Below are 144,179 nucleotides of genomic sequence, written 5' to 3'. Positions count from 1 at the left end.
TGTAATAGCAACTAACACACTAGCGATTACTGCCAAATTTGTTTTAGCTTGTCTTTAGCTTAGTACAAGTATATGCTGTAACATCTCCTTTTACACACAAGATTTGTAGGACAAGACAAGTGGTTGAAACTATTCATCACGTGCAGAATGAACTACATTTGACTGTGGCATAAAGCACAATGAGGTGAATACAGATGTATATAATAATATACTAATATACTAATGCTAATATAATAGCAGGAGCTGTTTATGTACAATCACAGGTTGCTAACCAAGATCCGAAGGTTATAAATTGAACTGTGCTACTTCCTAGAGGTCAGTCATTAGTCAAAAGAATACAGCCCTGGGAGATGAGCCAAAACTGTGGTGGGGATAACAAAGATAACAACACTATTCTATGATTCTGTGATTCTATGTAATACATGCCATGGACAGCAAAGTGGATGCACCATGTGACTGTGAACAAAGGAAGAGACAACAAAGCATAAAATTTGTTAACAACTTGAAAAAGCAACTTCACATAGGTTATTGTATGTAGATGAAGAAACCATCAGTATTGCAGTTCTTCTTTTAAAGTACATAGGACACTACTGACTTGCTGAAAGTGGCCAGTACATATGTAGGTAGTTGGATTTTCTAAAAAAAAAAACAAAACAAATTCTGAACTTCTCCATCTATTGAAAATAAATTGAAGCATCCAAACATGACAGAAGAATACATATGAAGGACAATGGTGTGTGTCTAAAAAATGAACTTTAATGATAAATACTGAGAGCAATAGGGAAATGGATAACATATAGTGTTGAAAGCATAGCACTGCATTTTGTAAATCTTTATCCTTGATTGACTTTGCTTTTTAGTTATTTTTTTCAGCTATGACAAGACTAACAATCAGAATTTGGCAAATAAAAAACGTTAGTCTGTGAGAAGATTGCTACAGTGCAGTACATATTTTTGAGTATCATTTAATTTGCTTGTGTAAACATTCCTTTTCAGCATAAAGAGGAATCGCTGGGAACTTTGCCAACCCACATCCAAACTCAGTGTAAAGAAAAATTCTCAACCTCTGCTGCATAAGCAGCAATTAGAGGAACAATGATAGCTTCTTCACAGAAGACTTAACCCAGATCTCTTAACAGGAGAGCCAGCACATATTAAACTAAGGGACTAGGGCAAGAAGTGCATCTTAGCCTCTTCAAGCGGACATAAAGTTGTACATATCTGTATGGGAACTGCTGAATCACAGCCTGAACCTCTGATTGATCACCTGAGGCGAGCAATGAGTCAGCAACAGGAGCACAGGTGAAGGCAATCCAGCTGTGCTGCCAGAAGGGGTGGAGCCTGGCTCCACCTCTCCTAGACCCATTTAAGAGCTGACTGCCAGTGGAAAGGCTCTTCTCTGGAGATCCACTCCACTGGAGTTTCATAAGCAAGACCAGGACACGGGTAAGCATCCTATCTTTTCTGCTTTGATGTAATAACTACATAGCCAAGCTCTCTAGTATACTTCATAACTATATAACATCTGTACATTCATTGATTGTACAATATCTCATTAAGAAAGTTAGAAGTGCTGTCAGAATATATGATTTTGCGCACTGTAAGCTTCACATAGTTTTCTGACAAACACAGCAGAAAGGTTTAATTCTGTAAGTAAATGAACATGCTTATAAAACTTTAACAATTAACTTGTTGACACCAGAGTAAATGAAATAAACATAAGCCTTTGTCAGCTAAGATTTAGTTGCTGAATTTTTTTCAAATATATTTATAGGCCAGGCATTTTTTCCCCTCATGTTTTTACAGTTGAAAGTTAGATCAAATGGAAGTCCTTCTGAAGTCAGGTGCTTAGAAACCATTTAGAACTTCGAAACACTTCAGTAAAGCACAAGAGGACACCCACTAGAGTGACTGTAGTGGACAAAGTAATCCAAGATGAAGGAAAAAATAAACAAATATTTTATTGATGGAGCATTTTGTCTGCCAGCTGCAAGGTTTAACTTAGATGCGTCATAGCAATTTAATTTTCTTATTCAAACAAGAAAGTCTAACATTTGTTCTGTATGCTTATAATCAGTTGATTTTAAAATATGAATATTCATGCCCATTTTATTTCTAATTAATATTCCTGTAAACAACCTCTCCAGTCAGTTGTTATTATCAGAACCCTTGTAAGCACTGGTGGAGAGGGAGTCTTAAAAATAACAAAGACCAAAGCCATGGAGCTAATTTAAGACTGCATTTTCCCTACAGTAAACCACTCAAATGTAGAGATATCTTTAATTTGAGTGGCACTAGGAGAAAAAGATTTTACTTAAAGAAATTAAAAAGATGTTTCTGTTTTCACTTGCATTTCAGAGCCAAAGATTCTAGAAATTCTCAGCTTCAGTGGGCTGAAGGCCACGGCCTTTTCAGGGAAAAGTAAACATTTATATTCTAATAAAAGCACCTTTAATATGGTTATTTGAATTTATTTATTTTGCACGATATATCATATGGAATAAATATCCTTTTGGTCAGTTTAAGTCATCTATGCTTGTCTCTGTACAGCACTACTCTCAAACAACTAGAAACTTGGTCTATTATCAACAGTGCTTTTCTTCTTGTTAAAACATAGCATCATATACACTGTGAAAGCAAAATCAATTCTTTCCCAGCTAAGCCAGAACAGAGAGACAGGGTATTGTCATAATCTGTCGTAAGAACTCTAGGAAGAATGAATACGGTAGACTTCTAATAGGAACACTCAAAAATACTACAGTGTAAAATTCTTTCAAGTGAATACTGTGAATAAGGATGAGACATTAGGCAGCAACTAAGTTAGCTACTAAGCTAGCTCTGGTAGGGTGTTGCAAAAACAGAGGAAAATATCAGAATAGAAACAATGTCCCTTGCCATCCAATACTAGGCATGCATGCTTGAAAACATATGATTTTTTTTTGGTTTTTTTTTTTAAATTGAATCACTTTTTAAAAGCATGAAGGAAGCAAGGAAACTACTGATTTCTTTCACATGGGTTGGTTATTCCCCATTACAGATAGTAGGGCTTACAATTTATCTCTGGATATTTTATGTTAATGTGGATTATATGAACAGAATCACAGACTGAGTGACCATCTACTGAATTTGATTACCAGTAATTCTACCAATAAATAATAGTAATAAAACAATATAAAAACAAAAGAAAGCAAAGATTGCCACGCCTACCATCTGATATATACTGTAATTAGACAAAACAGCAAGCCAAGACAGTGTTTATTGAAAGTAACAAACAAACATTAATCTGTTCATCAAATTCCCAAGCTTAAAAAACACTCAAATACTACTTCTTCCACAGCTTTGAGGGCTATTAGCAATCCATATGTCCTGATTAAACCTATTGCTAGGGATGAAAGAATAATTATTTTTGCTCTCTGCAGATGGTATTTTGCTGCTTTCATAGGAAGGTCAAAAACATTCAGTTCATGTTTTCAAATGCGCAACAGTTGCCAGATGCTATATTGAACTCACAAACTTTATTTTTTTTTTTTTAACTGAAATCAGAGAACTAATAGCAGCAGCTTTGACATCGCAGAAGACATAACACAAGACACCTGAAATAGGTTAAGAATACCAGTATCACAAAACATAGTAGTAATTGTTTTATTCATTTGTTCACCAATCTTAAAATGAAAGTAGAAACACAACTGAAGCTACGTCACTTAAAATGAATAAAAGTAAAATATTAGTATACTTTGTCCTAATCCTTCTCTAAATATTAAGAAAAGTCTTCCTGCTTTATTTTTTTCTCAACTTTTAAACATTTGTAGCAGTAATATATAAACTTCTTGTGCAAGATATACTAACTCCTTTGCAAAAAAAATGAGTACTCATTCATAATTTACCTGCAAGTAGGTTTAAGCTGTTAGCTAGCATAATAGTGGAGAAAAAAAATAGATATGAATATAGTTATTTATATTTATATATACACACATGCTGTGTGATTTACATTTCTTAAAAGTTTTTTTTAAAGGAATTTTTTTTTTTTATTAATTTAGAAAGATAACGCCAACTTGAACAACATTTTCCAAGAGGATATAAAAAAATCTGAATTCTGTCTGTTCTTGACAAAATAAAACAAAGAAATCTACAGATTTCTCTTGATGTAATCATGTACTGGAAATATTTTTGAGTCAGTAGTCACTATCATCAACTAACTATATGTCACATTGGACATGTAGTCAGTGCATCTGACCTTCACATGCCACACATTTAAATCATGAGCTGGAAGTATACAGACTTGTAGGAAAAAAAAAAAAATAGATTACAAAGTGCAGAAAACTGAAGCTCTTGAATAATCTTATAATTTAGTACTTTATTGGAATAGTATGTGCTATACTTCAGAGCTGTTTCTCAATCCTTGTGTTTCATTAGTTGATAGAGTTGAATAAATATTTCCTAACTATGTCAAACTTTTAATTATTAGTTCTACCACAGAGCAGGAAAATTATCATTCAAAAAAATCTAAGCAATAAATTCCATTAGGACTAGATTTTGAAGTATGATTTATGAGCTTTTCCATGCTACTTAAGTCACTCATGTGACATCTTACTCTCTGCCTGCAAGAGTATGTCCTCACGTAGTCTAGATATCGCCTGAAGGTGAACATGACCTATCTTGCAAACTCTGCAATGATCCCTAATGCTTTCTCAATCACTATTTGTAATGTCACTCTTCTGACCGTCAGGCTATACTTCCACCACCTGCTGTAGACCTTTTGGCACGTTGCCACTAATGTATGCCTCTGTCCATCTCCACATTTCATACTTTGAAAACTACAGTGTCTGCTACTGCCAAACAGTGAGTAAATTCATTTCTACCCTTTCAGAATGATTCAGTAATTTTCAGTTTCTAGTCCACTCACTCAACCATGTATCTACTCCTCTGCATTCTTTGAGTGTTTTTTTTTGTTGTTGTTGTTTTTGTTCATTTTTTGTTTTTTTTTTTTTTGTTTTACACTGAACATTTAAAGATCTTGCCTTTACTAGAAGGGTTAGACCCTTCCTGCAAGCAACATACCTTAATTCAGCTAAATTGTTTCAAAATTGCCTTAATTTCTATAACCAGCTCTCAGCAGACATTTAGCATTTAGAAGGGAGGTTGGGCTTGAGGGCCTCAAAGCACTCCTTCCATTCTGAACTGCTTTAGGATTTTACATTTTCAGGTTCTTCTGTGTTTTCTCATACACTGATGTAACTAATTATTCTCAGTTCAACTTTCAGGTCTGACCTACTGACAATTGTTTACATAGCCAACCAGTACTGATTACTCCCATGACCCCTACTGTCTCTGTAATTTCACAGACATGGACTACAAACTCTTCAAGTTCTGTTTATCAGCTCTCGGATGTAAGATGCTCTCTATCTTAAGACAATCCTTGCTTTCTCTTAAACAGAGAAATCAAATCTGCAATGTAATATCTAATCAATTTCTTATAAAAATGTATTATGTTAGTAAATGGAAAGTGATTACTGTCTCAACATCTTAAGTTATATATAAAAAAAAAATCACTTCCACCAGAAGAATAAACTTTTTATATATGCCCATCACAATCTGTTTCTAATGTACGGACTTGAAGTTGGAAATACATAAAACTTTCACAATATTGGATGCATCAGCCAGCCATTTCAGCTTGCTTTTCACTGAATTCTATTACATTCAGTCAGTGAAAGTCTTGACGTGCTTTGTATTTTCAGGATCTGTGTCTTTTCAGTATTTTCAGAACTCCTACTTAAATACATTTTGTTATCAGTGGGAAGCATTTTCTAAAACATCAGTGCAATTCAAGAAGTCCTAACTGAGTCAAGGGAGTTTGCACTTCTTGATTGCATACATACTTTTCTACTTCAAGCACTTAACAAGAAATCTTTATTTTTATTATTCTTACAATATTTTTTCAGTGCTTTAACTAATTTCCTCTGAAGGTAAAACATTTTTCATTTTCAATTATTGGAGTGGAAAATTGCACACGTTTAAAAATTTATGAAGTAGTATGTAAGGGCCTGTGGTCTCATCAAATATTTATGGTACGGCACCATATTTATTCCACCTACTTGTTAAATTTGCTTGAAGTTCCCACTGTGATTTGTTTGGCAGAGCATACCTACTTATTTTTCCATAACAGTCTTGTGTGTGTTTTGTACAGTATCATGTACTGTTTGAACTGTACCAGGGAAAAAATAAGTGTAACGTTTCAGAATGTTTTTCATCTCTGTGTTAATAGAGGGTAGCTTCTAGTGGGAATCCTGGACACCACTTTTATGCGATCAGCCAGGGAAACTTAGAAAACCATCTACAAAGCAAAATACTTTTAAAAGTAATTTCATGATAAATTTTGAATACAACTGAAATGTTGCATCAAGCTCTGTGAACCTGGAAGGAAAGTGTCAATTCTATTTAGTGATGAGGTTATTTCAGGTAGTTATGAAAATCTCATGCTTAACTTGTAGAAGAAAATAAAAGCCTTTCCAGTAAAATATATCATTCAATAGGATGGTTACCTTTAGCCTTTGGACAGAGCAGAGTTTTCCCTTTCATGTTAATCTAAGATTTCTTACCTTATTTATTCTTATTATTTAGTTCAGTGATTTTCAGTCTGAATAACACTACAAGTAGTCATTGTTAAGATCCTACAAACAATTAAAGGGACAAAAACTTGTTAAAATTCTATATATAGAATTGTTTTATTTTGCCATAAACTTCATTTTTCAGCTCTGAATTGACTCAGTAAATAAATACAGTGAATGAGCCTTTGTACTGATCAGCATCGTTCTGTACAGTAATAATTTTCTGAATATTATAGATGTTACAGAATGAGAGTCAGACTTCGTATCCTGTTGAAAGGATCCCCATTCTGAAAGAAACGAGAGAGATTAACGTTTATGCATTCAAGCAGCAGTTAGAAGATCAACACATTGCATTTCCTTTAGGATAATGCAATACTATTTTCTTAGATTTTTAAAATTATTTAATGTTGAAATATTATGAGTTATCAAATACCTCCAGGCAACAGCTAAATTCAAATGGTAATTTATTGAAACTGACAAAGTAAAATACTCTTCATTAACATTTTGTTCTGAAAACAACAACAACAAACAAACAAGATTCCTCCCTGTTTTCCTGTATTTGGAAATATACAAGTGTCATCTACTTAAGCTGCTCTCCAGTTTTGATTTCTTGACCACATTACAAACAAGAAAAAAAGAAAGGATAATCCTTAGAGTTTCTCTAAAAGCTGAGTACTGCTATCTAGAAGAAATATTCAACTCCTGTAAGAGAAGCACTTCCATATTTTTCTATCTACTACCTGCAGAAAATTTAGCCTTGGAAAGTTATTCAGAACGCCTTCAAGCTTAAGTGCAGAATCTGCTTGTATGTCCTTCAGTATTGAGCTCAAAACAGATGCGCGTAATCTGAACAGGGAGAAAATTTCATGGATGGCCAGCAGGTTTTGAAATGCTTGGATTTTTTTTTTCCTTCTTTGTGTGTGTTTCTTTTGCCCTCCCTCAATGATTTCTGTATCAGTGTTTCTCACATCCCACTTACAGCTGGTGGTTGAATGCTATTTACATCACTGATGTTTGTAACTAAGTCTCAAGGTAGATCAGGTTCAGTACAGCTGAGCATTTCAACTGAAAACAATTTCCCTCTGGCAGAGAGCCAGGAAGTTGCAGATGTCAGAAGCAGATAACTGCTGTACCTAAAAAGTAACACTTCAATGATCTCACAACAAAGAACAGGGGTATCAATCATTCTACTCTCACTCTTCCACCCAGCACAAGGTTTCTCACTGTAATAAATGAGAAAACTGTGAAGATATAAAACATGTCTTCAGAAATTGTTAACAGCATTTTGTACTGCAAACAGATTTTCTTGCTACGGCTTTCAGTTCATGCTGTTCATAGGTACTGATCTACTTTAAAAATGCAATATTGGCTGCAAAGCATCCTTAGTGAAGATCAAATTTAACTATTGACAAAAATAATAAATCAAGGAATTTCTAGTCATTGTCACACAGGAGAGAAACTCCAAGATATACTTCATACTTTCTACCTTATCTAGTAAATAATTTCTATCTGCAGGCTGAAAACATTGCATTTGTATAAGTAGACAGTTACAGAGTGTTACAGCTGAATTTACCAGTGAGCTCAAATCTGGCATTTCTAACCTCCTTAAAAACAGGTTTCCTAGACAGACAGTGGTTTTGAAAACTCTCAAATCAGCTCTGCCATGAGGTTCTCAAAGCATAAAACCACACTCCAATAACCAAACTATTTCATTAGGAAGTCAGTGTCTACATAAAATGGTCTTATCTTCCATCAGCACACAAAATCTGTTTGGTTTACAATAGGTAATAAAAAAGTACTTTGATCAGGAACCTGCTAAGTTTATATTCCATCTTCACCAGGCCTCAAAGCTTCCTGTTTTTAAACGATCTTTTAAGAGATATTACAATGAAAGAGGTTTGTTTTAATAAATAGTAATTTTAAAAAGGAATAGAAGAGGCAGCAAATGCATCATGGAGTACAAGGGAAAGTGATGGAAGAAAAAAGTCAGCACAAAAGGGGTATTGCAGATAGGAAAATTGACAACTGATTGATTATCCTCTTCTTTTCTTATGACCTGAAAGATTCCTTAAGTGGAAGAAAAAACAGTTTCTAGTAGAATATTTTTTAATTAATTAAAAGATAATTAATTGATGTTCCTAAAATTGGAAACATTTCTAACTGGAGCAGTTTCAATTGTAAGTTATGAAGCTGCATAAATTTGAAGTAGAATTCCATTATTAGTAATTCATTTCTACCGTATCTGTTAAGATTTACTGTAGTGAAAAAGATTAACTTGTTCCTACTTAACTAAACTTCCAGAACAGAGCTTCTGAATAGAAAGATAAATGGTCTTATTATATAGTGCTGACAGTACTTCTTTTCTACCTTCTCCCAGTGAAGTATATCACAGGAGAAAGAACTCCACATTTTCATTATTTTTAAGATTTACCAAAATTAAGATCTATCAATGCTTGTTTTGGCAAACTAGAATGAAGCATGGCATGAAGTGAAAGGGGCTGGCAGTAAAGACAGGCTTTGGCATATTAAAGAAAGTAAGATTTTAGAGCAGGTGCGGAAGTCCTCGCTTGACAGATGCTATCAGTGTAGATTAGTTTGCAGATGCTGCACCATATGTTTGGTTACAGAAAACAGTTACCTTTAAAATTGATACATAATCCACACAGTAAGATTTATGCGTATGAGATTATGGCAGTCAGCTGGAATCACTATGCCTAGATAATTAAGTAGTAGTCTTTATTTAGCATATTTTGGAAAGAATTACAGAGAGAATTTGAGAAGTACAGACCACCTGAGAAGTACATGGAACTCCTGCCAGATCCAATCAGTAATTTTTTTTTTTTTTAACCTGAATCACATTATCTAGCTACCTGCTCTGGGTCTGGAAGTCTCATGCTTTTGATGAGGAGATGGCTGCCAAATACACTTGTAGAAGTTACCTTTTCTTTCTAACAAAGGAATAGTAAAACAAAAATAGAGATGGCATGTGGAATATATAACAAGTACATTAAGGAAAAGAATGTTTCAGTAAGGAAAAAAAAGAAAAACAAACAAACAAAAAAATTAGAGAAAAGGCATTCAGTGATAATAAACACCAAATATTTGAATTTGCAGAAAAGAATAAGAGCTCCACAACTGCACGTGCCTGAGAAAACAAAATACTTTCTGTTTTGGTGTGCTTCATTTTTAGCATTTTGTGTATTTTTCCCCAAAATTAGAAGCTGTTAGCATCATGAAATGGCCCAAAGTTTTTAGAATATCACAGACCACCTCTGCCTTCTAGAAAAATACATGGTCTGAGAAGTTAATGGCCTTTCCAGATGCAATAAAGGTGAAAACATTACATCTAGAAGTGTTGTGTTGAAGGACTGAGTCAATACTAAAGAGCACAAAACAATATCATGTATAGAAACTGAAATGAATCAGCCCTCACGTGAATTAAAACAGATTTTAGAAGTTTTAATATTATTAAACATTGTAATTAATGACTTCTGAAATCCAGCAGTGTAAACAAATATAACATGCTCAGAAAGATGTATTTTTCCCCCTGCTTAGTTTCTCTAAGAACATATATGACCTTCAGTATTCATTCTTTAATACTTTGTTGTTCTTTTGTTCTGTGAACAATGTTACAAAAGAGGAAATAAGTAAATTTTAAAAATAAGTCACAGTACTTGAAGAGTTTGGAAAACTACACATAATAAAATTACTTTGAATATATTTTAAAAAGAATATTCCTAGTATGGAACATTTTCATCAGGTAACAACTCCTGATAAGACCATATGAAATCAACCTACTTTTTAAAAATTGGTTCTTTTGAAGGACTTCATTAAAACAGCAGTTCTGCACTAACATGTTTGAGTCAACAAATACATCCAAATTTATATTCTTCAGATAATACAAACAAGTTATTTCATCAAGTCTGATTTCCTTCTGAACATGGATTTTTGTCAACCATTGAAATGAAAAACTCTTCCCTGCACAAAATGTCTCTGCAACAAGGCTATCTCCCATTTAAATTCAAAAAAGGTAAAAAAAATACATCAAAAAATGTTTTCTATTCTCTCAGTGAAGGAGAAAGAACAAAGTTTCAAGGCTGCCAGCTGGCAGAATACAGCAAAGGAAATATAAAATTTGACAATTCTGTATTAATTACCATTTATTTTTGTTCTTATACTATACGCTTCTATAAAAACTACCTCTAAGCTACAGAAAAAATTAATTCAATATCAGACATTCAACCACTGGCTCAGCTGCACACCCTCAAGCTTCTCAACTTCTTTTCTCCCATTTGTTAGCATAACTAGATAGAAATTGTTGCTAAATAATAATTATTATAATTAATCGTCCCAAAAGGAAAAAATTGACACTATCAAAAGCAAAAGGCTGCATGTATATCCTTAGGGTAGCAGTTTCCTCAGACTACATTTGGCATAATCTGGACTCTATTTTGAAGATTAAAAGGTCATGACTAAACTTGATAATTGATTTAGCTAAATCATAGTTCCAACAATCAGTCCCATCTTAAGTATTCTTCCCACATCTAACCTTAAAGTAGCAGAGAAAGAGTTCAGGTTATGACTTCAGTTCAGACACTATTATCACGCTTCACAGTATATTTCCTCTAGCATTCTCCCATTCAAGTCCTAAGAACTAGTCAAGCTAATTTCTTGGCTTTATTTCTGTGTTTGAAAACAACATGGCTATTACAGGATGAATAATGGAAAGTAAAGTAATGAAGTCTTCCCACTCTATCTAGCTACTCCTCTAGGCAGAACCTGCCAGCTAGGGTAGTCTTAGGAGATTAGTCCTTTGCCAGACTATGGAAGACATAAAAGTTTAACGTAACTGTATTCCAAACTTTTTTTTTTTTTTTTTTTTTTAAGAAAAAAACAAACAAACACGCTGCATGCCCAGTTCAACCAAGATTATTTCTTGCCATTTAAATTCAGAATGGGTGGAAATACTCTGGCTTAAGTCAGATAAAGGAGTTGATCTGGTAAGCAAATAATAAAGTCAAACTTTACTTGTTTTGCAGCTCAACTTCTTTATGTGAGTTTGCTTCACTCCTAAATCATACTTGATAGCAAACAAACAAACAAACCCATTTAGCAGATATGCTTTATTTATCAAGTAAACATCAAGGTGATCTGAACTGCACTTCTAAAGACTGCTTCTTGTATTTTTAACAGCTACTTTGACCATCCAAACCAAATACAATTATCAGACAGCAGCAGGTCCTAATATAATTATATACTTTTTTTTTTTTTTAATACTTTGATCAACATCTGTAACAAGTTCAATCAAAATTTATGGTTATGACAACTTGTTATATGTTACTACATGCTCTTTTATATTGTCTCCTAACTAACTGGTCTTCATACCATCACTACCTCAAGAAACTGTTCAGAATTAAAGTTTGGAATCTGCGGAGAAAAATCACACCTATGAAAAAGTATCAAGTACTTTTTGCTACCATCATGAGATGTCTAGGAAATATAAGCTCTCTGTAGGGAACTGGCAGAACATTTCATTGAACAGTGAGGGTGAAAATTATTTTTTCTTTTTTATTGCCCAGCTCTGTGCATTTCCCAAGTAAGCTAATGCATGTGTACTCAAATGCGTCTCCAGTTAGCTCTGATATTCAGTCTACCAGCAGTGCAGTAAGACACCTTGGTAAACTTATACTAAATAGGTCCACTTACATGGCTTCCAGAAGGCAAGCAGAGCCAACGTTTGTGTACTCAAAACCACTCATACTGCTCCTTCTTTACAGAATGTTGTACGTTGAACACATCACTGACGAGTCCTTGTTACTTTCATGCAATAAATCACTATCTTAACAAGCAGTGCACGCACACTGTAGCATGTGGAGTCAGGTCCTGACTGATTAACCTTCATCTCAAAGCATTAACTCATTTCTTACAAAGATAACAGAAGTTACATAACTTCAAGAACTGTTATAATCCCATTCTTTCAAAAACAGTGACATAATATCACAAAGAAGAGTTGTAATTAGTTGGAAAGCACAACAACGATGGCAGAACAGCATGATCACAGGCAGCAGTGAGAATCCATTCAAACACAACAGGAGCAGGCACGGAAATAAGAAAAAGAAACTGCTTACTTTTAGAAGGTCTGTAAGGTCCTCAAGTAGGCAGGGATCTCCAGAGGAGAATAGCCCGTCTCCCCCTGCCAACCCTTAAATGAGGTCTGGGAAGGGGTGGATCCTGGCTACAGCCCTTCTGGTCGATTGCACACACCTGTGCTCCCCTGGATTGGCCCTGCCTTCTCACCAGGTGCTCAATCACTGGTTCAAGATGTGACTTAGCTTTTTCACTACAAGGGTGATTAGATTTTATCTCACAGAAGATAGGGAATAATTTATTCTCATTATTATCACTATGTTACATGCTGCTAACAAACATACGCATAACTAAATGATGTGTAACACATCCACACCATGGGGATTACATGTTTTCTCAGGTACCATATTCTCTCTCTGAGAATTTAGTTTCCTACCCTAGAAGGCTTAATTGCTTTTAAATCATTCACCTTGCCTCAGTTTTTACTTTTTATTTACTTCCTCAAACTTTTTAAGTTGTTCTGAGCAAGAAGGTTTTTAAAACAGTGCAGCGTTAAAGCCCTCTATGTCTTCAGTATCCCAATCTGTAAGCTAGAAAAAATGTGTTAGCCTTCTATATATGTAGAATCTTAAGTAAATTCACTGAACTTAACTTTCTTTCTACATTAAATACAGACCAAACTTATGAAAGTACCCAGCTGTAGATTAAACTTCAGCTCTCATGTTCATAGGCCTGGCTCTGCAGTTTTATTTCTCCTTGTACTTGTAAAAATTTATGTGTAAATATGTGTAGACATATATATGTAGGTATATTTTTGTTTTTGAGTGTGTGTATCTCCTTATACCTTTGTTTTCATACATATCTTGCTCTATTTCAATGCTGAATTGCTTTGCTGAAAGTAGTTTAAGGTTGTTAAGAGAAAGAAATAGAGGGTTAGTTACCCATTTATACTTCAGAACACAAAACTAAAAGCATTACGAGGCTGGAATTTTCTGGCTAAATAAAGTGACTTGGTAAAACACAAATGCTGGGGCATTTCCTTAAATGTTTCTTCTTGTGGATTGTCATCAAGATATTCCCTTGTTTCCAGCCAAGTTGTCTGCTAGACTCATTGGAAAATCTCAATTTCTCTCCATTCTCATTTTTATCCTTCAAAGGAGACCGAATTTCAGTCCTGGAAGTTCAGTCTCTAATCAGGTCTTGGACTTCAGCTTTGCAGCAGGAAGGCTGAAAATTTTAATTCTCTCAAACTTAGCTGGGTCTCTTGTGGTCTGTTAAGCTAAGGATTTATTCATGGTGTGAACTAAGTATTAAATCATTCTCACTTCAGCAAGATGTTTGAAAGCCTAAAAAAGACAGCTCAAGTCAGAGGGAGCACTTAGAGATGTCTAACTTCATGTGAATGGGTTCAAAAAAATATTTAAAAATATCTGAAATGCCCAGACACCACTTGCTTAAAGTCTTTTTTCGGAGTCCAAGGGTAGGAAATTCCTTTAGAAAATAAAATCTACAATTCTAGATAGGCTCTGAAGAGCTGGATTTAACTGCAAGATATGATCAAGTTACACTACTAGTCTATATTTAAATAATAACAAATCCATGTATTCCAGGAGTATAGCAGCTATAATAGGAAGCAGTTATCTGAAAGCATTCAGATTTGACCAATACAGAAAACAGGATTAGAATGAAAATTTCTTTTTAATGTAAAGCAAATAAAAAATAAAATACCATCAACTGCATTTATTGCATAAAAAGTGTCAAAGCTCAAACTCTTTACTGACTAAATCTTCAATTTTTTTTTTTTTTTACTTGATAATATCCCCAAATACTGAAAGAGTATTTTTCCACTAAAAAAATAATGCTGACTGAAAAGTAAGATAAGTTCTAGTACTTCTGATTGTAAGGGAAATACTACTCAGGATAACAAAAGTTGTTCTAGTGTAGCACAATGAAAGATGATTATGAAATGGAAAATGTATGCAAGCCGCAGGCAAAAACTTCCTGGCATTTATATACATGATTCATGGCACTGATAAGAGTATTCAGTCTAGCCTCACTTTTTCTATGATTCAGGGTACCAACTTTCAGCCAATTATCTTGTTATTGATCTGAATAACTTTTGTTTAGATAAAAGGCATCTTTGGAAAGACAGTCATCTATACTTGATAACAAAAGGCAGAAAATTCTACATTTCCGTTTTGTTGTTTCTCCAGTGACTAATCTCCCTCCATTAGTATTTATGACTAATTTATACTCCAGATTTAGAAGATTATCTCTTTAGTTTATGGTGGGTTTTTTTCCTAATTAAAATTATTCATTCTCAAGTTATCTCATTGCTGATTGTAATAAACCTATGAGGTTAATGGTTGCTTTTCTCATGCTAGTTGACGTAATAAAACACATCCAAGCAAGTGTGACATGATGTTTAGTTCTCTTAAACAGAAACTTTCTATATTTAAATTTATTACTGTGAAAGATATTATACCAGCAACTTTCGCAACAAGGTAATTGTAGAACTCGTGTGGAAGAATTTTTTGAGTTTGTTATTTTCTTCTCCAGCAGGGTGTTTTTCTGTCATTTTCCTTTTTCAGTGGAAAATATGCCCCTTGTTTCCTTTTTAAGTCTCAATTTCACTGTTGAGTATGAACTTTTCATTTTGATTCTAAATCTTAATTTATTGATCCCATGTACTTATCTTGGCCGTCGTTCATTTCCCAGTGACCATCTAACCAAAAGGAGGGCCAAGAAAGTTTCCAGTTTTGCAGTCATCCACTCAAATCAGGCAATACTTCATTCAAATCATGGGTACTGTAAGAATCTCTTAACTGACTTAGTTGCCCTATGCCCCCCTCCCTTTATTACATCTATTGACATCAGATAGTTTTGTTAGATAGATGTTAGAGTCTCTATGTTTTATATTGCCATGACTATGTATGAAAATTCTAAAGAATTCTAAGGTTATTGTGAAACAGAATCATAAATCAGTTGCTTTCTATACCATACGGAAATAAGTTATTGCTGAACAGACATCTCTGTACCCAAGGATGGCAGAGCACATTTTGTCAATCCCAGTGTGTTTTGGAAAGCATCATCAGCAATTGTATGTAATATCTCAATCACATTTCTACAGTCATTGCTTAAGGACAGCCCTTCCATATCCATTTCTAGAGCATAGAAAAGATCTAATTTGGGGGATCTAATAACACTTGGATTTAATGCTGACTCATCTAAATGCTACAAAGTCCAGAACTTTCAATGAAACTTGTTGAATCTTTGTGCTCCCTACTACCATAGAACACAAATCTCATTCCCATGCTCTGTGGGAGTTTTGTGCTCCCATGTAAAGTCAAAAGTTAATAAATGAAGTTCCAGAAGTAACACTGCAGAGCAGAGCCATTTTTTTCACTTTCTGTCAAGATCTGTGCAGAGGGATGAGAGAAACAGCTGCCCAAAAATAAGACTTCCACTGTGAACACCACAGTCATACTTTGTAAGGCACAACCAGATATGAGGATCTGGCTTGCTACTCCGTATGTTCATGACAACTCACTTTCTTTGTCATTCTCTTAATAAATACGTAGTAACAAAAATTACTGCCTTCAGAATATATTGCATAGGAACACATTCTCCTATATTTATTTAAAGGGAGAATTTTAGAATAAAACCATGTAGTTTTAAAAACTTAACTAGTAAATCTGATGACATTTTTTCAAATACAGTTAAATCTGTAATTACCAAATTTCATGTTTTCAATGCAGTTTATAAGTGCCTAACAATTTTTCAGCATTGTTGTGCTTCTCGAAATGTCATAAGCATGTGGCAATTTGAAAAGCTGTAGCTTTTATATGAAAAAGTATATATAAACAGAAATTATTATAGAAATTCTAAGTGTAGAGTATATTTATTGATATTTTCAGAAAAAAAAAAGTATAAAATCAAAATATTTTCATTTTTGCCATTCATTCTACAGTAAGAATATAGTCTCCATGAAACCTGGGGACATCAAATAAGCTTACTCACTTTTCCCACCAACTTCATCTGTATAGCCAAAAAGGGAAGGGAGAGAATGAATGTTAACAGCCTGGTTTACCATTTTCTTCAGTAAGATGATAATCTCCCAAGGTGACTTGCAGTTAAGTTATAACTCCATATTAATAAAATATAACTCCATATTAAATAGCTATTTAACTTAGGACAAGCAAAAATCTTTGCAAGAACATTCATATCTAGCAGTGGAACAAGAACAAGACTCATTCAAAGATGACAACACTTCTCCTTACTTTAAGACCTATAGAAGAGAAGAAATAGTTCATGAAAACAAGATCCTTTGAAGTATTCCTCTGAGTGTAAAAATAGCAGTATTAATGTCTCTAACAAGCCTACTTCTAGAGAGTAAGTTTTGGAATGTCTAGACCAACATCCTTATAGCCATCAGGTGGGAAAAGTTCTGAATTTGAACATCAGTGTACAGGTTGTTATTTCAGACAAAAACAGGAACATAAGGTGATTTGCATAATTAACCACTGAAGTAAGACTTGCGAACAAGAATCCTAAGAAGTTTGCACAATTGATCTGCAGTACAAGAAATATTTGCTGGAGGAATCAATTATTTTTTATTATAGTATATTTTTTATTATAAATAATTTTAATGTTAATGTATCTCAGACAATTTCCAGATGGTGAAAGGGGCATACATTTATTGAACAAGTTATTGATATCTTTCTAGCTGCAGAGCGTAATGTCAGCCCTTGGACATGATGCTTAATAACATAACATTCAGAGGAGCTGCTGAAATATTCTGGTAGAAGAGTCAGTGTAGATATTTGTCCTAAGGAAAATTATTAAACAAATAAATAAATAAATAGTTATTGTACAATAGGAACTGAAAAGTCATTTCGAACTGGAAGAGATAGCAAGTTTATTTATCAACTACCATCAAGTTTTTATTCCTTTTGTTTTGTTTCTTTTTAATTTTCTAAGTGTTTTATCTACATTAGCTCACAAACTAGTCTGTTGCTGAAAAAAAATCTCTTGTAAGAAGTTTCCATAAAAAGTGATTTACCTCTAACATAGTTTCTGAAGCATCTTGCTTCTTCAGAATTCTCAAAGACATCCCAAGATAAAAGCTTTTCATACTGAATTGATTTTACAGACTAAATACATCACAGACTGTTTGTTCCTAAATTCCTGGGAAATAAGCAGAGGCAATTTCAATCATTAAGGAATTTCTTTGGGGAAAAAAAGAAAATCACTACAAAATAGAAAATGGACTGCAGTTTCTACCAACTCCGTTATAATTTATCTGCTTCACACAAGCACAAGACATTCTCTCAGCAAGCTGAAACACTTTTAATAGCTGATGCATCTGAGAGTATAAGAACCATTATTAAGTTTCTAAAGCATACTTGGTGCTTATTTTTCTAGTTACTGTTTTTCTGTACCAGACTTGGTGCATATCCATCGTACATATCCATCTAAATGAGGCCAAAGCCCATATTCCCTGGCGACTGCTAGCTTGACACAATTGTTTTGAAAAGCCAAAACTCTTCACTTGACTTTTTGTAATCAAAAACTAACACCATCATCACTATCATATGTATGTTCAACAAATACTATTTGCTTTAATTGCCATAATAAGCCATTGTCCCACATTTTTTTTACTTCAGGGAAACCAAAGATAGTATAGTTGATGCACTGCCTACATGACAGTCTGCCTACATGTCTACAGTTGACTTGCAGCAAGTTGATAGCAGTAGAGTTTGTTTAGATAACAGAGATCAATAAATCTTTTTTTCTATATTCTTTGAAACTATTTGTATATCTGAAGCAAAAGTGAAAAAAAAAAAAAAGAGTGGACTATCCAGTCTCAAAGCAGACAAGTGAGATGACAGTGAAGTTACAAAAGTACCCAAGTAAGAAGTTACAAAAGTAACAGAATTCTAGAACACTAATTTGTGCAGAACACCACATTTTCTGAAAGTATTAATAAAACAGCACAGTTCTAATGTATCTTAATTATATAGAATACTCACCAAACTACATGCAAGTCTTATACTCCTTTTTCCAGTACTTCACAGTAAAATTCATCTCCAGTTATGTTCTACATCACTTTTCTACGTTCCACCTTTCTTCTAGAATTTCCTATGATTTACATTATAGGAACTGTATTTTGCTGGAAGTTTAGAGTAGAGAAGCTAGGATAATAAAGGAAGAGGGATATATTTCAATGATTTTAGAGTCGTGGCAGTTTATAAGTGATACAGTAAACTGAACATTTTGTGTATACAGTGCCAGAAGATACGTACCTCAGTTCTGCTGTTGCTAATTGTGTCACAGACAGAATACCTGCTAAGTCAGTCAAAACCAAAGACTGCTTTAAAATTCCACAATATAAACAGGAGAGCCTAATTCCAGTAACTATTATATACAAACAAGTACAAAGATCATTATATTCAATTCAATGTAATTAAATTGTGTAATGCTTTGGAAACCAAGGAGACAATTCCTCATAATTCTAAAAAGATTAAAACCATCTTTCTCCTAAAAATTTAAAAATAGCAGGAAAGAATTTGCTGAGACATTCGACAGATAAACCACCAGTCTCAAGAAAATTCCATAGCAACACAGATTGCAGGGAAACCTATTTTCTGAGCCTCACCAACAATCATTTGAACTGCAAGTAACAGAATTAAAGTAAGATTCTCTCCTAGGGTGACGAGTTAAGCCATGCTGATGTTAACAAGAACGATATGTGGTCAGTCAGGAAAAGTTTCCTGTGGCAAACAGTAGCTCCTAAATTGCATTGACTTAGGAAATAATTCACACAGCAACAAGACAAAAGGCTTTTACTGCTTGCTTTATCCCCCAGATGCTGCATGTCGTTCTGCTTTTCCCCAAATCTACCTAGGTTTCAGAAGCAGCAACCACTTCTTTCATTAGATTCAGAATTATACATCATCATACCTGGTTCATAGCAGGCAACAGGAATACCTCAACTCTGAATTAACCATCAGTCTCCAGCACTGCCCAAAAGAAAACATACTCTCTTTTCCCACTGATCTTAAGCCACTGTCTTAGACCATTTAATCCAGCTGAAGTGGGGAAATGTCTTTAATATATACAACAGTGTAAGAGTATTTGTTTACCTGTGTTGAAGTTGTAAAAATGAGTTTCTTTGTTTGCACCAAGGTATGACTCTTTGTGATCTGTCATGGCTTTGAGAGACAAATGTCATCCAATGAAAAAGAAGAATATAATCTAAGGAGAAAATAGCTTACCCTGCAGTACTGTCCCTCTGTATGTCTCTAAATGCTTGAATATTTTGGAAGAAGTATTTAGCTACCAAGCAACCAGAGCTGTGGAACAAAACACTGGATGTCTGTTTCTTAGCATGTTATTGTAAATAAAATTTATTATTGTAAATAAATCATGATTTCATATTCTACCAAAAATGCAAATGTGCTTAATGCTGAGATATGAGCAGTTCTTGACAGATGAGCTACAATGGACACGAATGAAATCCTTCTGTCTCTAGTATAAGCATGTACTTGTTAAAAGCTAGTAAGAAGTGACTCAATCCATGTATCGAATGTAGAACATAGTTTTAAAAATGAATCTAATGTATTGTTACAGAAATTCATTGTAAAAGTATGAGTCTAAATACAGATGCTACCCAAGCTTAGAAGAACTGGGGCTGTTCAGCCTGGAGAATAAAAAATTCCAGGGACACCTGATAATGGCCTTTCAGTAAGTAGAGAGGACTATAAGATAGAAGAGGATAGACTCTTCTGCACGATCTGTTGTCACGGGACAAAGGGAAATGGTTTCAAACTGAAAGTAGGGAGATTTAAATGGGATATAAGGAAGAACTGTTTTATAATAAGGGTAATGAGGCACTGGCACAGGTCGCCCAGAGAGGTGATGGATGCGCTGACCCTGGAGACACTCAAAGTCAGACTGGATTGGCCTCTGAGCAACCTGATCTAGTTGTAGGTGTCCCTGCTCATTGCGGGGGAGTTGAACTAGATGACCTTTAGGGGTCCCTTCCAGCTCAAATGATCCTGATAATTAATGTTTTCTGGACCTAAAAAAAGGAATAAAAATCTACATGACTTCTGAAGAGTTTGTGGGGCAAGGGTGGAAAAGAGCTGATCAATAATTGTGCACAGATATCTGCATGTATGTAGAACTGTAATACATGTATTATGCTCCATGGAATACAGTGATAACTAAAACAGCTACAGGTATAGAAATGCAGATGAAAGACTTAGCGTTGCTTTTAAAGGTATATTCTGCTCTTGACAAGTAAACACTAACAGGCGTTACATTTTGAGTACTTAAATCTGTGCTTTTGAGAACACAAATCTGTTCTTTCTGTAGATTTTGGAAGTCTTATCCATGTGTCTTAGTCTCTAGACAGATATATTATGAAGGAATTGTGCACTCACAAAAGAATCCAAATGGTTGTATGTACTGTATACAGCATGTATGTATTTCGGTTTCAGAAGTTTAAAACAGTAACAACAAAAGTAGAGAGTGTTGTTCCTTGCCTAATATAATATTTGGAAGAGGTTTAAACAAATATTTGAAGTGATATTATTCAATTCTCAGATGTCTGGTTATATTGGACAAGAATGGGGTAAGTTACTCTAATCAGGTTCATTTTAATTTCAGAATTACCACAGATCAAGATAATTAAGTAGTGGATGTTTCAGTAAATATATTACAATCTTCAATTATTTACAAAAATTAAGTACCCAAATACCCAACTTCATATGATGCACACACACGTGAGCTTTAATGCTGCTCAGCCTCTTACATCATTTATTCATATATTCTGCTGAATCTCACCAAACAGCACTAACTGATTGCTGTCCACATGCTGGGAAAAAGGGGGAGAGCATGTGAAACATTTAAAACATACAAGTATTTCTTCCTGCTCTCATCTTCTTGTTTCTCTTTGAAGCCAAATATAAAACACTCTAACAGGTTTGAAGATGAACAAAGAAAATTGGTTTCCTAGCAACAGTAATTTTTGCAAAGCTCTCTGAAGTTTCTCCTGGGTGCTTTCAAGGCTTTGCCTGTTCACTAAAATCTGAATAAAAGCACCCAAACAAGGGCAAACCTCTGTTTCTTTTCAGAATTGAAGCACAGAGTTCAAAGACCTCGTTGTCCTTCAAAAAAAAACCATAAATCATAAATTTCCTTTCAAAACTGAAAAACAAACAGCCAGCATATATCCAGAAGGCACAAACAGCTTTACTTCCTTGAAACATAGTTTGTAGTTATCATTGACAAAAACTAACAAGCTCCATTTCAAAACACAAAGCTGGCAGCAGAAGTTCCTAAGCTAATAGTTCTCCTAAAATATGAAATTGTGTTCTAGGGGTAATATTCTAGATATATTGTTATCATTATTTGACAAAAACAGTGAGCTACAACACATCCTTGCCCAGGGTTACATTTCTATAACACACAGTGTTTTCCAGGCTAGGATGTTGATACCCACCATGCTAAAGCAAAGGTTTGCCTGGCTGTGCTAGGAATCAGCAATTGCACAGAAAAGAGTTTCCCTTTCATCTTCTTTGGCAGCTGTGTATGGAGAATGATGGAAAATAGATTTGGTCACTCCAACTCGAGCAAACTTTCAAAAAGAATGAGAAAAAGGAATGGCACCACCCTTCTCTTTAGGATGGTTTCCCAAAATCCCTCCGTGAATTTCATATTTCTTTAGAAAAGCACATCTACAAACCATTTTATCTTATAAGGCTTCCCTTTATATCAGCGTACCTTATAAATACCAATAAAAACAATGTTCTGAACAAAATCTTTGTCCTACTCAAAATAAAGCCATAGAAATCTGTCTCTGAGAAAAACTGAAAACAATAGTAATGAAAAAATCTTAGGGTACAGCTGCTATGAGGATATCTCTTCTAATATCTCTTCTAAGCTAATTATAGAAGGCCATAATTCCTTAATAAAAGTAAAAGGACTTATCCAAAAGCATTATATTGGTCTGAAAAATTATTCATTTTCTCTTCATTTTCTAAGAAAAAACAACTGCTGTGTTATGCTTTCTGGTCTGTGTGGATCCACTGAAAAGGTCTAAAAACTGTATAAACTCAGTAAAAAATACCACTAACAAACTGTACATTATTACAGTTTTTGTATTGTACACCAATGTCAGCAGCAGCAGTAGCATAAATCTAATAGAAGAGACATATCAAAGTACCACCATTCCTAAAATCCAGTAGTCCCAACATTACCCAAAACCAATTTACTACACTACAGTAGTCAATTCTTCATATGCTTCTTGAAAATCTGCTGCTGCAAAATCATTTTAGTGTGAGCACGACAGACAACATTCAAGTGGGTTATAAGTCAGATATATCTGTTTTAGCTTAGAATTTGCTACGAAAAAATGTTTATGTTTCATTTATGCAGCGTTGGAAAAGCAAAAAAAAAAAAAAAAGAAAAAACAAAGAAACCCAAAAAACAGACAACGGGAAAAATAAATGTGCAAAGGTATACATCCATGGTACAATTGCTTGTTGAACATGAAATTTTCATGCCCGATCTCAACGAAAAGCATGACAAGGCCAGAAAAGAAGAGCAGACAATAAACAAAAGTATAAAATGAATTTCATACACGTAGAAAGTAAGACTGTTCATCTTCCAGGAAAGATCGCTATAAGGAGTGAGAAAATGGCATACCACGAGTTTTCATTTCAAGTTGGAAAGTCCAGCTTATTCCTCGTGCCAAAAGTGGGCGTTATGGAAGCATTGCTTTATCGCTTATCACTTGTGCCAGCTTGAAGTCGGACAGGCTTTCCTAGATGAAAGGATGAAATTTGTCGAAGACTGCTCTGCTCACCCCATAAGATATGAGCATTCAAGAACATTTTTCACTGCACCCATCCCTGAGATATTTGTTAATGTTCTTTGACCTGCCCTACACTTTCCCTATATACCAGACTGCACCATTATAGAATTTTTAAATTACACTAAAGTAGTTAGGAGTATTTGGGGGCATCCCAAGCTGTCTTCAGTTAACTGGTGTCAGTTACACAGTCATTTAACCCAAATAAGCTCTACCAGGAAAAAATATTTACCATCTGTCTATAGTCGCACACAATTCCAAATCTGAAGCTTGATAAGGAAGAAGTGTTAGAGTATGCTGCTTAGCCATTCTCACTGTCAGTTCAACAAGAGGAATTGCTTGTGCTTATGTCTTCCTAAGTTACTGCTCTAATTTTTTTATATAAATTTAAAGAGATAGTATTATCCTAATCCAAGCAGAGTGCAATGCAACTCGGATGTGGATCTCATCTGCTTGGTTACTCCTCATCTAATTACTAAACTGCAAGTGGAAGTGAGATTGCAGAGTTTCTCTCTTTATTTTATGATTATGAAACATGCCTGGCAAAGCCCAGAATTTTGTAAGGCTCGGCATAATTCAGCAGCTAAGCTTATTAAACAAAATAAGAAGGCTTTGCCATTGGCAGCTCTACCAGTCTGGCTGCTTTTCTAGAAAATCACAGTCCCAAGAGCTTTATGTATTCACACTTCTTAGCATGTACTGTACAGCAAACAACAGCTTCTTGCTGACCAACTAAACGGGCCATGAAGTTTTATCGATGAGTCATAGAAATAACAATTTTTTACCTAAAATGAATGGTCTTTGCCTTAAAAATTCATGATGCAAATGTGGCACATTTATAACCTGTTCTGAGTCACTCTGCTGTGTTTTCTGTGGAACAGATGATGCAAATTCCCCTCACTGCAACTCACTGGCCCAGTTGCTGGCAAGAAAACAAACCCAGCTTTGTTCAAACAGTACTAAGCATTCCTGGCAAACTGACACCTGGCATAAGATGCTGGCTGCCCATTTCACTGATCAAGTAGAAATTCCGCATAAAACGAAGATAATTGCTTCTAGGATCTTCTAAAAAAAAAAAAAAGAAAAAAGAGGATGGCCCAAAAGTTGCCTCTACTCCAGACCAGTGTTTAATTTTCTTGTTGATTTTTTAAAAAATTCTTTATATTTGTAGGTATATTTCTTCCTTTTTCTTTCTCTCTCTCTCTTTTATTTTTTATTTACTTATTTATTTATTAAGAGCAGTAAGAAAATAATAGATTGGGGTTTTTTAAATGTGCAAATGTAATAGTACTTCAATAAAATAGATTCTTTGGGGAGGAAGGAGAAGGAGCAGAAGTGTGTATATGTATGTACGTGCGTGTATGAAAAAAGATTTCATATGGCCTTGGTTAGCAGCATGTAGCAGATTCTTAGATTGTATTTGTCTATTATGTGCCTAGATTTTCTGTTTTTATAATGGTGATTTGAAAATCACCATTTACAGTTGCACAACCAACTTCAAAATATTCCAGTGTCATTTCCATGAAATAAATATATAGAGTCATTTCTTAGAAAGATCAGACTGTTTTCCTCTCTTATTATTGCAGCACATGGATATGCAGAAGAAAATGGAGGCTGATTTAGTCAGCTGCTATACAAACAGTGAAATAGGAAACAGAGAGGATGGTTAAGAAAGGAAAGCCATACAATATCCTTACTTTACAGATAATAAACTGTGTGATATTTATTGAAAGACTTGAGACTCAGTCTGTGTACAAGCAGTTAGCTGAATAAATTTAATTCAATAAAGGCCCAGACAGACAAAATACATTATGGTGTTCTGAAAGCAAGACTAGTGATCTAGAATTGTATGCCTGATGTTGTGCTGCTCTGCATATTTTACACTTACAACTTGATTGCTTAAAGCATCGTGATGCTATGCTTTTCAATATCTTTCTGAAGAGAAGCAGTCACTAATGTTTTACAATGTTATATATTGGCAATGTTGCTGTCTCTGAAGTCCCACATATTGGCTATGCTTGCTAAATGAAATTTTAAACTCAAAGGGATGCAAAGTGAGTGCTGATGTCTGCTCAGCTAATCAGAAGAGTAGCTTCCATTTGTTTGAACTCCCATAAAGCCGTGCCGTATTTGAGTTGAAATAATATTTGCTTCTTCTGCGGACCTGTAACTGAAACTGTTCCTGCAACTACTGCTATACCAGCAGCAGTCTAATGCTGTAGCTAGAACAGCATAGGAACCAATTCTGTTCAGATCCATGCTCAAACTGGTAAAGGTTTTCATATTTTTTCTGAGCATTAATTAATATGTCAAGGAAAGGCAACAGGAAGCTAGGAAAACAAATGAATAAACAGAATGGTCCTTGAATAAGAAACATCATAAATTGTTATAAATGTAAAATATTAACTAAAACAAGCAAGAAGCTTAAAAAAAAGCAGGCAAAATGCATTCACTCCAATATGTACATTTATGAAATATGTTTGCTGATAATAACTTCTGTTTATATTTACAGAAATAGCCAAAACTTTTAGGAAGTAAATATTAAAAATATTTTTAAAAAATATTAAAAAAAAAAACAGATTTTGACACAAAGCTACATTATATGGAGCTTACTTCCAGGATACCTTTAGCAATAAAATGACATTTCTGTGGAAAAACAAAACCAAACAATGTGAACCCAAAAAGCTCTGGAAAAGTATTTGTCTTGCTGGAAAAGTTAGTCAGTGATAAGACATGTAGTTACACATCGCTACATGTTTGTGACTTTTCTTTATGTATGGACATGCCACTAGTATACATATATACATAACGAGGAATATTATCATTTATGTTCAGCAGTTATTGTTTGTTCTTACTGAGGTGATAAAAGTAATGCTGATGAACAGACTGTGTTTCCATAAGCCTCAAAAATTCTTACATCTGACATTTGGAACAAAGTGAAATGCATAACAGCCTACACATCACATATCCTTATAATAAAGACTTACTCAAATATTTATCAGAACGTTTCCTGTAGAAACTGTGATTGATAAATCTGAAGAAAAAGAACTGATAGAATGATAGTTTAGGATGCACATTCCTGACAGAGTATGAAATAAATGTTCACTGACTGTAAGGTGGCCCAGATCCCCATGAGTGTGATGAAGCATGAACATCAAAGCTGAGATAACGGATTCTAACTATTTACTATAACCCCTACTTACTACATGACTACAGAGAAGACACTGTACTCAGTTGAAGTAAGTCGTACTGGGCTTCTTCCTACACACTTTAGCAAAGCCATTATCATGGGCAGAATTGGCTCTGTTTTGACAAACCCAGCAGTCAGCAATTATTGTTAGATCATTTGCAGCTAACTTTTTAAAAAATGGACGGTGTGCAGGAACTGAATTGGAAAGCAATGCTGTATTTGAGCCCTTTGAAGTTGGAATAGTGCTTCTAAACAAAATATTGCTTCATCCTCTTCTTTTCTGCTAGTATGTTACAAGTCTGAGTCTAACTCCCGTTTAACCAGTGATTTCAATGGGCCTGTTTCTGCTTATATGTCAGCCCAGTTGGTAGTGGAATCTGATCATACAAGATGATACACAAGCAACATGGAAAAGAGGGCATAAATTTGGCTTTTGGCCTCATAAGAGCTCTATCATTCTTTCAGCATAGATTTCTGACGGCATTTCAATGCACTGCCCACCTGCTTCTTACTACGTGAGTTACAAAACCAAAGCAAGTCATAATTTTTGCACTGAAGTACTTGACACCCAGTTCTGCTCATTCACTCAAAATCATGCAGTATTTGGGTCGATCCTGCACAAGCAAACAATCTTTCAGTTTTCTAGACTTCTCAGGAACTGTGCCGCTATTCTCAACCCTTACAGAATGATGTTACAGACTGCATTCCCTTCTCTACTGTGTTATTACACACATAAGCAATGAAGTTACTGAAGAGCCTTTAGCTTTTTACAGATGAATAGAACTCTTCACATTAAACTCAACAGACATTGATTCTCCTTAATTTTACTTTTCTGACGCATTGTAATTTTGCTGAGAATGCACACCATCCGCACATTACAGGCAAAATTACAAGTGTCAAGAGTAACACGCAACAATAAATACATTCAAGCAATGTCTTCACTGATGTGAAAGCTAATAAATTAAAAAAAAAAAAAAAAAAGACAAAGAAAAAATAAAGTCAATATTCTACTAATTTCTATTCTTGGTGAGTAGCATGTTGAATATATCTTTCGGTGGAGTATTTTGACAATTTATCACTTGCCTTTTTACTTCAATATTGAAAGAAAAAAAAAAGATGTATTGACTTGCTGAGGTACAAAATTATTTTCTTTTTTTTTTTTTTTTTTTTTTTTTCATGGGAAATACCATATTGTTAAAGCAGAAAAGGTAGAATAACTGGAAACTGAAACAATGAACCGTTAGCCGCTTGCTCTTTTCTCTCTTTTTTTTTTTCCTCCTCTTTTTTTTTTTTATTTTTTTCCCCCCCCAGAGCTCATACAATTTCACTTTGATAATGTGGTAGCTAGCTTTTTTCCCCTCCACTTTAGGCAGGTACATTGTAACTCCCTTCAGAGTTATCATTATATAGCCTGTTATTGCCTTGAAAGAAACTGTACTCTGTGCAATGTTCATTAGGGATAACAAATCTTCACAGCAGCCACGAAGGCTGCAGTATCACCAGATTGCTTAAAATTCCATAGCTTCCTTCTCCATTTCTAATGAATTCAGTTGTGTTCTAATCTCCATTTAGAATGCAATATCTCCAGTTAATTTGGATATTGCAGTGCTGAAGGAAATATGCACTCTTTGTAAGTGCTGAGTAAGGTAACCTTTTTTTATTGATCAAATGGTTGTTGCTCACTCTGTATGTGATGGCTTTCCACTTTCTGTTAGCGATTTATACATGTATAATTCCAAAGTCACTGTTTTAAACAGGACATTTTAGTTACAATCTCCTCTCCTAAAGTTCTTCCTCCCCCCATCCCAGGAATCTGCTTTTCACATACATTCATAGCTTTCTCTGTTCAGTAAGACATCACTGTACGCTTCTCTCACAGTTTCCTAACTAGCTGAACCACTACACTGTATGGGGTAAGCAAATCCTTTCATACGTCAGGTGAGGCACATTTGTCAAACTATACTGAAAATAATGTGGAAAGTGAAGTAATGAAATAAAGTATCTTTACTGAGCTTTCTGTTTGCATTTTTTTTTCTTTTTTCTTCTCTCTCTCTCTCCTCCACGTTTCTTTTAACAGTGCAATGTGAGAACAGTCAAAAAATGTTCAGCAGAAAGGCCACTGCGCAGAGGCACAGACCTTCACCCTGTTCATGGCTAGGCCACTGGACTTCTATGAGTCCCTTCTATTTTCTCTTTCACTCACTTCACTCAGTGCTTTTGCATATCACTCTGCTTAGCACATAAATAAGAACACCCAGAGTGTCACTAGCTTTTTATTTACTCAAACACTAGCAAAGTCCTCATCCCACAGAGGAAATCCAGAAACAACCAAAAAAAAAGTCATTTAAAAAATCACATTTTTTATGCCCTTGTCAATCACCTCATATCAGTTCCATGATTGGTTTTGTTGTTCATTTCTCCTGTTACCTTTCCTGTCACTGTGTATTTTCTGACATTATTTGCAGTTTAGCTTCTTTGAAGTATAGAATGCCAGGAAAGAAGTAGGAAGGAACTGAAGCTGCAGCCCAAAACCTAATGATCTGCACACCTCCCACCTTTTAAATGGTGTCTTTGCTACAGTAACTGCTGCTGGAGTGCTGTGCAATATTTCTGCTGTTTCTGAAACCGGATACACTACCACAGATTGTTGCAACTGGAAAAGTTCACTGACTTGTTTTTACAGAACTTATGAGACACAGATATTCACAATATGCCTCCTTATAGCACTGTCCTTTCTATTTTTGTCCCTGTTCATTGGACTTGCTACTTTTTGATTTCTGGAAGAAGAAAAACTTCAAAAATGAAAAGAAACTTGTATTTAGAAGAACATTTGAAATGTTAAAAATCAGAGCAAGTTATATTTTGTAAAATATATTAGAACAAATTACAAAGGAAGTAAACATAATTCTTCATAGTCCTTATCTAAAAATCATCCCATCAGTATCACTACATACCAAAAAGATTTAATTATATCACAAACAGACGTGTGTTACAGAAAGAAGAGGTTTAGATTTCACCAAATACTATCATACTTCTCAATAGAATAATTTTTTCTTGTTTTTCATGTCTATGTACCAATTAAACTCACAGAACTACCAAGTGACCAAGCCTTATTTTAAGAGTTCTATATATCTAGTTGTGTATTCTTCAATTGTGTCTTCAAATCCAGAAATTTTCATTTTCATCTTACTACCTCATTATTGCTATAATGCTGATCAACATCATCTCATCATTTGGCTTGTAAAAATGTCTTAAATGTGCATCTAAGTAGGATCATGTGAGAAAAGACCAAAATGCCATTACAGTAAACATTTTTTAAATTTTAATTTAAAGAATTCAGATTTTAAATAGTATCGGGACATAAAAGCAGATCATAAGACTTTCATTTGACCTATATTCTTCAGAGAGATGGAGGATTACGCAGGAGTGTCCAACATTTTGTCTTGTTTGGGTGAGTGAAGAGGAATTGCCTGGGGCCTCACATAAAATAAATAATGCTGTTAAGGAATCTAAGTATCAAAACTTAAGTATCATTTATATTTTTTTATTAAAACATAAAAAACATTGACACAAAAACATGAAAGTAGGGGGTTGGACATGTATAATCTACAGCTTTGAGTATGGGAGTACAATGTAAGACCTTGAGCTGATGTAAATGATTGGCATTCATATTTTTCAGAGGATAAATTTTCACAGTAACTACACAGGCACTCACAGATACTGAATATCACTAGAGATTAGCATAATACTTCTATTAGTGACACTAGCTTATCTAGCTGAGATATGCAATGTAGATGAGAACAAAGTACTGGGATGGTGAGAATGAGCTTTAAGTGTTTCTAGAATGGTTTAAGGAATGACCACTTCCAGGACAACTATTTTTACCTTACATGCTGTATTTCCAGTAAGAAATATCTGTACGTACATAAATGATAACCCTCCCTTCTACATTCCAGGCATTTCTCCCTTTCTACCCGACTAAATTTCTGCACTGGAATCACTGAAAACTGAAGTTGATGCCTTTTAGGATACTTGATGGTTGAAAATAGCATGCATGTATATCAATTAAAACTTCTTTTTTTTTTTTTTTTGAAGGTATGTAACTCTCAAATAATAAATATAATAGTTTATATTATTACTATTGCAGTTTGCAATTGCTACTACAACTAATAAATTGGGGGGAAAAAAATCCTTTGTTAAATGCTAAGTTATTAATTACTTATCCATGATTCCCATGGTTATATATTGTTTTTTTTTTAATCCAAGTAATTTCAATCCAGGGTGCCCATGCTCTACATGTTTACACAAACATATGAATGCTACATAAACACTGCAGATTACATTCTCACAGTAGATCACACAGCACCACTGCTGATGTTTTTTTCTTCCAATGGAGAAATGCTGTGATTTCAATAGAAAGTACAAAGCATAGTGACAGCATTTCATCTGTACTCAATGGGTTTTTTCATTGGAAAGCTGTTTCCACAGAGAGCACCTGGTGTTGCTTGTATATTTTTAAATTCAGCTACCATACCTAAAACTCTTAGCTAGAATCAGCTACCATTTCTATTACAAAAGCACGTTAACATGAGAAAGCCTGAGATTGATGAGGAGGGAGGAAAAGAAACAGCAAACCAATGAGCCAGGCACAAATTGATCTCTCTTTAAAAAATGGCTCTGAGTTGAAAAGACATTTTTGATCTGAGTCAACTTTGCTCTAAACCAGAGAAAAACCTAGGATCTTTATACTGTTTTGTACCCCTAGCTGAAAACAGTTGAAACAGAATGGAGAGCAGTGCCACGTGTTAAAATCCAGACAATAATTGTTCCTCTATTTGGGTAAGTTTTAATTTATGCACAGAACTATTTCACTACAGGTGCATTTTTTCAAATAAAGTTACTAATTCATAGTTGGAGGACAGGAATACTTTCTGCACAACAGGAAAGCAGTCTGTCATCAGAGCAATTCTTTCTATACCACGGCTTTAAATGTCTCAACTGGCAAAACATCAGTGTCTACCACCACCCTGTATCTCATCATCACAGCAACAGGGGTTCCTACCATGACAACAGACTCTTTGATGTTTTTGTTTGAACATTCTTTCCCCTAGAGTTTTCTCAGATATTTTTACTGAATAATTTTCCATAATATTACTACTGTCTTCTGAGGACTCATTACACTTCCATTGAATATATCTTGAGCCTGCATACATTTACAAATCCTTATTATCTAGCCAAAACCTTAGCTTAGTTCAGGCTCTAAGATCTCAGCCTTACCTCTGTTGAAATACAAACATTCTGGTGAAAAATCTGGACGAAAATATAGCAAAAAATAAAACAATAAAATAAGTAAGAATTAATATTTCCTCTGGATCCTGCTCCAAAATGTTCTTCAATGAAGGAACAAATTCATAGCATAAATGCATAACTGTGGTGTGTCCTGGGAGTTGAAAGTCTTAGTTAACACTCCACCATCACTGCCTTATGTGCTGTATCAGGGGTGATTCTATAAAAGAGAAGATCATACTCTTGCTCTTCATAAGGAAAAAAAAAATATATATATATATATAAATAAGTAATTTATGCAGAATATTAAATTCTAAACTCTAAGTGAAATACTATATGTATGCTCAATTACTCTTAGAACATTTTATATTTCATTTCAACCATGCCTTCATTTGCTCTACTGAAAGTAAAAAAAAAAAAAACAAAAAAAAAAACAAAAACAAAAAAACCTTGGAAACTACTTTTAACTTAAGCTACTTTTAACAAAACATCACAAAACATGTTTCTTAGAAGGATTTGACTACTTCTTGTTTCACTGATGGGACAGTGTGTGTTGCCACCACAGAACCACATCTACATCTTACATTCTAATATCTTGACATATTTGATACCATAATCTAAAGTGAACCTTTAAGAGCAGAGGTTGAATGAGTCATGAGACTTGACTGCTTTTGTAAATTGTCCTGTGGTACGAAAACTATCCCTGCTATTACTTTCTTGTTTACAAATTGCTCTTGTCTGTTGTATCAAAGTTAATGAACCAGTAGTGTTAATGGAAGAGCTAAGAGCTAATTAAAGTATTAAGTAATGCATGCAGTTAAATAGTTTTAATCAATGTTTGTATGTCTTACTGATAATAAAAGTACTCTGCCACCTACAGTCAATCTCCATTAAGAAGTCAATCTCCATTAAGAAGATAAATTGCTGAGATTGTATAGGAATGCACCCTTTTGCTATTACAAATTATATACTATTAGAAATATATTATTATTTCAGTACTTTTGGTATTAAAGCATTAACAGCTCCACATGTGAAAAATCTAACAGATTCCCAACAAAGAGTATTGGGTCCTGATATAACTTGACACATTTATGTAGAAATAATTAAGACTGGATATCTATGCTTAGTTTGCAGGCAAGCAAATTTATGCAAGCCTTTTCTTTATTTGATTGATGCACGTCTCTTCAGCTTAAGTCACTGTATTTCTTCCATTTCCAGATGGTTTGTAAAACAGCACACAGTTAAATTAACATGATTGATTAGAGCTCTGGTCCTGATGCTATGAGTTTTCTACTTCATTAATAATTATATGTAGCTCTTGATCCTGACAATGCTTATCTTCCTCTAATAAAAACCACTTTCAAGCAAGCAAGCGGAGTCGCTCTGAAATTTTTTATGTCCCTTCTGAAATAAGAGTACTACCCAAATATGAGGCCTAAGCACAGTAAAAAACTCATTAATGCCATGAATATTTTAAAGAAATTATATACTTAGCTCATGGTTTCCTTAATTAAGATTTACATGTATTATTATTTTGAATTTAATTTTCTCTCATATTATTCTGCAAAAGCCATTCTTATTTGCAATCAGCATTACAAGATGAACTTTTGTGTATGTAAAGCAACAGATTTTTCCATAATTAGAAAACTAAAATGTTTGAGTTTAATTTCAAGGGTAACAAATTTTAGACAAAGAAAGCATAGGATCAGATTTAAATCAAACAAAGGGAAAAATACTGAACCAAACTCTTAGAACCTGAGCTTAATAATCTGTAGGGTTAGACTATTCAAGCTATTATATCTGTATGCCTGTATTATATCATACATCATGTGAAAACATACTGTGTTTCATGAATATTTTATTCGAATCCTTGAATTATACAGTGAAATATCTTTACCGTAACCTTTGTAAAGGAGTACAGACTATGTCCTGTACAAACCGTGTTATGAAACATCATTTCATCTCCACCTTGTGGAAATCTTCTGCATACACTGTATTTTCGTATAAAAATGAATTTCTTGATGTGATCCAAACCATTCCAGTAATGCAGCTGTAGAACTCAGTGTATTCACAGATCCTCCTAAACTTGTCGCCATGTACTTTACAGCTCCAAAAGTAGGTTTTCTGTTAGATGGGCCTGAAACTGTCTATGAGAGTCACCAGAAAGGATGAGGGGAGAGGAGGTGAAATGTCAGTATTGGAACAGCTCAAAATGAAGACTCAGGTTTTTGTCCCAAAGATCATTGAATGCAAAGTTGAATATGAAACAAAACTACAGTGTGTTCAACTGTGCTGAACTGATATTGTGAGATATTTAAAATATCACTGTATTTCTGAGCACTAGTCCTATTCAGCCTCAAAAAAAATTCACTGAAGCACCGAAGAGTTCAATTCAGGAGAAAGAAATGAGGAACGCAGATAAATGATTAAAAATACAATCTTACCTTGCTCTGGAGGTGCGAGTCTGGCTGTAAAACTGAAGTGGCAGTTTCCCTTTTCCCTCTCCAGCTGTACTTCTGACTCCCAGAACATATTTTCCTCTGCCATTTAATGGTGTGAAAACAAAAGCAGAAAAGCAGACCTTGAGTGATCATTGGGACAATTGCATTTGCATCTGTACTGTTATTAAAAAAAAAACAAACAATACTTACTTTAAAAACACTGTTAAGTTCTATTTTAATGCTTTCATATTAGAAGGTTGTTACAGAAATAATTTATATTAATAGTTCAGAGTCTTTTAATTTCCATCTTGAAAGAATAATGGTTGACTTTTAGGTATTTCTGTTTTTTTTTTTTTTTTTCCTCTCCCTCTTCTTTACTATTTTTTCTTTTTAGTGTTAGCTCTTAGGTTCAGCAACTATTTCTCCATCCCAGGTGTCCTCTTATATCTCCTCAGCTTTTCCTCTGCTTGACTGAATATGTCAATCTCTTCATGTCCTGTTCTCCATTTACCTGGCCATCTATGAAGCATTTCCATGCATTTTTTTTTTTTTTTTCTGGAGTCATCTCCTTTTCTTTAAACTGCATACAGTGTTTTATGTAAGAGCTTACCAATCCCTTGTAATATTGCTATTGTTTGGTAAAAAATTAACATATTTATTCTTAGTTATCATACCTACACTGCAGTTCTTGAGAAACTGCCCACTCTGCCTGAGTGTGTTATGTCCAGGAGAGATTTCTTTTTCTCAAATTCTTATCTTTCCCCTAACTTTATCTAATATTTGTAGTAAAAATATTATTATTTATTTTCAAGTCTACAAAAAAAATTGCTTTTGCTATGCATGTAAATTAAAAAAATGAAAAAACCCGATACAGTAGTCAATATATATTTTTTAATAGCTGTATTTATGTATGTATGTAGGGATATTTAATTAAAAAATGCACATTGAAGCAGATATTTTATTTCTTGTATTGCCACCCAGGAGAGGTGGAACTTTGGGGAGTGCCAGGTGTGCAGGCACATTTTGGACAGAAACCTGCATGGATCTCCAGCTGATATTCTGGTTTAGCATTAAACCCAGTAAATCCTTTCTCACAAGTGCCTGCGCAAGTCGAAAGACAGTACAGTTAGTTTATAATTGCCATTTTACATCACTGTTAAATCAGTCAGAGGACAGGGATTGAAATACTCTTCTACTTCTGAAAACAAAATGCCCTGTACTCATTTAAAAACGATATACTGTGTCCTTGTTTAAAGACTGCTTAAAAAGTACAATATTACAACACAGATGTGGACCTGTAGCTATACGGGCCTCTCTGTATGACAACAGCAGATGGCAGCACGAGCTCTGTTTTTAGCATTCAATAAAAAACAGTGGCTCCAAAGCACCAATGCTGTAGGTGACCAACAGCTTCCACTGCAGTTGCATCTTTCCTGAAAACAAAACACCTTTCTTGAAAACCAAGTTATCTGAGAAAACATCCCCCCTATATTTTTGATTGAAACTGAAAAGTTTTGGCTTCAGTTAGTCCCACCTAACCCAAAGTTACCTGACAGGTTTCATTTCAAACTGATTTTTTTATTTTTACAAATTCAAAACCACCAAATTCATTTCCTTAGATTAGATATTTGGGGAAGTAGCAGTGGGCATCTTCTCATTTACAGTCTCTTCAGCTAAGCTCCCGGAGGCTCCAAATGCTGTTTGAATCTCCACATCGCAGGTCAAGCAGCCCTGTCAGCCAAGACTGAGCTACATGTCTTTCTAGCTACCATTTCTCTCTGCTTATTTCAGTGTTCCCACAACTAAACTGAGAGTCATTAAAGAATGGACCAGAAACGCCTGTAGGATGCTAAGCAAGATTTCATAATTTTGTTACCATACAAGAAGTAGTCAGAGAACCATTCTCCTTGAATGAGAATTTCCACAGACAAGGAACATACAGGACAACTGTTATCACCCCAAACAATTAACAACAGACAAAACAGAGTAAGATTAGGACAACTAGAATGATTAGATAACAAAACAAGCAGATATTGGAAGAGAACTACTGCTGTTCCTTTGGCCTTCATATCAAAAAGATTCCTTGGGTGAAGCTGGAAGATTTTGGCACTGGCCAAAAGCAGCAGCGTTAGCTGCAGCTGAAAGCTGGAGAATCTGTATTTTCCTGAGAGTAGAGTTATCCTCACTTTTCTCCTGGTTGAATAGCACTGCAGACAAATTCATTTCCATAAACAATATCTTGCCAGCAATATGAATGTATCACACTTTCTGAACCTGAAAGCAGCCATCTGTACAGTGCTTGGTTTCCTTGTTTCTGTTGGACTTAACTTATTCATTACTATTGCTATTTTTTGTTATCAGCAAGGTGTCCCAAGCTAATCACACAGGCTATACAGCCTTTAGTGTTCAGTGGTGCATCAGTAGGAGTTAGAAATATGAACACTCAGCCTCTGTCAAGTAAGATATTTTCCATTTCTAAAGCCATGGGGCAGAAATGCAAGCTACAGGAGACTGATCAAACAAGAGCATAAAGAAAATCTACATTTTCATGGAAAAAATTATGTCTTACTGTCAAGTGATGCTTATGACTAAAAATGAGTTCTTTATTTCTTATTTCAAGGCTTGCATTTGAAAATTATTTACTGGTCCTGTCTTTCTAGACTCACACCTGAGATCTGCAAAGAATGCTAAACAGTTCTACATGCCTCATCCAAACCTCTGTTCACATAGATTTTTCCCCCTCTTCCTCACTCACTCACACCTGCCTTCCAGCCTCCTATCAGATGGCAATTAGCACCCCTGTGGCTGGGTTTGTACTCTGTCCCTTATTCTGGACATGACCTGTCTCTGCTCTGTGTTCACTCTCATGGTTCCCTGCTGCATTGCATCAACTTCTAATTCATCAACATCCCCTTAAGGCCCTTAGTTTTTTCACCCTGTCACTCTTCATTTTGCCTTGCTTCTCCACATCCTCTTTGCCACACCAGCAATATCCATTCACCCATTTATTCATCATATCCATCACTTCTTTCCCTCCACCAGTGCAAAACGGCACTGTCCACCAGCCCCTTTCCCAAGACCAGCTCCAACACAGGCCTACACAAATTAGCAAAATATCAACAGTACATGCAGGCATACATGTACAGTACATGCAGGTTACATGCATGTGCATACATACAGTACATGCAGGTTATGTGACAGCTAAGGAGACACTGTCACCATCAGAAGTATTAACACACAGAAAGTGTACTGAGCCAAATAAAATGCTTGTTAAGAACATTTTAAAACTGAAGGTCTCTTTACCTGCATTTAAGTTCCAGACTTCTCCCCAGAATGCAGATGCTGCCAGAATTAACATCAAAGACAGAACAAGAAGATATTTCACACGTTTTTTATGATAGTGAAATCAGGCTTTGGCAACTAGCACACTTCTACATTCTGCCAAGATTTCCATTTTATCTAGAAACTTAACTGGAGATATCTTGCCTTTTAATTTGCTCAGTCCCTTACTTTGGTGCCTTATCCTGTACTTAAAAGCCTCCCTTCTACAGCCAGTTTTTAATTACTTTTAAGAGAGGAGATCTGCCTAGAGGCCTATGTCTCACAGACTTCAGAAGAAAAATACAGGGCTTGGGAGCCCAGGTAGGACTCCTGTTTCACTCTCAGATTCACCAAGTCCTATTTCCAGCTACCACTCCTGCTTGCACTGTATAAACCCAAGTTCTTTCTGCAAGTTCCTGCAACCCAAGTCCTGCTCTGTTTCAGATGGAACTTCTTTCCTCTAGTGCAGAGTACCTAAACTTCAACATTTTGGCCTCTTACTTTTTGCTTCTACGTTTTTCTGCTTTCTCACATGTGGCTGTCAGGAAACCTCCTCTTCCCTGTGCTCTTTGCATGAAAACTGTGGGATAGAGTTTATCTTTGGAGTTGTATTTCCCAGCATAACCTTTCATTTCACTTCAGCCCTTTAGTTCTCCTTAAAAAAACCTTACAAATATTGTCCCATTGTATACACATGACCTGTCTGAAAGAAAATTTATGAATCTCTTAAAATTAAGCAATGGCCAAGGTGCATTTGTCGTGCTAAAAAATACAAAACATTTGAAAAATTTTATTTGGAACATGCTTTATGCTCTAACCTATAAACTTCTTTCTTGGAAGGAAATATTCATTGTTAAATGGCACTAAGGGAAAACTAAGAGAATCTCATGCTCAAACATTTATTTTCAGAAGTTTTGCTCTTCATAAAATTTTGCTTTGGTAATGACTGAATTTATGAAAAATTCACTTAACTGAATTCACGTATTTTTTAAGTCTTTTTCCTTGATCCTAAATTTAATAAATATTTTCAATTTCAGTCACTGAGTAATTCTGCTTTATGAAGGCACCAGACCATAAAGCATTAGAGTTCTCATATTAATGAACAACCCTTTATTGATAGCCTTTATTAATAATAATCTCATTTTATTAATTAGTTTCCCACATTTTAAAATTCAACACCCTTAATTGATATTTTCACACTAGTTCATATCTGCATTATCATTACCTGGAAAGAGGAAGTGATGATTTTGAGAGCAATGCTACACATGCAGTGCATGTACATACTGTTCCTCAGGCTGGGAAGCTGGGAAGCCACAGATGGGTTTGCCTGTAGTGTCTTCTTGCCAAGGAACCCAGGCTGGAGGCTGAGTCAGAAGCAGCAACAGGGTTGTCTCTGTTCTGTCCTGTGCTGAGAAGCCACAGCCAAAACACTGGAGATAATGTAGGCTTTGTGTGCTTTCATATAACCAGTTTGGGGCTACAGGTGGGAGATATGGCCTGTTTGAAAATCATCCCATATATATTGGTAGCAGTTTGGTGTTGTGTTTTCGTTTTTTTTTTTTAATATTCAGAGTATTTCCTTGCAACAAGAATTATTAACAAATACCATTTTAAAAGTAAGTGGCAGAAATTCATTCAGAATAATTAAGTTTGCTGCTGAAATTCCTTCATTATTCACTTCTAAATTCACCAATTATTACTAAGATTTAAGGGATACCTATGTACTTGCATAATGAAGAACTGCTTTGAAATGCCTAAGCTATAACACATAATAGTTTCCCAATATGCAAAACTGGAAAAGGAACAGATTGGAATTAGTGTCTGAAAGTAGTTATTTTCAGTCACTGCAAGCAATCATCAGCTGAGCACAACTTTCTGCTGTAAGCATTTTTTTCCACCAGATGTCAGTATTATGCAAATGTTGGCATCAAATTCAACAGTCTTCCCCTTCCACCAACTTACTGTCATTAAAAGTTGTAAAATAACTCTGTGACTGTCTAAGGAGTCAACCTCCTGGGAAAATCTGTGACAGAAATTTAACTCCAATTTTCTTCTTCACACAGCAAATTGTTTATTTGTATGCAATCTTAAGTTCTGGTCCGTAACGAATCAAATTGTCTGCATGTCTGTTCATAAATACCTGTTCTACAGGTCTGGCCCATGTACAAGTCCAGGAGGCAAATGGATTTTTTCCTCTAGAATTTAACCCAGTTAGAGATGAATGCATGAGACAACCAGCTGTCCATGCCATACAGGGAAACTTAGGGAAGAGAAGACTCTCACAGACTTCAATGGTTTCCTCCGTGCACATGGCTCTCTATCCTATTTTAATGAAAGGAAATACAAACAGATATATTAATCTGTGTATCTATTGCCAAAATGAAAAAACACCAATTACCACTTGTGAAAACGCGTGTACAGTTCCTGAACACTCGTAACCATTCTTGCTTTTTAAACAAGGAAATTTTTCTTCTTTTCTTATATATATATATATATATTTTTTTTCCCTAGAAACAGTTCCTGTTCACAGAACTGCATCATATATCTTGTGGCATAAATTCACATTGTGACTTTCACCCTTTTTCACAAAATATGTAGTTTGCTGCTTCAGTTATCTACTGCTTCGTCCCAGTTGAATCTCCTACCAAGATTTACCAAAACATTCTTTTGTCAGATGAAACAAAATCATACAAAACAACGTAAGACAGAAAAGCAAAAATCAATCTTGGACACCATCTGATAAGTATCACATAGCACAGATTTACACAGCATCTAAGGTAACATGACTCAGCAGGTATATAGGTTTCTCCCCTTCCTGATTTTCCCATATTTTTACACTTTGAATACTGAAAGACAGCAGAAGTTGTATTATGGGGCTCAGATTTTTCTTCTTAGTTAACATCTTCTCTGTAGCCTTCCCAGTGTACCTCAGGTTTTCTTGGTACCTGCCTTTGCTATACTCAGCATATTCCTCGAAGTTAGGCAGTCAGGATGAGAATGTGGTAGAAGAAGTGCGATGAATAATTGTGGCAGGGACTTAACTGGGTACAGCCTCACGTTTCTCAGTCAGGTAACATCAGTCCCAGTGTCACTCAGTTGCTCACAGCTGGAGCTGACCTGACCTGCAGAGAGAATGTGGAAGGGGGGCACAGCAATGGTTTGCCTGGGGACAATGATGTGTTGGTGAAGGAACTATTAGGAAAAGAGTTGGGGGAAAGCAAAACATGAAGCTTCAGCACACAGGGTAGTTCTCCAGAGACTGTGCAGGAAGGGGAAGAACAGTATTTAGCTTGTTGAAATATGACAAAAAATCCTGTTCATGCACATGTTAAATTCTGGGAGAAATCCTATGTACTGTTATGCTTAACACAAGTGGTTTGGAGAAGTTGAAGAGAAAAAAAAAAAAAAAAAAGCAAACATAAAGGTACAGAGGCCTTTCATTAGTAGAAATCAAACTAAGGTGATTAAATCCATTAATAACAAGCAAAGCTGCTATTATTTTTGTAGACTTATCATCTTTACAAAGATTATGGTATAGTAACTGTCATTTTAAATATGAAAAATACTTCACCTTATCATTGAATATCTTATTTTCCCATAAAGATGGCTCTAACATTAGTGTAGCATGGAAGTGCATTTTCCACAAATGCAACTGCTATAAAAATCTAAGAGGATCCATATTCAGTACAGCAGGTGCCAACGAGCTAAGGAGAATTATCATGGTCATAAAGTCCCTGAGTCACATTCCCCTGAGTCACTAATGACAAAGTCAAGATAAATTAGATTAGGAAAAGACAGAGAAGTCCAACTCCACAGAAATGAACAAATACTCTTTCTGAGAGGGATGGATGAGTCCATGCAGCTGCAGGATTGCCCTGCTCAAGGAGAGTCTAGAGCTTAAAGTCTAAGTACAACCTATCTCCAGTGTACAAACTGTCGTATTTATAATGTTACCCAACACTGTTTTTTTGTTTTCTTTTGACCTATATAAGAATTTTCCTATGGTTGATTAAGCTTAAAATCCTTTGGCAAGAAGTAATGTGAATGTTTAAAAAAATAAATCATAAGTATACCGTACTGTCAGTATCTACGTAGCTGCTGACACCATCCAATATTTTTCTTAGTAGATTTCCATTTGTAAAAGTCATTTTGTGTCTTCTCAAGTATATTTAATTTACTCAGGTGCTCTTTAATTGTATTCTTTTTTACTGAGGTTTCTAAGAGAAACAACTGAACAAAAAGTATGGGCTTACAGGCTACAGGATATCAGAATACCACAACAGTCTGCCCAGTCTGTATGGTACAATTTCAGATAACTGAGCACTGGTGAATTGCATATCAACAAAAAACAAACAAGAAACAACAAAAATAATAAACAAGCCCACGTTTTATCAGACCATATCGATATTGTGTTCCTATGACTAATACGAAAATGTAATCAGTTAACTTTAACTATTACACTGCAAAAAAATCCTAACATTTTTCATTTGTTTTTCAGCAGATGATACAAGCATCCAATTTTCCAGATTGCAGACCCTGAAATTCTGGCTTTCTTCATTTCTGTAATGAAATGCAACCTGGCTATATTGGGGGTCAAGCTTCTGTCTGTGCAGCAGGGGTCCATCCTCTTCTGCATCTGCATCTTCAAGCAGCCACAAATGACCACCTGGCTGTTCCATGCTGCTGCACATGCAGTACATCTGCCATACCATCATGCTACTCATGCTGGGAAGGCAAAGCAAGAGCACATGGCCACACCACCAGCTACTTGATCCTACTGCGACAATTAAAATCATGTCATAAAAAGTCATAAAGACATGTAGCTACAGGTTTCTCTCAGCTATCTGTTCCTCTTGAATTCCTCTAAGGAGAAATAAGCTTTGGAACTGCTCAAAATTCAGGTTTTCTCGATAGCATTTGCATTTTGTATCTTGTAGGAAACTCTCACTAGTCCCGGGGTGTCCAACCTTTTGGCTTCCTTTGGCAGCATTTAATGAATAGAAAACGTCTTGGGTTGCATGTAAGTATGCTGCTCCAAAAGTAAAGCCTCCTATTTCCATGGAAAAGATAACAGCTACACCAACTGATACAGGAGGAAAAAAAATAAAAACAACACCAAAAAAAACACACAAAAAAACCTATGTTTTAACATAGTCATCACCATTAACTATGCATTTTTGCCAGCAATGAACAAGAGCCTGCAAACTGTGATCATAACAATCTGTACCAGTGAATGTGACCCACTATCACCACTACTGAAACACCCACCACCTCACCGTGTTCGCATCCACTCTTTGGTCTCCATAAGCAAGCATTAGCAAATGTCAGTGGGTGCAAATCTTTCCACCTGGAGGAATTCAATGATACATCTTTGCTTCATATGCATTTCCATATCAGACACCATGCTGTCAGATTGCCCCTCTGCTGTCATCTGTAACACAGCAACAACATGTAATGGAATATGGTGGGAAGATTCAAGCTCTCCTGCTGTACCATCACCACCATCTGCCTCTGATGTCATGGGCCAAATCATGAAATAGGAGGCATTACTTTCAGAGCAGCATTTGCAAAATATACAATATCATTAATAAGTAAGTAACAAAACATTTCAATTTAAAATGTTTGTCTTAAAATATTAAGAGAAAAAGAGAGATGATCAAAAACATAAAGCTAGTGGGAGATGTGACCTTGCTTTTGTGAAACTAACACACAAATCTGAGTTGCTGCATTGTGAGCTGTGCTGGGCCTCATGAGGTCTGCAGATCACGGGTTGGAAATGCCTGTACTAGTCCTTGAGTTGTGTAAGGCATACGCATGTAAAAATGTTTTAAGGCAGATGCCCTCATCCAGATTATTAGTGTACTGCTATGGCTACTATAAGGGAAAATTCTTGCATTTCTTCACTTGTCTCTTGCTCTTTTTCACTGCCCTCATCCCTGTTTTATGTTACTTTGGTTCCACTAAAAATTATGGTACAAAGAGCAGCATGTCAAGGAGAAAAACAAATAGTGAAAGGAGAACCTAGCCATAAAAGAAGAACCTTAATGAGGTATTCCTGCTCAACATGTTGCTTTTTGTCCCCTATCATAAAGGTATGGTCTCAATGATAGGGGTTCAAGACTGCCTTCTTGATTGCACATGCAAATAAAGCAGATAGAATTAGAAAACTGCATGTTTTAAATGGGACGTGGAATTTCTCAGGATAATTTGTTCCCCAGTGAGTTTCACTCTTAATGCTTATCTTCAAGAAGAAATTCAGTCAGCTCTAAGTAAAGCTTTTTAGAGGATACAGGACCAACAACCTCAGAGAGCAAAATACTTTCTTATTAATTCTATGAAAATGATTCATGCATACATATCCTTTTTTCTTGGAAAGCTGAGTAAGAAAACCATTTAGATAGATGGTCTGGAAAACACAGTGCTTGTCACTATTTTACTGGTCTATGCACTAGTTCTGGCTTGAACTCAGCATGCAGAACCACAGAATATTCATGCAAACTTCTTACTTCTTCAGGACATCTTTTTTTATAGCATGACTGGGATTGAGTGGCAAAATTTTAGTTGTTGCTCTGTTATTGCTAAAGCTGTGGCAGCTGCTGTAAAAGCTTTAGTTTGACATGGCCTCACCACTTTTAGAGGAGATACACCCATCCTTAAGCCATTTCTTCCAAGCAGGGAAAGTTCAGTGACATCAAAGAAAAGCAGACAGATCAGAAATACCAAATTCATAGAGGAACCAAGATAATCTCTCCTGGATGATCTGGGCAGACTCAGCATGACATGAGGGGAAGAAGTCCACAATAGATTGTACAATTTGGGCAGAATCTTCTTCTAAAAACAGATCTCTCTGCAAAATAGCTACCAAGATCTTGGCTGACAATCAGTCAAAAAAGATCCACTACTAACCAAGTAATCATCACACTAGCAGGCATCACTTACCTGTTGCCATCATTGCTAATACCTGTTTATTGCCAGAATAAGCCTCTGAAGTGTTGGAATTCTCTGTAGATATCTGAAAGAACAAGAAAGAACAAGAAACTATGGTTGAAAACTTTCAGAAATGGCTGAGTTCCTCCTTTGCAAAGAATACAAGTCAGAAAAAAATCATGTGGGACTAAAGCTGCTAAATATATTGAGTGCTGCTCTTTTCAAAGGACATCGACCCAAAATGACAGTGGTGCTGAAAAGGGATATCACCAGGAGACATAAATGCTGCATAAATAGTATCTGTTTGCAGCATTTGGTGCAATTCAGTGGAAATAAAATGCTGCTTATATTTAAAAGAGAGTTTGTTCAAGCAAAGCCCTTCCTCTCCTGGGATGAAATGCATTATAGTCTGCTCTTTTATGGCTTAGCTGAATTGAATGTGTGTGTGAAAATCAGCTAAACCATCAGTTCTGGTAATGCAGAAATGACTAATCAGAAAAATACGCTGGCACTTAACTGTGGAAAGAATTATATAATATTCTGTCACTGATTATTATGGTAAGTACGGTACAGAGAAATTCTGTTCTAAAATTTACAGTGCCAACCATAGGTGCATTGCATCCATGGATCAACAGATAATTTTGATCAATAGGTGAAGTCAAATTATTATCCCTTAAGATCTGTCCAACTACAGGGAGAATTTATCTTATAAGTTAACTTATACCATATGACTTATACCTTAGTAGTATAAGAAAATCTGAGAAATAACACTTGAGAGCTGTTTTTCATTTTGCAGTTTTTGCCATTTATCTTGTTCCACTAAAATGAAATTTGCAAATAATTTCAGTGTCTCCTCTTTTCAACTTTACAGCCAAACTATGGGATAAATTGACCTCAGGAATAAGATTGGCTTTAAAATTTCTCTTTTCATCCACTCCGGCTGCACACATTCATCCCCACATCTTTAATGCATTTTGCCATTGCCGAAATCATGCTGATTTGGTTTGTTTGGCTGTGCTGTAAACAGAGACATCAATAGGATCCTGCTGGCATATAAAGTTTCTTGCACAAAAATAAATAAATAAATAAATAAATAAATAAAAGAATGGGTAAGAATAAGGGCAAACAGGTAGGAAGATCTTGTAACTCAGAGAGGTTTTTTATCTGTTTTGTAACATGCTTTTAGTACTGTTGATGGGTAAGAGCAAACTGAAGAAAAAGGGAAACTGAAGATGTGAACTTTTAAACTAGTCTTCATCGAACCTGCCTTTCCTGCAGCAATAAACAAATAAGCAAGCAAGTAAAAATCATGCACCAAATATTTATCTACAATTGATTTTCTTGCTCCTGAAAAGCACAAGCCACAGTTTGACTAAGTGCAGCAGTGTCTATAGAAATGAAGACCCATGCAACCCACCTCAATATAAATCAGCTTAGGCTGCCAACAAACAAAAAAAGAGTGTTTGTTGACAGCCTAAACTGATATATACTAAATATGCACAGAATTTGAAGTTAATCAGTTATGGCTGATGTGCTGAGCTTTGAGAAGATCTGCTGCTCCCTTGGCTTGTGCTGCTGATGGAAAATCACTTGCCATTATGGCACGTGTTCTCAACTGCACACAAACGGCACATACAACAGTCAAATGAGAAGCAAACACATTTTGGATTTATAACTATTTTTCCTTAGCAATATCACGCCAATTGACATATCAATATATTTGTATTAACAACTTAAATTACATTATGTGCACATAAGTAGTGTATTGTTCCCATAGTTTTAAAGTTACTGCTGTTGTAATATTCAGGTACCTGCATCTTCATCACTCTTCAAAGTGATACCAGCCCAGCTTCTGGCAAACTGTTCCAAATGAGAGCAAAGTAACACCAACCTTGTGTATCTCTTCTCACGACTTACAGGTAAAAATTATAGCAAGTATGCCCATGCTACCTTGCTTTTCCCAGGCTATGAATTCTGCTTTTAGAAATCTTTTACTCTCTTGTTCTTAGGATATATCATTTCTGACAGTCAATGTTGTTTAAGAGACAGATTTAAAGTAATGTACACACTGGCAGCGATTGTGAGTTTTAATGCAGATTAATACTACCCATAATCGAATCTCATCTCATTGGAAAGCTGCTTACTTTATTTTTACCCATTTGCGATTTGTGAGAGATACAATCAATTGGGAACTCACAGTCATGATAGGAGATGAAAATTTTACTCTCAGTTTTAGATTTTCTTTGTCACTTTTCACTGCAATAAGAATTTTTTTTTTTAATCACATATTTGACAGAGACATGATCTATAATTCATATAACACCTCCATCTCATTTTTTCTAATTCTGGTTTTGTTTTTGCTGTGAATGTCTTGGTTAACTATAGGCAAAGAAAAAACTACACAGCGTGAACAATTAATAAGTACACAAAGTACACAAGTGTGTTTATTACATTTTTGCAAGCACTTTGTTCTACATTTCAAAAACGCCACCATCAAGCTGTTGGCACATTTATGTACAAAACAGATTAATTGTAATGCCTGCTACAAAGCATTCTTTGTGAAAATACAAACTCTAATACCAGAGAAGAGCCAAAAGCATTAACATCATTACATGAGTTTAAAAGACATAGTTTTAAAAATCAGCACAAACGTTTTAAGACACAAAACTGAAACACTACAATATAGAATCCAAAAGTAGAATCCAAAAGAGGTTCCTAATACTTTTTGCAGAACTGTAATACTGGTACTGCACATTATGAGAAAACTGTTGACCCTGTAGGACAGCCTAAGTGTAAAAAAAAAAAAAAAAAAAAAAAAGAAAAAGTTAAAAAAAAAAAAAAGAAAAGAAAACAAAAATTAAACCAAAACTCCAAATCAAAACCACAACCAAAAATCCCCAAAACAAGCAAAAGAAAAATAATCAATCAACTAATACTACCTAATGCATTATCATGCCACACAAATAACTATAGTAATACCCTCTACTTACTACAAGAATTGTTAAAAATTACTGATGATGCATGACTAGTAATAGTACAAAGAAGAGTTTTACTCAAGAAGTTTTATTAGAAATGCACTTACACTGAGAGAGAATTCACAATGGTCCAATAAGTGCACAAACTACCTAAGTTTTTAACACTGACAAAAATGTCTTGTCAGGCTACATCACTTTAAAAGACACTTTACAGCATTCTTGTAGCATTAGAAATAGGCAAAAAAAAAAATTAATTAATTAAAAAAAATCCATCAAATTTGGTCTGATAAAACTGACTTAGTTTAAGTAGGGTTTTTTGTTTGGTTGGTTGCTTGCTTTTGTTTTTGATACAGGAAATTCTTTCAAATTAAGATGACTTATCTTTCTGATAAAATTTTCCTATCAAAATAAATGTTCAAATATATTACTACACTTTCAAATAATAAGCTCTGTAGTGGTCTTTCACCCAACTTTAACGTAATACAGGTAAACCAATATGAGTAGGAAAGCTAGAAGCCAAGCTACAACATTTATGGAAGTCTCCTTTAATATATCTTGTACAGTTCAGACAGGTGCAATCCATTTAAATTTTTAAAGCAGGTAAAAAGACTTCTGATTCCTACGATCACTGTATTTTTGATATATTACTTTCATAAATGTAGCTAAGCAGTAATTTCTCACATCATCACATGAACAACTCCAATTTAGCATAACCATCATTGAATTAAAGAGAGATCATTCTGTAAAAAACTATGGATAACTATATCACTTAAGTAACAATTGTCTATATACCATAACTCTTTAACAAGTAACCGTGGTATTGAACTCCTTCAAAAGGCAAGTGTCCATGCATTGTTAGCACCACGGTCGGCATGCTCACAATACAAACAGGAATTATCACCCATGGAACTTGGAACAAGAGAATATTCTTTAAAAACATCAATAATAATACAATGTTAACAAAGATAAGAAGCACTTTTTTCTTTTTTTTTTTCTTTTTTCTTTTTTCTTTTTTTTTTTCCCTTTTTTTTTTTTTACCCACTATTACAAATTTAGAAATTGCACCTTTGATCATTTAAAATGTTCTTAGGACCTTCGTTCAAGTTGACGAGGGTCCGTCTGGCAAGATTTCCAAATATAAAGGAAAGTCATCAGTGTTTTCTTTATATATTGTACATCATGTACAATGGTCCCTTTGAAGTATACCTGTAGTTAAAGTAGTTATTGAACTCAAAACTAAAAAGTATAAAAAGCTACCTTTTTTTCAAAAACATATAAGAAACAATGCAAAAGGTGTTATGCATAACACATACAAAGTGATTAAAAAAAGCAAACACATATTTGTATTTGACAATAGTTTAGTATCTTTCATCTAGCGGAACTAATTAGCTGAAAAGGATTCAGGAGAGGCTATATAGGAGCTCTGTGGTAGAGAATGATCACAAAAAGTAAAAACTAATTTAGAAACCAAGTGCTAGACAACCAAGAATTGCACATGGGTGATCTGTAAGTCACCCAAACTATCTTTTGTGAGAAGCACTTTCAATTGTTTTTGAAATGGTTGGATGGCCTTGAGTTAAACGACAAAGCATTCATGTGTTAGAAAGTAAAACAAGGTTTCTTTTATGTGTAAGCGTTGAGCCGCTCCTTAGAGCGAGTGGAATGAATGTCATGAAGCTCTTGCTCCTCCTTTGACTTAATATCCTCATATTTTTGCATTCTGCAGGCATCTTTCACATAGGCCCAGTTGGCAGACAAGACCATGAGATAATGGACCTGTAAGAGAAGTAACATGGAGTTAAGCATCAACAGACCTAATCAAATTCATGTTCAAACTTCAGAAATTACAGGGCTGAGTTTGTTGCTAATTGTGTTACTCTTGAACACTTGCTGGTCATCATTTAATACACAGGAAAAAGAAATCAAAGTAAATCAATCCAAAAGCTGGCACCATGAATAGCATCCAGGTCTGGGATTACTAGATCAAATGAGAGATGATGATATCCAATTTCCACAATCTCCATTCAGATTAATTAAATGCCTTACCTTTTTTTTATTTTATTTATTTATTTGTTTATTTATTTCTTTCCCCACTATAAAATTCTTGACAAAATTCGAAGAATGTGACTGGAAGTTCTAATCATTTTGTCATCTCAGACAATTAGACCATTGCTATTCTTTGGACAGTATGATTTCAGTTGAAAAATATAATTTGAACCTCTCAAAAATTATACCTGAGCAGGTAGACAGATGGGAATCCTACAGGCAGAGTATCTGAGTGTTCTTACAACTTCCTTTTTAAATCCACAAGCCAGAAAACCTCACTGCTGAAGATCATGTGATGAAAATGGGACCATGTAGGCCCGGATTTCTTGACACAAAGTATTTGGTTAACATTGCACAATGATGCTAGAGTCTTGCATTTTCAGGTGGCATTTTACTTGGCTTTTAAAAAGTACAAAAAGCCAGACAAACTACTCTTAAGATACATTGTGCACAGTTGGGCATTCATTTAACTCCAATTTTTCTCTCTTTTTTTTTTTTTTTTTAATTTCACACCAAGTTCCCAGATAACGTTGACACAGGGAGGAGGTCATCTTTAAGTGGCTGTCTAATTGCATTTCACACTTCCCTGACCCGAATAGCCTGAAGCCAATGGGGCCCTGTCAAGGCTTATTCAAATTGAAATAGGGCAGCTTCCTCAGTTTGCCTCGGGACGTTTCAATTACAGGCATATGCAAGATAGTGCAGGGTCTTTCCATCGTCTATGAAACATTTTTGCTTAATTTTCTTCCGAAGAAGAAAGTACATTTTGACCTTTCAGATCTGTAGAATTTGAAACGGATTTTTTTGTTTGTTTTGTTTTTTCTTTCCTTCTGGGACATTCCACAATCTCAGCAGGGTAGAAATCTGAAGAACTTGCTTTTCTCCTCTCACCTGCATCTAACATCCTTCAAAAGAACACAATTCTATTTGGCTACAGGAACGAGCCTGCTTACGTATTTCCCTGACTCTTGTTTGACGTTTTCCTTCTCTATAAGTTTTCCCTGCCATGAAATCCTAAGAGTGTATGAGTTTTTCTATGCTCCAACACTAATTTACATACTTTTTGATTCCCAGAGTGCATTTCCTTTTGGAGACTAAACAGGCAGCTAATTAATTGAAAAAAAAAAAAAAAAAAATAATAACAAAAATCAAAATCCATGTACAAACCTGAGACCAAAAGAGAGATTAAAGTAATAGCTATGGAAAAAACATGACTTGTGACCACATGGTTTTGCAAATTCTAACAATTTTTTGTTTGTTTTTGCAATAAATGCTTACATTTCTCTACTACATATATGTTTTTAATCCAGATTAATGAAAAATAACTTACTCAGAGATGGTCCTGACATGTATAAGCAAACCACTTTCTCTGGAAAATTTCACAACACTTATATCAACTAATTTGGGTCATGCAAGTGTATCTCCAGACGTGATGAAGTGAAACATATCAGTGGAATGATCAAAATGTCATTTAAAAGAGGTGATTTTAACTATTTCAACTGTTCAATTGAAAACAACAACTTCATGGATAAAATAGTGTTATTACTGAATGGTAAAAATACAAAATGCTTACTACTTCAGTCAGATGAACTACTCTGTTTTAAAGTAAATGTCTAATAAATGTTTTCAACCTGCAATGAATTCATAAGCTTTCTCCTTTGTAAAAGACTAATATTTTGATCCCATTTTTCTGTTAAGAAGAACTAAATTTCACAAATGTAGAGCTTTGCTACTACTATGGATTCGTACAAAGACACTAGAGTAACTTCAACTTAGCATTGTTCTGATTCTTTTTGCACATATGAAGAAGGATGTTGATTCTCCAGTGACTTAAATTACCCCTGTGCAACGTTTTTGATACCCTAGCCCACTGTCAACACCTTCTGATTTGGAGCACAGGATCTTCCTTCGTACTGTATGAGGCATTTCGACAGAAAGTACAAAACCTCCTTTTTGTGGTTTAGCATCTAAGCATCAAACAGCTGGTCAGTCACACCCCCGAGATGGTTGGGGAGAGAAATGAAGGGAAAAAAAAAAAGAAAAAAAGAAACTCATATGATCAGATAAAGGCAGTTTAAAAAGAGAAAAGAAAAAAAAGAAAAAAAAAGAAAAGCTAAAAAAAGAAGAAAAGCTCAATCCCCCTGCCCACCTCCTCCAATGTTATTGTTTTACATGACACCATATGAGGTCAGCTGGTTCTGCCCCCTCACAGTTCCTTGCATATCTCCAGTTCCCCACAGGCAGGCCAGTTTGAGAAGCTGAAATGCCCTTGCCTTAGTACAACCACTGCTCTGCAACAATAGAATCACAAAAGTGATTCTAAGAGAGCAAACAAACAAACAAAAAAACAAAGTATGGCTGTAGAATTCAGTGACAAAATACTAGTTGCAATTGTGAAGCACACACCATCACTAAAAATTCTCAGAGGGAATGCATCAGTATCAAGTAATAGTCATTTTTCATTCTCTATACCAATTTTTATCAGGGCTTCAGTAGAGTATACATCAGTACAGGGAATACAGTACAGAATCCCCACTCTAAAAATATCTTGATATTTGGACAGACACTGCAGGCAAAAGGCAAAAAAGCAGGGCACTGTCTCACACACTTTTTATTCCTTGGAACATTCTCACTGGCAAAAAATTGAAAGTAATCTTTATTATAAAAGTAAAAATAAGTACAAAAGTATAAAAATATGTCCGAAAAGAGAAACTAAAATATTCACATATATGCACAGAGCAAATGAATAGATGTAGTTCATAAGATAGCAGCATGGTAAGCCTGTGAATATCCAGAAAGGCATCGATCATAAATGGATATTGTTTGGGTCATAAGAAAGACACACAGATTCTTACACTTGTCTGAATATAGCAATAAAATGATAAAAATTCCTATTAGATACCCAAAGGTGTATCTTATTCAAAGTAATCATGACACTCTACTTAGAAGGTAATCCAGCAATAAAATTTAAATTTACATATAGGTAGTAGTATTGAATTACAGAATTATATTATACCAATAGGCACACAAACTGAATAAGTAACAATCAGAACATATTAGTGATTTAAATGATCAAAATAGAATAGAATAAAATAGAATAAAATACAATAAAATAAAATGGTGTTGGGCAGCTTACCATAGCAATGACTGCTGCTCCTGCTCCAGCGAGTGCCACAATGAACAAGTGGAATGTCATGTTTAGCTGCAAAAAGGGACAAAGAAAGGGATCTTTATGCATTTAATACTAAATGGAAACAGAACAAAAAGCCTAAATAATGCAGAACAAAAGACTGCAAACCTGATACCAGTGTTCTACAAAACTGGTGATTACTAATACTTCTTACCAAAAGATTGAAATTACAACGTGACTTTGTTACAATACTCATATTAAGGACAAAATAAACAAATAAATGAAAACCAATATTTAAAAATGAACAGGACTCAAAAAATAGTTTACGTTTGCAGTGATACTCTCTATGATAGTCATTATGATACTACCTAACTAGCTCTTCAAAACTTTAGTTTCTCTAGTGGCAGAGAGAGCCTAAGAATTTGTTTCCCTCTGCCAGCTGTAGCTTTTCATATACTCATTTGCAGATTTTCCTCCAAATTTTGCCAGTAAAATTTGTTTACAGTGATATAATATAAACAAATTTAAGTAATCCAAGCTATCTTCCCCACTCTATCCCAAACTAAATGACTGCATCTGTTTTTCAGATCAGTGATCTGGTTTACACTCACCATACTGACTGTACAGCAAAGGTTGCATTTTCTTAAATGCTTTTTGATATAAAGAAGGGTGATTGTGTAACTGCATTCTAGAAGATTTATGCAGAGTAAGACCATGTGATACACTTAATGAAGCATCCTCTGACTTCAGATTGATCAATATTTTATTCTCTTATAGATTTAGATATGCATTTTGTTTGCCCTGTTTTCTACCTTTAACATTTAAAAACAGAACCAAAGATCTCAGTTGTACTGAAATTGTGGTCTTTGCCTGAGAAAAAAATAAAAAGAGGTGCATTTATCCTAACCCGCTGCAAAATCTGGTCTAATCCATTTGAAAACATTATTCTCCTGTCACAACAGCAACTGAGATCTTCAAACAGTAATTATATATATAGTCTTCTTCATTGTGCAGCAAGGTGCATTAGCATTCAAAAACACGTGCACCTTGTTTATTTCTTAACAAAAAACAAAATACAAGTATGCTTAAAAAAATAATGGCCAGAGAAGATGCAGTGGCTAAATGCAGTATTGGTAAAAAAGCAGGAAAAGTACTTGATTACTGTATTTTCCACTTTCCACACCATTTTATCACTCTAGCTAAAATCAGAACATAAAGAGTAAGAAGAAAAAACACACACACCAGTTACTCATGGATTTGACAAAACATCATCACATTTACTCACCTCATTCGAGTCGCACATCTTGATGAAACTTTCTGATGTGGTACAAACCTTCTTTTCCTCTCCAATTGTTACAATACCTAGAGCAGAAAAAATATCCACACTATTTAGTTCTCCTAGTCCATAGCAGTCTACTTCATGTGTGCCAGGAAAGCTAAGAAATACCAATTTTTGCCTCCTACATAGAAATCTAGTTAATAACAAAATCATTTTTTCCTAATTTCAGTCCTCAAAAAAAACAAACACATCATCTTAGTAAAAATTCTACTAGGAAGCACGTGGGCAATGATTTTTGTGCCATTAAAAAAAAATTCTACATCTTAATCAGCACAGTAATTGAAACATTAGGAAATAATTTGCAACCAGTGTGTACACATATCATGCTAGATATTCATAAATATTCTCTACCCTCATGTTGAGAACTGTGCTGTATATTGTATTCAGATGTGTTGACCTGGTGGTACAAAGCTTCTTCCAAAACTTATAACTAAGTATTACTCAAACACATATGTGATTGTAATAATAGTTTCTATCAGCAAGAATAACCAGAATTTATGCTGCTTGCTTCAGCTAATGTTGAAGTCTAAACTAAATCAAAGACAGCTTGAAGAAAATCCCTATAAATCATTTATCATGAAAACCAGTAATGTTCTTTCTTATTAGAAACAAATAGTTTTAAAACAGAATGTATAGGAAACAGATATATTCACAGAATATACATTTTACATGCTAGTGCTGTATGCAGATTTTAAATAAAAATAAGAATAAAAAATAAGTATGAACAAAAATATGAGCAAAAGAAAAGCTAAGAGAAAGAAGAATAAATACTTTGGTGAGATCTGTACAGATAACTGTCTTTTCAACTCGCCTATCATGCTGGGGTAGGAATTTTTTTTTTTTTTTAATAGATCACCCCTGAAAACAGTAAGGTGAAGTATTTTGTTTCAGGTTAAGTTAAATATTCAATATATTCACTCCTATGCAGTGCAGCATTTTTTCTATCTTAAATCAATTATCTCAATTAAAAACGCACCACATGTTTATATTTGGCTAAGGAGACAAAGGAATGAGACTCACAGAAGTGTCCAAGAGGAATAAGATTACCCAAGGCTCTGTGGGCTGAGAAACCACAGAGCGCAGAGTATCTAGTGTCAAATCAGTCTTATGAAAGAAAGGAATCAATATCAAATCCAAGAATTCTCAGACTTCTATAAAATTCCCAACCACTTTATGTCTAAATTCTCCACCCTTCAAAAAACAAAAATATTTCCACATTTTTTAAAACTCCACAGCTCATCCTGTAGCCCCAGATTCTTTCTCCAGAAGCCTCTTAGAAAGTTCCTATTTGTATTGTTCTTCACTTTCACCGGGCCTAATAATGCAGCAAATCTCTGATAATCTGCCTTGACTTGTAGGTAATAGCTTAGAGACAGGTTTGGTTTTCTTTTTTGAAACATTGGTTGGAAACATTCAGATACTTGGAAACAAAGCAACAGGATATTTTCTGTTGTGAAACCTTGCTGTATTTAGTATTCCTCACTCACATACCATACTGACGAAGATCCAAGCAGAGATTAGTTCCATCCACTAAGGTGGCATTTCGGCAAATGGTCCACAGATTGAAGTACATGTAAACAGGCAGAGAAGTGAAGGCTGTAACTCCAAGCCAAGCCAACATAAAGATGTATGTCAGCATAATAAACTGTAGTAAAAGAGGGAAAAACAAGTCAGAATGTAACTGATACTCAAACGCAAGAAAAAGAATGAGAAGAGAGAGGGAGAGAGAGGATTTCTGATTGTTTTTGTCTCTTTCTTTGTTAGTATTATGGTTTTGGTCTCATTAGAAAAACAGAGCAGTTACACTTTCAGAAATGCAAGCTTACTCCACACATTTCTGTCACTCTTGGGTCTGTGACCATGCAAAGCATCCCACCTGAAGTACTGACAGTGCTGCACACTTTTAGAAGAATATTTCTACGTCTCCCCCATCGCCACTAATCTTTAGTTAAAACAAGAGGCAACACTGACAGGTTTCACTACTATTGTTCACAATAATACATATACAGTGTAATACTATATTCTGTGCTTGCTTTTGCTATTAAAATCCAGGTCTTCAAAAAAAAAACTAATTCGTAGCTACTGCAAAATTTCACTGGTACTGAATGAGACCATCTATCTGTCATTTTGTTATTACATTTAAAGAAACCTGAGATCAAAAGAAATACAAGGGAATTCATCACTGTGGACAGACTAGGGTGCTTACCTCTGTTAGCAAGGAATTAAACTACATGTTTTGTAACACATTTCCCAAAGGGTCAACACATTTCCTTTTTTAGCCCTGAGCCTCGAGAGTGTGGCATTTGTTACTTGTATAGCAATACGCCTGTAGGAAGCATTGAACTCTATTTGCTTCCAGGGCTGGTAGTGGCACAAAGCATAAATATAAAATAAATAAATAAATAAGCATTCCACCTCAGACAACTAGAAGACATTCATCAGTAAACTTTTCATTTTATGCCGTGGAAAGGATATGAAGATGCTACCCTGCTAAATGTGGAAGAAAGTCAACCTCTAAATGTTGAATCCAAACAGTCTCAAGATTTGATGGTTTCAGAAAGGTTGATGGATCTAAACACACTGCTGAAACAAAAAAATATTCAGCACACTGACATTTTTTGAGCTGCTCACCACAGCAAAAAAAAAAACAACAAACCAAAAACAAAAAAAAAAAAAAACAACAAAAAACTCCAACAACATGGAATCTGAGAATGAAAAATAAGACCTATTTTTGAAAGCAGAATAAGCTAGTCCACAGAGTGCTTAAAATTAAACTTTAAAGAGTAAATAAAGGGAAAATTTAATTTTCTAGTTATTCTAATGAAAGATCTCATATATGAGGTCATAAAGGAAAAAGCCTAATAAAAATACAATTTTTAGTTCTTGAAATCAAATAATATCAGATATAAAGGGTTGTAAACGGTATTGAAAATTGCTCCAGGCATAGCTTGTCCACATGTACCTGTTCAGGAAAAATAAGCCCAAGCAGAAACTAGTTTTGAATTTCAGGTGAGATAGTTTTATTACTTTGCTGGTATAGGATGGACATTCTCAAGCCATATTAAAGAGACTGTAATTTGATTTACCTTAACTTACTTCCAAATAATATTTAATAAAAGCCATTTTGCTTCTGAGCAAGTGTATTTACATAAGATTTAATGTAGCTTAATTAATCCAGTTTAAAATTTAAGTCAGATTGATTTTCCCGATTGTCCCTTGGTAGATGAGTCTTTCAGCAGTATTTTGAAAAGCTGGAGAATTTATAGCTCTAAAAATAATTATCAGAAGGATTCAAGCAACAATAAGGTAAAGTGGAACAATGAAGAGAAACATTTTTTCTTTGTTCCATCTTACAGTCTTAAAGCTGATGAGGCAACATCTGTTTGAACCTTGGGCATTTATTTACAAATAACTACTCAGAAAATTACTTGGAAATGTAGACTCACTTAAGGACTATGCATTCCCAATTAACATGCTATGTCTGATCCTCATTTATTATCATGCTAAAGAGTTACATGCAGAAACAACCAATAGGAAAGAATGTTCTCTGTGTGTTCTCAGAACAGCCTTAAAAGCCTCCCTTTACTATTTTATATTCTATAGATCACTGTTTTTTTGAAGCATGTTAAAGGAAGGACAGCTTCCTTAGTATATATCCTATGAGTGTGCCAAACACAGCTATATCTGCAGCCGTACTTTTTGAGCCTCCTTCCATACCTTATGAACTAATCAACATTTTAAACATTTAGCATAGTGCTCGGTGTAGTACTGTATAATAATATGACAGAGAGGACAGGGAGGAAAAAGATCAAAAGATCAGCCTTAGTATGAGCATTACAATCTTTGTTTAGCATTTGTGAATTTTTTGATCTGTAGGAGGAGTGGATCTCTCTGTAGCATAGAACAGGAAGCCTGCTTAAAAATCTGTGCTGAGATAACACAAAGCATCGGCATAGCAAAGAGGAAAAAACAGAGCTCGTTAGCCTCTAATGAAAAAAAAAACCCACAAAAAAAAAAGCCTGCCTCTGCCTGGGGCATAGAATAAGAGCAGCAGAATTCTGTCAGATGAAGGCTGGGAGTCATAGGAGCTATTAACTCAGAGAGAAACGTCTGCTTGTTTGTGGAAGGGATTCTCTTTTGAAGACATGATTACTTGTTTTAGTGGCGCAGAAAAAGGGAATCAAATGCTGATTTAATTTTAAGAAATAATTTAGAAAAAAGAAGAATTTATTTTTTTTTTCCTGCCAGCTTTGACTGAGGAGCCAGTGGTCAATTATGTGCTCAAATTTTTGTCATAATACACTAAGGACAAGGAAAAGATAGATAAATTTCCTTCATTTCACAGAATAACTGAAATGCAAAAAAATCGTGTTAAATCATGGTAATTAACAGTTATCCCTGGAAGATGCCATCACTGACATCTGTGAGGCAAGCTTTGTAATCTGGACATGACAACAATTTCCACCCTAGGTGCAGTAAAAATGAAAAAGTTAACCTTGCTCAACAAATTATTGGTTTCTGGCAAAAGGAAATGTTACAAATTCCTTTTATAATGGGGTGAAAATGCAAACATATTTGAAAACCATAGATGAAGGACTAAAGTATTTTTAAAAATAACTTCCTATGCTATGACAGTCTACCCTCTGCTGCAGACGGCTTGTAAGAAATGCTTAAGGAGCCTGTTCACTGCAGGAATTAAATTCAGAACTTAGTCTCCAGAGATTCAAAGGGATCATTCTGCTTTGAAGTAGCATTCTGCTATATGACAAGCCAAAGATTTATGAAATAGCAGTACAACATCTTAAAGAGGTACCACAGTTTGTTCTTTACTACTCTGTGCATTGCACTGATAATGATGATGTGGTTCTCTAGTCATCTCAATTGTCTCTGTAAGAAGGCAAACATACAAAACAAAGTGGAAGTGATGGAGAAATTCATTTAACTAGATCATAGTTTCAAAACAGATATTTAATCTATGTAGCAGTTAAGTTCTTGCACCAAGTTCTTGCTCTGTGACTGGTAATACCTTCGTGCCAGATTTTACAAGCTTTTCATTGGCAACAAGGGCTGTCTTGAATCATGATGCATCAAAGTAATCAAGCCACCAACCCTTTTGGAAGGCTTTTATGATAAAATCTGTTTCACAGATCAGCATCAGGAAGCAGAAATTTCACTGCATATTCTAAAATAACACATATATGGCAGAACAGCTTTTATGGCAGTCACAGCTGGGTAAAATCCTGTTTCCATTGAAAACATTACCAAACTCTATCTGTTTTAATAAGATCAAGATTTCAATTACTGCTTTCTTTTTAAAACATATGGATACTGGTCCCATGAAAAGCACTTTGATTGACTGTCTAATAATGTTCTGATTTTAGTTTTGTTATAAATATTTTAATACTCTTAAAACAACATTTTATGACTACTTCAGTCACCGTGGAGACAGACTGCAAAGTCATGTTTGAAAGTTCTGTTACTACAAAGAGACGAATTGAAATGGAAATAGTGAACTCCAACTGTTATTTTATTGCATGAAGAAATTTCTGCTACCTATTACATATATACAAATATAGCAGTAAAATCAGAAGTGCCTGAAAATATACTTAACTCTTAAAAAGCTCACGGTGCCATGTAATCTCATCTGTTTCAAAGCACTCATATTCTTGTTTTATATGAACTCCCTGACATAAGCTTTACCACAGAGTTATGAAAAGAAGTACACTTTGCACTGTTTATACCTAATTTACACTTATTATCTACAGTGATACATACTTAATATTTTTTATTTTCAGCTTGGCAACCTAAGGCATTCCTTCCAAACTTCTTCCCAGACTCAGAAATCATCATTGCAGTTGTTGATAGCAAGTCAGAAGCATGAACAGGAAGATCTCAACTTCTTCCTAAAATGTTCTGTCTCTACAACACCACATTTGAATTTGACTACCTATAGATCTCATTTCAATGCTAATAGAACATCACAGTACAGATATCTTTAAACTCACTGACTCACACGACATATCAATGCTTAAGTGGCTGCAAATCATCCTTTGTCATCCTAGCCATCCTCATTTTCTCTTTTTACACCCAATTTGAAATATAAATATAATGAAAAAAGGATATTTAAGTAGATCACAACCTAAGGGACTCCTCTTACATTCTCTGATCTGTTCTAACTAGCATCTCCTACGTTCATGCCTCATGCCCCACTCCTGGACAGAAGTACATGATGAAACATACATTTTTCAATCTCTCTTGTTTTACAAACAACACTGCTGGAAGAAAGAGTCTGATGTTCATACATTACTACTAAATTTGCTACAAATCAAAGAAAATACACACTTGTAAAGGCTTTTCTGCTTGGTCTAGAATATTGCACTCACTACTCCTAGCACTAACTTGTTGGTCTTTATTACTGCCTCTACAAAACATGTTCATCCTCTCACTCTCTCTGACATGTTATATGCCTAGGCACAGCTCCAAGACTCTTGTTGAAACATGGATACATTTCATGCTATGTTATTACTGTTCTGTGGTTAATTCTTCTTGGCTGGCATTCAAATCAACTGTTTCAAGAGAAAAAGAAAGCCAATAATATTACAGTATTGGTCCAAATTTCTCTTAATAGCAGGACAGACTGTAACAGTCAAAATAACTTCTCAAGTTTGCCTAATTGCGATTCATTTACACACTACATACTAGCCAAGGAGACATTCTCTAGATTCTTAAAAACTGTTACCAGAGAATGATGAAATCCTTGAAATTTAAACTTTTGAAGCATTCTTTTTAAGGAACTGATTTTTTTTTTTTCTAATTTTTTTTTTTCTAACATTTAACTTTTATGGCTAGTTTAAATGGATGAAAAACTCATCTTGTTAAAATTAAAAGCAATGATCATCATTACTGTTCTCTTTTCATTTAAATGTATATTTTTCTAAAATTCCTTTAGATGTGCCTTTCAAGGCTGATATTCTATATGTGATATCTGACAAACTGAAATATAATTAGCAGCCTATAAAACAACTGTTTAACTTTCTGATTTACTGTGAAATTAATTTATTGGCAGCGGTAGGGGAGAAGATTTTCACAGCTGCATTACAAATACATTATAAAGATTAATTAATCAATATTTTGAAATTAAATAGAAAAAAATTAAAAAAAGAAAAATTGATATTTTGAAATCCACTAGCTATGAGACACTCAGTTTGAAGAATACATCTTTATAATGACAGATGAATAGGTTTTCCCTGAAGATTTTAAAGTTTATCTGATAATTTCTTGTAAACCAACCATACCCCACATTTTGTTTCTGAATTTTCTTTATGATGTTGGTGGTTTAGTAGCATTAGGCTGCATAACACCTTTGACGCTCAGTATTCCACATGTTTTTTAGGCAAGACAAAAGTCTTTAAATCTTATCTGGTATTTAACACCAACAGAATTTTTCATCTAATTTTAAAATCTTCCAGATAGGATTTTTAAAAATTTATTTATTTTTTCTAACACGCTGGTGTTTTCAAAATGTCTCTTTCTCATTGACCGTTTGAAATTTGGAAGTTCTTTGCCTCAAAATGCTTATACTTACTCTCAAACCTTTCCTCCTCCCTTTCTATCTCTTTTCAGTGATGTTTGCGAAACACAAACTTGAGTCTGAATCAAGAGATATGGATTTTCAGTGAAAGCCAGTGATTTGGCTATTAATCTTATGGTAGATTCTAAACATGTGACCATCCAGACTTCTGAGAAGTATTACCTTTCTGAAACTGCAGAAACTATGGTCAACTGGCCAAACTGCTAAGATTTCTTTGCTAGCTTCTAGGTCATTTGAAACAATAATTAATTATTCTAAGAACTATGCAATCTGAAAGGTCAGAGCACCATATGAAGCTCATCTTGATCACTTTTCTTGTCAGTAGATAAACTGTTTAAGGAATTCACCATTCAGCATATATCAGGATAGGAATTTTGTTAAATGCTTTCTGTATGGAACATTGGATTAAGGCAGTTTAGACTCATAAATACTTCTTTCTCTCTGTTCCTTGTTTCACATACAGAATCAAATGTCATTATGATGCAGCTTTGCTGTCTCTGAAATTACTGCTTCAGTAAGGACAATATGAAATGACAAGTTCACACCCCTCAGATGTATTTTTTCAAGGCATTTGTGAAGCTTTCGTGATTTTCCTTGCAAAATAATAATAATAATAATAATAATAATAAATTGGTAAATGCTTTGGACATTTCGAGTTTTATTTTAAGAACTTGAGAATCATGAGTAAGATAGAACATAGGTATTTAGGTAACTGATACAATTTTCAAAGGCAGAAAAATCCCTTTCACTCATTAAAATACAAGGTTCCTTAGCACTAAACATACAGAAGATAATGTTAGTGACTTAAACTATTTGCAGCCAAAGTGCTAAGATCACACATTGACTTTTGATTGGAACAACCAATATAAAAAAGATGAAAAAGTAGCATTACTGTGGAGCATGTTACACCTGCGTAGGAATTACAATACATTCTGTGTTTCCTAATTTCTAGTGTGTAGATGACCTGTGCACACGTTTACTATTAAGTGTCAGGATTTTCAAAGTATTCACTTTAATAGCTACTAGTCTGACAGGGAGATGGGACAAGCCTATACTTGTTCCTAATCTGTATTCCAATTTAATAAATGTCCAGACCTCTCACCTGACATCCAGAAGAGTCAAATAACAAAATATGTAGTTATTTAATTGGTTTGGAACAGGCCTGCCCACCAACCTTAAAATAATCCCAGCCCCAAAAAGTCAGCAATTTCACTATGAGAAACCTCTGATTAAGTCCCTGTAAATAAATCAGATTTCTCAATCTATCTTTTCCAGGGTAATAAGTGAATTGGCTCTTCAAACCAGAGATAACGTAGGAATAAATAATGGACTGCTTCTTGTTCAAAAATGAAACAAAACAAAACCTGATGAGAGAAGTCAGCTTGTCCCAAACTGGAATGGGTAAGATTTCTAAGTGCCTGTGAAAATAGTAAGAAAAGTATTTATTGCCTAGTGCAGCTGAAGGCATTATAATCGTTTGGCCTTTTTGGTCAAAGAGCTTATTTTGCTGAGAGAATAAGCTTTCCCACTCAGATGGTAGAATTAATTTCTTCCTAGTTATTTTACAATTAACTGACATGGAGAGCCTATTTCAAACAGCCTATTATACTTTGCTAGGATTTTTAATCACTGAAATATCAGAAAATATTAAAGAAAAAAGTAATAAAAACATCACAATGCATTACAAACACACAAATTGTATTAAAACTACAAAATCTTATCCACTTACCCAGGCACTGACACATCTGCCACAAGTGGTGATTTTGAAATCTCCATAGAGATCTTTGATGGCACCAGTTGTAAAGAAGCCCTCCACCATCAGCAAAATGCCATATACAAAGAATGCAGCTGCTACACCATATATCACATACTTGAAGATGTCAATCCTGTAGAGGAAGAGCAAAAGTTACTTATCCTCATAACTATTTAAAGCTGACTCTGAAATTTCATGGTGAGATAATTAGATTCAGCATCAAAGTTTCAACTCTGGAGTCAGCTTAAGTGTTGATACACTATACTCAGCTGAAGCTGAGTACAAGAGTGAACTTCTGAATAAAACATCAATATAAAAATATTGGCTCATTTAATTGAAAGAAATACTAAACATTGAATCATGCAGGTAAGAGAGCTCAATTTGTCAGAAAAATTTGAAAATCACATCTAATTCATCTCATTTTTCATCTAGATAAAGTGGCAAAGAAAAAAACAGAAAAAGGTTACATATCCCCTGAGTAACACATTGCACCTAACACTGAGGTTTCACTTCATTAGTGATGATGTATTTTGTTATAATCTTCAATAAATCCACATATGCAAGTAGTTCTCAAGTTGCAATATCAGTCACTGTTATCATCTCCTCACTATTATTTTTCTGCTTATTCCTCAATGATCAAACTGTCTGACACAAAATAGCAAGATCTTCAGAAGAGATCTCTAACTTCAGAAAGATATGCTTCTCAAACAAAAGCATTAAAGACAGATCATCCAGAGATTTTCTACAGTGGAGTTTAAAGACATCATTTTATAAACCCAAAAGTCAAGAAATCAAATGATAGTTTGCAGTGTAACATGCAGACCCCATAAGACTGAAGTGATTAAAAAGATTTAATGGGCTGTGCTGTGGTTGGCCTGCCCAGCACTCTCTGCAAACAAATAGTGCTGGCAAGGAGATACTGTCTCCTAAATGTTCTCATGAGAAAGGTTTCTGAAGAGATGCTCAGAAGGATTTCTCTGCCCTAAGTTTCTTTCCAAGCGTAGACTTCTCATGATCATTACCTTGAATCATCAAGTTTCATTGTCTTATACTTGGACCTCTCTGAAAAACTAACCACAGTGAGCTTTCAATTCATTGATGTAATTTGGCAGGTTGTGTGACTTTTTAGAAGGTTATGTATAGGTTTCAGGTGTTAGTAAGTTCCAGTCAGTTAGTAAGTCCAGGTCAAGATAAAACAGCTCATTAGGGAGTAGGATGAAAAATAAATCAGGGTGCCACGAGGAGCTACAAGATGAATTTTGACACGCACTGAACAGCTATCCACACTGAAAATCTCTCAAGACACCAATATTGATACCTCTATTATTATGAAAAGAAACATTTAATAACATTTCTTTGGGTTCACACTTTTAATTGTCACCCAAAAATGAACTCTCAATTCACAGTTGACAATAACAAGGCTCAACAGCCCATTAACTTATCTTTGAATTTGAATGGTTTTCAAGAAACTCAAAGTCAGATTCAAGTCTACAGCTGATGTTTAAGATGTACCAGTGTGTCAACAGCAGCGCTGATTTTATTTTAAGCTTGCATTATTCTCATAAAAATTCAGCTAAACTTATGACCTAGCTGAGAGGGTGAGGGATGGAATGTGTACTAAATTAATGCAATAAGCTTGCTGCAGCATTTTTTGCAGGGCAATGACAGAAGTGTCCTGGGAATGAAAATGAATATACTTTCTCTCTTACATCCAAAAAACAAAGTCTTCTTTGTTTCTTTCCACATCATCCTTTATTTCACAGCCAATTGAAAAATAATGCAAGTGAAAACTTGTGTGGAAGAGATACATAAACTGTTCACGATGGTAAAATAAATCTAGCACTGTAGACAATGTTAGGTAGTGCAAAGGTGACATTTGTTTTAATAGATATAATTACTGATTATCCTGTAAAAATACCATCTTCCTGATTTTGTAGTAATTCACTCAGTGTAACACTGTTTTAACAGGAAAATGATCTTTTGAACCTATCTTGCTGTTAGAGATGAAAATAAATGTATTGTAGGCAACAGACAACTTTGTGATCATGCTGTTGGATACACTGCCCCTCCTACATTATACACCTTATAAAGGACAATTTCTGCCAGCGGCTGAAGTGTGGGAGTTATGCCAGCAGCAGCTCCTCAGCGTGCTCAGTGCTGTAGAAATTAGAAGCTATCATTGCCCTGAAGGGATTAAGGCTTTTGGAAAGTCCAGAGACTGTTTCAGCCCTTGCAACAGCTCTTTAAACCATCTGTGCTGAGCCTCCCACTGAGCTGCTCATATCAAGTAGGGTACCAACATATCTTTGTTTTTTCCTCAGCCTTATTTGTAACCAAAGGAATAGCTTTCATTACTCTTTTTACAAGGAAAATACGAAGAGATAAACACTAACCAAATATGTAATATATATTCATATAATATATATACTAAATAATATATATTCATATAATATATATACTAACCAAATATATATTCCTCATACGCTCCCATCACACACTCAGAAAATAGAAAAATTTCTGCTGGACAGACTACATGAAATGAAATAGCCAGACTTAATGCAAGGAGATGGATCTTGCATAATGCAGAGAGTAAGAAGTAAAAATAGTGTAACAATGATTTCACTACCTTTTAGGATATCAGAGAAAATTGTATTGCAATATATCTACTAGGCATGCTATAGTTAAACAAGATATATTACAATCATTGCCCTTTAATCACACATCGTTTAGAAGATATTACTGGCATATTCTACAGCATTTATAAATTTCACATAAACTTTGATCTTCCAAAGAAATTATAATAGATAATAAAATATAGGCCTTGTAAAACAGAGATTGACATCCTCTAAAAATAAAATTTAATTCTTCGTGAATGAACTCAGAGAGATCGATTGCCATCTGTGTTTCAGTGAAGTCTCAAATGCTGCAGACAGAGCATCAGAGCAGCCAGGGAAGTAACAGTGAATAGCAGAAGGAGCAATGAACAGGAGCCAATGGGCAAGGGGGACAAGGGCACAGCAGAAGGACAAACAGGGCTCACACTTGTGCAGGCTGGAGTGGGTGGAAAGAGATGCCTAAGCAGCTAAGGAAGCAGAAACAAAATTAAAGAGGTAAAGTCTGTACCTCTGATGGGACTGGAAAGATACACATTAGGTGAATGCTGAGGCTACTCCAAATGAAAGGAACAATAAGAAATCTCAAATAGTTATTCACTAAATGCAGGAGTCCTAAGGATATTACATAACGATACATTCACAGCCATGAAACATTTCTGCTAAAAGACAGCGAGTCAAGATTACAAATTCAAACTGATAGTGCCGTCTTCACAGATTAATGTAGGTTGCTGGATCGAATAAGCTGTTGAATTATGAAAACATAACAATAATGAAAAGCATCCTGAAATTAGAAATTTTCTTTTTTTTTTTAATTTTTACTTTTATTTTTAACAGAATAATCTAAAATGTACTTCATGTATTATCTGTGTCTGGAAGAGGCTGTTGTAGGGTCCAGACTTGATTTACTCATTACACTGTGTTCTGAAATACTAACAAACACAAACATGTCATCTTTTAATTTGTAATTTAAATCAAGTTGATCTTTTACTTACTTGCCTACTGCTGGGACAATAATCATTCCATATTAAGCATACTTTCTAATTCATTAATCTGAATCTGGATTCTATCCAACCATATGAATGTTAAAATAGCTGTAGTGAAAACACTTTCTTTCACTAGCTGAAGCTGCTGATGGAAGCCATCAGTGCTAACATCTTAACAGGCTGTAGCTGAGTATAGAGTAGACAATCCCAGCAGACAAGTCAGAGGTGAGTGAAAATATTCTTATTGAGTGAGATAAAAGTTGTAGATTCCCTGCTGTGCATTTTTGTGGTGTTTTGCAAATACAAGGATAGAAAAAAATCAACAAGCAATAAGATTAATTGCTGGATGATCATGTCTATTTATAGCACAATTTGGGGAAGAGAGTTTTAATAAAACAACTAGTAATATTCTTTGAAACTCCTTCAGACAACTGGACTGGTAACTATTGTATCCTATTTTGAATGTATTTCAATATTCAAAATTAGCTCCTGTTAAATACTGTGTCTTTAAGTAACAATGCTTTAGGCTTGAAGAACTTGTTGCTTCATTGCATTTAATCAGTATTGCTCTGTGATAACAATTGTATTTACTACACACAAACAGATAAACAAAAAAGAACTTTTACCTTTGACCTTTTATCTCTTCCAAAAAGGAATTACAAATTGTAGGAACTCTGAGGCATTTTAACTGTACTAGTCTAATCACAGTAACCTTTCTACCCTCGATGAAGATTGACATTTACCTAGGACATACCAACATACACATTTATACCAAAATTAATTAATATTCTTTTGGAACAATCAGCATATTATCTAGGGATATTTTTATTTAACTCCATTAAAATATGACTGCATTACAGACAATTATTTGCAATTAGTAGCAACAGCAACTACAATAATAAGAACAAACAATTTTTTCTCTGTGACACGTGATTGTCATATTTCCCAGAAACCTTTATATCTAAATGTGTTCATTTCATGCTGAACATATCACAGAGGTTTGGGTTGGTCTGATCCACCATGATACCAGGTATTTATGTGGAAGCAGTTTTTCAGGCTTTATATTTCTACTTCACACTTTTCTTCCTGAATTTATAACATAACTTCTCCAAATGCAGATAACGTATTTGGATACTACAGGTGTTGAATAGCACATAATTGCCATCAGCCCATACCCATATTCTCAGTGTGCAATTAAATTCAGGCAATTATACCTGTACCCGAGAGTAAAAATAACAATACTATAAGTAAAAGATAAATTCACAGATAAATACAACACCATCAAATACAAAGCTAGTTAGATTATCACAGTAAAATTTCTCATTTACAATTATAATTTCTTTATAATTGGCATGGAATGATGAACGTAATCATCTCCATTGGTTAAGATCAGCTTTGCTGTTTTGTTTTTCTCTTCATATTTTGTTTTCTCATCACAAGGAAATAATCAATGCTGAATGCCTTTATGATGATTCTTTCACCCCCTGAGAGACAGGTCCTCACAGGTTGCTAAGAGACTGAGAAAGCTTTCTGCTCTCTCAATCCTATCTCAAGATCTCAGTTTTGCAGTGTGTTTTGTGGTTGTTTTTGTTGTTGTTTGTTTGTTTTAGATAAACAAGGTGCAGAGGACTACTTGTAAGCAAGAAGTTTCGTATGGGGTCTGCAGAAGTCAAGTTCCAGGGAAGTTTTGGAAAGAGGTGCTTAGCCTGTCCTGCACACCAGCTGGGAACAATCTATTGATGCAAGTTCATGATGCCATTCACTTAAATGGTTTGAGGAAAGAGGTTTTGGTGCTACGAAGCACAGGTCGTTAAGAAAGAGGGGAGAGACAAGCTTGGACAGACTTCAGAAGGAAAAGATATAGCCAGCAGGGAAAAAGGAGGATTAACAATTGTATACAGCAGTGAGTAAAAAACTCAATACTTGAGGTAAAAAGAGACTAAAATATTCGCAATGTAGAGAAAAGAAAAATGAGACCAGAAAAAATGTCAGCATAGCTCCATAGGGGATTTTTCAGAGATTAATTTAATACAGAATCTAAACTTACATAACTAAAAGCTTATATTAAACTGTATAATATACAGGTGGGAAACAAACATATCAGAGTACAGAGCGTTCAATTAAAGTTTGTGAGAAAATGATAAATGGGGAAAGAAAGAAAAATCAATGAATGATAAGAACAATGAAGGCTCAAAGGTTGTTTTTTTTTTAAAATTGTAAGAGAAATGAAATGTACTACACATGAAAGCAGCTGACAGAGCTGTATTCTGTCTCTGTATTCCTGAAATAAGTTTTGTAAATAAGCATACAAACATTTGCTCAATACTGAAGTCAGACTGCTGGGATTATATAAAGAAAAGATCACTGCATTATAGGATGCAAGATGCTCTTGTATTCTGCATTTTGTTCTTTTACTCTGAGCAGCAGATAATATCACATATGTTTCCACTGTTTTTAACAGATTCTTTTGTGGTATACAACTACAAAAAATGCAGAATTCTACCTTAAGTCAACCTCCTTTAAAACTGTGATGGTTGCATCCTTCCCAGGAACAGGAAAGTTGAGCTGAGATTCAAGGAGCATTTCTAAAACCAGCAGAGAAATCACAATCTAATGGAATAGTAAAGTATTGCACAAAAACTAGGGTAGATAATTATTTACATAAGACCACTCTGCTGACATTCATGTGTGCTCATGAACTTCTTATTAGCCTACTTTATGAAATGAACACATTTTTACTGGTACCTCCCCAGTCTTTGAACTATTGTTTCCAAACATATTATGAAACAGAACTGCATAAGCTTGCAATTGATAATACTGACAGAGCCTTTCAACTTTTTTTTCTTATAGTATAGAGTGTTTAAATGTTCACATTTGTAGAACATCAGTCTTTTGTACAAGAATGAATACACACAGTACTATTATATACTAGGTAGATGACTAAAACAGAAATATCACATGATCTAATTCAAATATTTATAAATATTGTATTTCATATCAGCTAGCCTTTACTGCAAATCTCATTGTAATACCTTTCACAGAATGCCATTAATATTAATGCAATATTAATAATAAAAAGGCTATTGTCAGTTGTACCAATATTTAACTTTTGATAACTGCAAAATCAACACAAATGAAGAAAAACAAAAGATCAGAATAACACCCATTCATTTACCTTCCTAAATTCTGTTTTCAAACAGTAGGAGTGCATGGTAGGGGGATATAAAAGCTTCTATGAATGCTGTTCTTTTTCTTCAAATCAAAACAGCTGCACACACATATGTCTTTTATTAAATATTACCCTTTTAATGAATCATGAATACACTCCAACTGACAGGAAGATTATCAGTAAGCTTCAAACCTGGATGCTTCAGAATACAAACCAGGGGCTTTAGTATTTTTAAAAGAAGAATTTTTTTAATCTGTAAGATGGATTCTGTGGAGCATCCACAGTGCATACAATACCAAGGATAGTAACAATGGATTTACATATAGTAATTTTATTAGTTTACTACTTGGTATCACAGCTTTAAAGTGAAGTGAATTTGCCATGACCTGAAGTAGCACTAACTGTAGTAGGAAAAGGTTACTGTTCCTACCAGGAAGGTTTCTTCATTTTCTACTCCAAGAGCTTAATTCCCTTGTTTCACAAATATGTGACAGATGGTACTAACTGGCCTTGCACAGTGAAAAGAGAACTGTGAAAATATGCTGTTGGGAAATACACCAAATGTATCTTGTGCTGTTGATTGCCTAAAGACTGTCTTCTAGAATTTGCTCCAATCACCAGAAAAATGTAACAATGGAGTTCAAAAAATGTATGTTTGACAATTGTCCAATTTCTGCTGACTTTGGAATCTTGACTAAGTCAGTGATAAAGTGAACCAAGTACCCATAGCTTTGTAGATATACTGTCCAGTGCAGGTTATTAAGCTATTAGAGTAACAATTGAATACCATATCTACCTGAAGTACATTATTCATTTTCAGTAAAGTCTGCATAACTGTTAAACTGACAAAATATGCAACATAAACCATTGACCTCTTACGGTTAGAATGCTATAAAAGCAGTTTTCAGGATAAATTAAACTACCTTATATATATAATATTATTTTATATATATATAAAATATTTTATATATATGTGTGTTCTTTTTTTTCTGAGAATCTCTTCAAATCACAAGAAATTGAAATTGTCACTCCATATCAATTTGAAGGAATTCACACCTCAAACACAGAGCTTAGAATATCTGTTTTGCCCACAATGCCCTGAAGTAGCTTAAGCCAGGCTGCAAGCCAGGACTTCAGAGACAAAGTTCACTTAATAAAATCCTCATTGATTTTTAGAACATAATGTTTTTAGAACCTATTGTTTTTAGCACATTATAGGCAAAGACCGCTTGTTTGTTTTCCAAATAAGCAATCAAAAGATCATGCATTACTGTAACTCATTGCTCTAAAAGCACTACCTCCTCCCCACTCAATGTCTCTGCAGGATGTCTCAAAGGTCTAAGAAGTATTGACAATGATGTTCCATATTTCAACTTGGAAACAGAAATCACAAATTTGAGGAAATTAATTTCACTGTCTCACATTTAAGGAATTTTAAAACAAGATGCAAAACTCATACTCTTTTTTTTTTTTTTTTTTCCCCTCCAAATTGTGAATATTTACTACTTATTAATATTCCCAAAGCAGTTTTGGCTGAAGCCCCAAGGGCAGATCGCTCAGAGGGGACACTCATTGTAGATCATTAATCAATTCAGGCCTCCCTATGCATCAGAGTGCTGTGTAGGATGTGGGCCACAGGGCTAGTAAGGCTAAACCTCATGGCCAGGGGACATCCCAGTGCCCCAGCCAGGAACAGGGCAGCTAGGCATCCCCAGGCCTTCAACTGTAAGAGATAAGGACTGACTGAATTGAGAAGAGTATGGGAGGTCCCAGAGGAGGCCTTTTGGGGACAGTAATGGATGGCAGTTCCCTCATGGCTCTGATATAAAAATTTTTCTGCTGCTGCTGTGACATGGACATTTCTGAATGGCTTTGTTGGATTTAGGTACTTTGGGTTTTATTTTCAGGAACATAAAGGATGCTTCAGACCTCCTTTGTTTATTCTTTGGAGAGAAGCTACATCCTCTATAGGGGTTTACTCCTTTTAAATTGCAATGAGTAACTATAAAGAATGCCTTGTGAGCTGTGTTATTTGAGCTCAGAACAAATGCAGTTCTAAGTGTGGCTAAGAAAGCCTTTATCTCTCACCACCTGCATAAGTAGTTCTATGAAAAATATGAATTGATTTTTACACTGAATGGCATTCAAAATCCAGCAGGCTAATAAAAATATAGATAGCAATCATAGGTGTGATGAAACAGAACACACTTCATTCCACTGGGACATTACCCGCACACGTTCATCACTGAGGGACAGACTCCAGCTCAGCTTCGGAGTAGCAGAAACTTTAAAGAGCCAAAATATCTTAAATAGTCTAGAAGTAATTTAGCAGAACAACCTGCTGTATCTTTTCATTCTTATTATTTGAAATCAAAAAAATAAACAACTTTGTTAGATGTCCATTTTTAAGAATGTAGAAACTACACTGCTTGTTCTAATTAACACTTTTTTTTCTCTGCTTTTTGTTCTTTCAAAGGAACATAATACCATAGAACTTTTGTATTGCCAACTGTTATTCAATCAATAATTATGACAAAACAATCAGTGTTTCAGCATACAAGATTATTTTAAAAGAGTACCATCCCTTTAAGTATGTGGAAAACTGATAAGCAAACATCTTTGAGAATCACAGTTTCTCCAGTTTAAACAACTTTAAGACATAATTTCATAAATATTTATCACTATTCAATGAACAGAACTTTTGATTCTAATAGGTCTTCCAAGGAAATAATTAGCTTTAGGATGTATTTAAGTAAATGAACAGATGAAAAAAAAAATCTCATTTACAGTTCCTTAGTCATTTCAGTGAATTGTCTACTTTTGAACAATGAGGCTTCCTGACTGATATATTTTCACTTAAGAATTTGACAGAGGGAAGCTGGAAAATTTGCCATGAAGAGAAAGCACTGACTTGTGGCTGTTCCACACTAATGGCTTCCTTAGGGACTAATAAAATAAGTTAGAGCCTAATAAAAAGACTGACCTTTTATTTAGGATAACAATGAACCTTAGCTGCCAAGTTAAGTCAGACCCATTATTCTAAATGACAAGACAAAAAGCTTCAAAGCAGAAGTCACATACTTCCCATGAACCTAATATATTATCATACAAGAACACTTAAATTTCTCAGTCCTAAGGAGAATACATTTGTATGCGGTGAAGCAAGACATATTTACTTGGTAAAATCCTCCCTTCTGACTGCTAATTTCAGAAATAATACTGCTCGTATTTTCAGAGAAGCTCAGGGGTGGATGTTGATGATACAGTACCACACAAGATTTCGGATTCATGAAACACATGAAATGTTGTGAAAATCGTGGCACCAAGTCAGATTGCACAATTTTCTTGTTCAATTTCTTATCTCAAAAAATAGATGTAAAAGCCTAAGAACACAGAAGTCAATAGGACAACTCCCAGTGCTCCTCCAGCCTTTGGGACTTCCTAGGCTGGGTAAGTCTGTTAACTTAATTGAAAAAAACATCACTTGTAGTGCCTTCTGAACTGACACCTACTAGTTTCCTCTGATACCACCTCTTTCTCCATAGCAGAAGAGAGAAACAGCTTATCCTTACATACACTGTGAATCATAGCATCATTGAAGTTGGAAAAAGACCTCTAAGGTGGTCTAGTACAACTCAATCCATGTCCACTAAACCACATTCCTAAGTGCCACACCTACCCCTTTCTTGAAAGTCTCCAGGGACTGTGACTTCACCACTTGCTGGGAAGTTTGTTCCAATACCTCATTGCTCCTTCCAAGAAATTTTTCTTCTTCTCCAACCTGAACATTCCCTGTGGCAACTTGAGGCCATTACCTCTCATCCTGTCTCTGTTACCTGGGAAAAGAAGCTGATCTCCACCTTTTTACAACTGCCTTTCAGGGAATTTGTAGAGAGCAATAAGTTCTTTCCCAAGCCTCTTCTTCTCCAGACAGAACAATGCCAATTCCTTCAGCTGCTACTCATAAGACCTGTGCTCCAGATCCTTCACAGCTTCGCTGCCCCTCTTTGGACACGCTAGAGAGGTTCAATGTCCATCTTGCAGTGAGGGGCCCAAAACTAAACACAGCACTCTTATACTGCTATTTCTAATTCAAGCCAGGATATCATTAGTCTACTTGGCCACCTAGGCACATGGCTGGCTCATGTTCAGCTGATTGCAGACTGATATCTCCAGATCCTTTTCCACCATGCAGCCACTCTGTCCTAAACCTGTAGCAATGTATGGTGCTATCACTCAATGCAATGGATGATCAAATCACTTCTTCAAAAAACATTTAAGAAAGAAAAGGCTTAAAGAATTGTGGATAAGATTCTTCAGCTTCAGTTAGGAGTATGAGCCAGACAGGATTTTGGAATTCAAATAACCAAGATAAAAATATTTTAAAGAGGCAACAAGATTATAAAGTTTATTTATAATTTACTTCATTATTAAATATAGTTAATTTACTAAACTGAAGGAGACTCCTGACAAAAGTAGTATTGCAAACTTCATAGAGACTTTCCGGGAACAAGTTTTTCAGGAGTAGCAAAGCATGACCCCTTCAAAACACATGAATTCTAAGAAAACAAGGGGAAACATTTAACACTTCAAGAACTGAAGTTCTGTAGAACACTCCAGTTACTTCCTTACTGCATTTATTCACAGAAGTAATCTGCTACATAATACACACTCCTTTTGCATCTATTTGAACTGCAAAGAGGGAAAATTTTACACATTTCGGTGAAGACATTTTCACAAATGAAAACAAACGTATTGAAAAGGTCTATTAGTATATGAAGTAATTTTGGTCCTAAGTGATATTAAAAAGCATTATAAATTGTTTGTAATCAATAAAAATATCAGCTCTATCAAAATTTTATCCACTAAGCTTATCCAAATTTCCTATGATTTTTATACTGTAACACATTTTCTTGACTCAAATACATATCCCTCCGTGGAATTTTTCAGCAGTTTTAAAAGGAAACAATTAAAAGAAGGTACTAACTTACATAGTAAAGACATCAATAACATCTCCTGCAGCTCTTGTCATCTCGAAGTAGGTCTGCAGAATGTTGACAGTTCCTGAAAGTGCTTCATGTCCACAACCACAGAACAGTGCAACACCAGCATATAGCAGGATGGTAGCAATCAAAGATGCATAGGGAATACCTCCCAGGCATTTGATGCAACACTCAAAGCACCCTACAAAAAAAGGAAATTTTTTTGTTAATATATTATATCAAGGAGAAGAAAAAAGGTTTTGTTTTGTTTTTTTTTTTTATCTTGAGAAATGCATAAATTGAAGGTGGCAGGCCAAAGATAGATTAGATCAGATATAAAAATCCATCAGTTCAGAAAATCTGTGAGAGGGCACAGGTTAATTCAACTTTTGAGTTTCCTTAGTTGTTATTTGGCCTATTAAATGTAGACATGGAACGTTCAACATTGTGTTATTCCTTGTGCAGTTTCATATTTTGATTAAGAGCAGATTACAGAGTCAATTCCAGGTTACACCAATATTCACAACTCCTGTTTCTCATTGGATTTCTGAGAAGAATCCTCAATAATGGGAAAGCCACAGGGAGCATCCAATTCAGTTCCCTCCATCACCATACACTTTTTTCACCTGCAGAGAGTGACAACAGAATTTTTCCACCCCATAGCACCATTTTGAGCATGCAAGCAACTTTTCACGTCACTAAAATAGCTAATAATAATAGAGGAAGATACCACACTAAAAAGGCACAGATTAAGACACCACTAATAAAAAGGTACAGAATAATTGTAGAAGCTGAATTATTTCCCAACTTATTTTACCCTGTGCAATGTTTCTAGAGTGAGAGCAATTGCCCTTTGATTACACCAGGCCAATCTTTCCTCCATTCATCAAGTTCTAAGCTCAGCTTGGACCAAAGGTTCTCAAGTTTTTGGCAGTTCCTTGCCCTGCTTGACAAGTAGTTTCACAAATGCAGCAATCTCTCATCCTGTCCAATCTCAGCAATCCCATAACAACTTTCACATTCTGTAAAGCCCTGCCTGTTAATTTTTGGAAGAACAGAAAAGGCAGGAACCTATAGTAGGGAGAGGGCAGACAGAACTGTAGGTATTAAGGAATCTGATCTGTAATGGGAGAAAATCCTGAAGAAAGGCACTGACTCAATAGCTAGAAACTTTATTTTCTCCTAATAATTGCTAGCTTGTGCCACAAAAGATTTAGATGAAAAACAGGGTGAGGCTTACAGATTTTACATGGATGTGTCAGCGATTGCCAATTAAAAATCATATATATGATGTTCAGCAGGTGTCAGTGTATTTTAAGATGCTCCCAAAACCTCAGGCTATGCTAAATCATAGGAATGCCAGAGTTACAGTGAAACAGCAGCAACAAAAGTGCAAAAAGACATTTTTTTAATAAAATATGTCTACCTCACTCAAAGTACATGTAGCCTCTACACGTAATTTGTATTTTGTTGTGCAGACTCTTGTTTCTTTCTGTCCAGATAATCAGAATAGTCATTTCTTCTGTCTGTTCAAACATTCATTTTCTGCTCTTAATAAACACATGCCAATCTGTTTATCATATATATATTTAGCAGCTGTTTATACACATCAAAATCTCTGATCAGTTGTCCTGGTTTCAGCAGAGACAGTGTTGATTTTCCTTCACAGTGTCTGGTACAATGCTTTGATTTGGCTGTAAGAGAAAAACGTTAATAACACAACGATGTTTTAGTTGCTGTTGAGCGGTGTTGCACAGAGCCGAGAACATTTCTGTTTTCTGAGCTTCTTTTATTGCCTTGCCAGTGAGGGAGCTGGGGAGGCTCACTGAGATTGCAGGGAACAGAACCGGGACAGTTGATCCAAATGGGTCAAAAGGATATTCCATTTCATATGAAATTATGCAAAAACAAACAAACAAACCCCACCAAACCAAACGTCAAGGGGAATTGGCCAAGGGGACAGCCACTGCTCAAGAAGTGGCTGGGGATCATTTGTTAAGTGGAGAGCAACTGCTCTGTGCATCACTAGTTCTGTGTATATGCATACATGACTATATATGTGTGTGTACATATATTTTTTCATTGCATTTATCTCTCTTCATTTTTTTGTCCTAGCAAATTGTGTTTAGCTGCTTGCCAGGTTAAACAACAATTTAGTCCAGTTTCAAACATACACATATTTTAGTTAAATAGAAACCTCTATTGATATTTTGTAAATACAGATTACCTGAAAAGCAGTGTTTGAACTACTGGATAATTTCTATAAGAAAAATAAAATAAAAATATACTAAACATACACAAGACATAATCAGACTTCATAAATTAATGTAATTCCCAAATACATATGATGATTTCATTACAACAGAAGCAAAGATTGTTTGAGACTTGTACTTCACAAATTATATTAGCAAATCATCCATCTCCAGTTGCCATAACACATTTGCATGATTGTAACACTGCCCTCCCTTGCAATATTTTGGCTGAAGGATATATCCTTCTCTCTACTCATGACACCCTACTGTGCTGACAGGAGGTAGATTTCCTTTTCAGCAGCTACACAGGGCTTTCAACATCAAGAAATCACTTTTTGTCTGTTCAGTGATTGTAAAAGTCCAGAGTTTTATATCTAGGAAATCTGGGGGGTTTTCATTAGTGGCAGGTTTTAAGAGACTAGGAAAACAAATGCTTGTGGAGTAACTAGTTCTGCAAGCAGACAAATTACTCAATCTTTTAAAATTCTCTCATTCCCATTTTCTAAGACTACCCCTTATCCATACCTATAGCTACTTCCTCAGAGCTTAAAATCCAACACAAATACTGTTTGTGGATCCTGCACTGGCTAATCTGCTCTCTAATAGGCATAGAAAATAAGAAATACGTATTCAAAATATAAATATATATATTTTTTGCAAGGAAGACAGGGAAATAGATATATGTTTGATTGCAGAGATTAATGAAAAATGCCCATTGCAATTATCAGCGCAGCATAAGAACAGAAAAAGCCTTTGGAAATTAGTACTCTATACCTCACAGCATTGTAAGAAATAGTAATGAGGGAGAGATGACAGTAGAGTGACACTGGGAGTGAAGTACTAGGGCCTGGAATGTTAAAAATGAAAAAGCAAGCTGTACCTAAGCTGTCCCTAAGTAAGTGTATTGCTGCATCTCCATGTCCTCCTCCCCCCTTCCCCTTCCAAAACTGGGCTGCTGTAAGTCTTACTTCTGTCTGCCTTGGAAGTTAATTCTGTGATTCTGTGATTTACAGGGACACATGGACTTTAGAGAGCATTCCTTAATATTGCAGTGGTGTGAGGCAGGGAGGAAGAAAATTATTTCCAAAAGCTTTCTTTTTCATCTTCAGAAGCAGGCAAAATGGGAGTGAGAAAGTTAAAGGAATGACAAGATAGGCACAAAACCAGCTAATATTCTGAATTAGAAGAAACACGATTGAGATACGACTACTATATTAGTTCTATGAGTATTGTTATCAGGAAACAGTCACCTTTGCACTGCCTCCTGAAGCTGCTGAATCTGACCAACCAGTCTACTGACAGCTGTCACAATCTGACCCCATAAACTGCATCAGAAATCTCATGTAAGTAATATTACTTTGGCTCTATTACAGTAAAACATCTACTACCATGAAATAGCATAGCAAAGTGATATATATGGCATAGCAGAGTGATATATTGTAGTGACTAGTAGAGAATGAGCAAAAATGGATGTAATAAAGTGCTATCTAAATTTTATCAGAAATTAAATCTTTTTTTTTTAATTGTTTAAATTCTAAAAGGTAACTGAAAAATTTATAATTTGAGAATCAGAAAAATTGCTTCTGTTCCTATCTCACATTACAATTTCTCACATTTGTAAGCCCTTGACAGATACTTCTACAGCAGTCTATTTTACCAGTTCAAGAATTTGTTGCTGACTGAGGAATCGTCAGAAAATTCCTTTAAACATGTAGCTTTTCAAATAATTGTTATCCTGTAAGACCTTTCTGATTTATTCAGCTCTTCCTCATGCCTATTACCTTTCTAACTACTTACTTCATGAGTAATGCTAGAGTTTTCAGTGTTGTCAAACCAAATAAAAACTAAAGAAAAGCAGTGTGTCAGGAATAAGGTGTTAAAATGGATATTGCTCATCAATCATACACCACAAAAGGTAATGTGCTGCAAGTTACATTTCCTCTGATTCTTTTTTTCAGCTATTCAGAGTGCAAAAATAGATGTTTAATAACACAACAATAGAAATGCTATTTTAACTAGCACAATACTATTGAACCAGTACAGAGTATGACTCAGCTGTACCATGTGTGTATAGTATGTGTCTGTGTGAGAGAGACAGTCATTCAGGGCTCTGAACATCATCTTCACAAGACAGAACACACAGCCACAGAAATAATTACTAGGAAAGATTAAAAAAAGTGCACACTGCTTTGATGTTTGTTCTCTTCTGGAAATAAAGACATAAGTGCTTTCAAACAGTTCGCTCTGCAAAATGAACCTATTTAATCTCAAATATCAGCATTTAGTCTTATTATGATGTTTTCCAATATTCTCTCTCAGGCAAAAGTCCAGATCTGGTGGAACTATATTTTTCTACATAAGCCATAGGAAGTAATGCAAATTAGCATTCTTCTTTGGAACTTCCAATATGAAGAACTGCATCGATCACATTTTTTGATAAGTCATTGCACAGAGAAATCATAATAACAAAGATGGCAAGACAAGGAATTTTAAGTTATGTGGATAAAGTCAAAATCCAAATACCAACTATATTTAGTTATCCAAATAGTGCTTATTAAGGTTGCTTTTCATATATTTACTTTCCAGTCAGCAAAGGTCTCGCACACAACCACCTCATCTCCTCTTAGTACAATCCTTACTGTCCATTATCAGTAATTATTCTCAATAAGAGAAAAAACTTCTGCTTTAAAAGGCTTATAAAACTTTCTTTGTACTGTCTTTGTCCAGACAAACCATTCACAAGTCTTCCACTTTATAAAATTTTATTTCTGGCCAGTACATTAAATAAACAGATAGACAGACAGGTAGATGGATAAAAGAGAGATTTAGGACATACCTTCTACCTCATGCATTTGTGAAATTTAGATCACTGGTATAACCAGATTCAGAATGCAATTATGTTACTATCTTCTAAATAAACTGTTATAGAAAACCCAATCAAACCAGAATTTTATGGAAAAAATAAACACAGAAGAAAAAAAACAAACAGTACAGAAGGATCTTTTAGGTTTGCTTTTAGATTTGTTTCATTTCTCCTTCACAAGACATTTTCAGCTAGAACTTCTATGAGAGATTACAAATAGAATGTTCAGCAACAAGGAAAAATCATAAAACTCATTTCAAAGGAAAAATGGGGGAAAAATACAATACAGTAGTCTAAAATTAGGGTGTTTGAGATGCACAAATTGAATGCATAAGTGAGGAATCCTCTGGCGACAAAAGCAACATCATTTTATTAACATTTATAAGAGTTGATGTTTTCTTAAGGGACAAAATGATGAAAAAATAAGAGGCAGAAGTGAAATAGTTGGCCGTTCATCTGACTTGAATTCCAGAAGGTATATGAAAACTTGTCTACAGTAATCAAAACAAAAGAAATTAATTATCAACTTAGTTTTTATTTCAGCTCAGTTCTAGTGTTGTTTTATCCTTAGTAGGCTCAAGGAAACAAAACTGAAATAGTGAGCTCTTATTTTCTCTACCTTATACCAATGTAAGAATGTTCTGCATTTTTACTTGAAAAGTAAAGGCTCGCAGTTACATTGCTACATACATGCATACATAATAAAATCTAAATAATATAATACACATTTTAGTATTTTAGATGAACTCACCTTAAATTGTCAGGTGTCACAGTTTTGACAAAGGCTTTAATTAAGTCAAATTTTGAGATATTTTAGTTACAGATTTGAGAATTAAGACCAACTTAGGCCAGTAGTCCAATGCAAACTCATATGTTCCATAAAATGGAAGATTTTTTTCTTTAGTTTGCAAAGTCTTCTCGTGGAAGCACCAACTTCTTTAAATAGAAAACAATGCACTGGAAATTTTTTTTTTTTCCAATGGGAAAACAGTAGCAGTCACTATTATGACCTTCAAATAACTGCCTTACAAACCCACTTAAGAACACCTGTTTTTTATTCCGAGTGCATACACAAGCTGTGAATTTCTTTCTGTTCATCATTATTTTCATTGGACTGCTCATTGTATGGAGCACTGCAGACTATAGAGTGTTTTAATAATACTATTAGCATAAAACAAATGAAAAAAACAACAAACAAAAGAACTCTCCCTGTCTTACTTACAGTGATAGACTCTGAGTCATGAATAATGGTAATTAAAGTTTAACAAGGACAATAGAATTTGTAATTTTTGTACACTGCTTAAATCATAAAATCTTAGAGTTGCTTTGGTTGGAAGGGACCAAAGGGAGTATCTTAGTTCCAACACCCTGCAGTGGGCAGGATTGAGAAGCATTAGATCAGGCTGCTCAGAATCCCATTCAACCTGGCCTTGAGCACCTCCAGGATGGAGATCCACAAGTTCTCTGGGCAGTCTGTTCCCATGCCTCACCACCTTCTGAGTAAAGAACTTCCTCCTAACATCGAATATAAATGTATCCTTTTCTAGTTTAAATCCATTCCCCCTTGTCTTTTCACTATCAGACTATGTGAAAAGTCAGTCCTCTAGCTCTGTACAGCTCTGCTTCCTTCCTGTACTGGGGGCCCCAAAAACATGGTTAGATGCTATGCCTTCACTGTGTGCACATTGTATGGTCCGTTAGGGCCTCTTTCATCCTTATCAAAGGGAACACTCACCTTCTCGCGTTTCATACAATAAGAAATTAGCTATAACTTCATTCAGAACTGCCCCTTAACATTATTAAGTACTCAGAATTCCAGCTGAAATTGTCATGTTTGAAAAAACAAAAATTGCTAGAGAAAAAACTCAGTTCAGTCATATGAATAATGCATCACAGTACATTCTATATCAGAAGTGTAAAATAGATTTTCATTTTCACCAGGGCATTTTCATATGCCTTCAAAACATTTTTCAATTATATTCAAGGTAATTAAATCATGAATGGATTGCTCAAATGATTTCCCAATAATTCTGTTTTAATGTACCATGATATTAACATGAAATAAGCTACCTAGAGAAGAAATACTATTTCAAGAATCTTGCAGTAGAATAACACTGTGCAATTCAAACAACTATATTTAGCAAATCCACCTGGCAGAGAGATGTATAATTTCTGTGTTTCTACTCTCTGATACAATAATCTTTCAAAGACAAATTGAAGTCTTGTATCTGGGCTAACTCATATTAAAACAAATACAAAAAGGTTTTCAACTAAATTTGAAGACATATCTAATGTAAGTAAACATGTCTTCAATCTTTTCAAAGCACGCAGCATGGCCACTTACACATCAAATAAGAGGAGATCCTTTATTTGTTCTAGATTAGAAGTCACATATGTATCCTTACTTAGCCCAGACATCAAACATGCTTCTGTTGTGCTTCATACTTCTGAATCTGAAAAAAAACAAAAGCCACCAACATCTTTTCCTGGGAAACTGATACACACATCACAGCACCCAATATGAAACTGAAAAAATAGAAAAATGAGCTGTTGAATATATCTACAAAAAATAAACAAGAATTAACCAGCACAAGCTACAATTTCAACTCCTCTTTTTTGTCTTAGCCATACTTCAGCAACAATCAATTATATGAGTACAACGTACTCTCATAATAGCCTGCACTCTTTTTATCAATGAGTAAATAACTTGCTGTCTTCCCCTGTTGCACCAAAGTAATCCAACAAAGGTTTAGTGTTTTTTTATATATATTGTGACAATTTTCTATCAAATTATGAGAATTATTTGATAGCAAAACATTAACAAAACAGTACCATGAAACAAGCTACATAATTTGTCCCTTACAGCAAAACACAGATCTAAGCTATTGTGACAGTAGAAAATCAACAACTTGGCAGTAAAATCTTATTATGAGAAATGTCCAAAGATCTAATTTCACATAGTGACGGCAAATTTGATCATTCACTTTATAATAAATACTAAACAACTACTTTGCATCGCTTCCCCACTTCACAGGTCTCAACTACATAACAAAACTATTCTGAATGGAACTGTTTAAAGCAAAACATTTTATTACCCTTGCTAGTCAGACAGGAAGTTAGCCTTTCTTTTCACTACTTAATTTGGTTCATATTATTACTTGATAGACAGATAAATGATCATCCTGTGTGCTGCATACTTCCTTCAAGGTATCTGTGCCACCTTTCTCAACATTGTCAATTGTAGCTCTAACAAAGTGCTAATTTAAGTGAAAGCTCCTGGCTTCACATCTCACAGCTTGTCAAGGAAATTGGCTCATTTATGCCCCTACACAAGGATTTGTTTTGTAAGAAAATGGGTACATGCTTGACTGTAAACATGGCCTCTCTCATCATTTTGAAAGGAAATTAACACTATAAATTCAATAAGATATGCAGAATAGGAGATAGAGATCAGGAGGTGACATAACACCACAAATATTCCTAAATACTATGGTCTCATCCTAAACTTGAATTCATAGTATCTTTGAGTAAACCCTAAAAAAACACTCGAGTGGTGAAGTCCCACTAATATAAGTGAGAATAAACAGTACTAGTTCAGGTTCTTTATAAAACACTTCCCATCTCCTCAACTACAATTGTTGCTGCTGTTCCTTAGAGAATCATGGAATGTCTGAAGCCTGAAGGGACCTTAAAGATCATTTACTTCCAACTCCCTTCTGCAGGCAGGGTTGACGACCACTAGATCAGGCTGCCCAGAATCACATCCAACCTGGCCTTGAACACCTCCAGGGTTGGGGTATCCATAGATTCTCTGGACAACCTGTTCCAATACTTCACCACTTTGAGTAAAAAATTTCTTCCTAATGCTTAATCTGATCCTTCCCTCTTCTAGTTTAAAGCCATTCCCCCTTTTCCTAGCACTATCAGACTGTATAAAAAGTTGATGTCCCTCCTGTTTATAAGCTCCCTTCAAGTACTGGAAAGCCACAGCAAGGTCTCCTCAGAACCTTCTCTTTCCATCTCCCTTGCTCTTTCTTCATAGAAGAGGTGCTCCAGCCTCCTGATCATTTTTGTGGCCCTCCTCTGGAACCACTCCAACAGCTTCTCATCCCTCCTGTAGTGGGGCTGGGACACGATACCTTCAGATGTGGCCTCAGAAGAGCAGAACAGAGGAGGAAAATCACTGCCTTCTTTCTGCTGGCTACTCCTCTCTTGGTGCAGCCCAGGATAGCATCAGCCTTGCAGGCTGCAAGAGCATACTTCTAGCTCACATACAGCTTTTCATCTACCAGAATCCCTAAGTCCTTCTCCATAGGGTTGCTCTCACGTAGTTCTCCTGGTCATTACTTGTATCTGGGATTGCCTCAACCCAAGCGCAACACCTTACACTTGGCCTTGTTAAACCTCATTAGATTTCTGTGTGCCCACTTTTTCTAGCATGTCCAGGTCCCTCTGTATAGTGTCCCTCCCCTCTATTGTGTCAACAGCACCACAAAACTTGGTGCCATCAGCAAACTTGATGATAGTACACTCAATCCCACTGTCTGCCATTTAAGATATTGAAGAAGGACAGTCCCAAGAAAGGTCTGTGGGGGACACCACTCATTACCAGCCTCCACTCAGACACAGATACATTGACCACAACTTTCTGGCTTCAACCTTCAACCAATTCCATATCCACCAAATAGTTCACCATTCAGATCTGTATTACTCCAATGCAGAGAAAATAGTGTTGTGATTAGTCATGTTCTTCTCAGAACATTAGGTTTATTGCTGCTTAATTAAGCAAATCTTACTCTAACAGTTCATAAGCATTCAAGTTATTGACACAGAGCAGACCTTTCTTGAAATACAAACCAGTCAGGCATAACATAGTCAGTCTTTGTTACCTTTAAAAAATATTGCCAGCTGAGTTATCAGAGACATCCATAACATCCTTCAAAATCATTCTAAAGTTAATGATACAGGAATGAAAAAAAGTAAATCCATAATTATGACACTAATAAAGAAATATTTGTTTAAATTCTTACAATAATAAAATATAGCAGTAATTTCAAATGTTTTGTCTATGGTTTATGTCATGTAATTTGAATTTGAATGATGAATAAATTAGTAATTTATTATCATTGATAAATAGATTATAAACATTTAATATATGTGTCAATAATGCATGCGTGATGATTGAATCTGATATGCACGGCTATAACCATGTTTTTGATCTGCTTGAAACAATAACAGTTTGTAAGAGCACTAATTCAAAACAACATATTGAATTGTACCACTAGCTTTAAAATGAGAGTAATGTTACAGATCAAAAGACTGAAAAAGTATCCATTTCATCTCTCTCTTCTGGAGTTCATAAAATTCACTCCACCTTCTCATCCTTGAGCAAAGCTGTTTCTCCCAAACGGAAAACTACTACAAAAAAATGTAATGAAATGTAATCCTGCAGCATCTCTTCTCCCCTCATTCACAAATAGGCTGAGTTCCACTGGGCTTTAAGCCACTTCTTTTTTTAGTGCATTATCCAAATCTTGCACCTCAAAAAACATTCCCCCATGAATTTTCTGTGCAGTCATCTGTTTAATTGGAATAGTCCACAAACCTTTTATGTATTTAAAATTTTCTCATTTTAGCAGAGGTAGCATCTCCCTTTTTTGCATAGCAAAAAAGAGAGACAAACAGGTTACTTGCAAATGAGCTTCCATTCTTGCATTCCAGATAGCATGATTTCTCAGAATACCTGTTTTTATATAATATATAAATAAAATCAAAGCACACCTTAATGATGTCACTTGCAGTCATGTGTGCTTAACACTTAGAAATCATGAAAATACAGTTAGAAAATTTTTGAATGCTTTGTTCTCAGCAGCTGTTCAGGACATACAGGAAAGAGGTATCTGAAGATAATACAAAATACTCAGCTGCCTTAAATGATCTGTTTCCTTACAAACTCTTACACTGTTAGGGATAGGGTGCATAGGTTGTGTTATATGTGTAATAACTGTTAGCTGACAGCAGTGGAAAAAAATTCAGATTTTTCAAACTGAAAAATCCTAGGACCTTCAGTAAGTTAATAACTAAAAATTTATTTTCCTTGGTATCGCATAGCTTATGCTCTTTATTCCACATCTCATGCAACTTCTGAGCCCATGTTTTCCATTGCTTTTATTTTAAAAGCCTCCCTTCATTTTTAGGCTGTTTCCACCCTGGCTACTTCTATTCCCCCTTACATGCATATTTGCCTGAGAGACAAACAACAGATAATCTCACTCATCCTCTTCAAAGCTGAAAGAGAGCAAGCTCATCTGCTGTGTGGGATGAGCAGTGGGAACAGAGTTTCACCTCCCTCTTCCCCTGAAATCTTTGTCTGTCTACTGAATTCCATATTTCTCTTGAGGGCACCAAGATACTCAATGAAACAAGCATGCACAACTTGTGTTTATTACCCAAAAGAGCAGAATAATTTCAATTAAAACAGAAAAAAAGAAAAAATAGAAAGCTCCTCTCTGAAATTTTGACTATTCTGAATATTTCAGTCTGGAAATAAAACCATAGTCCTTTAGTGGAAGGAATGCATTACTTTATATATGCCTCTCATTTCAACACCTCAGGAAAAAAAAAAAAAAAAAAAAAAAAAAAAAAGGTAAAGAAACAGGCAATGATGGGGCAGGCAACTATCATCCTCTAGGAGGATCTACATAACCCACTCACGTTGTGTGACCAGTTTTGAGGAAGACTTTTCCATGAAAATTAATGAATGCCAATGCCATCTTTTATGTTTTTCAAAATAAGTATGTGAATGTGTGATACTTTTAAATGTACTATTTACACCTGTGTATATTAATGCTTTTAATCTCATTTAAAATCACAAACTTTTGAATCCATCAGTAAAGAACGTTGTAGACCATTGCAGAAAGGCGTCTCATGTTTGGAAAAAGCAAAGATAGTGGCATTAGATGTTACCTTCAAGAAATTGCTATTAAGTCAATATTTTGGGGGGTTGGTTGGGGGATGGTTCTTCTTTAAATGTAACACAATTTTTTTCTTGAATTTTCAGTGTAGTGTAGTTATTCTGATTAGGTATCAACAACAGTGAGAACATACCAACAAGCAAAAAACTATGCTTAAGAGAATAAGACAAGTTAATGAAATTTGTATTTTGAATGAAATTTTTCAACAAAATGTCAAAGACGAGACAGATCTCTAAACAAATTTTCTATTGAATTTCGTGGAACACTGTTGATATGAAAATTTCCATTGTATGTATAGCATACTATTGAACATGGGAAGCTATGTATAAAAACTAAGACAAGACAAGCAAACTGTAAACAATGTTTGAAGTATTAATAAAAGTAACTTTCTATGATTTATACTGTTATTACCATTTATTTATATACTAAATGTAAATCCTAAGCTCTTTCCATTACACACGGCCAATCTAAGAGCACCTGAGGGGTTGAAGAATGCAAGCTCTTTCCAAAGCCAATGATCTCTTCCCTACACAAAGATTTCAGAGCTGTATGTGCTGCAGGCAAACATCACTGGGGAACACTTGAGAAAATTGCTCTAGCTGCTGCTGTAACAACTATAATTGTCTACAATTCCACATGCTGCAGATGAACATCATGGGAAACTTTCACAATTATCCTCATTGTTAGTCATTCCACTGCATTCTTAAAGAATTGAAATCCAATATTCAATTTCATTTTAACTCAGGGAACAAATCAGTATGTTATGTGCAATGGCAGAAAGGTTTCTGTGAATTGTTTTTCAGTCATGGATTGATTTAAATTGAGCAAGGTTCAAGACATAGAACATGGAACAAGAATTCAGCTGCCTCCAGGGATTTAATCAGTTTCCTGACCTAACAAAATTCATCGAAACAGATGATGGAAAAAAAAAAATAATCAATTTGTGGTAAATGATGCCATCACTCAACAGCCAGAGTAGAGTCACTTTTTGAATAGTTACCCAGTTCCTAGGGGGCAGCAGGGTGGCTGCAGGACACATGGTCAGGGAGGCAGCTGCATAACTACAGACTATCTTGAAAGGTAAATAATTAGAGTACCAGCAATACTACACTTTTACCTTAAAAATAACAACTAAAAAGGCTTCAAAACTAGCTTTTACATTGAGCACACAAACATATATAAGTCATATGCAAACAAGTATATAAGCTAAAGGCAAAGCCTTTTCTATGGTTACGTAATTTCTCACGTCTTCACTTATCTTTATTTCAGTGTTTCATATCAAGAGAAGGTTTATATAGCCCCCCCCCAAAAATACCCTCAAATTACTTGGTTTTCTGAATCTGTAATACCACTTTTTTTTTTTTCCATCAAATTTAGAAATCTGACAGTTCAGGCTAATTTCAGTGGACTAAGCTATTCAGTAAGTTTTTCAAAATCATGGGGATTTTTTTTTTTTTTAGACATGTTCACAAAATTCAAATTTTTAAACAGACAAAATAATCTGAGCTAAAGTATGCAAATTATATCTTTTCCTTAAAGAGACAGTGATGACTGTGTCACAAAACTTTAAAAACTCAAAATAAAAATAAAAATGCAGGAGTTGTGAATTATCCTAAGTGCAATACACTGCACTATTGAAGCAACTTAGTCCATCATTAGAGTCTCAAGAATGACTTCTGAGAGATATTCACCTTGTTTGTTCTCTCGCACTCCAGTACAGAGAACTGCAATTCTTCAGGGTTCCAGAGCAGAGCAAGTTACTTCAAAGTACTTCAAGGCCCCGGTAGCATTTGACAGGAAAAATAAAGGAGTATTCTACATGCTTTACCAAACACTCCTTTAATTTCTCCTTCAAATTCACATATTCATGAGTTTTTTTTGTGATACAGAGGCAGCCAAAAATCAACAGAACTCAACTGCTAGCATTAAGATAGAAACACCCACTGTTTTCACACATCCACGAGTAGGACCTGAAGCAGAATCTGAAGGAGCCCTTAAATAAACCAAGCAATGAAATAATGCAGGATTCAGACAACATAGATGAAATGGAGACCAGGTTTTTCTTTTTTAAGGCATCACCTGCTACTAGGTCTGAAGAATACAAATACTTCTCATACAACAAGATAAACATGAATATTTGAAGGAAGGAGAGGGAAGAAACCTAACTGCCCTAAAAATCCATCTTCACTCTGGATCTCATCTCTCCCTGTGGTGATTGATTTAGTTTTACAAACTCTGAAACACAGACACGTCCATTTCACTTTGCTGGAAAAAAAAAATCAAATGTCAACAAAATACAGATGAATAGCAGCATTTCTCAAGATCCACAGGAAGGAAGTAGACTCATCATGCGTTCCATTAAGGTGAAGGTCTTCCTGGACAGATAATGTGCTTGATGCAAAGAAAAAATGGTCTAATTCCTAAGGGCTGCCAAATATAACATAAACTTGTATTTACTATCATTTGGGAAGACTTCCAAAACAAAACAAAGTTACAACACTGGCCAAAACCCATGAGGTGAGCCCAATGTCAAAAACAGTTTAAAACAATACTTCTATTTTATTCCTGCAGTTTTCATTTCCAGATCTATACTCTTGCACTTCACTGCAATACATACACTGCAAGCCACAGGGATTTCTGTGACAACTGTAGGTAAGAAAAAATATGCGTAGCATCAAGAGTCTCTTGGAGCAGCATAATCTAGAAGATTATTAAGTTTCTATTGAAACTCAATTTTATTCTGATGCTCTAGTAGGAATTTACTTGCAGGTGGGGTTACCTTAAAAAAAAAAAAAAAAAGTCCTAACAGAGAAGACCAGGCTAAGTATGTCACCACGGTTTTCTCTTTTACAGTGCAAACAAGTATTTTCATGATTTTTGTTGTTTAGGCTAATGAAACTGATTTTATCACCAAAGGCAGGATTATTTGTCAATATATTTCATACCCGCATAGAATAAAAATAATAATAGTGCTCTTTCATCAGATCATAGCTATTCTATTCTTTACCATCCCCCTAGCCTCAGGTGCTTTTCAGCTAGGACTCCTTCCTTTCATCTGGAGAGTCCTCATAAATAGATTCACAGTGTCCAGCTTTTCCAATATCCCTGATTATCTTGTTTATCAACACAGCTGTTTTCCATGGATTACGTACATTCTCAACCAATGTACTAAAGAAAGAAAGTGAAAGAACTGTGAGGAAAGTAGGACACAGCCAGGGATTGAAGGAAAAGCCACTGCATTTACACAAGAAAAATAAGTGGTGGGAGAACAAGAATGAAAACAAGATGATGCAAGTTAAACTTCAGGTCCTGTCTTTCAGTGAAGCCCTGTGGTTCAAGACCTCATGACTTGTTTTAGACTCAGAAACGTAAAAAGTCTGGACAAGAACATAAAAGACATGAAAGGGAAAATATATTCTTAATAAATTTTTAGGAGGACTACATACACTTAACGTTCACTATACAAAACTTTGTTAGAATGTTTCAAATACAATTCTTCCCTAAAAACAAATTTTGTGCCAAGGCCACAAGCTAAATTCTATCTAGTTGAAAACCGAAGAAAGATACTTAAATTCTCTTTTAATTTTAGCTTTCATATTTATGATTTTCTCACAACATTCCATCCTCTGGCTTGTCCATGTGAATACATTGATGCTATGATACCAAAGTGCTTCAAGATTTTTTTTTAGAAAAATTACATAACATTAACCTACATCGTTCTAAGATAAACTAAGTCTGTTGGAAACATGTAACAACTTAGCATATTGCTTATACTGCGTAGCAGATCAAGAAAAGACAGAAGATTCCAGAGCATAGAAGAGAAAGTTTGTCACCAAGATTTTGACACTAATATGATGGAAAAAGATCTAACTTCACATTTGTGTCTTCAGCTTTAAAGAAATGCTTGCTAATATAAAAAGAAATCTGAATTTTTTCAATATTAATAGTATTTTTTTCCTCTAAAAATCATTCAAAAAATGCCAGTTCAATGGTTATAAATATTTTGCAGAAATACATTTGTTTAATTAAATTTATTTTACAAAAATTTCCTTCTGTCATTTCTAGACTGGAACATCTGCTGAAAAGTATGGTAACTGCAGACAACTGGTAATATGAAAACATGAATCTTTTTCAAATGGCAGGTATTTACTATTCATTTTCCTGAATAATTTTTGAGTCCCAATTTCTGAAGAGTGGAAAACTTGCTTCCTGCTTTATTCTAAAAAAATCAAGCATTTTCCAAGTGCAAATAGTAATAATAGTACAGCATTTGGGGCGCAAGAGTTCAATAGCTGTAAAATGCAGTATTGCAGTAATTCTAACTAACATAGAAATATATTACAGGTATGGTCAACATGTAGCAACACAAACTCCATAATGTTCAAAAGGAATCCACTTAATTAGTTGGTTAGTTGGTCTACATTATTTGCAGTAAGTATTTATCATTATTTCTACATGAAGCACAGTCAGAAATGACTCCCAGACGTAGTTATATCTGAACTTCTTGTTTCTTCTTTCCCTTAAACTTATAATTGTTTATAGATACAAGAAAATCATTTACAAGAAAATTCTGTGTCATCGCAGAAAGTCTGCAGTCCACAAAGCAGGTGCATCAATCAGGTGGCTCAATTTGAATATTTTTTAATCCATACCCTGTGACTTTTTTGACAAGCTTATTTTCTATCTCAGTAGAGATCTATTTTTGCTATTGATAGAGCAAAGGATTTTTTTAATCTGTCTATAGCTATCAAGCATAGATTTGCTATTAGATCTCAGAGGTTAAATGCATTATGTTTTGCACAAGTGAAAAATTTTGATGGTTTATGTTATGTCTAATCAAAATGATGTTGACGAAGTCCAGATGTTCAAACTAAACTGTACCTCCTAAAAGAAGAGAACAAAGAAGAAAACTATTGTAATCTGAAAAATAACTATTGAGTCAATGTTTTAGTCAGTGAACTACTATAAAGTGACTCTTAGCATCACTTTTAGATTCCTGTCCAGACAAACACCGTCAGTACAGAAATGATTTAAACAAGTAATTGAGTAGACCAAAAATTGGGATATTTCTTTAAACATGCAGAACCCAGTCAGGTTCATGTAACATATTAAATTATAATTCACTACCCTTTCCAACCTCCACCCAGTTACAACCCAACTTTATACATCTATATTTCTTTTTCCGGATTTTTTCCTTCAGGCTCAAGTATTAGGATTTTCTTTCTACGGAGATGTAAAGTACTGATTTTCTTACTGTTTCCGAATTTTAGATCATCTGCCAAGGTTGGAGAATGATGTGGAATAAATGAACACCTGCTCTTGAAAAGGAAGCTATCTCAAATGCCAGGCTTTGGCATGATGACAATAGAATGAGCACGTCACCCAGAAAATCTGTTCTAATGGCCTCTTGCCAACACATTTGTTCCCAGTAAAGTAAAGGTTAAAATTGCTGTCAATAGTTTTTGTTTGTTTCTAGAACACAAAGAATTGAGTAGAACTCAGCCAAAGTCCGTGTGTTTGTGTGTGAGTGTATGAGGGAGGAACACCCGCTTTATTCTGGTACTCTACATGTGTAGCATTTAACTCACTTAAGGAGCTGTGGTTTACAAATAACAAAAAGGAAGTTCAAAAAATTCTGTTTAATCTGAATGTCAACACCAAGATAGAACTGACTAATGCTAAATTATGGGCTTAATATAAAGCATTCAGACAAAATGCATGGTCATTTCCTGACAGCAAACTAGCAAACATATTCAGGAATCTTAAGAATTATATTTCCAAATATAGAAAAAAAATGAATGGTCATCTAACAACTTTCATGAGAACTGTGCTTCTAAAGAACAGTTTTGAGCATCAGAAACAACTTTTAACAACTTAAAATTTAAATGGCTAACATATACTTCAGGTCTGTAACTAGTTCACAAGAATAGTTCTCAGAAGTCTACATTTTTGAATACACAGTGACTTCAAAGCCATATACAGTATATTTTTGAAGTCTTATTTTCAAAACTTTGGATTATTCAAACAGGTTTTCAGTCAAATATAGTGAAAATTAAATATAAGATTATTGCTCTTGGACATTTATTCAGAAAGTAAATGTGTACAAAACTGATCAAAACATTCTTCACACCTTAGAAAATAGATGACATTCATAATGGAAAAATTTAAGTCTGTCGTAAATAAAAGTTTCTCTAAGTAACAGTTTACTGAGAAAACTTCAAGTAAAAGGAATAACTTCTTTTATATTTAATATTGAAACTAACAGGGAAATTATGTTCTCTGATCGCTATCAGACTTGTTCTGCCTTAGTACTTGTGTAAAGACAGTCTTCTGTGTCAGTATATTGCAGAAGTGCAGCTTTCTTGGGTGTTTCCAAAAACAAAAACAAAACACCAAACAAACACAACCGTAACTTTCATGGACCTATTTGGCATGTGTAAATACAGAATCTTAAATTTTCTTTTGAAGAAACCGAAGGGCATTACTTTTTCTTGTTTATGAAGGACAGTATTAAAAGTAGCTTTGTTCTAAAAATGGAAATAATTATTTTTTCTTCTTTTACTGACAACAGTTAAGGGGTTTTAGTTTTGGTTTTTAACTTGATAAAAACATTATTCTATTCAAGACTAAATGATGAGCTGGCTTAGCTGACTTATTTTCAACCAATGATCTGTCAATAAAGCTTTTTCAGAATTTCACCAAAATTTCCTTCTCCTGTTAGTTTTCTCTCTCTGTACTGGGTTGAGTCAGAGAGCCCCTTAAAAGATGCCTACAGATTTCTTCCACAAAATATGTGTCTTGATGATCATAAAGCCAGGTCACTGCAGAATTTGGCTACGTAAGACATATCATTGCCATCTTAACCTGGAATGATCTGTACAAGATTTTAAAGAGCACAAAGTCTTGCACAAGAAAGGAATCTGAACAATAATCCATTTCTATCATTTGGGGGAGGGAAGGAACTTTAGGGGATGGAGTGCTTTTCTACAAATAAAGAGGCTTTTAAAAAATTTTATTGTCATATTTCATTGCCATATTGATTGGATTTCCCCCAGTCTTACTATTTGCTTTGGGGCAATTAATTACACGTGTCCTCTGCTACAGAAGTAGAACACTAAATTTCTCAGAGACCACTAGAAATCAGTAAGGTAGATGTTGATTTTAAAGATAATAGCCTAAAGATATTCCAGGACTTCCAACGGAAAAATTATGTCAAATTTCAACTTGTATGGATTCCTAGTTGTGACACGTCACTTTTTCCTTGTAAAGCTGATTTTGTTTTATTCTGTCACCATTTTGTCAAACTTCTTGTCCAAAAGATTTAACAGTTCTACCACTCAAAACAATTCTATTGGTCAAAATATGGCCTACTCATCTATACCTCAGTAGATGCCTTTTTTGCTTTCACAGCCATAGCAGCTATAAAAGCAATGAGGTTCCTGGCATTTCACAAACTGTGAAGAGCAGATTTTGTGCTAGCTTTTTACTTCTTCACACAGTTAAAAGAAACAATGACCTACCAAGCTAGTACAATATATGGGTTATTTCCAGTGCAAGCATACTGATGGCACAGAGCACTGAAATACTACTACGTGTCATGAGACACATAGAGAACAAGTAACACATGCTGATCTTTTTTTTCTCTCCCTAGCCAAGAAAGAAACAAGAGTTGTATGAAACATGTATTCTGAGTACAGTGTATTTGGGAAGTGGAGATTTTCACTTCTATCCTAAAATAGTAAATGAGAGAAAAAGAATACCTACCTGCAGAAGCCATCTAGACTATTTCTACAATCACAGCGAAACCAGTCATACCTAACCTACTCATATCAGCTTTGTTAGGCTGGTCACAAAACCCTCTACCAATGAATATTGTCACCTCCTATTAAGAGGAATTGCTACAATAATATAATGCCTCAATTAACTGTAAATTGCAGCTGTGAGAAATAAATCTCTGTATTGCACTCACATGATTTAAGATAATTCTTTTCCTAGACATTTTCCAGAACATCTAGAAATTAATTTCCAGAAATTAAGCACTTTCTAAATAATGAGAAACATAATCCAGCATTCAACAGAATCAAAGTATTTTGTTACCTGATGCCAGCTGCTTCGACTTCATTCATTCCACCAGTTCATCACATATCTGGCATCAACACATTTCTGCAACTACTTTCACAGAAACTTCGAAGAACATCTGACAATAATCCCAGATACTGCTAACACTACAACTTTCCAGAATATATTTATTTCCTACTTGTGTCTATCTGACATGTGCTGTATAAAACACAGGAATCTGTACAAAATAAAACTAAGTTCTTCAGCCCAAAATAAACCTTCCAAAGAAGTTATAAATATTTGTGATCACTGGGGACTTTCTTAAAGAGCGTCAATAAAATAAAAGAATAAAATCGTAATTATTCTGGATCATGATTTAAGAAAAAAGTAAGAATAGATGGATCTTCTTGTTTTTCATGCTCATTTATTCAAATACATCATCCTCCAATGCTTACTACACAAAAATTCAGAAGCAGTAGTCATCCCTCTTTATACACAATTTCCTAATAGCTAAATTCACGGACAAGCTGTAAGTAGCACAGCTTTATTCCTGAAATCATTTGACTGGCTTCATTTCAGCTGTCACAGGGGATACGAATAGAATATTAAGTCTCTCTAACACAACCTACTTGTATGAGCTTTCCCTGCAAGACTATCTTTGCTTGAAAATTAGAATTCAGGAGTGAGTCCTATTATAGTGGTTAAAATAAATAAATAGATTTCTAATGAAGTTTTGACTGTAAAAAATAATCACAAAGGTACACTCAAACTCGCTATCAGTGGGCTCTTCTGCATAAATCTTGGAGGCTTTTTTTTTTTTTTTTTTATGCACCAAAGCATCCACAAAAGCATTTATAGATGTGTATTGCCAAATACACAAGGACATGTAGCTATGGAAGACTCAAAGGATATCTGTACCTTATAAAGACCTCATCTGATATAAATGAATGTAGCTTATTCTCAGTCTGTAAAACATTTTAACATACAGCCAGTGTTTTATTAAATATTTATATTTCTTACATAACATGAAAAGAAAAACTCCAACATTTTATTTTTACATTCACAAGAAACTAGGACAAAAATGTTTTGGTTGTTTTGTGTTGGAAGATAGTGGGATGGATGTGACACCTGAGTAAGATGTGCGATAATCATATAAGGGGGAAAGTTCTAGCCCTGTTGGCTCTCAATTAAGTCCTCTTACATAGATCCATGATGGGTTGTTTCCATTGTCTCACCTAATAATTTTGGTATGATATGTATTTTACAATTATGATATCAGTAATACCTAACATGAATATACATTTACAGGCATGGTGGGTTTTTCTAGATGCAAGAAATTTCAACAACAAAATGTGTATGCTGATGTGAATCATTAATGAAAATAATCAGAACTCTAAAATGATGTGAAATAAAAAAGCCCTATGGTTTCTGTCTTACCATCAGGGAATTCTACTAACATACATATTGAGATGTACTTTAGTCCCATCCCACAGCAATCATACTTTACTTACCAATTTCCCCTTATATAAACACTTCAGCATGAAACAAGACAACAGAACATCGGGGAAAAATTAAAACTCAAGCCTTATTAGGATTCTAGTCAGATACACTTGCTGCTCTGGCTTCCTGCTTTTTATTTGCACTTTTTTTTTTTTCCTAAGCTCCCACAGCTGTAAAAAAAAAAAACCCAGAAATCTGCAATGTACAGCCAGACTACACAGAAATTCTTTTGGAAATAACTGAAACAGGGTTCCTGAGATTGTGATCAGGAAAGGTATTTTTTATTACCAGTGACTGTGGCTACTGGGAGGATTTCTGCTGTAACAATTGGCATTACTTTCAAGACTGGTGATTCTAGACATGCAATAAAACCTCTGTGTAAACAGCTTCTGCACAATCTTCAGACAGTGACATCTACATATCAGTCAATAGCCATTTTTCTTGCTACCACATGCCTACAAGCATTTCAAATTAAAACTCCGCAAACAGAAATTACAGAAATTCCTACATATTTCATTACCTTAGGAATTATTTTTATTGCATAAGCCTTGGAACTAAATGTACACTAGCTAAGAGAGCCAGTAGATGCCAGTCTATTCACTTAATTTTTATTCTCAGTCAACATGTCCTCACTCAGCTCAATCATCAGCAAATGTAATAGGGATATACGACCACAAGTGTCTGTTATGACATGTTTTGCTCTAATCTATGTGCAAAAGATAACCTGCCCACCCCTAGATGGTTGCATAACTGACCCACTAATGTGTCCCTTGAAAAGCATAACAAGTATGACACCTAAAACCACGAAAAGCCATGTACTGCTCAAATATAGAATTAAATATGAAACTCACAAGATTTAAACAGAACTTACCACAGTTGATAAATGGATTATATAATATAAACTCTCAATCACAGGAAACTCAGTCCTAAAAAGGTCTTCGCTTCCAATACACATCACAATTCGTGAAATTCAACACATACTGGACTTACAATACTTGAGTGACACTCTCAGTGCAATTAAAATAACTCTCATACCTTCTAGAAGATTTATATATAGCAAATTGGCGACATTTAAGACAATGCAAGATTGTAAGCATTATCTAAACAAATATAAGGGGATTGGTAAAATTTTGTTAATAAATTCTGACTTGAAAGGCTAGATTAAGATTAACTTTGCTTAGATCTACACACACACAAAAAAAAAAAACACCACAAAACCTTTGGTCACATTCTTCCATGCTGTGAACCTTTACGAAATGCACAGATCAGTTTATCTGCTCATTGTGAATGCAAGCCAGATTTGCCTATGAGAATAAAAGGCAAATTTTCAGAAGCAAAGTTTCATTCCTGGGTCTTACATTGAGATGTAGTTCAAAGTCATCTGACAGACCTTTTCCAAAAACCAGCTGTGTTATTTATATACTGTTGGGACTAGCCATTGGTTTCCATCACATGCTAAGTAAGCTCAGACTGCCTACTGCTGGTTGAACCTTTGGGGAGGCATTAGGGGCACCCTCATACAAATGTCAGTCCTTTGAGGCTGGTGGCACAGACATCCTAGAAGTATCAGCATGGTGTAGGAGTGCACCCAATCCTAAACACTAAATCATTCTAGAGTAAATTTTCATTTGAATAACCAATTCTGCATGTATTTGCAAATGCAAATATTACAGAAAGGCAACTATTTTGTCCTTCAGGCCCTGGAAGACTCCCTGCATTAAAAGCGCATGCCAACTAAGGGAGAACACTGATAGATCCAGAAGAAATCACAGTGCTACAACTCCAAAATTTTGACAGATGACAGCCATGTAATTAAGAGAGCCAACAGTGATGCTTCATGTGGTTGGAATAAGCTGAATTCATTCTGGCTTACATAAAGATGATATAAATGGAATGCAAAAATGGAATGTGTAAGCTTTTTTTTCCCTCTACAGAAGTCCACCTGAAACCACCACAGTATGTAGCAGCATTTCAGTAGATAAAAAATTTAAGCTATTAGATACATATGCAACAAAACCCCCCTAAGGTTGCCTATGTCATTCATATTCAGATAACTTCAACTTGGGATTTATATTACCAAGTTTCTTAATGAAAAGCCACTGAAACCAGATAATAATTCAGCTCATATCTACTTTTAACATGGAAAAAATGAGTGGAGTGTGAAGAATTTACGGATATCAATGACTTCCACATTCAGCAATTAATCTTACTCAGAGAGAGAAAATGTTTTCTATAATCCATGAAGTGAATTTACAACAGAGGAAAAGAAGGACAACTATTCATATGGTATCTCACGATCTCTGTATAATTACAAGACAAGCAAAGAAAGTAAAGACTCAGTCATGAGATATTTACATTAGTCACACAAGCAGTAATAAATACAGTCCAGAGCACAACTTCTGGTATTATCAGTATCACATTATATTATCAATAGCATTATCATCATTATTATAACTGCAGGCCAAATATCCCTTTGAGTACTGAATAACCTAGAAAGTTACATGAGGCACTTGGGACACTATTTCTACAGCCTTAATCTTCTTGTAATGATCTTTTGAACAGTAAATTCAGCAATCTATCCTGCACACAGAATGAACACTCCTTTACATTTTGGGAGACAAATAGTTGTGTGAAAGGGACGAGATTACCATATTATTTTAACTGACTGGAAAGCACTACAAAACAGATGTATTTGTTTACTCATGCCAGAAAGTCCTTTTGAAACTAAAATGCATACCAGAGAGGAAGGTATCAAAATCACAGGCCTATTTTATATTTCTGGTTGCCCACAAAGACATGGTTCTACTGGAAATTCGGTACAGAGTACTCATTATCTTTCTAAATGAGTATTAGTAAGTTTAACCCACTGCATGTCACCTTATTTGTCTCACATTATAGAATTAACAATATTAAAATATAAAATGTTTATGCCCACACAAAGTCAAGATCTTACCACAGTGTAATGCATATGTGCCCAGGCAACAGGACCTTCTCCTGTTCAGCAAGGGCAGAGACCGATGACTTTGGACACCCGTACAGCTATGCACAGCATTCATACATGATTTGTATGCCCACAGCAATCTAAAGACTGCTGATGCCTTTTAGGGACACATCAAAAGAACGAGGGTATACAGAGCAGAGAAATAAAGGACTTCAAACACTCCATGCTGCAGCAATGACAACGGCAGTATGATTTTCACTAGCAGAGGGAGTTTATCACAAAAGAGAATTAGGGAAGAGCTGCTCACATTTCTTAGCATGCCAAACAGCAACTGTCTCCTATTGACGGAAAGAAATGAAACAATTTCAGGAAAACAGAAGAAACCAGTCAAGACCTCTCAGAAGACTCAAAAGGTCAGACTGCCTATAAAAAGCTAATCACCTCAAAATAGTGAAATACATGCTATCATTTAGTCAGGAAGCAAGTAAAGCAAGACGAAGAGTCTTATGCATAGCTACACTGACAGATCAACTGTAGTATCTGTTACATTTATCTAAGCATCTTATAATCATTTGTTCTGCCTGTGTTAAGTGCTATATATGCTTACAGTTGCATTTTTATTTATTTTGATTTGAGTATGATTTCAGGAATTGAATAATAGCAAGTAAATTCTCTCAAAAAGACATGGAGAATTTAAAAACCTTAAATGCCTTCTATTCTCAACACACTTTCCACAGTATCAAGCAGGTAGCAAAGCAGGGCCCCGCTGGAGCTGCACAGGACAGGTATGAGATGATGTGGCAGAAATCAGAGAAGCAAAAGGGACTCGGATAAGGTTCCAGAAACTTTCAATATTCCAGCCATTCAATAATCTGGAATACATTCTAGAATCTCAAGTGTCAAAGTGACAGAACAGGGCTAAGGGGACAGTAACCAATACACGAGCCAGTCAGCAAGCTGAAGCACATAGATACAACAGGATCTTCAGTTAAAAAAAAAAAAAGAGAATTTGTGTTTTGTCTTGCTGTATTCAGAATAATGGAAAGTATTATAAATTAATTATAAAATCACCACCAATGAATAATTATGGTTCTTCAACACTTCCTAGTGTTCTTCCGGTTCCATTGGTTTGGAATTGGAGGGTTTTGGAACTGGCGTTAAAAAAGGAAAAATAATGGGGATTTCTAACAGTCAGCCCCTATTAAAACAAAACAAAAATTCTGAGCTAAAATGCCAATTCTAAATGTTATGAGTTACAATCTCTTTGGGATATGTGGGGAGAAGGGAGAAAGGGGAGAAAAAAAAGACTTTATTTTAAAATTGAAAAAGTTTTTGTCAAATTCAAGATTAATATCTTAGGATTTGGAACTCTATCATTTTGTTTTTAAATAAAAGATCATAAACTACCTCTGTTATTTAATCTAAGTTCTATTTTCTTTTTATCCATCCTTCCTTTTCTAAAGGCTTTTCATGTATGCCCCCTTACTTTTTCACTGAAATGAAATCATTCTGCTTTTATTCTCTCTTTTTTTTTTTTCCCCTTTCCAGTTTAACTCATGCTGACATTATTTTTATTGTTACTTGGTTGCTTTCCTTTTCTTTCAGGAGCTATTTTTTCTCTCAGCCTTACATCATTAAAAAGTATCATGAAGGCACTTGGCTTTTCTCCTGCTTCTTTCATTCTGTTCACTTAAAGATGTGATCAGTCATGCCTTAACTAGTGTGCTTTTTAAGACTGCTCAACTGTGTTCCATTTTGCAGAATTTTCTGATTTTCTACTGTACTAATTGAATTCCTCAATGCCTTTCATGTTTGCTTTCTCAGATTCTAAAAATTTTTTATGGCCATATGCTATTATAGCCTTCATTTCCAGGTTGAATTCGAGATGATTGTAAATACAGAAATTATGTCTCCTGATTTCATACCATTTCAAGTAACTATAATGCTTTCTTTTATAATAATTTTCAATAGTATTCTTGTTATTCACATTTATTGTAATTAAGTTTTCCAATGGAGCTTAAGACCCTCAGAATACTGGAATTTAAGTGATCAAGCAAATAAATAAGCAAATGTTAATTCATACAACAAATATATAATCCTAGTACACACGCTGGCAACATGATATCATAAACATGATATAAAAATAAAAACTAAAAATAAAGTACTAAAAATGTATGCAAGTAAAAAAAGTCATAACATTATAAAACATACATAAAGATTCAATTCCAGTTCCATAAAAATTATTTTAGTAGAGCTTTTCTGTTATTATTCAGATAGCACCATTACTGTGCTCGGCACTTTACAGATGTCTTTGAAAATGAGGTCACTGCCTTGAAGAGCTTATAATTAAACCCCCTGTGAATTATATACTGAGTAAGCGAGGGCAGTGCATCTATCTGCCTGTGAGCTACACAGACAGCATGATTCAGTGTTCTATATTACATATTTGCATTACTGTAGGTTCCAGGTTTTGAATTACATAGCATGAAAATGTAGATAAGTGCTAAAGATTTAAGGAACAATTCTAGTCAGGCCACTGTTTCCTCACTTGCTTTTTCATAGATGTAAGCAAAAAAGTGGGTTACCAAGACAGCAGTTTCTAAAAATCAGATTGTCAAAACCTGTTAGGAAACAAGTACTCTATAAAATCAGCCTTTGGCTAAACAAGTCAGCTGATACGAGGCAGCTTTCAAATTACTTATTAATTTCAATTAAAGCTACTTGAAGTCTGTGAATGTTGACTGTTATCACAGTCCACAACTGCCTTTATCCAAATTATTAGCACTGAAAATAAATAGTCTATCGTCTAGGAAACTTAAAAAAAATATCTCAGCAGTTCAGCAGTTCCTTTCCCCTACCCACTGTTCCTCAGTCTGCAATGCTCAGCACCAGTGGAATACCTCTGCAGAGCTAGCAGAAAAAAGGTTATTTTTTTCCCAGCCACAAAGCTGAACTGAAGAGATTGTTTAGTATTCATAATATCACTTCTTCCCCTACTTACTCTGTTCAGGCAGCTAGGGACTTAGATCCTGAGTATGCTAACCAAAGAGAATAGTCTGGGAAGAATAAAGGCTCTGAGTTTACATTTATTTTCTCTTTCTGTCTTTGTTTCTCTTTCTCAAATTCTCTCATCTTAAGGCATCATGAAGTTTTCACTTGCCAGTACTAAGAATTGAGAATCAGTATTGCTATCAGAAGAGCAACATGCTGAAAACATCGTAAACTAAATCTCTCAGGGAGTATACATCAGACTTTTTGACATCTGTCCTGGATGCCAACCTCTTCACAACTTAGAAAAAAAGAAGGCTACAGTACTACAGTCTATTCCTATATGTTTGTAATGTATCTATATATTAATGTAATATTTATATATTAACATATTTATATAACAACAGCCTTTCATATGCACATAAAGAACTTAACAGTACTAGCTACATAAAAACACATACACTCATACACACAGCTTTTGAAGGATATCCTTCACAATTCTCAAAGGAACTTTCCTTTTAAAACAAATATATCAGCTTAACTTTAGGCCCTGAAACATTCCAGAATTTCTTTTGGAAGAGTTTCTGGAATCTCTTGAAAACACTAAGAGCTCCAGATGGAAGATTTTTTTTTTTTTTTTAATGCTTGATTCAAAAGACTTCTGAATTTTGGCAAATAAATGCTGCATATGTTGTTGTGGAGGTGATCTCCTGTGGGGGACAGGAAGATGATCTCTTAATGCACATTCACCAACTGTCATAATGCATGTATTGTACAAAGATACTTATTAAAATTTCCAGCCCATTTTCTAGTGCAAAAGCTGAAAGAAATCCTAAAAATGAATTGCCACTTTCTTAAGGGGATGAACTTAATATGCAGTTGAGTCTGTATACAACTGAGAATAAAGGCCTTTACCCCATATTTATATCTCTCCCACTCAAAAATATACCCTTTTAGTAGGGGAACCTAAATCTTAGCATGCCAGCATCACATGCTACAATGTAGTTGGGATACTTCAGCCTATGCGAAGGTAGTGACAATTCTAAGTTGAAGGCAAAATAACTACAATAAATAATTAAGTTGGGACAAAAAAAAAAAAAAAAAAAAAACAAAAAAAAAACCCAACAACAGAATTACATTGTATGCTAGCTTTTCCACCTAAAATTTTAACTGTTTTTGATGTGCAATGCTTAAAAAAATTCACAAAAAATAAAAAACCCAAACCAAAACCAATCACCTCCTGTGGGATATTTCTATTGCAAATACACAGAGTTCTCATTAGGACAAAACCAGATTTCAATCTGATTCAGTTGTGCCAGTTCTTGTTGATGATGCACATGAATTTCCCTCTTTATCCAATAGGCCAAGTCACAAAACAAGGATGCAGTGGCACATAAAATTGCTTTGGAGAATATTAATAAGTATGCTTTTCCTTAGAGGCCACTGTATGCTCTTACAGGACATGGAAGGAATATCCATATAGCTAATAAGGATTTCAGTGCTCACAAGGAAACATCTTTTGCCCCAAGACGGCCATCTAATTCTCAATACTGTTCTGCAAACTGTCAGCATATTCATCAAGTCCTGCTGTTATGCAGAAGTATACACGATTGGTAAATAGCTTTTTAAAACAAAAAATCATTAACACAGTCAACCTACTGCAGTTTTTTTTTTTTTTACTGTTGTCAAGTTTTTGCTCTTTATCACAAAATTCTGAATTCCTTGGTTTTCATTACTTCTGTAGATTTTTTGTTGGCTACTTCCCCACTTATCCATTTCATATCTCCTGTCAGAACAAAAGGCCTTTTTTTCATAAGTGCTCCTTTGTGAAAGCTAGTTAAATGAAAATACTGTTTCTTAGATATTGAGATTACATATGCAGCTTTTGTTACTTTTCTTTCAGAGCACTGAGGAAAAAAAATACAATGGGTATTGCATGTACCTGATGATCTCATCTGAGAAAAAAATAAATCAAGATCATATGAATGGCCTTGCAGCAATGGCGTTTATTCCACAGAGATATTCCTGATGCCTTCGGACATTAAATTCATCTCATACTCTTCTCTGCAAGAAAAAGAAAACTTCCAAAACAGAACCCAAAGATTCAAAATTTAGGGAGGCCTCATGCATCAATCCAGGCAGTGTGAAAAAGCTTCCAGAGAAATGCAGAAGCTTATTAAGGCAAACAGCATCAATGCTTTCTTTGCACACCACTATTTTATTCCAAAGAAAGCAGGCAGCAAAAAAGGCTTCTGTCATTGACTGTCTGTCTAGAAAATGGAGCCACAACACCAAGATTCCTGCACATGGGTGTGAAAGGCAGAGAAACTTGAAAAATAGGTGCTTGTCAGAAAAACATGCTCTGCTTCCAAGAAGTTAGGGTGCAGAAAGAAGTCACAAGAGAATCAATCTTGCAGCACACACTAGAAGTCAATTATCCATTATTGCAATAGTAAAAATATTCTCAAAATTTGTAATAAATTTTTCAAAAATGAATTTAATCTTTCTTTATTTGAATTATAAATGCATTGAGCATTGAAGAAAGTGGTTGAGGTATAGTATTTTAGCATCTTTGGTCTGTTACTAAAATCCATTCTGAAATAAACTTGTTCAGCTTGTCTATAACAGAACGTAAAAAACTAGTCTGAAAAGACATAATGCCAATAACTGGCAATTGAACTTGTATGGGGTTATGAGGAAAATCCAGTGGAATATACAAATTTTTTGTACCAACATGGATCTAAAAGCCATACATTAAAAAAATATTCAGGCAGCTTTAAAAAAAAATCAATGTTTTTAAACAGAAAATTCTGGATTATTTGCACAGAAATCAAAGCAAGCAAACATCCTATTTATTCAAGATTATTTTACAAACAAACGTCCTTGTTTAATTCGGGTCAGAGATCCCAAGGCATGAGCTATACAAACTACTACTGACACCTCAAAACAGAAATTTTGGAAACTTCCCCTGGTTTTTATGCTTTATGCAGGGTAATTAACAGAAATTACACTGGAGCTGCCACATCCCTTCCCCTTCTTGACTCTCTTCTTCGACTTTCTCCAGCCCAAGTGCATTTGTAACAGCAGTTCAGATACATTTGTCTGCAATGTTGCTCTAACAATTGTTAGAGCTAAAAATTAATTGCATTCATACAAAAAACATTAAATTGAATTGATTGGACCATTCTGTCCACAGAACTTAGATTACCGTAAGATATAAGAGAAAAAGGCAGCAGTTTCTATAGTAACAAAGCTGCAGATAAAGCACATCTTGCAAATACCATTCGTCTACAAACTCACAAAGCAGAGTCATGTTGTGTGGTTAAGCACACAATAAGAAGCAGCAGCAAAAGATACTAAAATTACACAATTACAGAATCACAGGGATTGGAAGGGACTTCTGGGGATCATCAAGTCCACCCACCAGCTACGGCAGGTTCCCTACATTACTGTTTCTAAGCTATTAATATTTCAAATTGTGACTCTGAAGTCTTATTGTTTGAGCCAATGACTTCAATTTATACTTGCCATGACTGAAATTCAAGTATTTGAAAACTAGCACAACCTGAGAATTGGTCATATTACAGTACTGACCAAAATCTTTAATGCTCACTCCCTTGAATTTCAAACCATGGCTACATTAACTGCCTCAAGGAAGCGTGTGCTTCCTTTTGGTAGTAGCACCGTATTTTTCATTCTTCAAACAATATTTCCAGTATTCAACACTTGATTATTTAATAATACTTCAGTAGGTCTTTGGTCAAGTTATGTTTTTAAACCAAGCTTTTATCAGTTTTAATTCCATGGATTTTTTTATTTTTTTATTTTTTAAAGTCCCACACAAAGAGATTCTTTAAACAATCAGTGTCACAAGCACAGAGCTTTAAGAGCTGTGACTATAAATAACGCCAAGAAACTATAGTTAAATGAATAGAATATTCTAACACATATATAGAAACACATCTTTTCTTATTTGTAAAGACATTTGAAAAGACGTTTAAAGAACTGGATAATCTTGTTTATTCTGTCAGTAGCTATAAGATCACAGAAAGAAGGACTGGACAAGATCTCAGGTCACTTTGCACATCCTTTTCCCTTAAGACAAAATAAAGTCAGCTTTAACCTCTTCACAATAAAAGATCTCTCTTGCTAAAACTATAGTTTTTAAATATGTGCTGAAATTTGTCAATTTTCCCAAAAACTCTACACGTAGATTTTTTTCCAATGCTCTCCCCCACTCTATCTCCATGTCAGTGTTGGAACAGAAACGTAAATCTGAGCATGCTGTACCTTGATGCATTCATACATCTTTCTATACTTCCTTCTACATGCTAAATGCTTTTTACTTTCTGTAGCCAAATATCTGGTTGTATTAATGAGAAGTTGTATATGTTGTAATGCTTCATTTCCAGGGTATTAATACTCTTTCCTTTCATCATAAAAGTATTTCTTCCAACTGATTTACAGGACAAACATATCTTCTGTGAACAGAATGCTTGATACTCCTGGTAGGTGGCAGAATGCCACCTGCCTCAGGAAACAGACGAGCAGCTACATTCAGAGTGTGGCAGATCCAAGGCTACCGCAGGGCGTGATAAGACTGCGTCCAGTATGTTCCCTCGAGATGCAGAGATCAGTATTCTTCCTCAATATTGAGAAGTTACTAAAAATAATAAAGTTGCAAGATTTAAAGAATTTCCTTGCCTTGATTCTCTACATTTGCTTTCACATTTAAATTACAGCAGGATCAAATTATGCAGAGAATCAGAATGCCTAAGTGTGTGCAGGCATCTCAGAAGGCTGCACCCACTGACTGAGTATACCAGACACTGCAGAGGATTGCCCCCAGCAATCATGAGAGAAAAGGTCAAAAAGTCATTTACGCCTTTATAACAGATATGCACCTCAAGAACAGCTAGACAAACACTTTTTGCATATTCCTGATGTACATGAAATTAGTTTTCTGGAGTTAAAAGAATTTGTGAAGTTAGGTTGATTTCAGCAAATGCTATTGGTTAAATAGGCAAAAACTTAAGCTCAAAATTTCAATTGCACATAGCAATTTGAGTTTCCCTCAAACAATGAATGTCCTAATTCTTAGCATTTAAAGTCATTTTGCTCTCTTCCTGAATGAAACCAAGGTCCCCGAAACCCTTCTGTTGACCAATTTGTTTCATTAAAGTTTCATTACTGACAAATTTAATATTATCTCCTTAGGATTAAACACACAAATTGAACTTTGGAAGTCGCTGAAAAACAGGACTGTTTTGACATGGAAAAAGATGTTCCATACTCTAAGACATAATTATTTATCTAGTTCCATGTTTCCTTGAGCTATCAACATTTTTAAGTGTCCGAAACAGGTTAGACATTACAAGTTGAGATATTTACTGTTTTACAAACCCAAGTATTTCAACATATTTCAGCAGTTACTTAAATACAAAACTATGTGTATAGAAGCCTACAGAAATTTACAGCTAGCAAGATGTATAACTTCTGAGTTTCACGGAATCACAGAATGGCCAGGGTTGGGAGGGACCTCAAAGATAATTAATCTCCAACCTCCCCACCACATTCAGGGCCACCAACCTCCCCATTTACTACTAGACTGGGCTGCCCAGGGCCCCATCCAATCTGACCTTGAACACCTCCATGGATGGAGCATCCACAACCTCTCTGGGCAGCCTGTTCCAGCACCTCACCACTCTCTCTGTAAAGAACTTCCCCCTGACATCCAACCTGAATCTTCCCTCCCTCAACTTAAAACTATTTCCCCTTGTCCTGTAGTTATCTAGCATTTCAAAGAGTTGATTCCCTCCAGTCTGTAGGCTCCCCTTTAGATACTGAAAGGCTGCAATGAGGTCAACCTGCAGCCTTCTTTTCTCCAGGCTGAAGAAGCCCAGCTCTCCCAGCCTGTCTTCACAGGGGAGGTGCTCCAGTCCCCTGATCATCTTTGTGGCTCTCCTCTGGACCCTCTCCAACAGCTCTGTCTTTCTTGTACTGGGGGCTCCAGACCAGGACACAGTAATCCAGATGGGGCCTCACAAGAGCAGAGGTGGACAATTACCTCCCTGTCCCTTCTGGCCACTTCTTTTCTGATGGAGCCCAGGATACCATTTGCTTTCCAAGCTGCAAGGTCCTTCCCCGCAGGGCTGCTCACAAGGACCACTCCTTCCAGTCTGTATGGATGCCTGGCATATGAGTTTGCATATACCATTTGGAAAGAAAAATAGGCTTATCTATTCCTCTCAAGGATTTTCAAAGTTACTTTTTGAATTTACTACTTAAACTGTGAAGTTAAAAGAACTCGTTACCAGTAATAAGAGCTTTGGTACCTTAAACTTTAAGACAATAAGTCAAAAATTCTACAGCATACGTTTACTCTGAGTTTTAAAGTAGCTAATTCAAAGTAACTTTATTTTACAGAAGAAACAAGTTATCTCAGAGTAAATGCAGTAAGAAACCAGTAAAATTTAACTAGCCAGTCTCATAAGAGTGGAAATAAATTGGTAACAATCCCAAAACCAGAGGAATTTTGATGCTAGAAAAAACCACTGTATAGTGTAGTATACATTTTACTGTATAGGCATGATGCAAAATCATGATATGTAGTCTTAAAGTAAAAAGCCACATCAACAGGAAAAGCACATTAACAAATGCTTTGTTACAAGTACAAATCAATAGTCTCACCATCACATGCAGTAGTCTTATACTGGTAAGTACAAGGGAAGTTTCAGTTAATAAGATAATTCAAGCTTCTTCAGAAAAATATACAAACCTGGAAGTCTACAAGACATCTCTTTACCAAACATCATGCAAGCATGCAGTCTATATGTCAATATGCTTATCATATCTCTACATTGAAGCACATTTACAGAAAATTAAACTGATTCATATAAATGGATGAGAACCAGTAAATGTCAAATATTACAAGAAAAAAAAAAAACCAAAACGATCCAGTTAGAGAATAAATCAGTGTAAGATCTCCAGGTCCAGATTTCCAAGGAACAACCAGATTGTATATGGTATTTTTTAAGCTGAAATCAGCTAAATTAAAAAAAAACAGTATCCTGCTTTTGCCATTGAGCAGCTATTGCAATAGACAGAAAAACATAATAAAATTTGCTATGATTTTACCACATTTTCACTGCACAATTTTGAAAAACTGAAAACCAGACTTAGTTAAGCCACAGATTTTATCTAAACACTTCAAATAAACCAGCTAGTGATATCTCCATTAGCCATCTTCAGGGTGACTGAAGTCTGTGTCAAGAGCATTATAAGATTTGACAAGGATTAATATCATTTGTCTGATTGCTTTTTTAAGTTATTAAAGAAAACCAGAAATGTAGGCTCCCTCTGAGATGAATTGCATGGCTTTGAATAGATAGACAGGGTTAAAGGAACAGTTTGAGGACTTTGATGTCCTGACGCAGGTGAGATTAAATCAACAAAGAGTACAAGGATGGACTCTACAAGATGCGAAGGGCAATATGCTTTCCTGTATTAGTTGTTTATATCAGATAACTGATTTATATCAGATATCACTGAGATCAAGACAACTAAACTCAGAAAAAAAAAAATTAAATGAAGAAAAGACTTAGCTGAATAAATTCCTGAGGAACTTACCTGCTTTAGCAGACCAGATCAACAAAGTATGCCAGTAAACAAAAAAACACTGCGAGCTTAAGCTGGGTGACTAAATCAACCATGGTTAACATTACAGATTGATGAGATTACAGCTCAACAGTTTGGGAAAAGGCAGTCATATCTGCATAACTGTCTCAAAACATCAAAACCTAAGTAGATCTAACAAGCCACGTAACAGTGAGTGTATTTTTGAGCCATCTAATAAGTACTTGCAAATTTTGGTTTAATAGTGTAAGATATAGTAAATACAACAATAGCTTTTCAACTAGTTTTGACACATGCTAACATTCTTTTGTTCATTTAAAAGGCCAACGTCTCATCATACTTCATTGAACCCTGTTTTATTTACATAGATAACCTTTTAACAACAGCAACAAATGAAGCAAAGCAATATATGCATTCATACCCTATTTTCGAAGGGGTATATTTGATTTGAAGGTTAAGTCTTCTTATTGTCTTGATAATTCTATAATTTAGTCTTGTGTATTAAAAAACTCTACCAGGAATTTAGCAATGCAAATACAAAATGTTTTGAAAATTCGTGAAGATTTCAAAGACGCAGCAGTGAAAATGCTTATAGTATCTAGCCTTTATTTCCATCTATCAAAGTTGATTGAGGCCAGCTTCTTGCAGCATGCTCACAGCAGCAAATTCAGATAATACAAGAACAAGATGATAATCGTAGTCTAATGAAGAATTGCAAAGAATGGAAATGCAGTCACTAATAGCATAAGTTAAATAACAAATCAGGAAATACACAACAGTCATAACTAATGTTAATTATGTCACTTCTTATAAGACACTGACTTTGCACAGCTTGTTTAGAAGTTCACATTTTCTGGCTATACAAACCAGCAGCCACACACAAATCCATTCAAGAACGTGCTATGCTTCTGTGAGTCACATTAGACAAATAAATGTCAGGCAGCATGCAATCTGATCATTAATATGATTTACAATTTTTCTTGCTGTGTAAGGATGATGAGGCAGAAACAAGGTGCTTTCAATGCACATTCAGCAAATCATCCTATACTTTGGAAAAACTGTACGATGCCATCTTATGCATTTTTTCACTGGTAAACTAACAATCTTCAGTTTAATTAAACTGAAGTACTTCTTTGTATTTTGTGGACACTTCAGTAAAATGAGACTATAATTTTTAAATTTCTGATAGAAATAATGATCAGTGTCACTGAACTTTTCTAAAAAAAAAAAAAACCCAAAAAATAAATTCTGATCACAGGGAATTCTAAGAGCAGCATGAATCCAGGTGATGAGGATTACACTTAAATAAATTAGCTACACACCTTTTCAGACCATCAGAAAACTGGTAAGCATAGAGTAATAATAATTATAAACACAAGTATTTAAGATATCTTCCCTTTTCTACATTGGTTTGCTTCTTTTATAAGCTCACAATGAGTCATTTTGGATTTTTACCAGGCCATTTTCTTCTCATCCTATTTAAGTCCAGTAATTGAAAAAGATGCTTAATATGATTTGGAATGCACTATAATAAAAAAAGACCTAGACAATGACAAAATAAAAACCAGCAATTCAAACTTTATAGAACTTTGATTCTTTATTACATTTCACAGAATCATTCAAGCCTTTCTTATGAATACTTCATTTAACAATGAGCTCTAAATAAAGTCAACTTCACATGGAAGATACAACAATGAGGATTTGCAGATTTGCACTGTTTCATTTACTGTCTCATCCATTATGAAAGCTTTGTATTTCATCTTAAAAAAAAAAAATCTTCGATTAAATACTATGAACTACTACTGTTTATCTACAGTTACATCAAAGAAAAATGCTTAAAATATTAAAATGTTTATTATTTGCATGGGGAAAGTGTCAACTACACATTTCATCTTCATCTTACATTTTTTATTTACAGCATCATTTAAGATTTAAGCTGTTTAGGCAAGAGGTTACATTTTATTACATATTTGGCCAGATTGAAAGTGCTTAAATAATACAAGCAAAACGCATTAAGATGTGGAGTGCATTGTCCTGTGTGTCCTAATGTTATGAAAAAGAGTGAATCTAGTTGTGCACGCTGAAATGAACCCTCCCATAAAAATTTTAAAGGAGTAACAAGCACAGAAGCTGGGCGTCTGAGAGTACCAGAAGTATTTTTAGAGCTCTTTGCATTCATCATCGTGCATTTTTCAAAAAGCAATCTCAGAATACCTTTACAATGCATAGTGGCTAGTAATCCTACATCACAATTGAAACTGACAGATTTTTTTAGTTCAGGTGTCTAGACTTACACCAAGATACAAGTCCAAAACAAGCCTTGTTATCTCATCTGTTTTACAGTACCCCAAAATCCTCTGGAGATGCATTTTCCCCACACAGGGCTAGGGCATGAATTGCAAGTGGGAGATCATCATAGAAGAACCCAGCACAATAAGCAGACTTGGAAATTCTTACTTCAATAATTAATTTCATGACAGTTTAGATAAAATATGCACGCAAACACTGACTTCATTATTACACACTCTTTACAGTTATGTTTTTTTTTTGTTTGTTTGTTTTTTCCTTTTAACCCACTGAATATAAAATCATTTTCAGTAAAATCCAACAGTTTCAGCAGAGATGGGAAGGGTCCCCATTTCAGCCTGATCTACAACTGAATTGTTAGAACACATTCAGGGACCTAGGAGATGTGAATGAGGAAAAAAAAACTCATTTCTAGCCATTAACTTAGCACTCCCCAACTCCAGTGCATTTTCAGATCAGCCTTCACAAGCTAAAACCTGTAAGTGCACACAAGCAAAGCAACACCCTTGATGGTCCTTTACAACCCTGCACATACGTGAACTGCACGAAGATGTGAAACCTGCTAAACCACTTTCAGGATGTCTCTAATGCAGCTTAGATATTTGGGTAAATATAGATTTTAGAAGTCCTCAGAATGAGACAAAACCTTTAGCAAGAATCAGAAACTTAAACAGTACGTTCTAAGTCCCTTTTGGATGAATCTTGAATCATCCTCTTGTTTTACAAGGACAATTGCAGGAGATTCAGGCTGTGAACCTAAAAATACAGTGCTACTGTCCAACACAGCCTAATTTAACTACTGCAACAGATTCCAAGAAGCCTTCCCACCAGTTAAATCCAATGCCAAGTTGTGGGAGGCCATCCAGGGACAAACATCTAGGAAAGTTTGGGAAAATGAGAATGGAAAAAAGAAATCAAACAATACAGTTAGAAGTCTTAGATCTTATTGGTATCAAATAGCTTCTATACCTATGTTTTCTTTCATACAAGAATACAAGTAGCTTTTATTTACCCCAGATAGATATTCAATAAAATTAGCCTCTTGTTAAGCTTTTCTGGATGAAGACTACATAAATTTATGCATATTTCCACTATCTTCTGCATATGAACTGAAGAAATTATGGTCAAGCACCAGCATCCTCATTCCAGAAAGGTATCTCAAAAATAAAAGCTGTTCTTCTTTTCCTTTCATGTTGTTTGCTTTTTTTTTTTTTATTTTGTCCTGTGACAGAACAAAAATGGAAGAGACATCTTTCAGTTTCCTAGGATGCTTTAAAATAAAAGATAACTGTGTGATACTTTCCAGTAATACTCTACCTACTGTGCAAATAAGAAATTAGAAGAGATGCTTTAGTCCCCGTGATGTTTAGATCCATTGGGCTGTGGGCTATTTTCTCAAGAACTAAGCAGGAGTCTCATCTAACACTTTCAATGTTAAAGCCAAAAATAAATAGAAATGGAAAGTACTCCATAAAAAGACAACCTGCCCTGCCAAATCCCAGTACAAAGAAAGATCTTCCAAATCTCTCCCACAGTGCTTTAAATTTCTTTTCTGGTTTACCTTTTATTCCTAGGAGGTTATTAAAAAGATACCTATTGAAAAGATGTAATAATCAGATCAAAAAAGCACTTCATCATGACTTAAAAACATCAAAATAACTTTTTTTCCCTTTAAATTAATCAATCTCATTTGAAAATGCTGTTCTTGTTGTTTTGAAAAAATATACATATTATTTTAAGTTTTCAGTAAATTACTTGTCAAAAATTAATGTGCTAGGATTTTTAGGCTTATTTATTTTGGGACACCTAGGCATTTTTATTGTGGGAAATGCTATTTTCCTTAACGTCTTAAAATATCCTTATCCCTAAAAGCCTTTACTTACTGGGAGCTGACAACAGCATCATGTATGCTCATCATTGATTGGCAGCTGATACCAGCTTCATGTACAGTCACTGCTGCCCACTCTTTAAAACAAATATTGTGTGAGTGTTGAAGGAGAAGTAAATTACATTGCTATGGGTAACAAAATCAAATTCCCAAGTCTTCTGTTACTCAAGAGCTCACTTTGGAAATATGTAACACATTGGAAGCTATACTGCTACAAACATGAAATAAAAGGTAGAGATGCTGTGACATTTAAGACTATACCATATGTCCTCCGCTATCTTGTGCATCCACTGGAACATAAACTTCTTAATCACAGCCTCTAAAAGTATGAGGCCCTCATGCAGAAGACTGGAGTTGCGGCACGTTTTATTTACTGTTCTGGCCTTTTTGCATCTCTGTCCCTCACATTCTTTAACTTCGTCCAATTATGTATGATGTATTTATTCTTGGACTGGAGAAATTCAAAGCACTGCAGAGGTAGACAATTTAAGGTCTGACTATAAAACCGTGAAGTCCATGCAGTTTCAACACGCATTTCAGTGAAAACTGCACAGAGCTCTCAACCACAAGGGCAAAGTAGTCCAGGACTACTTGGATTACACAGAAGAGCAACATGTCTGCCTAATTTACTCAGGAAAGACAAACAGAAAATATTGAAATAACTTATTGAAAATAAAGCCTATCTATGGAAAAAAGAAAATCTTTTATAAAAACAGTAGTAAAAAGCTGGAAAAGATTTTTTTTCTTTTATTCAAGGAGAAACTAATTATCTCAAAGGACATTTCCTCCAAAACATGCACCCAAAATAGATGAGAAGAGTTTCCTATGCTCTTTTGACCAAGGGAAACAAGCTAATACGCATATACTGGATTTTAAAAATGCCCATGTATGGTAGCTTACACTTTAACTGAATAAGATCTTTAATTGCCTAGGAAACAGTGATGCAGTAAAGGTGAAAGGTTAAAAATAAGCAACTTAAACTAGATGAAAAGCTTAAATTACATTAACAAAAACTCTACTGTCCTTCTCACTAAAGCTTTTTCTCATTAAAATATAATAATCAACTAACTTTAAAACTCTCCTATTCAAATGTTGGTTTATTTTAACTACGCGGAGCAAGAACAGAGTCAGACAGGGATTGTTCTCAAGAAAACAAGGAGAACAGTACTGAGAAGACCAAGACTTGTTAGCACCACTTCTTCCACTTGTCTAAAATACATGCAGAGCATAAGTGGCATTGCACCAGATCATGACTCAATGTTCCTCCACCCTCAGTTTTAAAATTTTATAAATATCTTTTCAGCCCCCATTTTCAGCTATTTTGAGTTGAAACATATCTCCTTATTTCTCCAGTGTGCCATTTCATGGTAATGAAATGTATGAGTATGCAGTTTGAAATATTTTAGAACTCCTCTAAAATCCCAAAGTAGTTTCAATTTTGTTAATATATGACAGGGTTCCACAGCGTATTTTCTTTAATGCTACTTCTGAAACAACTACAGCTCCAAGCGTGAAGTGTTTGCAATGCAGTGTGAGTTAGTTCTTCAGCAGAAGCAAGTGATATTGAACAGCTTATAGGGCTGTGAAGCACAGGAGTTGTGAGAGTGACAAGAGTTTCATGCTCTGTAAAGTCCTGATGTGCAACACTATCACACTGGAATCAACAGCGTATTTGAACATCTGAGACTTATGCAAAAGGTACAAAGGAGCCAGGCTCCTTCTATGAAATGGGAATGATGCTACAAAGCTGCTGCAACTGTAACCAGCACTATAACTACTGTCATGAGAATACTAATTATGGCAATTCCTACCTGATTTCATTTAAACTAAATAAAATAAAAACATTCATATCTACAGAAAGTATGCCCCTCAGTTCACTGCAGTGCTTTTATGAGATTAGCAGTGCCCATCATGTTGAATCATCCTCACTTGCATTTATCAGCAACTCCACCATCTCAGATGTACAAGTAGCCAATGGAACAGCGTTGCTAAGAAAGCTAGTTTCCTGCAGAACAGGATTTTCATTGATGCTCAGGGAAAGATTTCAATCTCCATTCAATTATAAATCTCCTTCCTTTTCCCTTCATAGCCCTTGTCTTGCAAAGCCTTTTAGTGCTAATATTCAGTCTTCACCTTCAACTGCAGAAATCAGTTAATTAGATCAACCATGAACTTGTGGATGTTTAAATCTGTTTCCGTGGCACTTGAACTACTTTTAGGAAAATGAATTCAATTATCACTGATCTCTTTCGAATGTTGGATGATTGTTTAAACTAACCAAGACAAAATGACAATTCTTTCTACTCTGGGCTCTTCTTGCTAAATCAAAATAGCCAAATTATAGAGTAAATGCTAATAATGAATAGAAAGTGCTAGCAACTTATATTCTATTTGACAAGTTTAGAGTCTTCCATACCTTTGAGAAAAGCTACTAAAGCAGTGATGAACAGCTCTGCTCATTTTTGTCCTCTTTATTTGCTAATGAAGATTCCTAACTTACGGAGAGAGAAGCATCTGCACTATGTGGTATAAATGCATTTCTCACACATTTCTAGTTGTTTAAATGAAAACAAAACTGGTTCAAGAGTCTGAAAATAATGATAAAAACAATTTACATTATTTAAAATAGAGAAGCATTTTATCAATTGTGTTTTTAAAACCTCCAAATAATTTCGCATTTCACGTCCTAGATATATTGGTAGGACAGAGAAGAAATTGTTTCAGTAAGACACAAAGGGGCTTCTTCCCTCACTTCAGATTTTTAAATAGGCACAGACCTCAAATTTATTTAAGTCATACATAACTCCACTTTCTTTAAACATCACTTGTTAATTATGCAGACATGTAGAATTTGTCTTGAGGTGACTATAAATAAAGCTGACTGGCACAGGTTATTTTTACTTAACTGGTGATTTAGAAGCTGTCTCCAGGTATATCAAGACCACATCCCTACAAGCACTGAACAACTCTTTAATCCCAGCTTTCTGATTTATTTTCAGTGGTCTCTTGAAATAACTTCCCAACAATTACATACTGAAGTAAATAACATTTTCAAGACATCTACAGAGGACGCAGGTACATCATGCTTCCTCAAGAACACATTATAGCATGACTATAAATTAATAATTGATAATAGCAGCTCATGGTATTACTATTCCAATACTACTAATGCTAACAATAATGACTACTACAGAATAGTATACCATTCTTAGAATTCACTCCAAAAAGACAAACTATGTAGAGTAAATTTTTGTATTGAAGCCAACAAAGCTGTGATTTAATCTATAAAGATAATATTCCTTAAAGTAAGACATCTTGAAGTGAAATAAGAAGATGATCTTGAGAAATTCAGTGGCTGCACACTGATCAGTCACACTAATTGTTTCCTTCCATCAACAAAAACCAGCAAAAAACACCTCAAAAGCACTCATCATAAATAGAACAGAAATACAACAAAATTGGAAGCTTAGAGATTGCCTCTCCTTTCTTGTGTCAGCGAGAGAGTAGCTCTCCCTTTCAGTGCCCCAGCCTCTCTGTTGAGGGACAGCACAGACAGATGGACAGACAGGGCTGATGGCACAGTGCACATCAGCACACGTGTGGAGGGACACACTGTGACCCAGTTCCCGCAGGGCAGCCGCCATGACAAGGGGCTGGACTCCTACCAACAGCTAGCCCTAATGCTTCCTAATCCCCTGTGTGTCTGGGGCTTTATGGGGGAAATCTCTGCCACTGTTATCCACATGTTCATCTTTTAACTACGCTCACAAATCTAATTCAATAAATGCTTCTTTTCCATTATGATCTTTGCCAGAATTGTCCAGATTAGCACATACAAATGTTCCTTCCAGCTACAAGGAGGTAATGCTCAATTATAATACATTTGTTTGACTGCCACTGTAGAAGCAAATCATTGAAAAAAACTGATTTCAGCAAGATAGTTATGTCATGTATTTATACGTAAAATCCACATGCATTTTAGTTACAGGTTTCCCAGGCTCTTCAGCACCTTCATGAGCACGTTAATACAGACATGGTCAAGCTTTAAGGCTTTCCCCACTCATTTCCCAGGTTCCTTCTGTTCTTTCCATTCTCTAAAAATAGATGGCTCCGATTTAAATAATTTGCTTTATAAAAACTGGCTACCATCAAAATGAAAATCTACATAATGGTGCATTACAGAATGCACACACATAAATATCTAATGTATGCTTACCTATGTTCTTTAGTTTCTTAGTCCTGTGACTCTAAATTAGCCTATTTTTTATTTTAAGGCATTTGTCACCAGTTAACAAATGGAATCGTCTGAGGAGCCATGCAGAGAGAAAAATAGAGCTGCACCATTCTACAGTATGCAATAGAGCGTGCTATTTTTTGAATGAGTGGTTTCCCTCAAATCCTGAAACTGATTTTTCCCAAACCTGAAACACTTTTTTTTGTAGTGTTTCTGTGGGTATTTTTTTTAAGTTTTAAAAAAATGTACACAGTGAACCACTCACACCTCTTTCACTTTCAACTACCTGTCCCACACACGTTCCTTCTGTCTCATGCTACTGAGCACTCAGTCCTTCCTCTGGACTTCTCCAACTCCCTTTTGTTCCCCACTATCTGGCATATCTTCAAAGAATTGCCTAGGCGCATGCTACTGTGCCATGCAAAAGTAAGACACAGGCTTTACTTCCAGTTTCCCAGGAGGATTATTTTAGTCTATATTCTAAACACGTCTCATTCCACACAAATGCTATACACCAGCAAAATAGATACACACCTGTGTTCATTTCTATTCTTTTCCTCTCATTTTTTCACTGATTCTCTCTCAGAATTGGGAGATTTCTGTCATTATGCCAGTATTTTCCATGGTAAGTACATTGGGTTTATTTCCTCATTTTTCTAAACTAATTCTTAGAGATGAGACTGTTTGTGTAAGATGTCCCTCTAGGAAGATGTCTTTAAAGTTTCAGACAAAAAACCCTCCTGCTTTTCCAGAGTGAAATTAAACCCAAGTATATTAATTTGCCCTCAGGGTGAGAAACCTAGCAAGCCCTTCTTTGGGGAACTTTAGAATCTCCTCTAGGCTTTACAGAAGGGACTTGAAAACAGCAAGAGGACAGATTTGGTATCAGAGATGTGCTCTCTGAAGTGTTCCTAAGAAGCTCCTCAGAAATAAGCTCCTCAGAAATGGGCCATGAAACCTGTGGGTACACATACACACATACATACTCAGCATTCCTGCTATCTCTGTGCAAGGAATGCTGTCAAGAGTCCTGTCTGCATCCGTTGTGGCACAGCACTGTTTTTCTTGCATCTCTGTAAAAAAGGACATTGGAAGAATTACCCTGAACCAGCTGCATCACATTCAAAGCTCTGGTAAAGAGGGAATATCTAGCGTTAATTAAGAAGTCACCATGATTTCCAATTCTCATTAATTTCCTAAGAATTTGCACTGTCCTATCCACTGTTCTTGGCTACAGGAGAAGTTAAGCTTCCACTTCTTTTTTTCCTCAAGATCATATGCTTTTCCTCTGCCACTGTCTAAAGGCAGACATCTTTGGTTTCTCCTTAACATATCTCTAATGGGGAATCAGAGAACAATTTGGGACCTTTTTTTTTTTTTTTTTTGGCCTGCATGGTAACCAAGCTTCACAAATTTTACTTGGCATCATCACTTATAGGAACACTTGGGAGCACAATTAAGTACTACTGCAGTTTTATCCCTGCTCCAAGCTATCTCTAAGGGTACCATCTGCCTATACTGCTAGAAAAGATTTTCCTGACCCCTATGCAATTCTGGTCCTTCTCCTTAGTTAACAGCACAGAGAAAACTCCCAGCAGACCTCAGTCCAATGTCTCCTACCTCCATGAGAAAGAGCAGCAAAATACATTCACCAATAACAAATACTTCCTGGCACTGTGTTGCATTTCCCAAAACCAAAGGCTGAGGGCAGTAAAAATGAGATAATTCACTCTTTTGTATTAGAAAAACACTCTGATTACACATGCTGCTCTCAGCTTTTAGAAAGTATCTCCAAAAAACCAGCTTTATCAGTGGACTATATTTCAGAGTTACTGCTCAAACCAAAGCAACATTTTTGTAAAAATTAATGTGTATCCTATGCATCACAGCAAGATAACTAGTGATACAGGGCCAAGAGTTCATAGGAACTCTCCAACCAGCAGCAGTCAGCATTTTGTCTCGCTTTTGTTGTTGCCTGGGGGAAATACTGAAGTCCACAAGGCTTCCTCTGTGGCTAAAGCCATGGTGCCAGCACCACCCCGATACTACTTTGCACAGATTCAGCATAGCCTTCCAGCTGAAGAGTGATTCCGGCTTCCTTTTAATTTTGACAGCAAATAGCGGAAGTGAAGCATCATGCAGTTATCATACCACATTCTAGATACAGAATAAAAGAGACTCTCCCAGCTTAATGCCTCTCTTCGGAACTGAACACTCCTATCCAATCTATAGAAAATATCTCGCAGCCACTGGAAACTCCTGCAGTTCCCTCTCAATCATGTTAACACCATCCAAGCCAGGCAGTATCTGATCTGTCAAACAGGGCTCCTGCAAGCACTGAGGAGCTTCACTGAACTGATATAATGACCTAGTTTGGTATACCTAGTATCTATTTACAAACTGTATTTTACAACTCTCCTAGACACACAGTCAGAGCTCTGACTCTGAACAGCCCTGTTATTACTTACTTCACAAAAGTCCATGGCTCAGTGAAAGGAATAACTGAAGGATAGCTCTCACTCAAGCAGCAGCTGTTGTGTGCTCACAGGCTTTGCTGTTGTAAACTAATTATCTTTAAGACTACATTATTTTCCTTAAACAACAAGCAGGAAAATCGGGCCCCATGCCGGGTCCCCAAATTGGATGCTGAACACTTAATTTTTTTACTTGAAATGGAAAGATAAGATTGCTTGCTTTCCTTCGTTTTCTCATTCCTGAACCCTCACAATGCATCCGCTTCATATTTTCAGTATGTTTTCTATATTTATGACATTAAGACTGATCTTTGCATTTAATCCCTATTACACAGCACCTAGAAATTTTGTAAGCTTAAGCAGACATGCCATAAAACTCCAGGCATCAGTTACCTTGTGTACTACATAGCTGCTCAAAACTCCTATTCATGCTGTTGTTTCCTTTCTCTCCAGTGGCAATTAATAAGGGCAACCATTTCTTTCTTCCAGATTAGCTCACCTCTAGACCTTGGCTCCACTGAACAGTGCAGTACGGGAAAGCTGCACTCCCTTTCCATTCGCCTCTCTCCTAATTTCACTTGGCAAGGAATACCAACAATCTATACCAACATTCAACTCTATTTCACCCCTGCTTCCAAGTATAGGAAGCATTGTTTCTGAATTATGATATCAGAAGACCAAATATGATGAACTAAAGCTTGTTTCAAAAGAAAGGCAGGTACTCTACAAAGCGCAGTCTCCTCAATATATTTTGCTGAAGCTGCACTCATTATCATTTATTGGACTTTGTACTGCAGAACTGAGAAAACCCAAGCTGCTCTGCAAAACTCCATATGCACTGCTTTTCTGGCAACAGCAGTACAGTTCTACTGACAAAGAGTTGTAGAGTTGTTGCAGCACAGCTAGTTCTAACATAATATAGCCTGTAGCTCAAGAGATGCATCACCAAAGAATTTTTCTTACTAGTGAGATGCAGAACAATATTTCCTTTAATGAAATCAAACAGAAATCAGGCCATGGCATGTAATAAACACAGAATCACAGATTCACAAGGTTGTATGAGTTGGAAGGGATCTCTAGAGGTCATAGAATCCAACCTCACTGCTAATGCAGATTCCCTACAGCAGTTCACCTAAGTAGGTATCCAGACTGTTCTTGAATATCTTCAAAGAAGGACACTCCACAACCTCTCTGGGCAGCTTGTTCCAGTGCTCTGTCACTCAGATAGTAAAGAAGTTCCTCCTTGCAACAGTATGCAACTTCTTGTGTTCCAGTTTCTGCCCACTGCCACTTGCTCTATTGCTGCACTCCACTGAAAGTCTACCCCCATTGACTTGACTCCCACATTTGAGATATTTATAAATGGTTATGAGATTCCATCCTCAGCCTATTCCTCTCTAGACTGAACAGTCCTAGGCCTTTCAGCCTCTCTCATGCAGGAGATACTCCAGGCCTTAATCATCTTTGTTACCCTCCACTGGATTCTTTCCAGGAGATCCCTATTTTTTGAACTGGGAAGCCCTAAACTGGACACAGTATTCCAGATGTGGCCTCACCAGGGCAACCCCTGGGGAACACCGTTATTTACAGTCTCCTGTACGTTACTTAAAATTGTTCACAAATAGCAACAAGCTTAGTGTGCAGTAAAATGGAACATCAACATGATCTCTGACAAAGGTTGAAGTCTGTCAGAACAAAGAGACAGGATTCAGTGCATGAAAAACAAAAAAGAATATAATTTTTTATCTAGGCCTATGTCTGAAAGCTGAACAGCCTCAGAAAAGACTAGTTTTGCTTACTCCCAATCTTTTACTATAAAGTACTACCTTAATCTAATAAGCCACAATATCTCCCCATTAATAGAAATTAACAAGGTCTCAAAATGGAGAAATACCAAATCATTCAAACTTGAGACATGACACAAAGAACAACTTTGTCTTCTATTCCTCTCACAGCAGATGAGAAAAACTTAGATACATATAGGCAACTACACTTTCTATTTTGAATAGTGGCTTCTTTTCATTTTGTCTCCCAGTTAAATATTAATCCTTGTTGCCTCTCACCACACACAACCCTCATTTTCCATCCTTCTCCCTTTGCATCCCCATCAGCTGCTTACTCTCTGATCTCCAGACCATTCATTAGGAGCTTCAGCTAATCAACCTATGGTGACTCAGTCCTAAAGAACCCACCTTTAAACTGGCTTTCCAGCAAAGTGAACAAAGCTACAGCTTTCTACAGAGCACCTGCCTTTAGAGAGATGAAATAAGAAGATTCAACCACATCTACACTACACCTGTATCAGAGCCTGCGAAAGACAAAAACTTTTATGGATGGTGTCCTTAGCTTCTTATAAACCTTCTGAGGAAACTGAGCGGGTGGGAAGAAGGACAGGATCCTTGCCTGGCTCTTACAGCAAAGAAAATTTATTTCATGAAAACATATCACAGAAATCATTGATTGGAAGACACAAGAATGAATGATAAAATTGCCATGACACCTTTTGCTTCTTCATCTGCCTCTGTTCAGGACTCATAAAAAGCAGCAATGCTTTTATGACTAAGTTAATCTACTGTATGTTTACAGCTTCTGTCAGCAAAACATCTCTTAGGAACAGCAGTGTTTACATGTATACAAATAACAGTTTTCTATCCTGATATAAAGAATGTGCTACTTACATACAGAAAAAAATTAAAATATATATAACTTCCAGCATGCACAAGGAACTGCCACGGGATTAGATAGAATTTTGAAAATAATCTTATTTTTCTAAATATTTTGAATTGCTAGTTGCAAGTCCATAGATTTGTAACAAATTAATACAAGCAGGGAAATTAATACTGAGGGAAAATATACAACTATATACACACACACTTGGGAATAAGACATTCCCACTTTCCTTCTTCCTCTCCCATTCCCATCACCCTCCCTTTCAATTTCTAGCATAATCAAACACTTAGTTGTACAGCATTTCAGGATACTAACATTTAACATTCATCGTAATTTACGCATACTCAAACACTTCTTGGGAGTCTTGACAGATGTTTATGTTCTCTCTATATTTGAAGATTTTGAATACATGGCATACAAGATGTTTTTAAGAAAAAAAGCTAGTTTTGTGGAGCTCACTTTTTTTTTGCAGGCAAAGTCTGGCAAATTTGCCCCAGAATTATTAGTATTCATATTCATATTGTGTATGTGACACATTATAAACAGTTGATGAATATCACTTCATTGCTTAAAGTCATTTAGCATGGCCTAATACCTTGTGGCTCTAGTGTTTGTGAGCAAAGAATCATTCCAAATCCACATCAATAAGGCCTTTCTTTTGCTTGCTTTTGGTAATCTGTCTTTCAGTCATTGCAATTTCTTCACATTTTCTGGTGATGTGCAGGATTTAAACAGGCTCGATCCTTCTACTGTCACCAGGATACTAATTCAAAGAGATCACCCTTGAAAGTGATTGGATCAACTTTCAGATAATCACTGTGAGCAGTGACAAGGGCACTGATATATTATGACTAGTCTACATTTTTAATAATGGATTATAATAAAAACTCTGCTTTTTAGCTTTGCTTGTTGTTTCTTTTTGTTTGTTTCCTAAATCCTTCCCTACCATTCAAGGGAATGAACGCTTTTGGACTAAGAAAAATTACAAAGAAAATTTGTAGTCAACTGAAACAGCAGGAAAAGGGAATCTATCACCTTCTGTGGAAAGCTGGAGAAATCACTTTCATTTGACACTCAAAGACAGCTAATCAGTACCATCAGAAATAAAGCCATTATTTGATTTTTTTGTCCTAAAATATACACTTTTAAAAAGCTGTTTTTATTTGTTAAAATAAAAATGCTGTTAAAAGCATTGAAAAACACAGACTTGTGACAAAAACAGTGTGGAGACGCATTTCATCACAGATGTGATACAGATTAGTGATTTATTGGACTGACTTCTTAGCATTATCATTATTACTCTCTAGTGAGCTTCTTCCACTCTTAAAATTTTTGGTTAGGTGTTGAACATCTAATTCTATACTCTTTTCCCCAAGCCTCATACTAGAGAGCCCTATTTCAGAGACCCTCATGCCCTTTATTCTATCTGTTCCCTCTGAATAAATCCTTCCTCTTTCATATATATGTCAGGAGGTGGATAATTGCTTGACACTGTATTCTGTCATGTTTGTTGTGGGCAGTCAGACCCCAAGGAAAATGGAATTGCTTGCCATTGTTATTCAGCATGTTAGCTGCAAAGGCTAGGTCCGTCATGTGCTTTGACTCTAAAACTAAACTGAAATACAAAACCCTGAAGGCTACCCTTATGTATCACAACAACACAAAAACAGCATTTCAAACTATTTGGAAGCATGCAAATGCAAAATGAGAGTAGGGCATATGTATGTCAACAGCATTGTCAAAACCTCCAGGTAACACATCCTACTGATGGAATATGACAAATATGTAAATTAAATAATTTTTCCTTTGAAATCATGAAGTCTGAAATGCAACTGCCACAATTTTTATCTCATGACTTCAGTAAGAGTAATTTAGACTGGAAACAACCAGAGAAGATGCTCAGCATCTCTTCCTGTGCGGGCAGTACACCAAGTGGATTTATCTGCTTCCTTTGAACACAAAAACAGTCTTTCACGGATATTTCTAATAAGAGCTTGGTAGCCTTATTTCAGTGAAGTCCTCTCTATATATTTAGAATTACATTCTATCAAAAATCTTGCTGTATAAAAATACTCTGATCATCTTCCTAAAAAAAAATATTCTGAAGTTTTTTGTTTTTTTTTTTTAAAACAAGCAAACATAAGCCAATTAGTCACTGTCAGGCATCAGTTCTATGAAATGAGTACAAATCAGATTAATACCTAGTATAATAATATTTGTCCTAGACTTTCCATATTACATGTTTATTATCACTAAGACATTGAGTTCTACTGAAAGAGACTGAAGTTACAACTTTCTAAGCTGTTCCTTCCTTTGACATACTGAGCAGACATCCACCATACGTACATCATACCATTCTTCCTTAAATTACCACCGCTAAAAATCAAAGGTCTGTCACTCTTAATTTTAACACCACATTTGCCATAACCATGACAACTTCAACTCCTTTACCATTTTCCCTCTATATAAAGATTCTAAAATTAAAGACTCTGAAGTGGGGCATACCCAAATTACACTTTATTTCACCTTTAATAGCAGAAAGCACTACTTGATGACTGAAAGCACTTTAACAAATGGGTAAGTATTCCCTTGTGTTTTCCTGTAGCATCTACAGATCATAGCTAAAATAAGACTCTCACTGCAGAAGTATAAATACTAAAACCAAATAAACAAGTCATAACATGGGTGTAAGAAATTAAAAACTGTCCTACGTGGTTTTTGACAAGTGGGAAATTAAGGCACAGTAAGAGCTTTCTAAATCACAATTTGGTAGTAAGTTCCATAAGTCAAACTGAAAGGTGCAAAAGGTAAATAATTTCATGTATATCATACCTTAATCCAGAATTTTAAGGATACAGTAACAATTTTCTGAAACACTAATTATCTCTGAAACATTAATTCTTAACTACTGATTGATAGCATGCTTGTTAATCCAATAATAAAAGTTTGATTCCCTTACTATGATTTCATTCACAATTATTATCAAGCATCATGAAAATTGTAGCCGTGATGTTTTCCCATTTTTAATAGTTTACTCCTACTGAGAACTTACTTTGGATGAAGGTCCAATTTTTTTTACTTACTGAATCTGTATACTACCAGAATTACCTGGTAGAAGTTTCTCTATGGGATTTTTATTTTTATTTTTTAATGTTACTTGTAAAAAAAAAAAAAAAAGTTTAACACCAACCTCAGCTCCAACTCAAGATGTAAGATAGCAACTGGGAAGTTTTACCAGAAGCTAGTTGCATGAATAAAACGAAGATTGTGTACTTAAAGCAAAATCATTAATGTACACATCTGCAGCCTAACAGATTTTTTGAGCTGAACAAAGTTAGACTTTTTCGTAGCAACAAATCATTTAGATAAAGCGCATCAGCTGTGGCCCTCAGTGCACTAACTGTGCCAAGAAGATTGCCACAATTCAGAAGAAGGGCTTCTTATAAATTAAGAAAAATGAAAACAAGAAAACAATTAAGCAGTCAGAATGATGCTGTAAGGATAAAGAAGCTGCCAAACCTTGAAACAACACTGGGAACACAGAGCCTAGAAGATGTCATTGGCATTTTAGGCCCACACAACATATTCTCCTAACAAGGAAGTGGGGTCAATTTCATTCATTTCTAAGCTGGGCAGCTCACTCACACTGGAACATAAGAATAGAATGGAGGTAAGCCAAAAGAGCATGTTTTACTAGCAGATAGATAATAGCAACAAAATAAACAAAGCCCATATTTCTGCTCTATCCCAATACTGAGGGTTCTGTGAAATACCAGGTTATTTTTTCCCTGTATTTGTCCTTCAAAAAGGATATATCATAAAGCATTAAACACAATGTCCTCATTCATTATATATTCCAGTATGAAAAATAGCTCCAGAACTACACTCTTTTAAGAATTTTAATTTAGCAATATAGTTATCAATACTTTGAATATTCATACCTTTTTTTTTTTTTTTTTTTAATTTCCCTCCACAAATAAGCAAGATTTGTTGATTGTATCTGCAAGCTAGGTAACTGAGATGTGCACATTTTATTATACCACTGCCATTGTAAAGGTAAGAAGGTCCAGCTGGTACCAGCTCCAAACACATACTACACAATCCCTCTACATACAAATAAAAGCCCAGTTCTGCCTTTTTTGAATACCTTGGATTTAGAGTGGCTTTGTTGGGAATGGACAAGGAAGACAGGGCCAAACAATCAGCATGAACATTTTATTAACTCTAAATATAGGCATTTATTAACTATAATCCTAGAACCATACATTGATAAGACTATTTGTCAAGCATTATATCAGAAATCTAGTTTCAAAAAAATCGCAGATTGTGGAATGAGAGCACCCTGGATTAGTCATCTCCATTAAAACTATGAAGTAGAATTGCCTAGCAACCAAGAAAATTAATTCAGAGACTAAAATAAACACTGACAGAGCAACTGCTGCTCTATCCATAAAAGCACTCAAAACAGAATAGTGTTTCCTCATTTTTTGTTAAGAAAGGAAAAATGATTTCAGAAAGCTAGTCATAATGGACAAAGAATAAAAAAGTAATTAAGTAAAGCTAATGAAAATAATTGACCTCTTTTTCCACATCATTAAAATCGAAAAGATAGTAAGGTTTTTTGTTGGTTTTTTGTTTGGTTTTTTTTTTTTTTTAGAATTCTGACAATAATGAACAATTTTACATGAAGGTTTCTAACATACTTTCCCACTTGAATAGAGTAAGTTTCTTCACGTTCATCCCATGCAAGCATTCTTAATTTTTCTTTATACTACCTGAATTTACTACAGAATTTGTGACCATGCCTACCTGAAAAAGATCTGCAGAATGATTACCCACTAATAGCTCTAACCAAATTACTACTCATCACATTTCTGAAGGACAGAGTTTGAGTTATACAGTTTATCCCACTGAGGCTGCTAAGGGGAAAAAAACAGATCATGGACAATTAAGATACTGCAATATTTTAGTTTAGTGACTGCTACTTTTATAATGTTTGTTAACATCTGGCCCCCTGTGTAATTCATTGTCCTGGTAGAACTACAAAATCCTAGTAAGATTATCTCTTTACAGGTAAAACAGTGGTGTTCTGTAGCAACACTGAAATATTACAGGAATTGTTACCCATCAGCCATTTCTGAGTGGCAGTACTTCCAAAGCTCTCATAGCAGAAGGTCTGTCTTGTCAGCTTGAACTACCGAGTTCAAGCACTCCAAAAAGACCAGGAATTATGAGGGCAAGAACAACCAAAAGAGAAAATTGAGATGCCAGAGAACACCACAAGTTTTAGCAACTGCAGCATCTACATCAAATCTAATTGAGTCTATGTTAAAAGGTTATAAAAACAAACCTAGGTAAGAAATGAATCAAGGAAGACAAATAAGAGTAACTGTGCATTACGAGATAACTCCACAAATACAGCCATAACTACAGTTTCTAACAGGAAAGAATGGGATATTTCACTACTCTGTATGTGCATAAAACTCTCAAAATATGTCAAGAGATAGCTGCAGGTACTTCAAAGTCTTCAAATCTCCATATTCCAGTAACATTTAGGAAGAGATGGATTCTCTTGCGATGGATTCTGAAAGTAGTATGGTTGTCAATAAATACATAAGAAAATATGTTTTCATCCCACATGTGATGTGACAGGTAACAATGAGGATATCTGCTGCTAGCAGAGGCAATGCAGACAGTATGGGTCACATATAACAGACCAGAACAATGAAAAAAATTAACAGCGAAAGTCTCCCATGTGCAAACACATACACAAAGCTGATGAAGGGCCCCAAATGTATATAATAGGTTCCCTCATGTCTTAAATATTTAATGTCTGTGGCAGATGGGTTGTGCAAAAAACATATATTGTCTGAACCAATAGCATAAACACAGCTGACCTGAAAGGCCTAATCACCACTAGGTTATAATTACTGCAGTGTTTTCACAAGTGAGCACTGCTCATAAAACTAGAATAACTTTGAAAGATTGCATCTTTGACAAATTATAGCCTCCATATGCTGTTGAACAATTTGCTTTTATTTTCTGGCCTTTGCACCATATGCTATAGGTGTGATTGCAGTTTTAGTAAATTCATAGTTTAGCCACAGTTAGAAGCATCTTTTTTTGATTAATTTCTGTGTAACTGAACAGTGTTATAAAACTGGAATTTATTCCCTAACTCTAACAATGGCTGAATATTGTGCCCTTTATTAATGGTGCAGCTTAGCATGGCAAGAAAAAAGTCGAAAACAAGCATCCATTTTCTGCGTTCACTTCAGACACTGTCAAACTCCAGTAATCATAGACAACCACGTAAGAGACACTCCACTCAGAAGGCTTTAATTAAAGATCTACACTACCCTTTGCAACAAAACACAGGTAATTAACCAGCACTCTCCATCAGATCTGCAATAAAAAACTAAAAATCTCACCTGTAACTCATTATAGGACAATAACAAGTAGGATAATACCAATGTTGCATGTCCTTGCATTAGCAGCAGAACTCTGAAATTAAACTCCCAGATAATCTTAGAAAGCATACTATGCTTATGTTATGGGAGAAAGGTAAAAAGAAGGTCACTCACAATCCACCTTGGGGAAAAATTCCTTCTGCATGGTAAGTTTGATGATCAGCATGGCTTAAGTGTGTGAACAAAACACACCAGCAATATATTTCAGTACTGCTACTACTAGGTCCAGTTTACCCCACTAAAACTCAAAAAAAAAAAAAAAAAGCAGCCAAGGAAAAAAAGAGGCAGTATTTCTTGAAAACAGACCCTCTTGTAGACAGACAGGAACATATTAATTTCTGAGCCCTGGTTACTGACTTTTACTGAAGTTACACAGGTCTAGTATGCCAGTTGCATTAAGTTACACTAACATCAATGGCAATGTATGAATTTACAAGCAAATGCTACTCATTTTTACAAGTGGTAGCTAGTGTGAATGAAAGCGATCCTTAATACTTACTTGGACAATTGATCTTCCAGCAAAGGGGAAGTATTCTGCAGCAACAAAACTAAATTGAAGAAATATCTTACGGCTCAAAGAGGAGCAGATCTCTAACTAGTTATGTAGGAACAGATTGTTCACTGTTCCAGTCTACAGAGATCAGTACAGCAATCTACTTAGGCCACATGGTAATAAGATGCTTTTAAATAGCATGAGAACAAAAAAGAGAATCTACAGTTGTTTCTTTTTTTTTTTTTTTTTTTAAATAAAGAATTAGAACCTACTAAGAGAAAACCAAGCATGGATACATGGATATGCTTGTTTACAATTTACCAAGAGTATAAGTAAGATCAGATTAACTGTTTGATTTCAGGTAGCTCTCAGTCTCTCAATGAGAAATTAGAAGGCTAAGAAAATATCTAAAGACATATATTGAAGCATCATAACAAAAAGTATTAAAAGTATTAACATACTTAGTTTCTTGGAAAAGTAAGTCACTATTTATGTCACTGAGCTAGAAATGTAAGATTCCCTTTCTATATAATTGTGTTTTTATCAAGGCATGGACAAAAGCAAACCACATTAAGAGTTAAACTACATTGTGCTAAACCTATTATGTTTAAAAAAAAAAAAATAAGAGCATTCAACAAATGGTTGAATATATCTTTATGAGTAACATAGTGGCAGCCATCTCAAGGCAATTTCAAACATTTGTTTTCATCCTCAGCAATGTATATCAAGTTGCTATTTACTATTTTATCCTTATAAAGTACATCCTTCTTGTTGGTATAGTCTTTATTTTAAACACTACTACATTAAAGTTTACAGTTCTTCCTTACCACACGCAGGATTCAACAAGGTACCTATTTACTATTATAATTATCAGTAAAAATAGAAGTGTCTTCTCAGTTAAGGTTATTCCACAATTGACCAATTCAACAACCAGAGAGGCTGAATTCACTACACATAGGAGCAGCTACTGCATCCTATTTTCTTTTACAGCAGCTATCTGCCCTAACTATACATAGGCAGGTCTCAGGTGCATTTGTCTGCTTAGAATGTCAGCAGCACCTTCTAATCTGTTGATCTGTCTCCCCATAAAAACAGAGTGGATTAGATATAAGCACCCCAGAGATCAGGTCCAACCTTCAGTTTGCCCCATGACCTATGATAAATAAGTTACACAGAAAAATAGAGTTATAAATTTAATATTGACCATGGACATCCAAGAACAAGCTGGTCAGTACCAAGCAAGAAGTTACTCAATCACTTCATATATATGATGCAAGGAAGCAATATTACATTTAACTGGCAAAATGAAAAAACTAATTTACAAGGACAATTAATGTTCATTGCCACTCACTAACAGGCAATGCAGTACTTCAGTGAACAGCCTAATAGTTAGTTGCATGACAGATAAACACTCTCTCAAGTAATCTTGAGTACTGCCTGCTGCTGGAGCAAATGTTCTTCTGAGTCTCTAATAAATGTCTCTCATATTTACAGCGAAGGGTAGGTACTATGATATCACTGGCACTGTGTATTTAATTACTCTTATCCGACAGAAATGTCTCATGCAAAGTCTACAGTTCCAATTAGTAAAACCAAAACATTATGAGAACCACAACAGCATATGAAATTTAGGGAGGGCTCTGCCAGTAGACTATGTAGATGTCTTTGGCAGCATACCTACAATGCCATAAAATTTTAAGGTATTCCTTATATTTTAAGTATGTATGTGGAGTCACCGACCCTGAAGGTGTTCAAGTAACATTTGGATATTGTGCTGAGGGATATGGTTTAGTGAGAAGTATTGGTGATAGGCGGATGGTTGGATTGGATGATCTTGGAGGGCTTTTCCAACCTTGGTGATTCTATTATTTACGCATCATATTCTCAGGGATTAATAAGTTAAAAACTTGTCATCTAATTTTTGCTAAAAGACAAGAATTACAACCAGGTAAAATCTGAAACAGCAGATTTTATAACATATCAGCCTCTGTGACATACTTCTACAAGCTAACAGAGATGCAAGTTCCTTTGATGCTTTATATACCACCATATCTAGAGCCTGGACTTTCTATTTTTTATAAGAAATTAAATTAAAACACCTAAGAACCTAGATGTTTACTAGTGTGAATTAAATATTAAAGAATAGCCTTAAAGAGGGCTTATTTACTGACAGAACAGGAACAGTATTACTGTTATAAACAACTATCAACTTCAGCACGCAGATTGCAGCTTTTAATTATTAAGGCAAACCAAAGCATCCAAGGTACTGTTGGTAACCAGCACTTTATAAAAAATGAGTTTTGACGGTGAAAAGTTGTTTGAGATAAGATTTGTAGAAGGGTAGAGGAGATGGGAAGCAAGTCATTTTTTTTTCCTGTACGAAAAACTGCAAGCCCAAGTTCTTAGCTATGACCAAACACATTTCAGATAGCTCACTTGAAAGCTATAGAAAGAGACCACAAGCTCTTCCCATGCTAGATTTCCAAAGGCTTTTAAGTTGGTCCAAAATTATGCTAGCTGCTTAGTATTGCATATAGCATAACACTAAGAAGATTTGGTGGGAAAACGGAGTGTGGCAAGTGTTAATGAATTCACACATACACACAAAAAACAAAGCTAAACTGATTCACTAGTAGAAGACAGTGTCGCTAGGCTAGAGGAGTTTCCCAGACAGTGCATGCTGCCTAGAAAAGTGATGTAGCCAGTTTCCCCCACCATAGAAACTAGGCCAATGGGTCAACTGGGAGAACTTTCCAGTAACAGGAAAATGTATACTCACCTTTTCCAAGCATGAAAATTTTCCTGTCACTCACTGCTTTCAGTTAAGGTAAAACCAAACTTGCTCTCCCTCTTTCAATTACCTGAGCATAGCTTTGAAATACTTAGACGCTGCTCATACTTGCAATATTAGCATAAATGTAAGGTGCCATGAATGTAGCATGTTGAATGTTTCCTCAGGGGGAAAAAAGTTACTGGTGCACTGTTTTAAAAAGGGAATCTGGACTTACGGTAGCTTTTTTGTGTGTAACATTTTTCAAATGTTTTACTTCACACAGTACAGAACGTAGCACAAACATAGAAGCACCAAAATCAGAAAAGACATTTAAGATCATCTAGTTCAACCATCCATCTACCACCAGTATTTTCCCACTAAACCATGTCCCTCAGCATAAAATCTAAATGTTTACTAAACACCTCCAGAGATGGTGACTGTGGGCAGTCTGTACCAGCACCTGACCACTCAATACCAATCTAGTATTATTCTTCTCAAACCACCCCAATGCATTGTTTTGTTTTTAACTTTAAGATTATTGAACCTTTAATCATTACATTAACACCTAGGCAGATTTTTTCCTTGAAAGACAGAAGACAAAGATTTGGAAACCACTTGAAAACACCCCACTTCACAACATAGATTTTGTGCATAAAGAAATTGCCAACACTTCACTTGACAATCTCACTCTGAAAGAGTGGCTAGGCACTGGAACAGATTCCCCAGGGAGGTGGTCGAACCTCTATAGGTCTGACATGAAAGAACAACTGTATATTTCAATATTTTAAATCAAATATTTTTCTCTTCCCACAGCAGTTTTAAAATTCTGGATCCCTCTGGAAAGAAGTGTTTCACGCCATACTTTTTTGTTCTGATACTGATTCTCGTCACTCTGCAAAAGAAAATGGCAAGAATTCTTAACCACTCCTTACACAATGAAATTTAAGTCCCTATACCTTTTCTCTTTTTCCCCATAAGCAAAGGACTTATGACAATGCATTACTGTGGAGCTTGCTGGCACATCTGAGAAATCAGTCACCTGATGACATACTAGCAGGAATTTCGCATCGCAGTGGTATGGACTGAAGATTTTGTAGCATAGAATTGTCAAACTGAAAATTAATTGGCAAAGTATTTGATATAGGATCATATTCACCATTGATTTTTTTCTGTTTGCATTCAAATGCAAATCAGATGCTTACGTGCTTTATGATTGTCGTATAATTATACCCGGTGTCTGCAACCTCTGGCAGAACAACCAGAAATATTTTTGTGGTTTTTTTTTTTTCTACTTCGTACTCCATATGAAATATCAACAGGACAGAGCACATTCTCTAACCCATTGCAGATCAAACAGGGTAAAAAGTACATGGGCAGAACTGTATGAGGTACTTAGAAATAATGCATAGTTATACTTAAGAATAAATTTTCAGATGTGTAAGTCCCTCTTAGAGCCTAAGCACTAAATTGAATCTAGTTTATTTTCACCATACTTGCAGATTTTTGTCACAACAGTTGATTATTTTCAGAGTAGTTAGAAAGTTTCCCCTACCAAATTAACTTCTACTTTCACAAATCATACAAATATCTTGGTACAAATTTATAGCACTATTTTCATTATGTATTTTTAAATAATTGATATAAACATTTGTAATATATTCAATGTTTTTTCCTAAATAATTACACAGCTTATTTATGATATCTTTTTACAAAAGTAGTTTATGAAGTTGACATAAGCATTAAAATTACCATACAGACTTCAATTCTTACACATTTAACTGAGAATGCTACCCTACGGCAGCTAGAATACTTTTTGTCCTGTAAGAATTTATATAGGTCATACTTAAGCTGGCTTTTCATGCCTACAACTAGTATGACATTAAGCCTGCAATAGTAAAAAAGTGTTTCTTAAGACAGACATTTCAATGTTAAAGATTAAATAAACAAGAAAGATGAAATTTGCATCTTTGCCTGAATAATAGCATAATATATTGAATAACAACAAAAGTTCAAATTACACATCCTAATGTAAGAATTAATTTAGTCTGATATTACTATATAAATATGAATAATTTACAGTGTTAGAACAATTTCAAATTCATATTGAATGATGTTACGGAATTTTTCTTTGATAAATGTATTGATTAACAAAGAAGTATTAAGCATGAAATAGAGTGAGAGATTTCGCCAGATACTAAAATTTACTTCCATACTAAACATTGATTAAGAAAGAAAATTAATTACTCTGCTAGTGGCTCTCCAATTTTCAAGTAAGATTTTTACACTGACCTCTGTACATCAGGCTTTAAGAAGAAAACATTGAAAAATACAGATTCAGAATGAAGAATATCAGCTGGCAAAACTCCACTACTTCCTAATTATAAGGCCAAATTTAAAGTTTCCAAATTGCTCAGAAAACTGATTATAATTCAGGAGTCCTAGAGGGCTGAAGTGCTAATAATCCAAGAAGAATCCAACTTAAGATACAAACATGGCTCACACCTATAATTTGTATTTGAAGTGAAGAAAATAAGTTAACTCTTCATTTACAAATAGTGTCACCAAGAAAATCAAAGTGCAAAAACGCATGATCTGCTCCTTTTTATTTTAATCAATTTTCTAACAAGATTTAGAGACAATTATTCTTTTAGAGGTGAAGAAAAAGATTTAGAAGAAGACAAAAACTGCCAGCAATGTTTGCAATTTTTTAGCTGATATTTCATTTCTGAATATGAAATCAAGATCAGTTTCATCTACTCCATATTAAGACTACTACCTACTTCCAGAATAAAAGGAAGCAATTCAATCTCTCTCATGTCTGAAGAAGCAGAATCTGTGTGCATACTGCTGATAGCATCCTAGGCAGCGTAAATCTTCCTTTTTATACTTTGGTAAATAGACTGCAGATCCATCACGATCACTAATGCAAACCAAGTGCTAACTCATTAACTCCAGTATTCAACCACTACCTGTCACAAAATATAGCTATTCTGCTACCACTGGAACCTTGCCTATTTTTGTCAGGCATACTACAGCCAAGAAAGCTAAAATAAAATCAGTTATTCACAGTGCTTGCTGTTGCACAAACAATTGCTCTATCCATTCACAACAGCATATTTTAGAAAGGAATTCAAACCACTACACCATTAAAAAAATATTTTCAAATGGTGTAAACACGTCTTGCTGTGGTACAGAATAGTTTGTTTGTTTGTTTTGAAATGGGTATGTTGTATGAGTATTCAAAACTCCACTCTTTACAGTGGATTTACAGTGCCTGCCCTCTAGAAAGTGTTTTGTTTTGTTTTATGAGGGTGAATGACTAGAGTGGGAGTTGTCATTGCAATCTCAGTGCTTTCATGGAGAGAGGACCTGTGCTGCAGGAGCCGGAGCTTTCGACGTCACTGTCTTCCAAATACTGGCAGTTGAGACCTACCACTAACACACATGCTAATTTATGCATAAGGGTTTCACAATTAGCATGCATCCCTACAGACATCAAGAAAACTTATGCTTCTAAGTGCAGCTGATCATTTAAAAAAAAAAAATATGTCAATCACTTAAATCACAGGCTTTAGTTATCCGGGCTTTTCCAGACTGCAAATTTACAATCAAAGGTATAGAAAGTTGAAGTTTCTAGGCATATAGTACAATGCCATTGTTATAGAAATTGTTAACAAGCTGATCTTTCTTAGAATGTATTTTAGGCATTCACTTGTAGACACTCCAGCCAGGTTTTCTGCACAGCTTCAGTTCTTGGTCAGCTACAAACAGTTGTATAGCAAATGTGTTTGAGACATACAGACTAGTCTGCACTGGCTTGCAAGCTTAAGTAGCAGAATGTGAACAAAGACAACTGAACAATAACAATAGAAAAAAAAAATCTAGTAGTTTAGAACAGAAAGAGAGTGACCAAATATTCTTGGTTTAGATTTTCACAAATGAAATCCACTGGGCAACAGCGGTAGCTCCATTTATGGAAAAAAAAAAAAAAAAAGGATAATTATGTCAAAAAGAAGCCACTCAGTAAGGAAATATTAAGTTTCTGATCTCCAATCATTAATTCAAACTATAGTTTCTAGTAATGCATTTATTTCAGAAACCAGATGTGATGTACTCTGACAATTTTCCAAGCTAAAGCCATAAACAAACCTCGTTAAACATTAGAATGCAGAGATTGTGTAAGAAGGAATGTCATTATTGAGAATCTCTACAGTAAGAATTCCATTTGCACTTCTCAGTAACTTATTGCATAACAGTCTCTCAAATAAGAGGCTTGCAGTTTTGGTAGTCTTGTTATTAGAGCTATCATTATAATATTTATGAAATGCATCACTATGAAACTACCCAATTCCATCATGGCTGCTAGCAAGACGTAATGCTGTTCAGTGGGAGGTTCAAAGCAACTGCTGTAAAGAGCACTGGAGTTGGCAAGCAGTGAGATTTACACACCCATTGATTTTGTAAGAAACAGGAGAAAAACATGAAAATCAGAGCATAGATATTACAGATGAAGTTGCTGAGGCACTACAGTTAGAAAAACTGGTCCAGATTAAGTGGAACTGTATCATTGATATCAATAAAACATTCAATAGAGCAAAAAACAGGCATTATAAAAGAGGAATATCCAGTCAGACTGATAATAGCCAACACTTTTCAAATGCAAAGTGCAAACCTTAAACAGATCCATCATTTCATGATCTTCCCTGCGTCCAAATTATTTTGCTAAAATTCCTGGATCTGCATTCAAAAACTCACAAAAAATAAAGATTTTTTTCATTTTGCTCCTAAACTAGATGTTTTCTTCTAACTCCAAATACATTTTTCAAGCCATCAGAATCTAAAGCAGGAACACAAGTCGAGATGACAGGTTAACAAATATGGTGACAGCAACTAAGCAGCTCCCCCTTTCCACACCAATCAGGAAAAAATAAATATAATTTGTCAGGTCTTAACATTCTCTTGTCACTGTCCACAATGACAGCTGGGTACCACTAAAAGAAAAAAAGGCCAAAAATATTGCATTGTAAATGGGAAGAGGGTGAGGGGGGAATAAATAGTGTTAGCTGCTGTAATCAGACTATTAATCACACCATTTTGAGTGGCTGTTGGTCATTCAGCTGCTTATAATAAGAACAATGAGAACATAGTTCATTAACAAATGTTAACGTGTGCTTTTAAAATACAGATTCATCTTTCCATGATTTTTTTTTTTTCTAGTAAGGATTTGGGGACTTTGAATTTCAGTTTCTTCAGGCAATAACAATGAAGCTTTTTAATTCAGTGACCAAACAGTTCAATTTACTCTAGCTCTATGAAAAACGATCTTTAATTTCTAAAGTAACACAGACCAGGCAATGAAAGTATTGATTTTACATTCAGAAAAAAACTCTTGTACTTTGCCATTATTTCTGCCATTTGCAAATAATAAAATTTAACTCAAGAAACTGCTAAATCACTAACAAATTATAGTCTTTTTATATATAATAATACATATGTACACAGAAGGTGGTCATACGTCTTCCTTTAGTCTTCTTATGATTATATACTATGTTTCTAGACAAAACGAGAACCATAAACAATCCAAAGCTGCATTCAGTCTAAATGGGTCACTTACAATGAGAAAGCATGACATTTACATGTAGCAAGCAGATTGATCAGGGAGCAGAAAACAGAATATGGCATAAACTCAGAAAAACATGCCATTGCAGGCAATTTTCATTAACGAACTTGGTGAGTTTCTCATTCCTTCTCAAAAAATGGCAATAAATACAGAATTAAGAGCACGCATTATTTATCGCGGCCAATATTCCCCAGGATTATTCTTTGTTCTTGCAGTAAAATGAAAAAAAAAAATCCTTGACTCCTCTCACTGCTGTAATGTCAATTGTACAGAATAACATGACTGCAAGGACTTCATAAACACTGCATTTTTCAGAGATTCAGAAATCAATAAACAGTCAGCAATCATCTTGTGTTGCATCTTTAAGTGCTAGCACACTGGTGTTATTTTCAACTTATCCAGAAACCTTGGATGTTCAGAACATGCTGGGTACATCTTGCTAAAGCAATTTCAGCTGCTACATGCAGAACAAAATTCAACAAGATCCAAATCTGAACAGTGCAAATAGTAAGATTACTTCAACATAAAGCACAGGAAAAAAAGAAAAAACGCCAAAAGGCATCAGTGCTTCCAGAATATATATATGTATATATATACAAAATATATCCCTGTGTCTTTGTTCAGTCTGGACTCTCATTCAAGGTGTAAATACTGGCTACATTGTTAGATATCCAACAGCAACCAGCTTCAAATACTGTGTGAGTAGCTCTCTCATAGTTCACACTCGGCTCCCTTGACCCAGCTAGACAAGCGTGAAAACATGAAATAAATGAAGGCTAACAAAGACTGGTCTGGGAAGCAGCCTGCATTAAATGCTTGCAATATTCTAAGTATAAACGTAAAATTCACTGTTTAGATCCCTTTAATATTAAACATCATACAACAATCACTATATTAATACTAATTGCTGCTGCAGAGAAACAAATGAATGAAAGCAGTACAGAAAGGAAAAAAAAAAATCTTTCCCATCTGCCGCATAAGGACATTCACTAACCTTACAGCATGCTGCTAAAGCAAATAAGGAACTGCAAAATCATTATCTCTTCGCAAACAGAAAGCAATTATCACAATACCTTTCTGTGTTTGTCCCTCTTCCATATTCTCTTCCATGGCTACCTTTCTTCACTAGAAACAGCTACAGAGAATTAATCAAAGGTTTCAGTCAGATGTAGGAAAAAGTGTGGATTTTTTTTTCCCTGGGAAGCTCCAACAGCAGAGGCTTAGGCAAGTCCTCAGAGCTTAGCAAGGCTCCCTCACTCTCCTTGTTTGCTTGGAGACAGGCTGTCAAGTGTAATTTCATTCAAATTACTCTTCCGTGAAGATTATCAATTTTTCTTCTCAAAGCTGCCCATTGTGTACCACTGTAAGCAGGTATTCAAATGAACAGCCTGTGAATTTTTTGGGGGGAAATTTGGTCTGAGCCCTTATGGCAATGACACCAATTCATAAGCGTTACTTTGCATATAAAATGGAGAGAAAAATTGAGGTTTGTACTGAAATCTGTGTTTTAAATTGGAAACAGGCTGTACTGAAAACAGATGGAGGGGTGTCCTCTTAACATGCAGCAGACCACCAACCCATAATTCCCCCTATTTGCTACTGAAGTGGGAAAGCCCAGATGCCTGTGGGTTCTTTATGCTGTATTACTTGTCTCTCTCCCTCCCTCCCTCTCTTCCTCCCTCCCTCCCTCTCCCTCAGCACATTTAAGAATAATACAAGTCTTCATTTCCCTCCTTCTCATGTATCTGTATCATTTGGAGCTAACAAATATACACACATTTAGAATATACTAGAAAACATTTACAGCAAGCATCTATGTATGCACATGCGTGCTTATGCATATACACAAGCAGAATTTAACACATTATATTAATCACTACAAATGATACACACCCTATACATTATCTGCCATCAGCGTCACAATAAACAGGAACTCAGGGACAGTGCAGAGCTTTAAAACAATCACTATCTATTCCTTATCTGATTGCTAGTATCCAGATTTATCTCTATGCTTCTATTCCCCATTTTAAAGAGTAGATGTCTGAAAATGGTGAAGCACAACATATTTGTATGGGCTTCCTTATGTATACACACACACTAACAGATTTACTCAGGAAAAGCATAGGTTAAATACTCTGTGAGGGCACACAGTCATTTGGGGAGCTCTGCAGCCTGATTTGGAATGCAAATCAGATGCTGCAGTCTAGCAGTAAATTAGCATTTTGTACCTTAGTCTATGGGTGACGTAGAATCATTTCAAGAGATTCATCGTTTCACCAAAACTGCAGTTAGATCATACTTTTTAATTTTCTCTTCTCATTCTCAGAAAAATGTGACAAAATTACATACAACTAAAATCTACTATGGCTGAAAATTCCTGTTCACATGTAAATGATAACTTTCATTTTCTTTATATTGCCTAAAAAGACGGAAACGACAGATCAATCTATATCACCAAAAAGTTTATATATTTTCCATATAAAATAGCTCTAACCAGAATCACACCAGGATAGCTTCTATGTATGAATTTCAAGTTATATATATTTTATATATATTTAAGAAATCATTCTTCCTCATTTTAATTTCACAGAATCACAGAATTGTAGGGGTGGGAAGGGACCTCCAGAGATCGAGTCCAACCCCCCTGCCAAAGCAGGTTCCCTACAGCAGGTCACACAGGTAGGCATCCAGGCAGGTCTTGAACATCTCCAGAGAAGGAGACTCCCAGGCTGAGCTCCCTGGGCAGCCTGTTCCAGTGCTCCGTCACCTCACTGTAAAGAAGTTCTTAATTTACCCTTCTAGGATTCTCTTTTCCAGAAGAACAGAAGAAATGTGATGTGTAGTTTTAGTTCTCAGATCTGACACTCTTAAGGACTACCTGTACACATGGAAGTGCTCTGACATCACAGTCTCTCATTGTCATTTGCCTCTCTAGAAATTACCTCTTCAGGCAAATAAAATAATAAATAAAAATATATCCTTTAATGGCTTTACACAGCCATCTCCTGTATGTCACTTCTGCTGTAGAAGTGACATCCACCTCAATTATCCACCTCAATCATTCCAGCCCCACAACCTCTTCTGGAGAAAAGGGGGAAAAAAAAAATGGAAAGGGAGGGGACAAATATATGTAAAATGATCTAACAAGATCCTGATTTTGGAAAAAATGTGAAGGAGTTCTGTACAGGAACACAGATGATATCACCAATGAAAAAAAGCTTAGAAGACATCAGGTCTGTTGTCTTCTCTGCATTGCATCCTTAACCACTATTAAACATTATTATTTATACTTTATTCTCAACTTATTTTCTTACATAAACATTAGTATATCTTCATATTTACCAAAAATCAAACAAAAACACCAGGGTGCTTAGGCTGTCTCTTGCTTCTGAAGTTTGGTTCCTCTGGGTAGCATCAAAAATTAAAGTAACTGACTGCATTTACAGGGATGTCTTCAAGACATGAATCTGTAGATTCCTTATGGCACCAGGTGACCTCATTTCTTGAAACAATCATACAAATATATTATTTTTAAATACAAATAGTACAAAAAATAGAAAATAGGCTGGAAATAGATAACTGGAAGAGGTTACAGCTTACATCCAGACAATTGCGTTGGTGAATTTTCATCATGAAAGGCTGAATTAAGAAAGCTTATTTACCAGTTATTTCAAAGGGAGAGGCCTGTAAAGAAAGGAGATCTAGAAGATGAAAAGGTGTAGAAACACAGTATGTACTTAAGCTGTGAACTTTGTTTCAACTGGGTCCTGTAGAGGGAAAAAAAAAAAAAAAAAAAAAAAAAAAGAGAAAGAATCTGGACCACATGAAAATTCACAATCTGAAGATATCCCTTTACATCAGCAGACCCCTGAGTAACAAACTATTGAATAGTAAGGAATATTTTGAAGGTTTTTTTTTTTTTTTTTAATCTTGCACTGCTTCCAGGAACATCTGCTTTGGGACACAAAGAGATGAGATTCTGTGTTCTGTGAATAGTAGATCTCATCCAGGAAGGTCATCTTCAAAATCAAAGTGTGTTTGAACCTGGTAAAATGATGGGATTTTAACTTCCAGAAGACGACTACATTCATATGTCAGAGATTAAGGTGAAATCTCAGGGACCAGTGAAATGAAGTTGAAAACTGCCAAACAATTGCTTAGAGATTTTTTAAGAGATGTTTTTTGTTTTGTTTTTCCTTGCAGTGGTTTATTTTTTTCTGTGCAGACATAGCTCTAATGAAGGTATAACAGCTTCACCTGTTAAACAAAAAAACAACTTAAGTTTTGAAATTTTTACTTAAGAGGCCTTGGATTAGTTTCAAGTGTTATTAATTGGCACCACATGCACACATTTTACATCTCTTCCCTTCATATTTTGCTGTAAAACATATCTGCCTCTCAGATTATTCTGAAAGCCTTTGCAGATGAAGTTGCAGATCAACTTACAGTTACAAAATTCTGCAAACATTAAAAGTACCAAGAAAAACAAGAAATGCCATCTTATGTTATTTTCTAGGATACAACTTTTAGGGTTTCCACTCTTCAGTACACTGTGAAAAGTATTTGATACCATTAACACACTGGAACAGGTTGCCTAAGAACGTTGTGGATGCCCCATCTCTAGAGACATTCAAGGCCAGGCTGGATGTGGCTCTGGGCAGCCTGAGCTGGCCTAATGCATGGTGACCCTGCCCATAGCAGGGGGGTTGAAACTAGATGA

The 144,179-nt window shown here is 35.2% G+C and overlaps 1 protein-coding gene and 1 non-coding gene across 4 annotated transcripts; both read right to left on the bottom strand.

The window, feature by feature from the left end:
• Positions 1-47,154: 47,154 nt before the first annotated feature.
• On the bottom strand, positions 47,155-141,097 carry GPM6A (glycoprotein M6A). Of its 3 annotated transcripts, none has more exons than XM_052682492.1 (7): positions 140,533-141,097; positions 75,329-75,521; positions 63,547-63,703; positions 55,718-55,871; positions 54,173-54,249; positions 52,894-52,959; positions 47,155-49,487 (listed from the first exon to the last, which is right to left on the bottom strand). In XM_052682492.1, the coding sequence occupies exons 1-7, from the start codon at positions 140,567-140,569 to the stop codon at positions 49,335-49,337; spliced, it is 837 nt and encodes a 278-aa protein (XP_052538452.1). In that variant the 5' UTR covers positions 140,570-141,097; the 3' UTR covers positions 47,155-49,334. The 3 variants fall into 3 exon arrangements, with proteins under 3 accessions (XP_052538452.1, XP_052538454.1, XP_052538453.1); XM_052682494.1 differs by lacking the exon at positions 140,533-141,097 and adding an exon at positions 110,525-110,597; XM_052682493.1 differs by lacking the exon at positions 140,533-141,097 and adding an exon at positions 82,779-82,802.
• LOC128080776 (U6atac minor spliceosomal RNA) lies at positions 82,079-82,191 on the bottom strand. The gene has a single exon (XR_008206883.1). It is a non-coding gene; the product is annotated as a U6atac minor spliceosomal RNA (small nuclear RNA).
• Positions 141,098-144,179: the final 3,082 nt, after the last annotated feature.

Source organism: Tympanuchus pallidicinctus, unplaced genomic scaffold, assembly GCF_026119805.1.
Source record: "Tympanuchus pallidicinctus isolate F22 unplaced genomic scaffold, pur_lepc_1.0 scaffold2, whole genome shotgun sequence".
NCBI lineage: Eukaryota > Metazoa > Chordata > Aves > Galliformes > Phasianidae > Tympanuchus > Tympanuchus pallidicinctus.
This window is presented reverse-complemented; position numbering and strand designations above follow the sequence as displayed.

What these genes read in the sequence shown, in the direction of transcription:
- GPM6A (XM_052682492.1), bottom strand. Translation starts at nt 140,569, where the DNA reads ATGGAAGAGAATATGGAAGAGGGACAAACACAGAAAG. An exon ending in AGAGGGACAAACACAGAAAG is followed by an intron (nt 75,522 to 140,532) that starts GTATTGTGATAA and finishes CTTTTTTTGTAG; the next exon opens with GGTGCTTTGAGTGTTGCATC. An exon ending in GCAGATGTGTCAGTGCCTGG is followed by an intron (nt 55,872 to 63,546) that starts GTAAGTGGATAA and finishes CTTTTACTACAG; the next exon opens with TTTATTATGCTGACATACAT.